Source organism: Punica granatum, chromosome 8 (genome assembly GCF_007655135.1).
Source record: "Punica granatum isolate Tunisia-2019 chromosome 8, ASM765513v2, whole genome shotgun sequence".
Classification (NCBI taxonomy): domain Eukaryota; kingdom Viridiplantae; phylum Streptophyta; class Magnoliopsida; order Myrtales; family Lythraceae; genus Punica; species Punica granatum.
In genome coordinates this window covers 18633896-18761161 of record NC_045134.1, presented here as the reverse complement: position 1 = coordinate 18761161, position 127266 = coordinate 18633896, and the positions used below count along the sequence as shown (strand labels likewise).

Here is a 127266-nt window from a genome sequence, read left to right as displayed (position 1 = left end):
GCCAGCAGATGGACAAATTGTTACTCAGATCAGTAAGTGGCGAGCTTGGGTTCAGGTAAACGAATGGCACTGGCGTAAATACCCAGAGCATATTCTCCAGTTCTCAGGTACGTCCCAAAGGGTTTTCCTGCATATCTCCCTCATTGACATGCCGATCCAACCAAGGTTCAGCACTCGTCATGATTCGATTCTTGACAAGTTCAACGAGGAGTTTCTGTCGGATTCCCAAAGATACTATTGATTAGCCCCAGCAACCGAGAGCGTCCGCCCACTGTTTCAGACACGTGGATCATTACCGGACAAAAAACCTTTCGGCAGAAAAGGCTAAGCCCCGACATAATCAGCGCAATCTCCGGAAGCGTCCCACCACTACTCACAGTGGTACCATTACGGACAAAAAACCTTTCGGCGAGCGTGCCCGACATAAAGCAGCAACCTGTCACTATTTGCGACAAAAAAGGCACTGTAACTACAGTTCTTCCACTGGAGTCAACAGTACCCCGCATGTGAGTGCACAGTGTAAAGCTGCACAGCGACAAGGCATCCACCACTGCCTATAAGAGGCCTCTTCCTCCAGCATCGAGGGGGGACTCACATCCGCAACACATAATTCTCTCTTCTTCTCTTTTCTTCTGATATGTAATCATCCGGCTCCCATAACCCGGATCCTCCAACCCCCTTTCTGTGTGTAAGTTTCAGTGTAAGCATGGATTGAGTCCTTACAGACTCATTCCTTTTTTATTTTAATGTCTTTTTCTTTTGTTTGTTTTAACCGCATGTACTCCCTTCAGCCCATCATGGGCTAAGTGTTTGAATAAATCTTCCATGTTGATCTTATATTTATCTTGACAGTCTATGCATATCAGATCCTTGTTCTTCCTGTATTCTTGTGTTTATCCCCTACGACAGGTCTTGGGTGCAAATGGTATCAAATATATATATATATATGTAGATTTTGTTCGCGTTTATATAATACTATAACATTATCATCTTTCACTCGCCATTTATAGTGATAAATATACCCGGTATATTAGTTTTTGTTTTATTCGCATCATGAGATTAAAGAATAGTGTACGATGGGACTGAACTATAATTAGGTATAGACATAAATTTTGCTGTTTATTCGCGGTTTTTCATTAAAATTATATCTGCGATGCATCACAACTGTTTTTATAATTCAAAACCCCAAGTGCACTATAATTACTTGATGTGGTTACGTCATTAAAAAAAGGTGCAATTATTTGCAAACATGATTTTTTCAGTATACAACTACTATCCCTAGTCGAGAGATGATGTATTGCGGGATTTCAGAATTTTCGTATTAGTAGGTGCATTATATTTATCTCGATTATCGTAAGCAAGGAGTCCATTATTGTTGTGACACCTTTTCCAGAAACCCTCAGCACAATCGTCAAGATTTAGAATCCCATTTGAAAAAGTTAAAAAGTAATTGAATGGGTTTATATGAGATTGAGTTTCATAATCTATCAGCTCGAACTTTTGAGTTGGAGTGAGCCTAATCGCTTATAGGCCTAGTGAAATTTTACATGGCATCATAGCGAATTATGCTTCCGTACGTTCATGTGGGCTCACACTTCGTCAGGTCTAATGTCTCTTTGTGTTTGGCCTGAGTGTGACCAGGTCCAGTTTTGAGGCAGTTAAAAGTGTGCCTCATGTTAGTGAGACCCGAGTCTGGAACTCGTGGTAATTAGTTTTGTTCCCCCTCGCCCGAGCACGCAAGAGAATATGCTAGGCACGTGGTTAGTTATTGAGGGCGGATGTCTTAGTCTATGTGGCACGTGCTGGACCACATGTTGTCACGCACGAGTGTTGAGATTTAGAATCTCACATGGAAAGGTTAAATAATAATTGAATGAGTTTATATGAGATTAAGTTTTACAACTTATCAGCTCGAGTTTTTGAGTTAAGATGAGCCAAATCGCTTATAGACCTATATAAAACAATCGAGTTTACTATCAGTTTGGTTTAGATAAACTAGCCAACAACACGTCATCATTTTTAATTTCCTTTTTTTTTCCCTAATTTTTATCAGAATCCCAAAACTACGTCATTTTTATTATTTTATATCATTCAGTGACAACGTCAGTGCATGTGAATGTCCACATCAACTTTTTGCTTCCTCATTTAACTGCTAGACCAAATTGGTAGACATAATGATGATTAAGAAACCAAATTGTTGGGAAAAATATTTTAAGGACCAAAGTGTTGATTAACCAATTTTTCAGTGACCAAAATGACAGTAAGCTCTAAAACAATCTATAAAGCATCAACCTTTATCTATTTATCTACCTATCTATCTTCTAAATTAACTATTAACCAAGGATACAAAAACTTGTCCATGCTAATTAGGTGGGGCGAGAGGCGTGGATTTCCCAACTCCTATAACTCCTGCATAATGTCTCACTAATAATTTGTACTGTTTATTATGTTTACTTAGTCAAAATATATGGTTTTTTAATATATCTTTTCTTTATATATATTTATGTCATATGTGTTAAGTATTTTCACGCAAAAATTGACAAAAATTTTCCACGCATTGTGCGGGTATTGACCAGTACTTTATAAATTCAGAAAATAATAGTAAAGACAATATATATATATATATATATATATATATATATACCATAAGTATAATAACTGATGCAAATTCGCACTAAATATTATAGGGGAAAAGGAACTTCAATAACCATATATAGGCTTTTTTCACTGATATTTGCTAATAAAATTATGTCTTATTGCTAGGATAAATTGCTGTTGGAGAATGTACTGCATTAAGCCTAGATTGAAACTCAAAGACTTGGAGCGAGAAAAAAATCACGGAGAAATATTGTTTTCTATATATTCGGAATTTCTTGTAATCTCAAAATATATTCATAAGAGGAAATAACCTAGGAAATATTCTAGGAGAGATATCAAAATATCTTTGAAGATATTAGAATATAATCTCTTGTGAGTCTATATATAGGGTAATGTACGAGTGGTAAAAGGTGCCTTGGTGCGACGGAACCCTAGGCCTCTTGGGGGCTGGTGAGAGTCTATAATCATGGTTTGGTGATGGTGTGATCTTCTTAGAAAATTCTCTACTTATCTTCTTGGAGTCTAGACCTAGAATGAGAGGATGGAGATAATTGAGAGATTGGGTTAGACTTTTATTAGGATTGCGTTTGTAATGGGGGTTAGGATTTAAGGCTGTAATTTCCGGTTCATTTGTCTAGTGGATTCTCTTTCTCTGTCCGTGGATGTTTCCCTGTTGAGGGTTTTACCACGTAAATCCTGTGTTCGATTATTTTCTATGTTATCTCATCTCATACTTTGGACATCTTGTCACAACAATTGGTAGCAGAGCTAGGAGCCGGATCGAGGAAGAAATCAAGGAAAAATATTGTATCCTAAATTTTCGGAATATTTTGTAACTTCATAATATATTCATAAGACGAAATATTTTAGGATAGATATTCAAGTATCTCTGGAGATATTAAGATAATCTATTGTGAGTCTATATATAGGGTCATGTACGAGTTGTAAATGGTGCCTCGGTGCCACTGAACTCTGGGTCCCTTGGGGGCCAGTGAGAGTCTATAATCATGGGTTGGTGATGGTGTAATCTTCTCAGAAAATTCTTTGGGTTATCTTCTTGGAGTCTTGGCTTAGAGTGAAAAGATGGAAAGAATTGAGAGATTGGGTTAGATTCTTATCGGGATTGTGTTTGTAATAGGGGTTGGGACTAAGAGACTATCTCTTAGGGCTATAATTTCCGGTTTATTTGTCTAGTAGATTCTCCTGCTCTGGCCGTCGATGTTTCCATGTTGAGGGTCTTAGCACCTATATCCGGTGTTCGATTTATTTTCTATGTTATAAATGGGTCAGATTCTACCGGAACAAACCTATGGGACTTAAATAATGATGAAAAGCAATAAAAAAAGAAATAATATAAGCTCCAGTGTGAATACAATATAATGCACAAAACGAAATGGCATATCAATTTTCATCCGTTAGTTTTTTTTTTGTTATAAAGGGGTCTAAGATCTAAGTACAATAAAAGAGAAATTGGTTATTCTTTTATTCATCTTCACCTAAGATAAAATATCTAATGGCATATTACAAAAAAATGATTCAAGTATGGAAAGTTGTAAATTGAGTAAGAGAAAAATGAAATAAGCCGAATGTAAGCCAAGTTTACGAAATAAAAAAAATGCAAAAGTAATTGAATGTTGCACCACATTAATCATTTAAGGTTATCAGCTAATTATTTTTTATGTTTAAAATATTTGAATCTATAAACTTGGAGAATAAAACTTAATAATATTATCTTGATATATCATCATTATGAAAACAAAGATTAATTTTTTTAAAAAATAAACATTGGAAGTCCCAATCATGTCACCATGACATGGTGTCCTGATATGCTTTCCCCGCATCAACAATATAAACAAACAAGCCAAACTTTCCATATTGTTTGTTCGATCTCACAACTCTTGTACATGCAAATTAGAATATCATTTGAACTCAAATATGCGAACATCATTAATCACCTTTATTTTATCATAATAGCACAAAATATGAAAATAGAATAAAAAATGGAGAATGCGCTTTCAAGTCACTTTTCTTTACAAAAGCGACTATCAAAATGAGGAGAGTAAACTCTAACCTTATTAACTTCAATTAAAGTTGTCCAGAACTCTGCTGCTAAAAATCCTCTTTGTACCCTTAAGAAATCTAATAGTAATTACAAAAATTCAGAGAGAATATATTTTTATCTAATAATAACAAAGAGATACATGTTCACTATTTATAAATTTTCAGACTTCTTTGAGCTAGACACTTTAGAATTTTATGCATTAGTGACTTTTTGACTTCCGTAAAGTACGGGACTTTTGAATTTTAGGAATGATGTGAAACCACAATATTTTATCTTTTGTCGAATTTTCATAAGTCGTGACTCGAAAAGCCACTCAACTAGAGTTTAGACTTGTCCTACGTGGCATTGTCCTATGACTTGTCCCGACTTTTATTATTATATATAGATTTAGGGCATGTTTGGTTCAGCGGATTTGATCAGACAGGGATTAGCTATTCCGTACGTAATAGCTAATCTGGCGTTTGGTTCGCATGATTGTGGAATAGGTATTCCGACCGGGTTGACTTACCCGGTTTACATGAGGATTAGCTAAGCCCCCCAGCATGGTCCGGATTAGCTGTGCCGGATCCGGAAATGGACGCAAAAAGACAAAAATACCGTCGTCTTCTTCAAGTAATTACAATCTCATGCCATCCCATAAAAGAGCTGCAGAGGTCGACATTTCTCCCTTTCGTCTGAACATTCGAAACCCTAGCAGAGCAGAAGCCGTCAATTTCTCATCCAGGAAACGCGTTTTGGCAGTCGATTTGGTCGTCTCGTAGAGGAAAAGAGTTGCGGTGTTGATCTCCGCCACTCCATTGCCGATCGGAAAGTCGAAGGAGAGAAGCTTGCTGGCGGACGTCCCTTGATCCGAAGAAGGTAGAGTTCAAATCTCGGCTAATTTTGATGTTTACCTCAGTCGAAATTTCGATCTTTGAGACGAGCTCTAGGGTTGATAGTTGTTGATCTCTATCGAAATTCAGGTCTTGCAGCTACGGCGAACCATTGATTCAATCTATGCTCAGGTAGATTACTCTTCCTTTTGCTATCGAGATTCCTTGGTTACGTGCTTTTGGTTTTCTGGTACAGAGTTCGACTTGATGAACGTGCACTAGATGAGATCCAAAAGTAAAAAATGTGAACTAGATTAATTTAACAACAATATATCGATTTTCTGAATTTACTTGTTAATGGAAGCATGAGCTCCTCAAAGACAATTATCTAAAGAAACTGAAATATGGAATTTTTTTTTTGAAACTAGTTCGGATTTGTCGAACTTTTATTTCGAAGTTTGCTCTGTTAATGAATGTTGGAACTTTTCTATTTTGGGATTGTATTTTCTTGGAAGAATTCCTTCACTTGCTTCACTTTTCAAGTCCGTAACATGTCCAAGCTCAATTTTCTTGAACTGTGGCTAATAATTGATTGCTGAAAAACTAATGGAAAATCCACATAGAAATTGATCTGAGTCTCAAAGTTCACAGAGAAGTAGAACTCTCTATACAGCTTGACGAATTTTGACAGAATCACTTCATCGGAAATTAAAAGAGTGGATCTGCCTGCTCGTATTCATGATGCAATGCATGCATAAACCGAACCGGTAGTGCTCCTTCCTCTAATTTGGTAGAAAACGAAGTCTGTTGCTCAGGAAGCAAAACATATCAAGAGATGCAAGAACACTGTCTAGTTTGAATCTAAATTGTCCATACCTTGTTTCGATTCAACATCATGGACTTCTCCATTGCCTTCATAGCGAACAGCTCCCCTGTACCTTGCAGTTCCCCTGTGATTTTCGATGTTCATTTTTGCAGGAGAAGCCTCTGCTAGCCAAGCCATTTCCCTCCCTGTCCCGGTTCCTGACTCCTTTTTCTACAGAGAGGACCTCCAATCGATCCCTCTCCAAGTCGACAGCTTCATCCTCAGCTTTATCCTAGGTATTTTGTCGACAATGTCAGCCAGTTCCTTCCATTTTGATTTATGTTCTTTTTGCACATTTTTAGAATTATCAAATTTTGCCAAGGATATGTATTTGTTGATTCAGTTTATATTTGTTTGCTGATTGAACTAGGATATGTATTTGTTGATTCAACTCGTACTGTGTTACTGATTGAGCTTGCTGATAGAAGTTGTGATATGACTTTGCTGATTCAATAATGGATATGTGAGTTGTTTGCTGGTTATGCTGTAGTGTTATCTTACATAGTTGATTTGAAAATACATGGGTTTTGACTGAGGCTCTTCTTGCACGACTACACTTTGCAGTTATGGATCAGTTGAGTTTGCATAGTAAGAGAAAGAAGAGGAAAGTCGTTGCTATAACTTTCTGTATTCAAATGTGTACTATAGTAAGGGGTTTGATGGGAATAATGTTAGAATTAGCTGCTCTATATGGTCCTAAACCAAGCAGTAGGTCGTATGAGTTAAAATATTATAGGAAGAGGGATCATATTAGGAGGCTTGTGCATGCGGATGACGTTATTTGTACTGAACAACTAAGAATGGATAGGAATGCATTTTTCAAATTGTGTCATATGCTTCAAGAAATTGGGGGTCTGAAAAATACAAGAAATATGCATGTTGATAAACAAGTGGTAATGTTTTTATATGTATTGGCTCATCATTTTAAGAATCGAGTCATTAAATACCAATTTAGTAGATCAGGTGAAACTGTAAGCCGATATTTCCACAATGTTCTCAAAGCCACTTTACGTCTACAAGCTCATTTGTATAAGAAGCCCCAACCAATAGTTGGTAATTCAGAGGACCAACGATGGAAGTGGTTTAAGGTACCTAAACAAAAGTCAATTTTTGTAAATTTAGGGAGCTAATATGGTGCTAACATTGCATTTTGGTTCAATGTAGAATTGTCTAGGTGCTCTAGACGGGACGTATATCAAAATCAGAGTGTCCGAGGTTGATAAGCCTAGATACAGAACTCGTAAAGGTGACATAGCAACCAATGTGTTAGGAGTTTGTACTCCAGATATACAATTCGCATATGTCCTTTATGGATGGGAGGGTTCTGCAGCTGATGGGAGGGTATTACGGGATGCTATTTCTAGGGAACATGGACTTAGGGTGCCAACTGGTGAGTATAATAATTTTTTGACATTCGTAATATTAAAAATGAAAAGCTTAATAACATACAAAGTAATCTAGGTTTTTTTTGCCCTCTTTTTGAATATAGGTTGTTATTATCTCGTTGATGCTGGTTATACAAACTGTGAGGGCTTTTTGGCACCCTTTAGAGGGCAAGGGTATCACCTCAATGAGTGGCCTCAAAGACATCGACCGAGAAATGATGAGGAGCTTTTCAATTTGAGACATGCCTATGCTCATAATGTTATTGAAAGGTGTTTCGGCTTGCTTAAGATTCGATGGGCGATTCTTAGAAGTCCGTCATTTTATCCTGTTAGGGTTCACAATAGAATTATAATTGCTTGTTGCCTATTGCATAATTTCATTAGGAGAGAGATGGCTTTTGATCCTATGGAAGACCAACTGAATGAAACGGATGTTGACAACCCTAATGAGGATGGTGATCATATTTTTGATATTCAAACATCAAATGTTTGGAGTAATTGGAGGAAAGAGTTGGCAACTGAGATGTTTAATGAGTGGAACTCATCCACTACTTAGATAGATGTTGTGATTGGGAATTGTAATGTAAACTTTGAGTTGTTTTTTCATCCACTACTTAGATAGATTTGCTTGGTATTGTAAGTTGTATTGTCATTGCTTTCTGAAGACAATGTTATGAATCTATTTCAATGCACTTTGGGTTTGATTTTCTGAAAGTCTTATGTGCCATATTATATGTACATATGTATCCTTTTTGCATATATTCAGTTAAATATAGGTTCTTACTGTCATTTCATGTTTGTGTTATTGGTATAGAAAATGGAAGGTAGTTCTGCTTCTGTTACTTCCCAGGTGAGCAAGAGTGGCAAAAGGAAATGGACATTAGCTAAGGATGCAGTCCTCGTCTCTTGCATGATTAACCTACGAAATATGGGCACCCACAATGCTGACACAGGGTTTAAGTCTGGCTACTTGCCAGAACTTGAGAAAATGCTATTGGAAAAGCTCCCGAATTGTGGTATCAAGGCGAGACCTCACATTGAATCTCGATTGAAGACACTGAAGAGGGAATGGGCTATCGTGCATGATATTATGCTTAATACAAGTGGCTTTGGATGGGACTCAACACGGAAGATGGTCACGGCGGAAGACGATGTCTGGGAGACTTATGTAGCGGTAATAAAGACATCATCTATTTATTTCGATACTCTATCGTTATGTTTATATATAATATCACTAACACTTTATTCTTTCTGTTTTTAGACTCACAAAGAAGCTGCTCCATTTAGAATGAGAAGTTTTCCCCATTTCGAAGAATTATCTATGATATATGTGAAGGATCGAGCTATTGGAAAAGATGCTCAAGCTGTTGAAGATATTCTACAAGAGCTCGAGATTGAAGATTTAACTGGAGTAACCGAAGAAGCGGATGTGAATCATTCAAACCCAAATGAATCTGCCAATGGCAATGCCAATACCCCTACATCGGGAGATGTTTCGCGTGCTCATCAACCACCTACAGATGCAATGGCAAGTGCTTCTTCGGGAAAGAAAAGGAAAAAGGGTGAATCTGACTTCTTCACAATTTCTCAGAGCTTGAATACAATGGCAACCGAAATGAAAGAAGCTTGCATGATGATCTCAAAGAGTGTTCACTCGGACATTTATCAAGAGAAGTTCCTTGAACTTTCGAGAGCTCTTCGTAATGTTGATGGTCTGACTTCAGCACAAGTTCGCATGGCTATTTAAAAGTTCGGTAACCATCCGAATTATATTCTACTTTTCTTTGGTACCGAGCCAGAATATCGCTTGGAAATGTTGCAGGATTTCCTTGCGAATCGAGCACCGCCTTCTACGTCTATGTAGACGACGGGCTCGTCGAGAGTGGCGAGTATCACCCAAGAAGGAGATTGCGATCAACAGGGCCGCTAAGAACGCCTTGGAAAAATTGGAGATCCTCGGTGATCAGTTGAAGACCAGTTCTGTCGTGGATGGGTTATGATCATCATCAACGATTATCAACTAATTCTGCTTAGATTGGATTAAGGTCCCTTTTTTTTATTTGTTTAAATTATGTTTAATTATTTTGTGGCTTATGGTTGGTCCACTTGTGATTTATTAGTCTGCTAAGGTGTCTTTGTAATCGTCAGCTGATCATCATTATGGAGCTTTGTATGGATGTTTAGCTCATTTTGAAATTCGCACCCGTCCGAATACAAATCGAAATTGCACCGGAGAAGTTGTTAATTATCAAAACTATTTGACTTAACTATGACCGATGCAATTTCTTTTGGTTAAGACAGCAGAAAAGTTCATTTTAAACCGGGTATTACGTGGATAATAAATTAATCGTCTATATAGTGAGGCCTGCAAGTTGGAGGACGATATGTAAACTGGTCTTTCGACATTCTAATATTAGCATATGTAAACTATATTTATATTTTTTTATTATAAAAATAGATAATTATGCTTATTACATTATTAAAATAATTAATTTTATTAATAAACACAATTTTTAGTAATTTAATTTAATTTTTTAATTTTTAGAAATTATTTACCTTTCTTTACATTTTTTAAAATTTTTATTTTTTATGAATTATAAAATTTGTCATTAAAGTTATCTATTTATCTTATAAAACCCATTATATTTATATGAAGGGCATTTCTGTCTTTTTATCCTATTTCTGTTCTTTCTATTCATTATTCAATCCAACCAAACATCAGAATTATAATTATATTCCCTGTCTATTCCCTCCAACCAAACACAAAAATTTCATCAGAATTTTCATTCTATTCCCTGTCTATTATAATCCCTGTCTATTCTATTCCTTGTCTATTATAATCCTGCGAACCAAATGTGCCCTTAGCTCTTTTATCGCAGATTTATTGAGCTTATAATGAATCTTAAGACTTTTGGGACAGTTACCCAAATAAAACTTAAAAAGTAACCCTAACATTATTGAGGACATGGTTTTCGAAATAGAAATAGTGGGAATTAAGTTTTGTAGTTGGGTAAATATGTTTGTTTTTCTGCCTAATATTAATTGATATGCTCTTTTATAAATTAAAAAGTGTTTACTACTAATTGAGTATTCATAATACTAATATATAAATATTGATATATGATGTATTTATCTCCATTTTATATAAATAATTGCATAATTGAATATATTATTATTGGCAAAAAAAAAATTACAGGTTATGACATCACACGTATTATAGTTTAGTATTAAAGAAAACATAAAAGAAATTAATATGGGGCCAAAGTTTTGAGGATCAATTTGTATATGAGATATTTGGTAAGCTGCCCAGCAAGACAGTAAATATGGCTTCTGAAGAGTTGTCTCCATCTTAATTTTTAAAACTAGACAGTCCAGTCGGTCGAACCGAGAACCTGGCATCAACCGGCCTAGTTCTACTAATTATTCCATTTGCAGGGCTGATTGGGTTCAACCCATACGAACTGGCTAGTTTTAGAAAACACCCATGAACCCACGTGAACCGACAAACAAATCGGCCCTTTAAAAATTAAAACAAATAAAAAAAAATGAAGTAGAGGAGCAGCGTATCTCTTTCTCGGTTCTCTTCCTTTGTCCAATTCAAGATTGCTTTTAGCGGCCAGTCAGAGGCCGGTAGCGGATACGCATCGGCATTCGTCCTATTTCTCTCTTCAAGCTCGAAGGCAAGGCATGATTTGGGGGCGGACAGGCTGTACAAGAGCTTCGAGCGGAGGAGGCAGTGCGGGGAGGGAAAGGTAGAGGGAGAAGGAGAGGGGGTGCCAAGCTTGTAGACGATTAAGCAGTACCACGGATGGAATAAGCAGGATCGGAGGAGCACTGAGACCAAAGGCCTTTAGCCTCCCTTTCACTTGCTCGCTCTCTGCTTGATCTTAGGCAACACAATCTATCTTTTTGGATAGCTGAAACCCTAATGGATTTTTATTGACTTTTTTTGCACCCTCTTGCCGCTAATCATGCCGTCGAGAGATTTCTGTTCCCGAAAACAGCACGTCCTTTTGTTATATTTTAAATATTTTTTTATTTATTTTAGTAGCAATAAAAACTTCTCCATATATTTTGACTATTATTTTTTTAAAAAATATTATTATAATGTCCATGCTAATCATCAATCTCCCTTTTTAATTCCAATATGCAAATAAAAAACATCTATAGCTATATGAGGAGGTGGACTCAATATTATCACAGTGTGCCAACTGGTAAATTTTGCCTTTTCGTTTTGTAGCCTTTTCATGGCATAAAACTCACGAGACCAGTAACTCATAAGATAATGGCTGTGGTTTGGTTGGCTCCTCCATAAATTAACTTAAAAATTAATATATTTCTTACCTTGAGAAAGAAAACTGATGAGAAAAATAAGATAAAATAAAATCAAGAGCCGTAAAAAGAGAGGCTATTGTTGTTAAGAAACAAAGTTGGAAACAAGAAACTGAAGGTCGTATAGGTGAATAGTTCATTTTTTCTTTAGGAAAAATGGGTTGCCCACTACATCTTTTAAAGTCGGCCTTCACATGTGAATACCATGACAAGCACAGTTGAAGATGACGAGTTAATGTTTCGAGTTCCGGACAAACTTTTTTATGATACAAGCTACAGGAGTCTCTCCATTTATACATTACGAGCCTCATGCATTATTTACATAAACAGAATTGTTCTGACAAAGTACAAAGAAGTAGAAGCATCTAGTAGATTCCGATAACTTCTAATAGACTCGATAAAGTTTCTTTTAAGTTGTTTGGAGTTTGGGGTCAAGCGATAATAATTAATGGAGATGCGACTGAAAATAATTGTTTGATATCCAACTGTGCTCAATTATGAAAATAATTAACGGAATAGTTATCACATTACATGTGTACATAAAATCTTCGTCTAATTTGGTACGCATAATTCGGTTCTATATATCTTAATCTTAGTACATTACCAATCTTAATATCCTAGATTTTTTTTTTCATTTCTGGGCACGAGTAGGTGTACCTCATAATTAAAAAAAAAAACCTATAGATTAACAAAAATCCCTGGATCTGTGTAAGCTCTTCTTTCTTTGATTAATTATTATTCATGCATGCATATGCATATCTATTATATGTTATCTATCTATTATATCATCTATTATCAATTATATCTGTTATCTATTAGCTATTTCTATTATATCCATGTAAAACAAAAGATTTCTAAATACATGGTCGAGAGTACGATTGATTTTCCTATTCTCGCAAATGGATTTGATTTCTTCCTTTAAAAAAATTTTGCCATATAAAATAATAATGCAAATTACTTAATCATCAAATAAAGTTTACTTAGGTACAAGTAAGCTTTGCTTAGCTAAGAAAAAAGTACAAAAAAAAAAGTTTAATTTGACTTCTAGAATTAATGAGGCGGTTAAAATTATATTCAATGTAATTCAATTTTATATCGCGATAGAAAAATATTTAAATAGGAAGTACTACTTATAGATCCTAAATAAGACAACAAATAAAATAAAATATTATTTTAAAATAAAAAAATTAAAATTAAAATATAAAAAATTAAAATTATTTGAAAATGAAAAATGAAATTAAAGAGAGAACAAAGGTGTTCGGAGAAGGTGTGGGGACGCCCCTGCAAACCACCATCTCCATAGGAGTCACGTTCTCAAAATTTGACATATCAATAGTTTTGCATGAGGCATGTTAGCAAAATTTGATGGTGTTAACTCATAATTAATAATTTAACTAATATTTTTTTAAATGGAGAAGTTATGTATGCGAATTGTTACAATTTTAGTTTTGGTACCAAAGTGTGCCCTACCCTTTTCTATTAAATACCACAATGTTGTTTTAAAAAAAATGTTTTTTACTATGTCATTTTCCTGAGTGCCTGCATGATTTTTGTTCAATTTGCTTTTATAATACGTTAAAAATCTCCGTGCATGCACGGATTATTGAATAGTATATTCTAAAGTCATATACGTCTAGGCCCATCTAATACACGGAAATAGAATACAATGAATAACCCATCTTCCCTTCCGATCCGTATATCATGTTACTTTTATGAGTTGGAAAGTACATCCAATTCAGAGAACGTCCTCTCTTTCTCTTCAGCTCGATGGAATGATCTTTCCTTTAGAAAAATGTAATCAATTTTCTTAATATCTTAATAATTAAAGATATATATATACAAAAATATCTTTATTCCATTTGCTTAAATACACTCTTTCGTATTCTCAAGATAATAAAATCACTAATTTTCTACTAAATGAAATTCGTTCCGGTGCATTCATATGTATGTCTGGATTGCATAGAATAAAATGTAAATATTTTAAGAGTAAATTAGCGATTTTCTTGTTGAACTTGAAAAATATAAAAGGAGTGTCAGAAAAAAATTTCGGTAGAATAAAGGATATTTTTCAAAGATACATGAAAGTAAAAGGATATGACACACATAGAAAAGTTGAAATGATGGGATGATCAAGGAAAATTCACTCATCAAGTTGGATGAAAGAAATCTCTCATTTCATTTCGTAAAGTGACACTAAATAATGAAATCGAGTGTGAAAGGATGGGTTACTAATCCTTGCCATTCCATTCCATTTTGGTCCGCCCAAAGTGAAACCAGTAATATACTAGTAATATAGATACGGGTTATAATAATACAATTCATGTGCAATGCATGTGATATATTACTAGCTTCCAATGGTCTCAAGTTAGAAACTCAACCGTAATATCGACTTACAAGCAATGAGAATGCACCCATTCACCCACACAAGGTGCATTCACCCACACAAGGATGGATAGAGATTCGATCGAGGACGGCGGGTCCTTAGGGTCGCAAACAGGAACATAGATTATCTAAATTAGCAAGTCATTTCATTGAAAATTGATAAAATTTGCAATAAAATTTGCTTGCATTGTCGAAAGATGTATGCGATTCCAACCGCCTCTCCCTACGTAGACGACCTGCTTGGATCGGTTCGACGAGGATTAATTCTAGCCCGAAAGATGGTGGGTTTGAACGGGTTTGGGTGGCTGGGCTGGGCCTTGTGAGTCTAATGTCCCAAGCCATCAGGTTGTCGGACTGCGGTCGGCCCGCACCTAATTTTACGACGTCATCGCCGTCTTCTTCTTCAAGCTTTGAGCAGCGTTCCTTACCGAGGGAAGAGCAGTCAACCACACAGAGGAAAACCTGAAGAAGCAGCTCCGATGGGATTGCGGTGCTCCTTCGGCGGAACGACCTTACAGACCCTAATGCTTCGTGCTTGTCCTCCTCCTTCGTCTTCTTCTTCGTTGAGCTTCTCCTTGCTCAGAACGCTAAATCCTCAACGACGGAGACCAGTCCGCCATTTCATCCCTCTCGCTAGAGCCCTCTCTGCCTCTTCTCTATCAGCAACTGCCTCCGTTACTTCAGAAGCTGCCCCCAGAACGGATTCAGATGACAAGGGTGTGTTCAATTCGACCTCGTTCATCTCTCTGTAGCGTGAAAATTTGATTTTTGTCATTGTTTCAGTGTAATCTTGGTTCTTGCATTTCCCTTGCCTCCTTTGTGGGTCTGATTGACTGTTTTGCAGCTGCGAAGTCTCAGTGGAAGGCTGCGATTGACTTCAAGTGGATAAGGGACCACAGAGATGCAGTTGCCACAAACATCAAGAACAGAAACTCCAGTGCCAACTTGGACCTTGTTCTCGAGCTTTATGCCAAAATGTTGGATACCCAAAAGGTCAGTGTTCCATACATTTCTCGGTCATTCATCGATGATGCGTTCATAACTATCCATATTCTTAAATACTTGACGGGCTACAAGGACATCTCTGGAAACTATTGCTTATGAGTAGTAGGTTGTGAGTTACTTTAGAAAGACAATACTTCCTAAGGGTATACATCAGGCTCCAGTTGGGCTTCTACATGTCATATCGGCCTCAAAATGCAAAATTCTTGTTGACTCTATCACGTAGTTGATTGAGTTGTGTATTTGATGAGGAATTTTGTTGATCTGACTTATTTTCTTAGTTAAGTTAGCTGAGTGGGAAATTGGGTTTGTCTCAAACATTAGCTAATTGTCACTCAGATAGCAGGAAGTGGAGCAGCTTCGTGGAGAGAGGAATGCAGTTGCGAACAAGATGAAAGGGAAGTTAGAACCTTCGGAGCGCCAAAAACTTGTCGAGGAAGGTGCTCACTCCAGCTCCTAAGATGTGACTTTTATTCTCCTTCCAGTCTCCCAGTTGTGTTTATGTTCATTTGATATTTGCATTTCAGGTAAGAACTTAAAAGAAGGTTTGATGACTTTGGAAGAAGACTTGGTTAAGCTGACCGATGAGCTCCAACAAGAAGCACAGTTTATCCCCAATATGACCCATCCCGATGTCCCTATCGGCGATGAGGATTCTTCTGTAATAAGAAAGATGGTACATATTGTTCTATATCCTCATTCTTATTTTCCTATGTGCTAAAGAAAGGTAGATTACTAGGTTGATGGAATGCTTTCGTATGGAAGGAATAAAATTCGAATAAGTTGAGAGCAACAGGGCAGTAAAACACAATTGCCATTCAAACAGTCTAGTTCACAATACGGCGATGAGAATTCTTCTGTAATAAGAAAGATGGTACATATCGTTCTGTATCCTCGTTCTTGTTTTCGTATGTGCGAAAGAAATGTAGATTACTAGGTTGATGGAATGGTTTCATATGGAAGGAATAAAATTTGAATAAATTGAGAGCAGCAGGGTAATAAAACACAATTGCCATTTGAACTGTCTAGTTCACAATACAGGTAGTTCCCGGCCCTTTGTTCTGATTAAAATTTTGAAGTAGAAAATCACGCAAAATAATTGTTTTCCTGCCTCATTGCAATTCATGGTAGGACCTATCAGACTAGTTGGTTTGGTCTGGTTCTGGAGACTGTTGAAAGTATATTAGTAGCATTATGTTTCATTCCTGGTGCTTCTGATTGGCAGGTTGGAAGCCCTCGCGAGTTTAGCTTTCCAGTTAAGGATCATGTACAGCTTGGAAAAGAACTTGATCTTTTTGATTTTGATGCTGCTGCTGAGGTACACCTTCTATATGCTTTAAGGTATTAAGGCATTCATTTTTTTTGAATCATGAGATGCTACTCGTCATGTAGATTAAGTCTAAATAAGTTAAAATCTGTATTTCTGTATACGATCTGACCCTTGCTATTTCAGGTCAGTGGATCGAAGTTCTATTACCTGAAGAACGAAGCTGTTCTGCTAGAGATGGCTCTCATCAATTGGACACTTTCTGAAGTTGTCAAAAGGGGCTTCACACTTCTTACAACCCCTGAGATTGTCAGGTCTTCTGTAGTTGAAAAGTGTGGGTTCCAACCTCGTGGAACAAATACCCAGGTTGTTCAATATTTTCGATCTTTAATGCAGACCTGTTGCTAAACCATTGCTGCCCCTGCAAGGCTGTAGTATTGGAAAACATAGAAAATCAGTGCAAATTCCTATAAACCCTTTGCAAAATGATTCTCATGCTCCCAAATTCTATTATTTTACTACAAAAGCAAATGAAACTACGGAATATATTTGCATATTCTCTGGACCAAACAGACAGTGCAAGATCTCGTTGGCTGTCTTTGAATTTTTATTGAGTTAATTCTTTAAAGCTTAGAAAGTAGACAGTTGATTGTGCAGGTCAATGACACAGTCTTGAAACATCTTCCCAGGTTTATTCCATCAAAGATAGTGACCAATGCCTAATTGGTACCGCAGAGATACCTGTTGGAGGAATCCACATGGACTCTATTCTTCCCAACTCATCGCTTCCACATAAATATGCAGCCTTCTCTCATTGCTTCCGAACTGAGGCGGGTGCTGCAGGAGCTGCAACTAGGTAAATCAGGTCATGTACTAAATTTTCATATTCTACAAATCATGCCAATGCAATATTTGTTAATTTGTAGCTATTTAATGCATTTTTTTGATAGTTCTGAGTGAGAAATTTTTGCAGAGGTCTTTATCGAGTGCACCAGTTTAGCAAGGTGGAGCTGTTCGTTTTATGCCGGCCAGAGGAGAGCAATGCTTACCACGAAGAGCTCATAACGATTGAAGAAGACCTCTTCTCTTCACTGGGACTGCATTTCAAGTATGAACCATTCGATTAATTTTCAAACTCATACACTACAGTGCATTCTTCCTTCAAAATGACAAGTTCTTGCATTTCTTGGTAGAACTCTCGATATGGCTTCTGGTGATTTGGGGGCACCGGCGTACCGAAAGTTCGATGTGGAGGCATGGATGCCCGGCTTAGGACGCTATGGAGAGGTACCATAACAAGTTTTACTACTCTTTCGCACAAATCATTGTTTGCACCCTGAAGTTTTGTGTCTAATCCCAGTTTTTGCCCTGCATGTGCATGTTCCTGCTTTGAAATTGAACCTCCTAAAGCTTGATGTCTCAGATATCTTTAAAACCAAAGCATTTGAAATCTCAACTGAAAATCACTAACCGAACGGTTTTAATCGTTCTGGTGCCCCCTTGTTCGTAATATTAAGCTATATTAATCTTTTGGGTTCTTCTCTTGAATTTCTGTTTCAGATATCGAGTGCCTCGAATTGTACGGACTATCAGAGCCGGAGACTGGGTATTCGGTACCGGCCAGTGGACCCTGCTTCATTGAATAATAATAGCCCTAAGAAGGGGAAAAGCAATGCTGGTCCGACACAGTTTGTGCACACATTAAATGCCACAGCTTGTGCGATTCCTCGGATGATTGTGTGCATACTCGAGAACTATCAGCAGGAAGATGGCTCGGTTGCCATCCCAGCCCCGTTGAGGCCCTTCATGGGTGGGCTTGAGGTCATAGCTCCCAGACCCAGATAATACAATATAAACATGAGATTGTACCTTAGAATCGAGGTTTTCTTTTTACAAATCATTTTACAATTTTAGGTCTACCTGTGACTGTGACAGTTTGAAAAATTATTATTATTTTGTATCTTTGGAATTATGAAGAAATAAATTGGTGGTTTAATATTTTTTTTCCCTCTTACGGAAGAGAGCCCAGTCAATTGATAGGGAAAACAAAAATATAGAGACATGAAAATCAAATCCCTTCAGGATATAATTTTCCTAGTTGCACGGTGAATAGAGGGACAAAAACTAACGAGCCGAGGTCGAATGTCCAGATCATCTATGTTCATTACGAAACATTTGCAGAACCGCAGATGATAACTTTCTTTAGATGAGCCTTTGTCGTGATTGACATCTGCAATGGTGGAAACGCAAACGCAGTATGGCAGAGCATTTTCATCAGCAGTTCAAGCAGATGTGGTCTATTTACGGGACAAGCACTGGATGTTAATGGATGGCCACCCATTAATTTAATTGAGAAGTTCACAGCAAAGGAGGAAACGATCTGATTCGATTACAAGGTACCAGTGCGGGAAACAATACGTAACTTGAGATTATGTATGAAACAAAAGTTATCCACCGAAACCACTGGTGGGCAATACAAGAAGATATCACTGAAATTTGAATCAAGAACAAGCTGACATCTATGCCTTGCATTATTCGAAACAAATCACCTCGAGTGTTTGGATTTTGTTTTAGCAGGCATCAAGATCCCGGCATGGCGGCGGCTTCGGGTCCGTTAGCAGTGTCGTGTTCCCTCCTTCTGGTCCGCTCATAATGCGTTTCGGGTTTTGAGTCCCATGCTGAAATAGAAAGGACAAGGATTTGTAGCTGCTTACGAAGAATTGGAAAGAAAATACAAGAATTAAGATCAGCGGCCTGGTTGCCTTACCGGAGGCTTTTCCCCTCTTCTAAGTGCTTCAACAATCTCGACAACCTTCTGTGGAGTAACATCTTCCTGTAATCAGGAATTACAAGACAGCAACATTCAGAAAATCGGGGGCAGATATCAGCAGAGTGCAACAAAAACAAAGTTTTTGTAGGCGCACATAATAATTGTAGGTGTATCCTTCAGAGCCATTAGAGTAATCAGCCACAGTGATCATGGGAGCATTTACACAGCATCCCTGCAACAATCCATTTGTCACGAACAGAGCAAAAAAATCTTCCGTCAGGACATACAACCCAAGAACATGTTCTCAAAAACTTATCCCAAACAACTTGAAATTATCATGTCAAAATTCTCGAAAAGAACATGTTCTCGACATCACTGTAGTTTACTTAGTGGTCAAAGATGCACAACAGGTAAGTACTGACCATGCATTCCATTTCCCCAACAGAGAATAAACCATCCTTTGTCACTTCTGCATATGGAAAGCAAAAAACAATAAGGTGAAGTCTCGATCACTATATAAGTAACGTAAAATTGTAATATCAAATTAAAACAATTGACTGATATTTCTAATGTAAAACTTACCATTGCGTTTAACTCCCAAGTGTATCAGCAAAGCTGCTTCAATGTCTCGAGAACCACGTATCATACAAGGGGTTGTTCCACAAACCAGCAGGTGGTACTTGCCCACCTAAAACAAGTAAAAGAGGGTCACATTAATCTAAGCACGACAGAATGGATATAATAACAATTGAAGTTTAACTCCTCACCTTTGTTCGGTTGAACATCGAATAGAAAGTTGCAACCTCATAGACACGGATCGGAGCAACTTCTACAATCTTAGCGACCTGTTTAACCAAGATTTTCAAGGCATATAATTTGAGGAATATATACAAAACTGATGAATGCAACAAATCATGTGCTGTCATTTGCAATGCTGCATTACAGGATTACATCATACACTTTGATAGTAATTGTAACATCTTAAAAGATGAGATAACATCACGGCTTCTCATATATATTGAAAAGAAAAAACAAAAAACAAAAAATGACCTTCACTCTTTCAAGCTCAAGATGTAATAAAGTAACGAACACATATCTAGACATCAGTTCACAACAGTAAACAGGTATCTTAAGAGAAAAAGCGGCTACACTTTTTTGAACCATTTCATTGACACCGGGATTCAAGGATATTTAGGGCCCCCCCACACTTCCATACAATAAAATATCAGTATTTCGTATCGATGTGTTATTATCTTATGAATTTCTAACATGCAATTTAATAATGTTCAGGAAAGTTTCTCTTTAAGGGTAGGAGAGAACCAAATTAATCATGAACGTAACTGGGTAAAGTACACAGGTTAACATTTCTATCAAATTAGAAATCCATGAAATATAAACAACTCCAAAAAAACATAAGGAAGTTGCAGGGTACAGCATTCTATGAACTCCCTTTCCTTTCACAATGGGAAGGCGCCTTTGCATCACATCCCATTAAGGTTGTCTATAAGTTGATCCATCTTTCAAAAAGTTATTCATAAAGATATTTTGTTTGATTGGCCGTGCACAACCAGATAGCACAAATGAATTTGATTACTACCATATATTCAAAGCCATAATACATCTCATCTAACTTAACAGTTTATACTTAATCATTATCTTATTCACATTCATTATGCAGCTGCATACTGAATCAAATCGACTAAAAAATAATAGTTCATATTTAATCATCATGTCCTACACATTCATTATGCAGCTGCATAATGAATCAACTCGACTGACAAATTTAAGTTAGCAAAAACAGAAAACACATGCAAGAAGGGTAAGGTTATAATTTTTTTTTTTAAAGATAAGTAAGGTTGTGTTTGTTCTATAATTGCCATAAATCAATTAATCATTAGATCAAAGCATTATATATATATATATATATATTGAGCTAGAAAAGAAAATTTTTGAGACCATACTCAGGAAAGAGGACTCAGTTCTTAAAGTTACTAGCTAGCTCCTCCTTTTTCTCGTGGATCAAAAAGCCAGCCACATCTTTCAAAGTATGACAGAAAATTATATGATTAGACTTTCCCATACCATGCACAATGCTGCACAGACATTTAATCCTCCAATCATTTACTCACTTCGATTCACACGATATAGTTTAATTACAGAATTCACCAAATTTAAAAATGCCACTAAGTTCTGTCGACTATGTTCTGGATTTATTAAATTATATAAACGAAAATGGGATAACATGTAGAAAAAATTGCTGCCAAATTGAAGATTATTGTGTAGTGAGTGAGAGAGAAGTCACCAAAATGTGAGAGAGAAGAGGGAAACGTGTGCTTTTAAAGGAAAACGTTGAATGTAATGGTGAAATGGATGGCTAAAGAAGAAATGAACTGACTAATTTACCCCCAACTGTTCTCCAATCCTATGGAATTACACTTATAGCAATTTAGTATTATGGGCAACGGTAATCTTGGAAAAGTAAACCTATAAAATAAGTTATAACCAATTTCTAGTAGTATTAATACATATCTTTAATGGTAGAAAGGAAACTTATTACTCTCAATGAGATGCACTTTTACATGCATGAACTGACAGTAGTGCGATAAATGAGAAACATTTAGCTACACATGACAAAACCTACCGCATTCATCGCAGAAACTGGGAGCCAACCTCCATGCTGCTGCTGCGCAAGATCAAGAAGCGGGATTACAGCAGATTGCTTGTAATTGGATGGATAGTGAGACAAAATTTCCTTGACCTACAGGAGCACAAATTGAAGCTTCTGTTAGCTGCAAATTGATCCCATAGAAAATGCCACAACTTTTAAAAATGAAAAATTGCAACTCTCACTTCTATTAGAACCAAGATATGAAATTTTTATCAGCTTAAGACATTATATAAATGTAGACTGCAAACAGGATGTCCATCCAATGTAATATGACTGCACTTCTACTGCACAATATTCCACACAATTCGAGTAAGGTTCAATTTTGAACCAATGCGCACGGAAAAGCTGAAAAAAGGCAGCCAAATGCCCCTTTGCAAGAACACCCGCCAAATGGGTTGAGCTAGCGAGAGCTACATTTAGTTGTAGGAGCAAAATATCACGATTGGGAGAGAAATTACAAGTCTAAACAGAACCACATATTCAATGTCACAAAACGATAGACGGCTTTTGAAGCTAACATTCCCAAATGAACTAAAAGATATAAACAGTTCAATTATACCAATCAATCTGTCAACTCAAATGAATGCAATTTGTCGGGCTTTCACTGACCTTCTCTCTGTTCTTATCAGAGAACTCCCACGGACGGTCGGGATTGTTATCCGGCGTATCCAAGTGCTGCACAATCGCATTAACCAATTGATTTCTCAACGAAGACAAAAATAAGCTCTTTGCTAAATCGGCAGTCAGTCAGACTAATGGAGCTATGCTCACTCACGTAGTTCAGAGCAGTGGAGAAGGACCGCGCCGCCTGCTGAAATCAGACAGAGAAAGAACCAAACAAATGCTTCAGGCGAGGAAATCTGGTGAGACTCCGATTGGGGTGGAGTGGAAATGAGAGGAGAGCCGCGAACCTGAGGAGGAGACTGGCGAAAGACATGGCGGATCTCCTGAAGCCGCTTCGCAGCGAGACGGCCGAGCATTGTGGGAAGCTGAGATTGTACGGACGAGGAAGAAGAGGTCGTGAGACTTCGATCGATGAGCTGAAGGTCACAACAATGGCCGCAGAGAGAGAGAGAGAGAGAGAGAGAGTGGGGGAAGGGAGGAGAGAGAGTGTGTCCCGACAGATTCTTATTGGGCCTTAACGGACACCCATCAGGCCCACTTAACAATATGAGCCCAGTTGGTTTTGTTGAGTTATGAGGCCATCCATATACCTACGGTGCCCGGGTAGAGTGGATTCTACGTGCCGGGAGTGATCACGTTTGCAGAACTTGTTTATAATATATTGAATCCAAAGCCTAAGTTGTTAATATATTCGATCTAGTAGAAATCGAAAGGATCCAATTCGAACAAGTTTGAAATCAAAAAAAGAAAAAGGAAAATTTTGTTGAAATTAGAGAAACTCTTTTGGGAACAGATTTTTTTTTTTGGCAAACGGCAGGAACAGATTGAAAAAGTAAATATTCACCTGTGAAGATTTGTTTTAGAAAATAGAGATTAGTCAATACTCTTTTTATAGAAAGATGAAGCAAATAAAGATTCAATATTTAAAAGAAAAAAAAGGCATTATTTCCTTTTCTTTTTATAGAAAACCCGATATTATCGGTCAGGTTACTCTAAATCAGGCATCAGTTATGGTTTCAAGTAAATAAATCACATCATATTACCAACGTGAGTTGGTTCAAGCGATTCGGCACTTATTCAGCTTAAGCAATGTTTCAGAGTCAAATCCTTGTGAATGCAGAAAATTCAAGCTGGGTGAGCTTTACCCCTTAGTGGGCCGACTCGACTCAACTGGATTAGTCAGGCTCAATTAAGCTTCCGGATAATAGAGTTTAGACCGAAAAAATCACATCATATTTACATGGTCTTATCTGCTAAGAAAAGCTTATCAAGATTGATGCTGGTGTTAATATGATGAAGCGTATCAATGATCTGATGCTATATATCGCCCTCTGTGAATTGCAAAGGTTCTTGGGATTACATTTATATAATCTACGAGTGTACGTAACGTAAACTACTTTAATGTTCATGATTGTATTTATTGCATCCACATGAGTATGTCCAACGATTGATATTAGTTGCTATGACTAATGTAGGATGAGGTTTCATCCACATGTGAAGTTTTACTAGTGTAGTTGCTATCACTAATGCATACCTCCCTGGAGGTTTGGGAAAATAGCACTCAACCCTATTGTTAAAGAAATATGTACTTAACCCCATTTAATTTCTTTGATCAAACAATTAATTTTAAGGAAAATACCAATTCGCTCAATAACTTTTTACCCTAAAGCATTTGACCAAATTCATCTGATCAAATAGCTTGACAAAAGGTTTGCACCCGGACTTTAGTTATGATCATTAGTCATACAATTGAACAAGTAGATTAGTAACTAATTTACATTCCCAGTAGATGATCATTGTTTTCTAGATTGAGTACAACTCTAGTTCAATTCGTATGTATCATTCACTTTGTATCATTTATATGTAATTAATTCCTTCTTGCATAGGAAATAGTAGGATTTAGCATAGAAGAAATGATACGGGGAATCCTTATATTTCTCTAAACGAGATCATATTTGACATCATTAAACTTCTCTGTTATTTTACAGACGAAAAGTTAATGAGCTAATAACTTTTCCGTTAAGATGGTTGAATTTTTAGTTCCCACAAAGTCCATATTAGAGCTGGGACATATGATGTTAAGTTGATTGACAAAACATAAAATGATTGTCCTAAAATAATTTGTTTTTTCTATTTATTGTTTTTAAAAAATCAGTGTGAGCGATGTTAAGATTGCAGGAAGTATGGATGCCGAGGACATTAATTTCAGATGTTTTTCTTTGTTGGTATTTGTAATCTCTAGGCATATTACAATCTCATCTCTTCTCGTATTTGTGTTGTGGAGGGCATCAGAAATGAACTTGGCCCTGAGACTTTATATTTATAATCTTTTATTTTAATGATTTATAGTTTCAACTAGAAGAAAGAAAAATAGTAATAACTGTAATCTTTTTGTGTAACTTCACAGGTATGTTATGCTTTTACTAGTTTAAGAATTGTGGAGCCTGCCTCACAATGATAACAAACCCAAGGTTGATGCATCTATGGCCCCTCATGTCCTTACCATGTTAGCAACTATCCCAAGGTCACTTGCCCTTGTTTTGCATGGAGACGTGTTTCTCACACAAGCGTAAAAGCTTATTATTTTCCACTAGGGTCAATATGTCATCTTGAAATATGTATTAAGGTTGGATTATTGTGAGGAAGTATATGGTAGAAATTAGAAAGTAAGAATAAAATTACCAATAAAAGAGTGAGGAAGTAGAATTAATATAAGATATGGAGTAACAACTTCCTTTTGAAGATAAATTAGGCCCAAGATGGAAAAGAGAATTTCACTGTGTCCACTAGACTAAGTAATTAGAATATGTTGTGGAATAAGGTTCAATTTTCTTTATCCTTTTTTAAAAGAATAGATGACATTTTTTTTTGTTACTCTTAATTTTAGAACTAAAAAGCTCAAATCTCATTACTGAAAATGATACATAAATAAGCATGTAGCCTTATTACATAAAACTGGAAAGGACTAAAACTACGTGATTCTAAATAATCAAGATACTATCCTAATATACAAAGATACATAAGAACATTACTATATACATAATAAAATATCTCATAATACTCCCTTCAAGTTGGAGAATGAGAATCCCGAATGCCTAATATGCTGAGGATAAGACGGAAGCGATCTCGACATAATACCTTGGTAAAGATGTCTGCAATTTGAAGACTAGTAGACATATGAGTTGTAGCTATTACACCGGACTTGATATGTTCATGATCGAAGTGACGGTCTATCTCAATATGCTTTGTTTGATTGTGAAATGCTGAGCTCGCTGCAATATGCAGAGCCGCTTGATTATCACAAAACAATCGAGTTGGCCACGTCATCCGAGCTCCAAGTGAGGTCAATAGACTCCGTAGCCAAATAATTTCACTGACTGCTGCCGCCATAGCTCGACACTCTGCTTCTGCTAAGGAGCAAGAAACTGTAGTATGTTTCTTTGTCTTCCAGGAGATCGGGCTGTTTATTCAATCCTCAGCTCTACAAACAAGTCAAGCCTTGAGCTTCTTGTCCTCTCATGATCCGGAGCCTCTTGCATGATGAGATAAACATACTGCATTCACGAGAGGAGAGAAATAAAATAGTTCGTATGAGCGTCTTTCCTTCTGAGCAGATTGACCCGATCTATTCAGAGAAGGTCGTCTAAACAGTCATGTTAATATGACAATCAAAGGAAACTCGGGTCACTTACTTCCATGGTACATCTCCAACAAGCATCCAATCTCCATCTTTATCTTCGTAAGTCGGAGCATATTCAGATCCCTTGTAGTAATCTCTCTCCGAGTGGTCGCCTGATAATTAAATTAGTAAAAATATTAATTATTCATGTACAATGAGAAAAAAGAAAATGTGAATATAGTTATTATCTTCTTGATAATCCATAGATTGATGTTTACCAGGTCCAATACTAAAGGTGAACATATTTTCCAACGCTTTGAGGAGTTCAGGGTAGCTCTTGTACTGCTTGAGATCCATCTTGCGAAGGTAGGGAGCTCCGTCCATGCTCACTTTTACGAATGTACCCGAAGCATTGGCATCAGCTTTCTTCGGCTGCTGCAAACTGTTTTTCCGGTACGACCTGATTGGTGGCCACCCCACTATCTGTGTCCTGGCAAACATTTCAGATATCTGTGTAAATCCTAGGCCTTTGCAATGGTACTTCGAAAGAAGATGAACTCTCCAAGATGCATCGGGCACTTACTTGGTGGGCGGAACCGTGGACTCTCGATTGTCAACATTAGAGGCGCCACTTTCTGACCTTTCGGATCTTGATCCGCTGGCCATCTCCAGGAAGCCCCTCTTGTTGCTCTTGTTGGCAGGTGGTGATTGCTTTGGAGGATCATCCGGTGTGCCGGGCAATCCTAGTCGGAGCTCTGTGGCCCTAAGGTTCTCATTGCCATGGAAGTCCATGTCGAATATTGCACCGCTTCAAAATCAGTATGACCAAATATAATTTCAAGAACTTGAAGTGTGGGTTTTGAGCTGCAGATTCAGGGAGAGTTGGGGATTCTGCGGTGGATAAGAAAAGATGTGATGGACGACGAGGGAGTTATATAGAGAGAGGAGATATATCATATACGGTGGTTACTCTTAAGAACGTATGTCCGGTTGACTTGTTCTCTTCGTGTATGATTTTCAAAAGGAAGTATCAATCTCAGACGCGGTTGCTCGCACGCGCTCGTAGATCTACCAATCGATACTGCCAAACCAACAATTGCGAATATTATGCCCAACGAGCTGAAAAGAGGAGAGAAAAATAAATAACTAAAATTCACAGTTCAACATATAAGAGAAATGAGATATATACTATGAGAGCTTTATTCGACTGTATTAGTTGAGAACAAATTAAACTTTCGGATATTAGGGTTTATACCGAAAAAATCCAATAGGGCTATAAAAAGATGATGTAGCGTAGTGACGCGTGTCCTCATGTATCATGCAAGAGGTTGTAGGTTTGATATTTCGCATAAGACTACTCATACCCTTTTATTAGCTATTATGATTTCTATTTTATTGTACTAGGTTTACATTCTTCCCTCGTAACCGGGAAAAAAAATCCAATACAATGGTACATGTCCTCGACCAAAAACAAGAGATTCTAAATTCCATTCTCGCTAATAGGACTTCTTGTACTATTAATGAATTGAGATGGGTGACTAGGGGTGTAACGGTCCCCCTAAAATTTTGATGCTAGAAGAAAATTTATGTATTTTCCTTCATTTCTCGATGAAATTACTTGTATTCGCCCCTCAAATCAAAATTTAGATCTTCCCATTTGGCATAAGCTGCTCCAAGCACCTCACGCCATCTCGATTCAGTTGCGTAAGTCCCAGTTTTCTACCCTTTTATATTTAGCTTTCCGGTACCCTTTACTCAAGCATGTATGAAAAAAATAAGATGACGGCGCTTCAATTCGAAGTCTCATTCGATGTTTACTTTTATTTATGTTTGTAGTTTGATTATTTTGCAAAATTTGGCCATATATATATATATATATAACATGGATACCTCTTAACATAAAACCTCATGTACCAAATGAGTTTGGATACCGGTGCTCACACCAAAAAAAAGCCCTGTGTAATAAGAATCTGAATACCTCAATTAAAACAGGGAAAGGTACTCGATACATATATTCGATTGATACATAGTATTCAATGAAAACTAAGAATTGCATACAAAGTTACGATGTCAACTATAATATTTTGAATATAATGTTCGGAATATTGGATAATAATATCACATAGATGTGGGATCATGGGTGGCAAAAGTAAGGTGTTGTGCCGAAAAGTGGCTAATCGGATTGCATTGTGAACATATTGTGAATAACATAGACATCCATATTTAGTCTATCAAAGATGATATCCGAAAACAATTTTAATGAATTAGAAATTCTACTAAGAATCAACATTATAGAGTGTACTAACGTACGTTCTCGCTTGATAACCTAGAAATTCCAGATTCAATATCCAATGGGATGACCTGTGCCACTTTATTAGTTATTAAAACTTTTACTTCATTGTACTAGGTCTACTAGCCTTCCTTGTAACTAAGAAAAAAAAAACATGATATTTCGGTTACAAAAGTAACTCATGAGCCTACTACAATGAAAGAAACATGATATTTAAATTTACATGGGCTTTCCAATCATCTTAATATCATCTTAATGTACTAAATCAAGTCGCCGTCGCAATTTCAACAGTTTTTATTGTGATGCGGGAAATATCCTAATTCTTCTTTGGTTAAATGCAATATTACTCTGGCCTATTAACAATTCTCGCTTGGGTTGGTCGTGGTCCCTAGATGCTTTAAATGAACTTCGAATATCACTTACAATTAATGGGGTTCTCAATGATGATTTTTAAATGTGATATTAGAAATATCCTAATTCTTTTTTTGTTTAAATACAAGGTTACTCCAGCCTATTGACAATCGTCGCTTGGGTTGGTCGTGGTCACGAGATACTTTAAATGAATTCCAATACCACTTATAGTTAATGAGATTCTCAATGATGATTTTTAAACTGATTCAAATAAGGATTTTTCCCGACTAAACTTTTATTTATTTATATGCATTTAAGCCCTTTTTATATTCATTCCATATACTATTAAGATGAATTTTGATATTTTCTCCTACATTCATGTACGTTTTTTTAGATAAGATTAATATTGAAATTTTCAATTAAATTTGTACTTAGTAAAAATTACAATAATTATAGTATTTTGTACTTATCGATTTGTTGTATTATTATGATATGGTACATTTTTTAACACTATAATGCACCCCATATATTTTTTGCTTTTTATACTAAATACAAAAATCCTCATAATATTTGAGTACATCCTAGTATGATGTTATGTGTCAAAAAGGTATTGAGATCAAATGAAATATATTGCATCTACCGAATATATATATATATATATATAGTAACGATAAGCTATAACGGTAACATATAAAAAAATTAGGAGATACTTAATGAAGAGGAATTAGCTAGAATTATATGCTAATACATATAACAAGTAGATATGAATTAATATTTTAATTTTTATAAAATTAATTATGTCTCTAACAAATATAATTCTCTCCTAATTTTTATGTAGATATTACTATCTTTAATATTTCAATAAACTTTTACCTTTTGATATTTTTCTTATTATATCGTCTAATTAAGTTTCCCATTTTTGTCCTCCACGTCTCTATGTTTATTTGACTAAGGCAATTTCGAATTTAGTGTATTATATCAATTTTAAAATAAGTCATATGATATTAATTTGTTAATATTTTTTACTTTTCAAAATTACTAATATCATGTCTCGCACTTCTACCATATATAATTATTGTTAGTTGAGAACTTTCATGGAGACCAATTGCATCGCGCTGGTCCCATCCTAGTTTATGCTAAAGTTACTAAAGACGATATAAATTCAGATAACTTGGTCCTTCGAGACGAGGTAAATATATTGTTCCCCTTTTTCTTTCTTTTAGGTTAACCCAAAAACAATCCTTATCTTCATATAATTCATTCATCAAATGTTCGGCACGAAAGTGTGGAAATATATAGTGCTAATATATATCCTCATTACCTATCCAAAAAGAAAAAGGAAAAGAAAAATTTATCCTCGTATGTTTACGAACATTATATATTTATATTAGCATTGCATAGTGACAATAAGTCGAACATATTTTACACTTATTTGGGGATGGACGCATTCAGGGATGGATCTTGGAGGTCGGTCGAAGGGGCTGAAACTGAAGAGTAGAAAAAGGAATAGTAACATTACAAAACCAAGGGAGGAACAATTATTTCATGTAAAAAAAAATGATATACTTGAGAAATTGTATATATGGAAAAAAAAAACCCCAAAATTTTTATAAAAATTTCAGCAATTTCAGTCTATACTTTGATGTGAATAGGAAGCGAGGCAGGGTTCGGGTTTCCGAGTTAATGGATAAGTATATGTAATTGCATATGGAATTGAAGTCGTCAAAATTATAGGGGGTTACTGTCCCTCTCAGTCTTTCTCAATCCATTACTGCACTTAGTATCAATGTTTAAAATCTCATGGCTAATGAGTCATTTGGTTTGTAAATTGTTAATTTACAAAGAATTGTTGTGAAGATTATTAAATAAATTCCACTATGAAATCATTTTATAGGGAAGATTATAAAAGAAAATTGTTGTGTTCAGTAAATGTATAATTTACATATGTATCTTTTGGCCTAGTTGGGTAAATATATTGAATTTCATGGAATATAGATGATAATATAATATATGATTTATTTTTATAGAGATAAGATTTGGGATAAATGATTGTAACTGATAATACAAATTATTTTAGTCTGTACTCTGGTATCAAGAAGCTTAATAGGCTCGAATATGAATAATTTACATTCTAACCGAATTGATCCATTAAAGAGTAAAACTTTTCAAATCAAGAATTTTCTCCATTAATAGAACCCGAATCTGGAACCTCATTTAATAAAGGCGAGCGTCGGATCGCTTGAAATAATATTTATGGGTAGTTAAAAGTATTTCAGTTGTAAAGATTTTTCCATCCACGATCTTAAAATCTTTAACAGAAAAAAATTAATTAATTATTAAGATTCATTTTAACAAACACCGACCTAAAATGACATGGAATTTGGGTGCTAGGCTGGCACTCGCTTGGACGATCGCGTGGGGTAATCTTGGATTTTGCAAACGGGATTATGCCGAGTGCTGGTCCCATAGGAGCAGCACCGCTGGCTACGGCGCCCTTCATTCAGGGGACAATGGGGGGACATCACCAGCCAATCGTGGTTCAATGCTGTGGACCCCACACAATGCACGGCCCTGGTCTGCTCCCACGTGGAGCATTTTCTCGACCTTCCGTCTGATGAGGAGCAGCGCATCTGCGACCCCTTTGGTCCCACTTCACGCGGATGTGTGTTATATGTGCAGTGCAGGCAACTGCCATGTCTGGGTTGACAATTGGTGGACAGCTTCTTGAAGAATCGGAACCTGTCGGGGTTTACTACTATATATATATATATATATATTTTTTTTTTTGGGAAATTGAACAGTGAAATTGAAGGAAATTTATTGGTCCCGTCCTGTACCATCCGAAGAGGTCTAAATGAATATAATCTAACTAAAAAAAAAACACAGTCAATTGGAGGTAACGATTTTAGGGTACAATCAACTATGTTGTGCTTTTGCAATCGGCGATGTTCATTTAGAATTCTAGACTGTATAGACAGTACCGAATATAGGCTTCCTTGTTTAAAATACAATGGCAATGTTACGATCTTTCTCAAATATACCCAAAAAATGAAAGATATTTGTTGACACCATATTTCAGATTTTTTGAAAGTAAGGCCCATTTGATGAGATTGAGTTAGATAATCCATCACAATTTCAGACCGAATAAGTTTTCGGTCCTTTTCGAATTTAAGTAGAAGCTCAACTTGATTGAAGGTTATAGGTTGCCCATGGAATTGTGGAAGTCTGATGGATTCTTTTTTTGCCCAACTCAATTCTGTCAAGAATCAGAGGTTAAGAAGAAAACGTCAGTTTTATCTTTGTAGAGAGCAGTTGGTGGAGTGAAGCAGTTACGCACGTTCAATAAGAAAGTAGAGTTAGCATGCTCATGAAGATGTAGTAACTGACAGAACATAATCACTTGGAGAAACTGACAGAAGATGTGAAGATCAAACAAGATAAGCACGTAATACTACACATTCACCTACTTTGGAGGACCAAAGGATTAAACCTGCACGTTCTCCAACTTCTCAACGTTCTGCAACATTAGAGTCTCAATTGACAGATCATGGAAACATGGTGCTTGGAGAGCAAGACCAACCTCCTCTATAAAGAGGTCCAGGGAGCCAAGGAGAACGCGCGCTCAACACAACCCAAAACCAGTCAAAACTCCGCCAGCATGCTGTCTTATCTAGCATTTTGTTTCCTTTTCTTTTAGACTGACCTGTCAATGTACAGTCGTTCCTTTCAACTTTCAGTTATTCCGTCAATTAATTTCCTTCAAGTTCGTCTTTGTTGATCCTAGCAAAGTTTTTTTACGTTCAATTCATCCGTCAGTTTCATTTGTATTCGTCTTCAATTCAATGCAATTAGATCTCCTTTATACACAATTTACTTATTCGCACTTTATATTTTGCATCCCAAGTTAATTTTCGTATCTCTTGAATAGTTCAATTATAAGTCCTTTTACATTGCAAGGCACCAAACCAATCACTTTCGTTTGATTAGAAGTTAGATTATGCGCATTTACATATTCTTGAGACTTACTGCCTCTAGCACGCCTGCGCATTTTCCTACAAACAACATTAGAAATTCAACCATGTAATTTTGGGATTGTTTTCTTTATATCTAAGACTAATTGTGTGTTTGCTCTTATTTTTCATTTTTATTGAGTTTCTTATCTTTTTATTAGCTCTCTATTTTTATAGAAAATGATTATAGTTCGAAAACTTTATTGAAATGAGACTCTATGATTTGTTTGTTTACAAAAATAACTTTACTTTACTTAACTTTTATTTTTCCCTCAATTCAACAACACAATTAGTACTTTTTTTTAATCTTTTTCTTCAAATTCTCTCTCTCTCATACTTTTTCTTATCTATTATGACAATTAATTTTAAATTCTCTCAACTACTAAACATTTTTCTTGAATTTACACTTTTTCCTCAATTCAACAATACAATTATTTTTTTTTATCTTTTTTTTAAATTCTCTCACATAATTTTCTCAACTATTTTTGTTTTTATCTTCTTAAATCAAACTAAATCAAATTAAATCAAATTTAATTTCATTACCAAACGTTATGTAAGATCTTATTTATTTTCCTTGATTGCAATCTGTCAAATTCAGATGTTTGGAATGATACAAATTGCTCACTCATACGATCAGTCAACCTAGCCGAGGTCACTGTGTCTAGGGCCTATCATGCTTTCAGACACCTCTTTCGCACATCCGTGTCATTAGTGATTCATTATACAATCAATGTAATTATCACATACCATGATGACCTAAAAGCCGAACTTTTAAAAGATATATTCATATAGTTTGTTGATTATTCTGAAATTTACGCGGTCATGTATTGTCGAGAAAAAAGAAAACATAAAAATTGACTAAGAATGGAAACAGTTCCATAATAAAAAAAATTATAACCATATCTTATTGCGATAATTGCAACGTTGGAATAGATTCTCAGTTAAGACCAGATGGCATTTTTATCCAAATCATCTTCCCTTTTCTTTTTTTTCCCGACATGAATATAATTTGACATTTTTTATCGATAGTATATAATTTGACATTTTAAAAAGAAGAAATATTTATAATGGGTTTGTCAAACCCTGGAGATGCTATGCATGGAATCTGGAATGTCATGTGGCATGGAAAGTTTCATCCATCCATAGTTGCTTCTCTACCATATAAACGGAGGATCATAAGTTCTTACAAAGAGCTTGAAAAGAAAACTTATATAAAAATAAATAAATTAAGTATATTTTATTCAAAATATTGATAAACCATCCTGTTGAGTTTGTATATCAATTCTCTCTATAGACAGTAAGTAACGTCGCTCTTGGGCATTGCCTTAGTGGTGGTATTGCTCAGATTGAAATTTCAGGTTCATATCTTGTTAGGAGGCCGTGAGAAATAATTTTCATAAATATCTTATATTCAATGTAGATGACTTGTTTGAATTGAGCAGTTACATCAAAGAAAAATTAACAAGCTTAACTGTTATTTTAGACTTCCTCGTCTTTGGAGATCAAGGCGAGGAGAATTGGTATAGTGAATAAGTCACAAATCCTCTTATCCAGCAGTGTAGAGATTCAAAAATTACTTGAATCACCTTGCAGAGTGGATCAAGGCTTAAGCCGACACCGAAGGATGATTAAATTGATTTTCCACCTATGTTTGAACATTAATTTTGAAATATTTCAAAGCGTAGGTTCTTATTCTTCTTTTGAGTTTGATGGTGTTTACAAAACACCCGGATAGTAAAAGACTTCCTTTCAGTGTTGGCCGCACGACCTCATCTCTGGCCAATGTTAATTACAACTAGGGCCGAACAACGTGAATTGATTTAAGTGATTCATCACTTATTTTTCTTAAACAAGGTCTTGGGTTCGAGTTTTATGAAGGGAAAGAATCCGTGCCGGTAGAGCTTTACTCCTTAGTGGCTAATCTGGATTGAACTAAATTTGTTGAGACCCATATATATTTTGAACTTCCGAATACCAGAGTGCACACCAGAAAATGAATTACTAGGGCCTGCCGTGGTGAAGTTACTCATCAGGCGAATCGAGGCCGATGTTGCCAACAGCTGCTGCATGCGGCCACAGCAGTCAATGTCATTTGTGCCTGCCAATGCGCCCCCTGATTTCTTCCGTCATGAGCCAACATCAATGACTTTTGAGCCTAGATTTGATGCCTGGTGTTGGCTCAGGCCATGCATCTAGACCAATTTCGTCACTTATAACTCAAAAACAACACCATCCCGCCGTGGACGAGGCCACCCTAACTGATGATGCTGAACTGATTACCTAAGAAATTCAGCTAGAGTTAAGGGAAACAAAAGTGAAAATTGAGAAAGTGGTTCCATAGAATCACACTCCTTCTCGACCTAAATTGAAAGTGTCTGGATTCGATTTTCACTGGTAAAACTTCCCTTACCCAATGAAATTTGTAAAACTTGAGTGGATTACTAATGTAGGCATTATAGCTTATTTGCGCATGTCCATCAAAAACAAAGTTTGCCTTTTGCATCGAAATTTTGGAACGATCTGATAACTCAATTCACCCATTTATTGCTGAGAGAGAGAGAGTCGAGAGAGAGAGAGAGAGCAGCAACATAATGGGGAGATAGAGACATCGCGTGTGGTAACCTTTCGTCCCAATTGCGATGGTCCAATCTAGCTAGCTATAGCTGCTAGACGTTGTTTCATAGGTTGTTTAACTTTATTTCCGTGCCTCATCCGATTGTTGTGTCCTTAAGATTACCTCATTATGAATGACACTTACACGCATGTAACACTGGCCAATAAATACTCAAAAGTTCGTGTTTTGTCGGCAAAGGATGATCCCCATATCAACCAATACGAGGCCCAAACCTCTTCTAAATTGCTGCAGTATAATAAACAAAGGCTAGGGGATGCGCGCTTGGATTTAGATCCGACAGTCGTAGCATGTAACAGACCAGCAATTCACATAGTTACAGCCTTAGCTTATGGATATGTCTGGGCTTACATGCGACGAATATTAAGCAGTGTTTGATCCATTTTTGAAAATGGTGTATCGAATGGGATCAACAATGTACAGGAAACGAGATACATGGTTTGATGCTTCCTTTACCTGCAAAGCGGGCTTTACATGTCCGAACATAACGATAATGATGAGATGTATCATGAATATATCAGATATATCGATGGTATTTTTTTGGTAAAACTAATAATATATATGACCTCGATTGACATCGAAAAGTAGGCAATTGAATGCAATGTTGACCAAAATCGTGGTGCCAAATGCTCTTCACGATATGCGTATATGTGCCCAGGATGAAGGAAAGCAACTGCAGTTATAGATCGATAGCAACTTGCTGATATTTTTTAGTATCCATTTTCCTCATCTGTCTATGACAAAATGAAGGCAAGAAATCTATTGTTTGAGGTCGGCTAATGACGAGGAGGATTTTCAGCCCATATCCGTATCAACAAGCCCAAAGAAGCATATCTTGAATATATCAAGGAAATATTCTCGTGATTTGAAAAGGGGAGATGAGATGTCTTGATCCATAGATTATGAATATTACTATCTTAATTAGATAGTATATTTTATTTAGATAGAAATATATTTAGAATTAGATATTACTTGCAATTTTAGTTTGAGTCAGGAGTTTGAAATTTTCTATTTCAGATTATTTCCTCATTCCATTTTAGGAAAGTAATCTAGAGGAGTATATGTGTCAGTTTCCTATTCTATAGTCAATGGAGGTGTGTTCCCTCTATATATAGGCTATTCATCGCATTGTAGAACTATATATATCATAAACTCTTATTATTTAATAATACTTTGAGTTTGCACAACTCTTGATTTTCTACATATCGCTAGGGTTTAGACATGTGCTATACCCTTCGAGTGTAAATTCGAATTTAGGCGCGAGAAACAGTGATCGGCGCTGTGTCAGCTTACATGTAAATTATGAGCCAACTGATGCAAATCTACGTATAATCAGTATTTTATATATTGTATAGGACTTCCAATCCTCTGCCACATTTCTCTCTCTGTGCCCTGTTGATGGTAAGACGTTTTACTTTTTAGGGTTTTAGGATCTTTTAGACAGTTTCATATACTCTAGCTAGGTTAGAGCTACTATAGGGTTATCGAGTCAAAGTCATATAAAATACTTAATTATTATTTCTATATAACTTCATATATAGAGATATTAGTTAAAATGAAATTTCTAAGACACAGTTGGAATAAAAATTTGAAGACAATCAATTTCTTTCTCATTCGATATGATATTTTAACAGGTTGCAAAATCTCATTTCTGAGAGAAAATAGAAAAAGAGAGATGGGACAGAGGATGCGAATCCCACATTTCACATAAATGTACAATTCCTACATAATATTTTGTCTAGGATGTCTATCTTTGCTTTTGCTTTGGTCGTCTCTATCTACCAAATTAGACCCAACAGAGTTATTGGAATGCCCATAACTCGTGCCCACCATACAGCACCAACAGACCAACTCGTATAAGTTCAACACAGTGCCTTCCCAACAAGAAAGCGAAGAAGAAATGTCATTTAGGTGAAGGTTTTGTTCTGTTTTTTTTTTTTTGGTACATTCAACAGAGTTGATATCGGATATCGACTTAATCTGGTTACAAAGTATTTTTACTGGCCTTCAAACACCTTCATAGAGGGATGCAGGTAAAATACGTCTACTAATATTGCAACTTACGAACTAATGTTCCACCTCAATTAACTAAATGTGATTTAATTAAGTGAATTCTTTTTCCTTATCACTGTGTTCTCGAATAATTACATAATACAGAAAAATACAGTACATAGATCCCGGTCGACTCGCTTTTGGCCAAATATTCCTCTCCATCTCACCGTGAGATTTTGAGCAACCGATAAATAAATTAAGGTAACGCGGACTCAAAGAGCCGGGGGTCGGGTCCAACCGGACCGACGGATAGCGCAAGAGTCGATCGACTCTTAAAATAGCTGTAGGACCGGTCGAGCTCTCGGGTGATTGTTTAACCGCGATTCACACAACCGTCTCAAGTTGTCTTCCACATGGACACTACTTGGACCAAGGCAGTGACTAGAGGCTAGACCCCTTTCCGCACTCGGATTGCGCGCTCAATATGTGTGGGGGCATTGGACCCCGTGATTGATGGTTTGGGGCGTTGGACCCCGTGCAAAACGTAACCTATGAGTTCGGCCTTGAACCGCAGCAAAGCAGTAGATAACAGAAGAAAACATATAAAAATAGATAAAAACTGACAAAAATTAATAAATACAGACAAGTTGTATATTATACCGTGTTTACGTGATTAGTCCAATTATGAACCGGAGTTAATTGGCAAGTGATTTTCTAGCCTAGACAAGAAAGAAGACATGCTAGAGCGCAGTGTTAATTCGACTATGTGTGCATGGGTTCGTTTTAAGTTGTTATGTATAATGACAATGCGGGCTTTACAGTTTAAGTCAAGAACGTGTGTTTTGACCCTAGATTTGGAACCTAGAGTTTCGTCTAACCATTTTCTAATGTTTAATTAAGTCGTGTGAATGGTTAGTCAGGTTTTGCAAGTTTTGTGACAGAAATGTAGGATCTAAGTACCCGTACCTACACTTAGATGACAAAAACACCTAAACTAGATGAAGAGGGCTATACAAATGAAACTTGCACCCGAACGGGCTGCCCCTCTTCACCCGTGGCTTGAAGTGTTTCGATCACCCTAACGTCTAGGGTGTCAGCGATTCACGAAAGAACGGTTATGCCCTTGAGCTGTAAAATATTTAAAGTGCTCGTGCAAAATTGAGATCACGTGACACGGACTATCGAAAGTCGGTAGCCGGTGTCGACCGGTCCCTTGGGCCTATCGGGGTCATGTCGACCCCAAAAGAATTAAGGAAACGGTCACTCCGCCCGAGAATGGTCTAAGGAAGACTGGCGCACCCTGACCTCAGTCACCTCAAATTGGGCCCGGACTCGAGTCAAGATGCACGAGTGTTCCCTAGATGCCCATGCTACCCGTTTTACTTGTCGCGGTGCTTTTTAAAATTGTGAGTTTGAAAATGGCATTCCCAACGGTTCGTGAAACGTCGACGCGATTACAAGTTAATGGCCGATTCATGCGATTTGTTTGAGCTGAGTGATTTGCTTAGCTGAGTTAAACGTCTCATTCCCCGTATGTGGAAATTTTAATGGTTGTTATCGAGTGCCTTGGGTGCGCAGGTTAACGACAACGATTCCTGACACGGGGACCGAGACGGGTCCCCGAAAGCCAAGAACACTCGGTCCATGATGACCGATATGCTCTTGGACCCTCGTGGGCCCAGGCTAGTCACCAATACCCAAATCCATGCAAATTACTTAAACTAACCCGTTTAACATGCAATTATTGTCTAATTAACGACAAAATGGAAAATACGATTACAACCGATCCGAGAATCGACCTTCAACTAGGAAAGGAGGCCACCCTTGACCTGTGAGGGAAGTTAAGAGCTCTCGGCCACTCTCCAAGAGAAGAACCGACCTTGACCTGACTCGGGTCTTGGATGGTCTCCCATCTCGATTTTAGCCCTTTCTCGCATGTATAAAACATCAAACAAGACAATACCATACACTTTGCAAAGTCAGTGCCGCCATGCTCTTAGAAACATATACAAGCATGCAAACATACACAAATATAATATTTAACGGAATCGATAAAACAACACCGACTCTTGACATAAAAAACATTAAGCACGGGAAACCGACTAAGTCAAGGAGCAAGAGTCCACCCTCGCAATAATCTTCTCGACCTCAACTACACCTTTTTCCTGTTATGCTAACATACATCACAACTCTATGCACACATAATAAATGAGATGGGAGCAAGCTAAACATAAACATGCATATTGTCGATCAGGGACTGCCTTATCACCTCACAAATGTGATGAAACCTAAAAGGCCTACATCTCTAAAGGTAAGGAAGTTATACCTGCGTCTCGGGGCGTGTTTGAGGTGGTTTAGAAGCTCAAAAGAGTCTGGGAGTAGGCTGTTACAGGGGCTGGTCAGGGGGGACCCGATATGAGCTTCTCTGGTAAACCAGGTTGAAAGGGAAGGAGAAGGTGACTCCGACTACTGTGCACGGTGATTCCCAACACCTTAGGCGTCCACGGTGGGGATGGAGGCTAAGCTCAGGCCACTGGTCCCTACACAAACCCGAGAAAGAAGAAAACAACTGAGAAGAAAAAAGAAAGGATCCGAGAAGGGAATGAGGTCCCGGGAGCGCCTAGTCCGGTGGATTAGCTCTCTGGACGTGACCTCCTTGTCACAGGAAGAGTGAGGGCCGCGGGTGGCTCTTCCGCGGTAGTGGACACGACTCACCTAAGTCGTGGAAGGAGGAGACACGCCAGAAAAGGAAGAAAGCTTGAAGGTTCAGTTCTGGGCAGCGCTGAAACGGGGTTTGAGGAGGCTCCAAATGGTAAAAATAACTTCACCAATGGACCCGGGAGGTCGAGAACTAGGGGGTATGAAGTTTGCTTGAGGTTTGGGTCGGGCCGGGATGCGATCGCTGGAAAATTGGGTCGTTTTTTGCCCGTTTCGGCCTTGGGACGGGCTGCTGGTACGGAGTTCCGAAAATGAGAGTTTTTGAGAGCTTTGGAGAGAGTTGAGAGAGTTTTGTTAGAGAGAGAAGTTGATAGTTGAAAATTGGATGAAGAATGGTAAGTGGAATTAGTAAATTGAAGAAGATGATGAATAGGAAATGATGAGGTGTTGGATGGTGATTGGAAGAGATGAGATTGTGTTTGGATGGAAGATAGAATGTATATGTATGTAGAGGTGTATGAGAGTTGATGGAAGAAGAGATGATGGTGGATGGGGTGGGTGTATGTATGTCTGGGGGGGGTGGGTTGAGGGATGGTGTGGTGTTGGTTAGTTTTAGAAAGTTGTGATTGGAGGAGAATGGATTGTAGGAGGATAGGATGATGAGGATGGATGGATGGTAAAGGTGTATGTATATGTGAAGGGCGGTGCATAGGTTGTATAAAAGTTAATGGGAGAAAGAGAAGAAGAGATGTGGTGGGTCCCATTGAATGGAAAAAGGGTAGTCGAGAGGTTCGGGTCTCGACTGAGAGCATGTTCAGGATTTGTGACTCGAATGGATGACGCCTTGTTGACCGCGGCGAGGAGAGGATTCCAACAAGCCTAATATCGACATGCTCCGCTTAGGTCGATGATTTAGGTGACCCGGGGCATGGGAGTCCATTTTGCTCGATTCGGGTGATTTGAGCGAAGTTAATTGTTTATGTCGACTGTTTATATCTCTGCATTCTGTGCCGATCATTTTGGTTGGGGCAAAACAGTCAACTCAACAGCCTCCGGTACAGACAAGGAACCGGAGACGTCCCAAGAATCTACAATCGAACTTTTCTGTTTTTGTCTTGAGTGTCTTGAGGTGTCCGAAGATCGCTGTGTTTTCCGTTTTTCGAAAACGGATTCCGAAGATTTTGCTGGGCGACGTTCGAGACCACTTTAGGGCTACTCGAGATACTTGTATGATTCGTGCTGTCTGAGCCAAAATGATTTCCCAAGCCCTTGGGGTTGTTAAGATTGGGTTGTACAGAGCTAGGGCGTTAACATTTCACAGAACAAGCTCTGGGCGTGAGATTTTGCCTGAAAATGGCCCTTTTTTCTGCATGAATGGCGTTCGGGGGACCTAAACGACTGTTGCATTGTGATAGGGATTTATTTCCCTGGTCTTTAAGGTCCCTGGGACTGATGGGTGTGGATTTTGTATACTGACGTTTCGTTGACTAGGTCTTCGACTAGAGAATTCAATAGAAATGGCCACTTTTCTCGGGCATGGATCCACTCGGGAGATCTGAATGATTTTCGAAAAACAGTTTGAAGCCTAGTCCCTGGTCCTGATGACCCTTGGGTATGGCCAAACCTGTTTTCGGGTGCCGTTGATTTGCCTATGGAATAGGAGTCCTGGAAGCTCCATCAGAAAGATCATCTACGAATGTTTGGGAGCGCCCCGGCTCAAGCAAGTGATTTGCGTAATGTGCACGGAGATGAAATTCGTCAGTTTGGCATCATGAGCTACTTTTAGAGCCCCGTATTAGGTATCTTTTGACGCTATGGCGATGAATAATGCTGCAGTGAGCCAGCCTTTGTCATCCCGGGATTTGATACATGTTTGGGCTCTTTGGTTGCTTTTTGTGACCTTTACGGAAGCCCTAGGGCTTTTCCGCAGTCGCGCTTCATGATCGTGTGGTTGCCCTTGCTTACCCAACTATGAATAGTAGCCCGGGGTTTATTAGGCCTTCTTTTGTCATGCTTGTCGGGCCGTGGTCAAGGGGGTGGCTGCTGATATTATCTGCTAGAGCTAGTGGACCAAAATGGGGTGCTGACAAAGAATAAATGGTGGAGTTCATAAAAAAAAAAAACCTCTCATGACAGTACACTAGTTTTTGTTGTATTGCTGAGTAATTGAAATCTATCGTCTAATGTCATTGTTCCCCACTATCTAAAGCAAGATTGAATAGAATATATGGGAAATCCAAATGCTTATACATATATGCCCTTCTTTTTAGGGCACATGATGCTTTGCAAATGCAAGTGTCTTCAATTGTGCTAAATGGACACTTCAGATTTGTGCTTTTTTTAAGTTAATGCGAATGTGGCCGACTTCTTATAAATTGCATTCCGTTTCGCTGCAACTTGTTTATGTTTTGTTATTCATGTTGTTTGCCTGTTACGTGTGGAAGTTCTGCTTCGACAAATGCATCCATTATGGTTCCTAAGGATTGGAATATTCTCGAGTTGACTGATCAGATGGAGTTGGCTTTCATTCATATCATGCTTGACAAGTTGAAAAGGAGCCACACTACATCTTGAAAGCAAAGGGATTAGGATGAGATGACGGTAGATATGGGAAAGCAATTTCCCGATGAGCAACTGTGCTCCTATAAGATAAAGGACAAGGCGACAAGACTGAAGACCATGTACAAGCAATGCACCGAACTGCTTAACCATACTGGAGTCGGATGGGATGACGACACTAATATTATCAAGGTGACTCCCGATGTATGTGATACGTTTATCAAGGTACAATCTTTGTTTGCCGACTTCGCATAACATCATATCAATCTTTTTCTTATCTTTTGAGCGTGAACTTGAATTCCTAATAATATCAGTTCAGAAATATGATAAGTCTTTCAAGGTAAAATGGTGACTATATTACTGCTTCATTTTAATATATATGTGCATGTCCTTTGTTTATAGGTTCTCTTTGTATGGTTGCTTCGTATTTAATGAAGTGTCTTGTTCAATGATCTTTTTTTCATCGTGCAAAAGAACAGGGCCTTCAAGACATTCCGAACCAAAGGCTGGAAGCACTACCGCCTGTTGAATGAGCTTTCCAGTGCTTCAACTGCTACCGTTACTCTCCGCATCTCCTCGACCGATAGACCGAGGACTTCGGATGAGGAAGGACAACTGCATGAGGAATTCCTATCAACATCTAAGAAAAGGCAAGAATAGCCTATCAACCTCGAAGAAGGCTCCGACAAGAGTAATAACCCCGTCTAGGTTCAAGAGCCTATTATATTTGAGTCCCGACGTCGAGTGCACAAAAGACCTTCATCGACAAGCTCACAACTACAGGAGTGCATGGACTTGTTCAAGGCCAGTTTCAAATAGAAGCCAAAGAGCACCCCACTGTCGTCACAGAGAAGCAAGTCCGTTTCCAGTCCTGAGAAGCCTGAGAGGAATAGCATCGAGGAAGCCATGGTGGAGTTGGATAAATTGAAACCGACAATCCCGCTTAAACCGTACATAACTGACAGCTTAGCTCTCCTTGATGACAAAATGAGGAGGCTTTTCATGTACTACGCGGAAGAAGCACAAAAGCTACAGCATCTTTTTGACTCTTGAATGAGCTCGGGATTCAGCTTTATGTTTAGTTGAAATTTTTCGATAATCTCATCTCTTTTTCTTTGTTATGACATTACATGTACGGCTATGTTTGTTATGTGTGTTTTGATATCTTGACTTGATTATGTTTTATGTGTGCTTGGAATTTTTTATTGTGTATGGCTATGAATTATTGTGTTTTATATTTAATGACATGTTCATGAACTTCCTTCCACTGTTATAGGCTCACAATTAAAAGAAAATATGCCAAGGAATAACACTTTGCAATATGGCGATAGCTCTAGTAACGAAGAGATGGAAATTAGGCAACGGTGGTTCTTATTTTTGATAATGCAAGTTGCGGCGGTCGAAGAACAGGTTAGACGGAACATCTCATGTAGAACTTCTCAACTTCAAGGAAGAGAGTACACGCTTGAAGTTTTGGGGAATAATATTAGATACTACGAGAATTTCATAATGGGATCCTACGTATTTAGAAAAACCTCTGTGACACACTTCGACGGCAATGTGGCATCAATGATACTAGGAATGGTATCACCGTCGAAGAGATGCTCGTAGTATTCTTATTGGTTATTTCACATAGTATGGGATATGCAGTAGTGGTGGAAAGGTACCAACATTCCAAGGAGACGGTGTCACGATCATTTAGAAAAAGGGGTTAATACCCCAAATGGCTCATGGTTTACCCGTTTTGTCAAATCTATCCTATGTTTTTTTTGTCAGATATATCCTATGGTTTACTTTTTGCATCAAATCTATCCCGACATTATCTTTTCCGTTGACATCTAACGGCCGTGCTGATGTGGCACGTGAAGCGATAGTGGCCTACACTTGCCACGTGGGCACTACGTCAGCACAGCTGTTAGATGTCGACGGAAAAGATAACGCCGAGATATATTTGATGCAAAAGGTAAACCGTGAGATATATCTGACATAAAAAAGTATATGATAGATTTGACAAAACGGGTAAACCATGGACCATTTGGGGTAAAAACTCATTAGAAAAATTCTCCGAGGAATACAAGCCTTAACATCGATTTATATAAGACATAGAAACGTTGTTGTACAGCCTGAAATTGAAAATTATCAGTAATGGCATTTCTTTAAAGTATTTTTTGATAAGTCAATACTATAATAATTCATTTCATAAGATTATATAAATTACATAATTTTGCATTGCCCCGCAAGATTGCATCGGAGCTATGGATGAAACCCATATGGTTGCATGTGTCCCTAAGGACAAAAGAGTAGCTTATCGCAATCGGAATACAGAGATATCACAAAATGTGCTCGGCGCTTGTTCCCACGATAAGATGTTTACATATGTCATGATGGGTTGGGAGGGTTCGATACATGATTCAAGAATTTTTTCCTAAGCTGCCACATTAGAATTATTTCCAGCGCCATGTGGTGGTGAGTATTTGCTGATAAACTTTCTATTTTCCAAAAAATTTCAGCCCTAACGTATTTAACTGTAATTTTCCTTTTGTTATTTCCATAACAATATTATGTTGTCGATGTAGGGTTTCCCAATATTCCGGGATATTTGGCTCCATACAAGGGGGAACGGTATCACTAAAGTATTTTCGGTGAAGACAATCCGCCGACAACAAAAAAGGAGCTGTTCAATCGGAGCCACGCATCAGATTGTAATTTCATCGAACATTGTTTTGGTATTTTGAAGAGGAGATTCGCCATAATGAATTTGATGCCAAACTTCAAAACGCATAGACAAGGACAAATTGCCCTTGCTTGTTTTGTGTTGCATAATTTTATTCGCAGCAATCATTACCACGACAGGTTATTTGAGGAGTACGGTGATACTTGGGCGGATTACAATGAATTTCGAAATCCACCAGAACAACCAGGAATTCAAACTAAAGTGGACATGAGTAGTCCCGAGATGAATGTTGTACGCAACCATATCGCTAATCGGTTATGGCACGTAGAGAGAAAAAGGTGATGACATGCACTAAGGTCTTTGTATTTAAAATAAGTAGCAATATTTTCTCTATTTGGAAATTGATTTTGCCAATTTTAATTAAATCCATGCAATTAATGTAGACATCTATTTTTGTAAATGTCTTCTACACTGGCGATTTATTGATAAAATTGTAAGATTAATTTTAAATATATTAATAATATATTATATAGCGGAATAAACTGACATCCAGCCATTGCCTTAATAACCTCGATGATTTCCACACATCTCCCGATAGACCTGTAAAACAAATAAGACTGGAAGTGTCTTCTAGCTCCTAACCTTCTCATATGGGACGTCTAGATGTAGACATATGCCATTTTAAATAAGCGGAGTTAGGGAACCCTCGGAATAATATTTCCTTATACATCATTCCATCAAAAGGATATTCTCTGCAATTCACAAGATATGAAATATCTCACTCAAATCATAGAATATATTGTGACATGAGGGCCACCTAATTGAGAGATTATTTCCTTAAGGGGTTTTTACCTAAAATGGCCCATGGTTTGCCCGTTTTGTCAAATCTATCATATGCTTTTTTTTGTCAAATCTATACCATGTTTTACTTTTTGCATCAAATCTATCCCGGCATTATCTTTTCCGTCAACATCTAACGGCTGAGCTGACGTGGCGCCTACGTGGCAAGTGGGCCCACTATCTCTCCACGTGCTACGTCAGCACGGCCGTTAGATGTCGACGGAAAAGATAACGCCGGGATAGATTTGATGTAAAAAGTAAACCATATGATAGATTTGACAAAAAAAAAGCATATGATAGATTTGACAAAACGGACAAACCATGGGCCATTTTAAGTAAATACCCCTTTCCTTAATTATGTAAATACAAAATATTTCTTACATTCTTCCAGTTAGCCCCATGACACAAATATTTATAAGTGATAAACTTTATTTGGCCAAACTTGACATTCCCTTAACTATGGAAACCTCCCACTTACCCTGAGAATGCTACACATGAACCATGGCAGTGATACCTGGCAAGAGACTACTTCCCAACCATGTGTCATGATGTATAACACTCCCAAAATAAGCACTTTAGGGAAAATTTGTAACTCGACATAATTTACATAGGTCCTACTTTATATCTCAATGAATTCAATACTTTATTTGCGCAATTGATGGGAAATAGAGTTCAACTTTATTCTCTAAAATAACAAAAGTAATACATAATTGTCCAAAATATATCAAGAAAAACTACACGGCTTGTAGACCCATACTTCCAACATGATCAATAAATTGTTTTACCGATAAACCTTTAGTCATTAGATCTGCAATCATAGCATATGTACTTGTGTGTTCAATAATCACCATGTTTTTTCTTGATATACTCCCTTACACTGTGATACTTGATATCGATATGTTTATTTATGCTGTCACTTTTGTTATTCTTAGAGAAGAACATTGCAGCTGTGCTATCCAATAGATCTGGATTGGTCTTTGTATCGTATCATCAACTTGAAGACCACTTATGAAATTCTTCAACCATAGTGCCTGTGTCGTGACTTCATAGCATGCAATAAACTTTGCCTCCATAGTAGATGTAGCCACCATAGACTGCTTGATACTCCTCCAGGAAATGGCTCTTCTAGCAAGAAGAAACACATACCCTGAAGTAGATTTTCTGGAATTTACACATCCGGCAAAGTCAGCATCTGAATAACAAATCACCCTCAAATGGTTGGTATGCATGTAGGTCAACTGGTAGTCCTTGGTTCCCTGAAGATACCTCATCACGTTCTTTGCAGCAACCCAATGTTGGATCCCAGGATTACTTTGGCAACGCCCCAGCAATCCAACCGCCAGACATATGTTAGGCCTCATGCAGACCTAAGCATACATTAAATTCCCAACTGCGGATGCATATGGGATGTTCTTCATCTGCTCAAGTTCCAACTCATCCTTAGGTAAAAGGTCATTATTGAATTTATCCACTTTGATTACAGGGGCTAGAGAAGGTCGACAATCTTTCATACCAAATCTCTGCAAAATCTTTTCAATGTAGGTTTTTTAAGACAGTCCTATAGTTCTTTGTTTTCTGTCTCCGTGAATCTCTATACCAATGACATAAGAGGCTTTACCCATATCCTTCATTTCAAAATTAGTAGAGAAAAACTGTTTAGTCTCTTCCAACAGATCCAAGTCACTGCTTGCAAGGAGTATGTCATCTACATATAGGACTAAGAAAATAAACTTACTCCCACTGACTTTCAGGTATATACATTGAGCAACAAGGTTTTTAGAAAATCTGAATGAAATGATGACCTTGTGAAACATTAGATGCCATTAGCTCGATGCTTGTTTTAGTCTATATATAGATTTCGTTAACCTGCACAATTTATGACTATCAACATTAAACCCTTCAGGTTGCTTCATGTATACCTCCTCATCAAGATCCCCATTAAGAAAAGCCGTTTTCACATCCATCTGGTGTAACCCTAAGTCCATATGAGCCACCAACGCCATAATTATCCGAAGCGAGTTCTTCTTAGAAATTGGAGAGAAGGTCTCGTGGTAGTCTATACCTTCTTTTCGAGGAATTTCGCAAATGGACCACTCTTTTGTCCATTCTTTGTGTATTGCCTGTAGTACTCCCTACCCCTATCATATCTAACGATCTTGATTTTCTTGTCCTTATGTTTCTCTACTTCTACCTTAAATGATTTGAAAGCATCAAGAGCTTTCGCCTTTTCATTTAGAAGATAGAAATACATATATCTGGAATGGTCATAAAAAAAAAGGAGATAAAATATCTCTAACCATTAAAACAGGGGTCGAAAATGGACCACGGATATCAGTATGTATGATTTTGAGAAGCTTAGAACTCATTCGAGAACCCTTGGATGTCTTGTTGGTTTGCTTTCCCTTTATGCAGTCCAAGCAAGTTTTAAAGTCGGTATCGTCCAGAATCTTTAGGACTCCTTCCTTTACCAATCTCTTAATCCTCTCTAAAGAGATATGTCCTAACCTCTTATTGCAAAGTAAAGAGTAATTTTCATCCACATGATTTCTCTTAATACTAGCAGTCGCATGCAAACATAAATAATTTTGCTCAAAGTCGAGATGTAAATCAACTTTAAAGAGATTATCAATCATGGTACTACTAACAATGACAAAATTATTTCTAAAAATAGTCCATTTATTCTCAAATAGAAATTTGTAGTCAAATACAGCCAGTCTGGAAATATAAATCAAATTTCTAGAAAAGTCTGAAATGTAAAAAACATTATTCAAATTTAAAGCATATCCCAAAGATAGAATTATTCTAAGTGTCTCAACTTTAACGACTTGAGAGCGTCTATTATTCCCTGAGTAGACGAACCTCTCACTTTCTGTCGGTTTTCTTAGGTTGAGAAATCCCTACATGGTATTAACAATATGGATTGAAGAACCGAAGTCAATCCACCATGTATTTTTAAGAGTTTCAACGAAAAATAATTCATGACATACTAAACAAATTGAGATACATCTCTTTTCCAACCACTTCTTATATTTTAGGCGATCTTTCTTCACATGCCCATTCTTCCTACAGAAGAAGCACTTCACCTTATTGCCATCTGTCTTAGTGGCGCCTTATACTGACTCTTCCCATGATCCTTATTGCCTTTACCCTTTGGACGGGTAGCCAAATGGACAACTTCAGGCTTGTCCTGCTTCATCTTCTCCTCCTCTTGAACACATATGGTCAAGAGTTTTGTAATGGACTACTCCTCCTTATGTGTGTTGTTGGAGATCTTAAAAGGTCCATACTCAGCTGGCAAAGAGTTGAGAATGAAGTGAACCAGAAATGGCTTGGAGATATCAATCTTTAGGGTCTTGAGTTGAGTTGCCAAGTCTCTCATTTTCGTAATGTGCGCACGCACACCCTTTGAACTGTCGAAGGTATTACTAGTCAGCCACTTCATCAGGGTACTTGCCAAGACCTCATATGATTTGGCAAATTGTTATTTAATTGCCTTTTGAAAATCCTTAGCCTTCATCACCTCATCAACAGCTCCCCGTATGCTTTTACTCACACAAGACTTCATGAGGGCTTAAGCGGTTGGATTTCTCCCACCACTCATACTTCTCCTTGACCTCAGGCACATCTGTATCCGTGGGAGCAGGTGGCTCCTCTTCACGGAGCGCATAGTCTAGGTCCATGTACCTCAGAGTGAAAAGAATTGACTCATCCTAGTTAGAAAAGAGTTGAGAATGTACCTCAGCTGGCAAAGAGTTGAGAATGAAGTGAACCAGAAATGGCTTGGAGATATCAATCTTTAGGGTCTTGAGTTGAGTTGCCAAGTCTCTCATTTTCGTAATGTGCGCACGCACACCCTTTGAACTGTCGAAGGTATTACTAGTCAGCCACTTCATCAGGGTACTTGCCAAGACCTCATATGATTTGGCAAATTGTTATTTAATTGCCTTTTGAAAATCCTTAGCCTTCATCACCTCATCAACAGCTCCCCGTATGCTTTTACTCACACAAGACTTCATGAGGGCTTAAGCGGTTGGATTTCTCCCACCACTCATACTTCTCCTTGACCTCAGGCGCATCTGTATCCGTGGGAGCAGATGGCTCCTCTTCACGGAGCGCATAGTCTAGGTCCATGTACCTCAGAGTGAAAAGAATTGACTCATCCTAGTTAGAAAAATTTTGTCCATTAAGTATAGGAACATAAGCAATATTTTCAATAACAAATTCAGGAAGAGCTACAAAGATCAATGACATCAATTAAGTGCTATGTAAAATAAGAAATAACCATATACAGTAAATTCCTCCTCCCTTTGGAGATAGGTCGCAAAAATGCGTGAATTTATTAGTGGGACAAACAAATTTGATAATTACAATGAAACTATTCCTTAATCCTTTGGGCATAGAACAATGCCACCATACCACCAAAATATACCTTCTCAGACTGATCTAAGTCCCAAGACTAATAACTACCTTTTGGGGCAAAACTATTAATTTCACGACTCGATTACAATTTGATGCTAATAAACCATATTGTAGTTTAAGTATACGTGATTTACCTTATATAGAGTGCTTTGGCTACTCCTATATCCTTAAACCACACTACATAGAATCAGAACCGGATAAAAACTTGACCGAACCAGTCAGAACCGGTCAAATCAATCCACTGGACCAGGCTTGACTTAATGGGCTTGAGCCCAAGCCCAAGCCCAGCCCAAAAGGACTGAAGTGGGTCGGATCAGTTCAGTTGGGCCGAAAGCCCAACACTAATTCGGGTCGGACTAAAGCTGGAGCGAGCAGAGATTGGATCGGGTGAAAACCGAATCGACCCAGTTCGGGTCAACTTCACCTTCTCCGCCCGACTCCTCACCCCAAGCCTGCGAACCCTAACGCCGCCACCTCCCACCCGTAGCCTCCGCTCGGTCCCGTGTAATTGCCACTGGTCACTGCCGTTCCACCGTGACGGCGACGACTGCGCCACCTCCGGCCGTGACCATCGGGGTCAAGCTGAATGGGAGATTGCTCTGCAAGGGCTCGGGGAAGATCGATAGAGGCAGCGGAGGCTCGGGGGTAGGAAGCTTGGGCCGAGAGCTATGAGTCGATTCCGACTCAGTGAAACAGCAATCGAACGACCTGCTACCGATCCACTCCGTCCTGGCTCGATTCCGACACGGTGGCAGGTGCAATCGACGACCCGAGGCCCCTTAGCCGTGGATGCCGATCCTCACTTGGCCGCGATTACGCCTCATGAGCCACAAAGCGAGGTTGCAGACCACGATAAGTTCTGGTCTGGGTTCGATTCGCTTCCAATCGCATCGGACTACCGACTAGGGTGGAGGTTGGCCGCCTCCTTAGGCCGCCCTGAGGCTGGCCGCGGCCTCCCTACGCCCTGGAAAACCCTAATTCCTAATTTGCTTTAATTAACCCTAATCGTCTTGATTAAGATTGAATACAGATTAACCACATAAAATCAAATAATATTGCAATAATCGAAACCCTAATTGCAAGAATAAAATTCAATCAACCTTAATCAACAGGTAAATCGTAAACCCTAATTGCATGATACTATAAAATCATCAAGCACGACCATAGCATCAAAGTATGACATGAATGTTGGCTCTGATACCAACTGTAAGATTAATTTTAAATATATTAATAATATATTACGCAGCGGAATAAATTGACCTCCAGCCATTTCCTTGATAACGTCGATGATTTCCACATGTCTCCTGATAGACTTATAAAACAAATAAGACTAAAAGTGTCTTTTAGCTCCTAACATTTATGTATGGGACGTTTAGATGGAAATACATGTCCTTTTAAATAGGCTAAGCTAGGGACCCCTCAAAATAATATTTCCTTATAAATCAAAAGGATATTCTCTGCAATCCACAAGATATGGAATATCTCACTCAAATTATTGAATATATTGTGACATGAGAGTTCACTTAATTGAGAGATTATTTTTTTAATTTTGTAAATACATAATATTTCTTACAAAAATGTGATGAACAAATACTTGATCGTCAGCACGTTCGTTAAACGAATCTCATCGTATGGTGCTCTGTGTAAAAATAGTAAAAAGGGAAAGGCATGGAGAAAAAAAATTCCACCATCAGGAAGCACATGGCAGCAAATAAAGGAATGCCCTCGTGACTTTTCAAGGGATGGGGTCAACAAATACAAATTCCACAATAGCAGGAAGGCATCGAAAAAGGAAAAAAAAGAAAATTCGACCAAGCAGGAAGCTTGTTCAGTCGTGGCATATTTTCAAACTGATGGGTCCCACCAAAAACTAAAAACCAACAAGAACTTTGTCTTTAACAAGTTCAAATAAAGCAGAGTAATGAAATATTTTGAAACCAAACATGACCAATACGCTCCCTATTGGCTACGAATGCCAATAGCTCGACATACAAATGATTCCGATGATCATGATCTTATATCTTTTTTGTCGTAAGAAAAAGTAGCTCGGCATGTGAATGCTTTCAATAATCATGTTCTTATGTCTTTTTTGTTCATAAGAAAAAGTAGCTCGACAAAGGATTGCTTTCGATATAACCTCAAAGGGTTGGTAGTCACTGAGTTTGATTCTGAGCATTTATCTTTTTGTGCCAAGAAGGTTTTTTTGCCATGTTAACAGTTTAATAGGTTGCCACTAACGATGAGTTTCTTTTCTTTTCTAGAAAAGTAGTATCGACCAGTTTTCTATCAAGTTTATTTTGTACTTGGGATTGATTCTCCTATTAATAAGATGAAGATGCTTCTTATTTTTGATGAGATGTAATGCATTGCTCGACTGGTTTTGTGCATATATGATATGTCTAATTGGTTCTGAATATATTCGTGAAATCAATGGGAAAGCCTCATCAATTATGCTACTAAAGAATATTGGGGGTTATGAGTTAATGAAAAGATGAAAGAAAATTGTTCAGTCATTAGCTAATATATCATTATGCTACTAAAAAGTTCTCATGTTGTCGACATTGCAATTACTAATGCTCTCAACAACTTGCATACATAAAGAAGAAGATTATGTATATTTGTTGCTATGTATATTACGGGTCCATTAGGTAACATATCTGATATTGTTAGCTAGTCATCCTATTTTCATGGGATCTTGAGATCCATTCTGTTTTGCTTTGTAGTAGGGCTCTATGAGGTCCTTTTATGTAGATGCACAACTATACTGAATCTTGACTTGTTTTGACCACTCAATCCTTGTGTTCCCAACTTTGATATGGTATGACAATATTTTGTTGAAGTTTAATGTCTTAAATGGTAAAAAAGACCAATACAGAAAGGGGAATTCACAATTTGTGATTAACCCACAAGCAGAGGGAGCAAACCCCAAGAAATTCTCCGTACTAGTTATTGTCTGACTTAATAAGAACAAAAAGCTTGATTTGATTTACCACACTCGGAGACGAACCATGATAAAGAATAACTATGATAACCATGTTCAGAATGTCAAGAAACAAAGAAAAGCAAAAAAAAAAAGATTCGTACATACTACACCATTCTTGATCTACCCATACATTAGGTGCATTATCAGTTAGTTAATAATGCTTTTAAAATGTGATAAGATCTAAAATGTGATGGTGCCAACGTTTGCTAACAACTATTACTGGAAAAACTATCATAAAAATTACTCGATCTAAGATTTAATCACCAAAGCAAAAACATAGTACCAATTAGTGGTGCTTCATATGATAGTCAAAGGTGTCACTCTCTTATCTTCATCTTATCAATGCCCTTTGCTCACGGGGCTTTATTTGAGGAAAAAACACAAAAGAGAAAATGAATAATGAATTTGTTGCTCTTTTATACTTTTTAATGTCTTTTCAAATTCCAATCGAGTATAACAATAAACGATCATTTACGTAACGGACCTTTGTACTTTCCAATTCAACTATGGTAATAATAGTTTTGCGTCAAATGTCTCATTGTTGTTAGTGATGACTCAAAAACTCACTCAGTGGTAGAGTATGCTCATCCTACATGACACTTGTAGGTGCTTCGCCCCGGGTTTTAGTATTATATATAGATATATAGATATATATAAATATATAGATGCTGCAAATATTATTTTTGTAAATAAAAAAAATCGAATAATTGAATATACAATCTATATAATTAAGCTAAATGAGAGTAACAATGGAGCTCTCCCAAGCCATTCATATGACATAGTATACTTTAAGTCAATATTAAAAAAATCTATATAGTACATTAACCCCATTAAAGTATATTTTAATTCAATTATAAAAAACAATTATATGTATCATATCAACCGACCCCTCCTTATTCTCATATAATTATATACTTATATAAACTTCATATCAATCAATTAACAAATGGTACCAAAATGTAATACAATTTTGTGGGTTGAATACCTCTTTATTCACATTCCATTTCTCCCACGATTTCCATTTTATCAATTTTATCAATTACCAAATTGATTAAGTCCCATATTAAGAATACACCTCATTTCCCTAAAATTTTATTCATACGTTTTACTTTGAATTATTTTTTACTTATTTACTTATTTGTTTTGATCAGATACGAAGCAATCGAAACGTTTATTTTTTTATTATAGAAACTAATACCCTTTCACATAAATGTAAAATGATAAATAAATTTCATAGTTTATCTCATAAAATTTTTTTGTTGAGAAAGTTGCTATACCTGAGCTTAACGTTTCTTGTCATAAACACCATGGCATACTTAGTGTACCGATTAATGATTAATCTATTTTTAATCCTTAATATACAAAATTGAGTAGAAAAAATAATTGTATATTCACAACTAATATCTATAAATTGATTTCATTAATTTGTATCAAATAAAATATCAACAATGTATAATTCCCACGCGATTATATACGCATCTAAAATAAATTTGAACTTTGAAGCCCAGACGTAATCGCCAGTTGTTCTTCTTGTTTTCCTCGAACTTTGAACCCATCCCATTTTTTTTAAATCTGTTAGTCTTTTAGACGACTGGACTAGCTTATTAAATTGGTTCAGTTGAAGAACACGTGGCGACTTTTAATATGAACACCCCATCTACTGCAAAAAAAAAAATGTGATAACTACGGATGAGGCCGATGAATTTATGATGCGATTAAAACATTATTGGTTAAAATGTATTTTTAATAGAGTTAATCATATAAAAAAACACGATATTTACTCTAATTTTTAATTCTAACACGACCTTTTGGAAATAGTATAAAAAGACACGACTTAATGATTTTGTTGCACTTCAAGCGGGCCACTAAGATGAAAATTCATTTTTGCCCATTTAGTTCCTTCTTCGACTTCTATTTTGGATCAGACAAAAATGTCCAAGCAAAATTGGGCACAATACATGCCCTATCCATGACATCTAAGGAAGAACACTAATTCTAATTCCTCACACAAGAGGTTAGGGTTTTGGCTGCCATGTGAAATTGGTTAGATCCTTGCTATGAATCGAGGGAGATTTGTGAGAGATTGAGCTGATTCAAGGGTTTGTAGGTGTTATGGATTGGACCAAAAGGAGTAGAAGGGAGGAAGAGGTACCAGAGAGGGAGAAGAAGAGAAGAAGCAAAAAAAAAAAAAGATAGTAGAGAGAAAAAGAAGAGGAGGAAGGGAGTTCGAAGAAAGGAATTTTTGTATATTCTTACGCATAACCTCAATCTTATATCAGTGATCCTTTTTATTCGCTGAATAATGCATATCTTATTAATCAAAGCGAAGTGGTAGCTACATAGTTAACAAAGTTCGGATATCCCTGGAAAATACAGAGTGAGTTAAAATTTGATGCTGAGTCAAATAGGCCTACATCAGTGATCCTTTTTATATTGGATTTGATCTCCTTAACTAACTAAGAGAAATTAAAAGTTCACCCTTAAGATATTATCTTCCCATTACTCTTCCAATACTCCTTATTTATTACAAAATAACCCCTCTTCAGTTTAACCCATGATAGTAGGGTTGGTGCCTTGCACGGGTGTGAATCGAGGGAGATTTTCGAGTTGTTTGTTTGCGGGTCCCAACAACATGTAAGTTTGCTTCTTTTTCAATGTTTTAGCTAATGTGAATGAAAACAAGCAAGGGTTTTTTTCGATGAGGTGTTGATTTTGCCGATTAGTTTATTTGGGTTAATGGCGTTGATATTGCTGTGCTTATTAGTATAGTTGGGTGAAGCTTATTTTATTAAGAAAAAACAATATTTTATTGCACATTTTAGTGATTTATTTGGTACTTTGAGGCCTTTAGGGAGTTTAGAACAACTCATTAGGTAGCTTGGTTACTTGCCATTCTCTGCAAAGATATTCCTTCGAACTTGTGACAGAAGGAATGCAGGACCCAGTCTTTATCCAATTCACCCCTGCCCTTTAGTCAAGATAAATCATGTTTTTTTCCTAACTTTTATCCAATTCAACCATGCCATTTACTGTCAATACATCTCTTCAATATATTTGCTCCAATTTTCTAACTCCTTGCTACATTTTTTTTTGAGATTTACTGTGATCTCTTCTCCTTCCCCTTCAATCCATCTTTTTTCCACCACTTTTCTACGCAAATCAATGTAGGTCCATGAGCTATTGACTATGAATCTCCTTTCATTTTATACTCTTTCTATCTTGCATCAAATATAAAGGAACATGAATGTGTTCCGCTGTTACTTCATGAATTACTTGGGTATTTGTAAACTTTATTTCCATTTTGCAATCAATAGCACACAAACTTTGATTTCTGTGAGGTATCTTTGCATATTTTAATGATTTATTTGATACTTTCAGGATGGACACAAACTTTTATTTCTATGTTGAAGATAATAATTGGAATGCTATTGTTGAATATGATAATTGGGATGCTGATGATGAAGATGATAACAGGGATGTTGGTGATAACAGTAATAACGGGGATGCTAGTGATGACGATGATAATGATTGAGCATGATAGTGACGATGAAAATAGTAATGAGGACTTTGATGATGAAGTATATGATTATGTTCCTGAAGATTTACTGATATAAGATACTTATATCAGTGATTATGCTGCATATAGTGACGAAGTCATCACACCTCACACCAGTGAAGATGAAAGGGAGGAACAAAGGAGAAAGGAAAAGCCGAGAGGGAAGTGCTATAGGGGCAAGGGAGATTATAGTTTCTCGGAGAAGATGAGCTTTCAATCTCCACAACAATTCAAGGACATTGTCCAAGATTATGCAGTTTATAATAGCAAGTCTATTAAGTGGTTTAGGTCTGGTAACAGCAAAATGAAGGCTAAATGTGCTGAAGAATGTCCTTTTGGACAATATATGCAACGTGGACACACAAAAAAATGCCTTTGTAATTAGGACATTCTATTCAGAGCACAAATGCTTTAGGCCCAAGAGGAACTCACAAGCTTCAACTAAGTGGTTTGCTGGCTATTATTTGGAGAGATTCAAGGAAAATTCAGAATGGAATATAACAAAATGATTGCCACTATCGAGAAAGATTTTGCTATAAAGGTAAGCAAATCAAAGTGTTATAGTGCTAGGGCTCGAGCTCTGAAGATCATAAATGAGTCATTGGAAGATCAGTACATCATGCTACCATCTTATTTAAAAAGAGTTCTAGAGGGTGAACAAGGAGAGTTCATTTGATTTACTTGTCGAGAAGACTGCTCCTGGTGGAGCTGTAATTTTTACGAGGATGTACATGTGCTTTCAAGGGTTGAAAGATGGGTTTATGGATGGATGTAGGCCTGTGATAAGTCTGGATGGGTGTTTTCTGAAGACATGAGTAGGCGTTACTTAGTGTAGTCGGCGGAGATGGGAACAACCAGATGTTCCCAATTTCATGGGCTGTTGTTGAGGGGGAGAATGAAGATTCTTGGATGTGGTTTATGCTTAGGTTGGTTGAAGATTTAAACATACGTGATGGTTTTGGCTAGACAATTTTGAGTGATCAACAAAAGGATGTGCTCATTTTATGTTCATTCTACTTATTATTTTGCATTTTCTCGTCATCTTATAAGTGGTTACTTTCTTCTATTTTAGGGACTTGAAAATGATGTTAGAGCATTCATGCCCAATGCCAAGCATAAAAATTGTGCAAGGCATATCTATGTCAATTGGAAGAAGAATCATCTTTGAGATCCTTTGAAGAACTTGTTCTGGGAGGCAGTGAAGAGCGCAACAGAAAGAGACTTCAGGAGGTGTATGAATAAGATGAAGGCATATTCTCAAAGGGCTCGAGATGATTTCATGAGCATTGGACTGGAGAAGTTTTGTACGAGTAAAACAAGAATTTGGACCACATGTGAGGTAATTGATAACAACATGTCTGAAATTTTTAATGCATATATATTGAAGAACAAGCTGATTAATGCATATATAAGTACCGATGTTTTATGCCCAAGAGTGAGGGATAAGCTGGAGAAGAACAAGCTGATTAGTGGATTTTGTAAGTCCACATATTTTGGAAACAGAAAGTTTGTGGTTGTGCTGGAGATAATGCATTTGTTATTAATCTATTAGTGAAGACATGTACATGTAGGGTGTGAGCATTAACTGGGATCCCCTATCCTCATGTTATTTTCTGCTATAGATTGGATGGATGGTGATGTTCCTAAAGACTATGTCAGTGATTATTTGAAGGAGGACACGTATTGTAAGGCATATGACCATCTTCTTGAGCCTTTGAATGGAAGAAGGTTGTGGGAACCAGTTGACTCTGAGCCTATATTACCTCTACTATTGAGGAGGCAAGCAGGTAGACTAAAGAAGAATAAAATGAAGGACGAATGAAATAGATAAGTCTGAAAGAGTAAGACATCCCAAAGGGACTTATAGGAAGGTATTGAGATGAGGTGCATTATTTGCAGTGAATTTGACCATACTAAAGCACATGTCCAAACAAGGGGAAAAAATTTGCTTCTACTGTATCATCCACTCAAGTAAGTTCATATCTCAAAAATATGCTTCTCTATTCAATGTTATATGATTTTTAGTATATTTTCAAATTCATGAACATGTGAAGAAGAAAGGAAGGCCACAGATGAGGCCTCCAGTAGAGATAGGAGCCCAAGTTAAGTCTGTTGATATTTATAGAGCCCAAGCTGCTAATCGAGCTGATGGTCAGAGAGCCCAAGTCGAGTATGCTGATATTCAAAGAGGTCAAGTTGAGTCTACACATATTCAGAAACCATCTAAAACTAGTAGTAAGAATTATTTGTTGATAAGTAATTGAACAATGTGGATATAATTCTTTGTTAGTCCTAATATCTCTGTCCTTTACAGGTTAAAAGGAATGGCAAAAGTCGAACTCAGTAAAGTATTATATACAAAGAAACGACACATGTGGCAAAGGGATTTGGGGCTACATTTAGTACTGAAACAAATCTTATATACATTCATGTAAGTGAACTGAAATTTCCTTTTTACTGTTATTGATAGAAATTGTAAGAAATCAAGTTTAACACCATGTTTACATGTAGATGCTTGGGGAACCAATGAGAACCACATATATGGGTAGATTTAATGGCCAATTTACAAGTTCAACCTCAACTCAAGATCATCAACAACAGCATGTGGTATAACAAGTAGTACAAGTGTGACGGTATAAAGGGCAACAACATCAATTGCGGCAACAATAGGAGGTGGGCGACTAAAGGGAAGGAACCACAAGAGGAAACATAGTGCATGAGCAACAGTGTCTTGGCTCTCAGCAAAGCACCACCACTTCAACATCAAGAAAGCAAAGTCGTGAACTCAAAAAGAAGCAGCAGCAACAGAATGAAGAAAGTCACACAATATGAGAAATGTTTGGAATGTTTTTGTGGATATATTAGGGTGCAGTTGATCTAGATACAATTGTGCAACAACTTTGACTTCTTTTGGATATATATTTGGTCTTTTTTATGGATATATTAGGGTGGATATGACTGACTGATGTAGGTTTGAGTTTCTATGGATATATAGTGTTGTTGGATGTAGATAGACCGATGGAGGGGAATATTTTCTATTTTCAAATCAACAATGTTTTAACAACTATTCTTCAGTAGCTTTGTTTATTTCCACACTTTCCCATCAATTGATAGTCATCTCCTTATTGTGTGTCTTGTATCCGATTTACAATATATGTCCTCTAGTTGCTGATATAACAAATCTTTTGAGAATGCTTCCTGAAAATAAAGAGACAAATGATAATTGATAGAGAAAAGGGGTTTTCAAGGTATAGTAAAAGAACATAAAACTAGTGCAGTCAAGGACACACAAAACTAGCAAGATGGATATTTGAGACATCTGTGTGGACAAAAAGAGGCAATTATTGAAGAATAAAATGGGAAAAAAACATGTAAAATGAAAAACCTCAAAGGATGTTGAGTTGATAAAACACAAATCAAGCTATAAAATGAGAAATAGAACATAATTTTTGAACTGAAATAATAAGAAAAATCAGCGCTTCAACTCAAGGAATATGGATGATCAGATCCTTAACAAGAACAAACCAGACACATATGAGGTTGTTTAGCTCTGAGTATTGTCGAGTGAAAACAAAGCTTCACAGGGAGGAAAGGGAAACTAGGATTGGAAAAAGAATATGGGGTTTCGGTTGATGTTACAAGAAGAAAAAAAAATGATAGCAAAGAGATGCAAAAAAAGGTACAGACTTTGGGACAACAAAACAAAAACTGAACAAAGACGTTGAGAAAAGCCACTGTCATTGTGAGTGGGAGAATATTTATTGGTTGCAGAGCGAAGACAAAGGAATAATCGAGTAAAAAATATGAACCAAAAGTAATAACCATTCTCATATGACCATAATGAACAAACAATCAATTCCCATTAATATAGATAATCAATCCATTTCGTCTCCATCAAGCATTGGCTTCTTCTGCCCTAATTTGTCTCCATGATGCACTATTAATCGAGCTTGCGCTATTTGTTTCCATGCTATGCTCCGTGCTCTCTGCTCCGTTTCTCCCTTTTCCCCCAATTTGTGAAATCGGTGCCCTAATTTTGTCATAGAAGAGGGAAAATGAAAGAAGGCAACAATGGGCCCTGCTTGGAGTATGGGAGAGTGGCCACGTCAGCTTCCGCCATCCACGTCAGCTCCATTAACGTGACATATCAGAATTTTCCATTAAATTTGATAAGCTAGTCACAGCGTGCTAAAAGTGTAACAAAATCGTGTCTTTCTATACTATTTGGAAAATATCATACTAGAATTGAGAATTCGAGTAAATATCGTGCATTTTATGTTATTAACCGTTGTAAATATTCAAAGCACATTTATATATGTGAGGGTAGAGGTGTGCGTGTCCGAGTACCCTTTTTTTCACAGTATCCGAATACTACCCTGTAAATGACAGGTTCTAAAATTTTTTAACCAAACTCTATCCTATTGAGTCATGAAGCCGGAACCTGCTCGGAATCTGTATTATACCACAAGTTCCGGATACTCTGTTAGAACCTGTAAATTTTTTTGTCACGCTAAATAAAATCGAAAATGTCTCATTTATAATCAGTAATCACGCAAAAAAATATCGACATAGATTTAATTTTTTAAATTAATGACTATATTTTTAAATATAAAAATATATAAATGGGAGAAATTATTATTCGAGTGCAAGTATCTCTTTCAATTTCGATTCTGATTACCCTACATGAAGGAATTGGAACCAGAATTGATTTTTATCAATTCTTTATTTTAATATTAATATACTACTCTATTTTCAATACGAATTACCTTACCTTAACGGGTAGATTTCGACCGATTCATATACTCGATATCCGTCCACGCCGTGTGAGGGTATCATCAAGGGACATGCATCCCAATTTAGAATTTTCATTATTTTGTTTCCCAATTTCAATATTAGCCAAACCCTATCGTTCTCCTTCGTGTTCCTCTGAACTAGCCGCAAGCTTTGCCTCCTGCCCGCTTCTGGTCGCGCTCGACTGGTCGGCCCTGCAGCTCAACTCACCACCTCAAGCTTCGGCCTGTTTCTGCCCGCTGCTGGTCGTGCTCTTGGTCAGCTCTTCCGGCGATTTTGGGGTTTGGCTGCCACTCTCTCGCTAGGTCACTGTCTTCCCTCTCTGGTCTCGCTCTCTTCCTCGTCTCGCCGGGGTGAGCTATAGATGAGTTCAAAGAGAGCAACTCTTGCAGCAGCGAAATCTCTCAAGTCTATCTCCAAGGTATGTTCTTTGGATCCAATCAAGTGCCTCAGTCCGTTGAGAAACCTCAGCACTGCAGCTGAAAGATTGGATTCGCCCAGCGCAAATGGCTATTGTAATGATGATTTGCCTGCCAATATTCAAAACCCTGACGGGGTCTGCTCCGATTACCAAAACTCCCCTGGCGATTTTCAGCAGAGCGTAAGCACTAGAAGTGGATTTGGGAGGCACTCAGATGGTCAAAACGGGAACTTTAGCGGTTACACTTCGAGCGGGTCTGGTGATAACTCAATTGGAGGTTATAGAGAAAGCTATGGAGGCGGTGATTATCAGAATAGAAGAGCAGGGGATAATGCGAAGTTTTGGGACCAGTTTTCTAGTAATTTGCAGCAGAGCTCCAGTGCAGTTCGTGGCCAGACTTCGATGGGTCTTGAGCAGAAACCTAGGGGGTTTCAACAGAATCAGAGCAGGGCGTCTGCTGGGAGTTTTGAAAATGGGTCTCCACCGAGTGCAGTTAACGTGAATGGATATGCAAATGGCTATCAGAGTGGGGTTTCGACTGGGGGCTTCAACAACCGGACTCAGCCGAGCACAGTTAACCTAAGTGGATATGCAGATAGCTATCAAAATCAGAATGTTGGGCATTTACGACATTATAATGATGTTGCAAAGAGCAGTAATTTTCAGAGCACTGGTCAGGTTCCGAGCATCGGGCACGGGCAAAGCATGTATTCTCCGGGCAATAGCCATGGTCAGGGGTTTAGTGACGCAAGTCCTAGACCAAATAGCTTCTATCCCCAGGGCCTGCCGTCGACCTTGCAGGAACGTGTCGGAAATCACCCGCATAATCTTGCTAGACCCCAAGAAAATATTGGTCAAAGCATATGGAATAGTGGTAATGTTCAAGACAACCATAATATGAGCCAGCAAAGCCCTTATCATGGGCAATGTCAGATGAACCCAAATTATACTCAAAGTGGTTCGATCTCTCCTCAAGCCGTGAACGGTTCTCAATCAAAAGAGGAATCTTCTGGTCCCGAAAGTACCGGCTATGTAGGTTCTATCGAGGAGTTTGATGTATTGTGCAGAGAAGGAAAAGTTAAGGAAGTGGTGGAAGTTCTGACATTACTGGAAAGCAATCATATTCTGTTGGATTTGCCTCGCTATGTGCAGTTGATGCAGCTTTGCGGGGATAATGAAGCTATCAAAGAAGCCAAAGCAGTCAACGAGCACATCATGCGATGCATATCCCCTGTCAGTGTCTATATGTACAACCGAATCTTGGTGATGTACTTAAAATGTGGTTCCATAGAGGAAGCATTTGCGGTATTCGACAAGATGGGGGAGCGCAACTTGACTACCTGGGACACCATGATCGCAGGGCTAGCAAAGAATGGCCTCGGAGAAGAAGCTATTGATATCTTCACAAAATTTAAAGAAGCAGGATTTAAACCTGATGGGCAAATGTTTATTTCGGTATTCTTTGCTTGTGGTGTTGTGGGTGATGCGCATGAGGGGATGTTGCACTTTGAGTCTTTGGCCAAAGATTATGGCATCATTCCCTCTATGGAACACTATGCGAGTGTAGTGGACATGTTAGGTAGAATTGGGCATTTGGATGAAGCCTTAGAGTTCATTGAGAGAATGCCTTTTCAGCCGAGCATTGAGGTGTGGGAGACTTTGCTGAACCTCTGTAGAATCCATGGAGAGAGAGAGCTTGGCGATCGGTGTGCCGAAATCATTGGGGAGTTGGACCCATTGCGCCTGAATGAGCAGTCGAGGTCAGGGCTCGTGCCTGTGAACAAGTTAGAGATGGCCAAAGAGGAAGAGAAGAAGAAAGCAGCAAAGAAGGACATCTTAGCGGCTAGGAGCATGATTCATGAATATCGAGCAGGGGACACTTCTCATCCTATGACAGACCAACTTTATGCACAGCTAAGGAGGTTGAGGGTACACATGAAGGAGGCAGGTTATGTTCCTGAAACAAAATGCGTGTTGCACGACGTAGACCAGGAGAGTAAAGAGGATGCGCTCCTTGCTCACAGTGAGAGGCTTGCCTTTTCTCGAGGGCTTCTCGACACCCCAGCCCGATCCATGATTCGGATCATTAAGAATCTTCGAGTTTGCCCGGATTGTCATAATGCACTGAAATTCATGTCAAAGCTCGTCGGAAGAAAAATTGTAATGCGGGATGCCAAGCGGTTCCACCATTTTGAAGATGGGGATTGCTCATGCAAAGATTATTGGTAATCCTTTTGATAATTTTTGGTGGGAGGAAAATGACTCAAAGGTTAGTCTACTGCGCTATCATTTATTCAATGGAGACAAATGATTGAATCTGATCTGATGATAAAGCAAAACGTCTATATCTGCTTTACCTTAATATGTAGGAGGAATCTATGATACCCTGATTACTTTTCTTGATTTTGGTCAATGAAGCTCCCTTTGAGGTGCCTGATGATTTTCTTGATTGCAGGGAGCTTATTGTGATGATTAAAAGAAGCCCGTTGTGCCTCATTGTGTCCAGGAAACCGAGGCAACGATTGCAGGAACTGAGTTCCTGTGAGTTCTTGAGCTTGACAGTTAAATTTTTCAATGATTTGTTACTTTTTGATGCTCTATATGGAGTCTTACCTTTGATGATAGAGTAGAAACTGGCTTTTGCGACTGATTTTACTTGCTCCTTGAGCCAGTCATTGCATCCGTTGATCAGTTTAGTTTGTGTTGCACACAAGCTCATATATATAGACAGTAAGAGACAATGTCTCGGTAATATGTCTATCAAATTAATTTGTTTATCGATGGACATGATACTATGAGCTCTTTATATGGATATGCACTTTTATTCAAAAGGTTGAGAAGGTAAGGTACAGAGACTCATAAATATGCATGTGATGTGATCAGCAATTGATTCTAATAATATAGAGTAATTTGACTTTATTTACGTGTAAAAAAGATGAGCTTTTCATAGTTAGAAGCATAAATATTCATGCATCTTCTAGTTATGCTGTGTAATATTATTAGAATGAATTGCTGATCAATTAATGATGATGATGCTCCAGTCGAGTTTCTTGGATAAAACACGTCCGAAGGTTCCTTCTTCTGATCCCATTTCTACATCATATTATATGATTAGGACTTCAAACATAAATTCCATATGGTAGTGTTTGCTCGGTCTTCTTCATAACATGCTATGTGCATCAGATCATGCAGTTCCAAAAGGAGAGGATTTCTAGTGATTAAATGCATATATATCCTTTGTGTTTAGGTCAATACATATACAGGTGGCTCCCCTCTGAGTGCGGAGATGTACGGGTCGAAACCAGTGAGCCCCGAGGGCATCGTAACAACTTTAGTCGTATTTACTTGTCTCTCCTTTGTGTTGAGTGGGACAGTGAACTTTCCTCTTGGTGATTGATTCCCTCTTAAATATTTAATTTTATTACTTTTTTTAGCCATAAGTTTTTCAAAACATCCTATAGATATGGTAAATTCATTACTGGTAATTGAATAAAGGCCTTATATTAATATCCATTTTAAGGCCTTATATTAATATCCATTTTAATGTTTATTTGTTATAATTACCATTTAAGTTGGTAGATTAATTATGTATTTATTGTGTCTCGAGTGAATTTTATTATATATATTTCCAAAAATTTGAAATTGGATTACTTAACTGGGCCATTACTAGTCGGATCAGTAGCAATAATAGCTTTAAGGGGTATGGTGAGGTTCACTCGATTTGATCGAGTAACTGCAAATTTATAAATAAAATAATTACTTTAAAATTATCGTAAAATTTGTAAATGATATTATATTTATAATAAATAAATCTATGAGAGTTCATATAATGAGAACATAGTAGTATATTAGTAAAACTACTAGAAAAGCTACATATAAAGTACTTGATCAAACCACATGATCACAACATTCCTGAACTCGCCGGACCCTGTCTTTCAGTTTATGAGAGTGTAATAATCGTTATGTAATATATGAGCGTGCACTGCTTAACATTTGAACCAAGCAATTTTTACCCAATGCTTTACAAAGATTGTAAGAAATGATATGGCAGAAGTTAAATCTAATTTATATTTCCCATTAGTTCAAGACTCAATAGTATATTATTGCTGCTTCCATCGAATTATTATTGATAATTCCTTTTTTTTTAATTGTTTTGCTAAAAGTGTTTCATGATTTGTGGGATGAGGCGAACATGATCATGTACATGCTTATAAAACATATATTAATGCTTTTGCATTTATTTTATTCTTCTTCGACATATTGTTCGACATGATCAAGCAACAAGAAGAGATCCCTTTAAAAATGTTCTGGTTAAAAAATGCGAGATCTAGAAAGAGAACAATGAAGTATCAGAGCTTATACCTCTTACAATAATGCTCTCATTCTTAACCGCACTCACCTAAACTCCGAGCTCTGCTAGCCAAGCCAGGATAAATCGTGTTCAGTCATCCAATATGACTGGCCTTGAGCATATAAATGACCCAATGAGGTCCAGTTTGTTTGGGCGGTCGAGGCTAAAGGACAGACTTGTCAGAACATATAAAGAAACTTTTGAGGCAAATGTACAATTTTTACTGATTTTGTTCCGGCAAAAAGAGAAAAATTGGACATTGTTGTCACAAAGCTGAAGTTAGAGCCAATGGACACTCTGTTCATTTAGTAGGCATAAACTCTTGCTCTCAAGAACACAATAAGATTCCATTATTACAAGGACACACTTCAACAATATCCTTTAATTGTGATTCATATGTGCAAAAGTATATACATATATGCTCAACAAATAGTTGTGACAATCGACTCACCTTGGGCATGCCATTTTACGCCCTCAACTACAGCAGACAACCACAGTTCATGTTTACATGTCGATTGACCTGATTATTAAGTCTGCATTTTTCTTTGATTTCATGATAAGCTCCGCGTTGGGACGATCATTGTGCTCTATCTGCACCATAAGTTAAATTACTTGAAGCTACTAGTTTTCAGAGGAAAAATAGAGTAATTAACTCGGGATAGAGAACCATACCCGCCATTTAGCAACATCTGGAGGCTTTCCTATAAATCAAAGACCACAAAGCAATTGAATTAGACCTCCAAGTTTGATTTACAAAAACCTAGTAATCAAATTACAGGAATATACCAGTTGAAATATGCCTTTTTAGGACCCGTTGCATTGCCTTGTCGATGTCAACATCAATGAACCTTCAAGAAAGGATCAAATGAGAGTTGATGTGAATTTTATCAAGGTATACAAGACTGTCAAAGAATTGATAATGATGACAGAGTTCATCATGCTTCCACAATCTCGAGCAAAAAGAACATGGGTAATAATCACAAGCTCTTCTCAGAGCATATAGCAGTTGATATTCTGGCACTATTTTGTGTATTGGACCTGTTCATAGTCCCTATCTGACAAGACATACTTGGCCTAAGTAAGAAGTTATCACAACCTCTTACTTTCGATTCATTCTTTTCCTCGATGAAGAGATACTCGAGATTAGTTTATCATATAAGAAATTTCTTTTGCATAGTAGAACTAATGCTGTTGCACCTTCACAACAGGCTTTATTTGGTAAAAAGGCCTCTCTACAACTAATCCTTTTCCCCCTTAAATCATAGTTAAATTGACAGTAATGCAATTTCAGAAACCAGTCAAGTTGTTTCAAAATTATAGCTGGAGGAGCTGAGACAGACCCCACCAGAGAAGCAATAAAGGTACCTAGACTTGTTGAAGATAACACACAGTCCCTCCAATTTATGGGATCTTGCTCTTTCTAAAGAATTAAAGTTATAATTACATCGATAAGACTGCTCTGTATTGCCAGTTGGATAAGATCGTGAAGGATGGATTGAAAATAATTTATGATCAAGGGCATTCTAATGTCTGATTACATACGCTAGTTTCTACTATCATATCTCATCATGTTCATTGTTTGGAAGGCATCGGTCTAAACAGGCTTTGCAGCCAAGCATTACAGATTATAATCTTTGTGCTTCAACTGTGCCTTTCCATTCCAACTCTAAGAGTTATACCCCTAAGCTAAATATCATAAATTGAGCCATGATTATAGACTCAAAGTGAACAGTAACTTTTCCTCATAGTTGAACCTGAATAAAGTCGTCATCACATATATAAAGTCCTAAAATTGTGCATGAAAATGACCCAACAGTAAAATTGATAGAACAAAAGTTGAACCTTAATAAAAGCAATAAACCTAATGAGGTCAACAGTAGGAGAGAATGAAGGAACTCATTGGAATTAGGATAATGGAAATGCTATTTCATTTCAACATGATGTATTCACCATGAATTAACATAAAATATCCAAATCCTGACTACAGCTACTTTTACACCAAAGTAATACTTTTCCATTAAGTGTTGCCCAAGTAAAACCAAGTATGCCAACATGAGTCAAATAATGGAAGCAAGATGTAATCAAAATGGTCAAGAGCTCGATAACCTGGAGTCACATTTGGCATGTAAGAATGTTCTGGCACTGAGAAAAAATGATAAGAGTTCTACGTTTAACCTTGAAAACTTGATGGAACGTAATTAAAGATGGACCTATTACCAAGATTATATCCTAAGCAATTGAAGGAGGAAAACAATCTAGATTTTTCTTATTTAATTTGTTGAAAAGGTGAAATGAGCATTCCTAAATTTTTGCTAAGGATGGTTCATTCCATCAAGATGAAGAAACAAGGTCATTCAATGGAATGCTCATTATAACTCTCAAAAGTGCAACCAAATGAAGAGATGGAATGGAAGAAATGCTTACTCCTTTCTATTTATTCCAATCTCCCCTACAAATGTAACTTTATTATTATTATTTTTTTCAATTTTTTGCTAGTCTATAACTCAATTCTCTTTAATGCAGGTCAATTCATAGCCCCAGCATAAATCGATCTGAGACTTGCCGAACACAACAGTGACCCATCATCCTCATTCACCAACTTAAGCATATCATAAACATATCCAATTTATATCATTCTCAAACCCAGGATGTTCCTTGCACAGGGAAGATCACTCAATAGGAGCATATCATATCTCAACAAACCAATGTTATCTCAGCCAACTATCACGTGGCTGATAACTCTGTCCAATACTTCTGACACATAATCCTCAAAGTGAACTGAAAGAGATTGCACTATCTCGACACCAACAGACAAACCAATCAATTCTCAAACTTGCCCTCTTCCTATGTGGAGCAGTGGATAAACTTCAAATTTGGATTCTAGTATGCTGCTTCATGCCTCCATGAAAGTTTTTACTTGACTAGTTTTAGCATTAGCTTACAGGGGTCAGTCATAGTTTCTCTAGCACAGTATATTCAAAATACATACGAAAGTTGACCACATTCCGAGAATGATTTATTATCCCTTTCCAAAAAATTTACTATCCCTTAAAGGGACAGCAAGAGGCTCCCTGTACATATCTAGGGGAAAAAGATAATTATTAAGTCTTTGTAATATGTAAATCACTTCTTTTTAATGGTAGACCAGTCAATATAATTTTGCAAGGATCATGCCTATGGAGATCTTGGTGAAGACCTCTTCAAAGCTAATTTATTCAGTCGCTTGAACATTAAAGAAAAATTGATGGGAGGCACTGAAGCCAGTTCTGGTTTTTCTAGAAACTAAAGTGCGTGATGATCCATGTAGGATAAGGGCAAGGACTTGGGTTAAATTGATCAAACTTTAATTATTGGGCCGGTGTCAATGAGAGTGACACTGTTATTACTCAACAGAGGAGTAGGAGAAGAAAAGGGAAATCCGTAATTGGCTTGTCAAGACAATACACTCCTCTTGAATATTGTTGATGCTGTGAAAAAAAAATCATATAACATCATGGGTTAATGGTATACTAATGGTTGCTTAAGTTGTCGATATGGTTTACGGCTGGTTCTTATCCCGGTCTAGGTTGGCAGTAACTTTGTGAATTAATCTTCACAGAAAAGGAAGAGCATCCTTGGTGATAACTTAGAAGAGTAAAGTTTATGGCGCTTGACCTTTTTGGCTAAATCTTGCTTCTAGTGAGTGATGAATTGGTTTGATTATTGCCAACTTGATTTTAGTGACCACATTGGATCATTAAGTGTTATTTTGGTCTACGTAGTTGTAATAAAACCAGGAATAGTTTAGTTGTCTTTGTTGTTTGGTTATCGAACTGATTGATGTGAAAGTGAAGCAATTCAAGCAACCCACAAGATCCTTTGATGCTCTATGCTTTTGGACTCATCCTACTCATGACTTTTACTAGGAAGTTTCTTTTGCTCTTATATCATTTTTATTTTATTTTTTATTTTTATCTTCCGAGATGCATCACCCATCGTAAGTACTCTGCCATAAAATTTTTGACTAAAGTTAATATTACTAGCTTTTACTTATGATGTGTACATTCATGATTGAAAAGTCAATATCCATCATGACAGTGGTATAATTCCTCATTGAGATTACTTCTGGTGTAATATCAATTATATAAGGAGTAAAATTGCCATTTTGCTGCCAAATTCCGTCCATAGCAATGCCTTCACCAAATACACACAAGATAGGATATGCTAAACCCAAGGAGCTTATCCTATGATACTCCAAACTGCTACAAGGGTATCATAAAATTTTGGGATCTGAAAATGTCTGATCCACCTTTTACATCTCATCCATACACGGTTTCTAAATGCAGTCTAAATGCCTTGACTAAATGCAGACTGCATGAAGGTAAATAGACAAGCAAAAAGGCCTTACCACTTAGCATCGAAGATGGATGACACTTCCTTCCAGACCCCGTCCTCCAGAAAAAGATAGTTTCCTTCCACTAGAACAATCTTATGCCTGCAGAAAAATTACATATTTACTGCAGAACATAAATCCCCTGATTGGTTGAATGCCTATTTCCAAGCTATTTACGTATATTGGTGCTTGTCTCATTAAAACTCTATCTTAAATCCCCTTGAAGTTGCCTAGACATATACCCAAAAATAAAATTATGAAAACTACTTACTGAATGCCTATGAAGATATCAGCTTCAACAGGATCTCCAACACCATGGTCAAATGATGGTGCATAGACTGACCCCTGTAAGTACAGGATAGGACATATCACGTTTAAGTTGGTATTAGTGCCAAAAATGTGGAGATGAGTGTGCTTACCATATATATAAGCACCATAGAAAGTATGTAACAGTCAGGTAATCAAGAGAACCAATCACTTATTTTGACATGAATCATGGACAGAAGTATTGACTCACCTGAGACCTCAGGTTTTGGAGACATTGAAGTAAGAGCATCGGATCAAATGTCCATGGAGCTGATGAGTAAACAGAAGGGACAATCAGTCCACTGAGTAAATAGTACTAAAAAGTGAAGCAAGAAACTCACCTCCTCTTCTAGCATGAGCTTCTTCAGGATTCTAAATTAATGAACAAAAAGTCAGAATAGGCACTCCAGGGAAAATTTTACAAACCACCAGATAGAAAATTTTCCAAATGTCAGTAAATTTACAACTTGGCTACTAAATCTTTCAAAAAAGTATCAAACCACCAGATAGAATTACTGGAAAGTATGGTGCAGAATGATTCAAAATACTTATATTTTGGTTAAACTCGTTGAAGCACTTCGCTAACAAATAACATTTGAGAAGACCACAAGACACTTTAGTGGAAAAGAAATTGGATCTATGTAGAAACCATACACCATTATGTTCTACTTTTATAAGCAGAAAAGCAACTGCAACTACGTCTCCTTCATCAGCATCAACTTAGGCATTACACGATGCCAGCAAGCGACGGACAGAGAATAGCAAGAAAAAATGTACAAGCTGCCGGTGAAGAGATAAAATCAAAAGGACAAATAGAGAAGGATAAGAGCTAGGAGAACACTATATTCCATAATCAAGAACTAATCACAGATAGAAAGTGACTGTATTTTGTAGCCATTAACAATCGAAACTACTCAACTTAAATGCCTAGAGCACATAATTTCCTAATGCATATCATAGTGTTTCCTTATCCCAAACTAAGTCAGGCCAAACGCACAATTACCTGGCCACATAAAAACCAATTATTATTGAACTAATGCGTATATGAAGACTATTCTGGGTAGCATTGGGAGAATTGACAATTAAAAGTGAACACTAACAAAAGATCTAAGGGAAATATTACAACCATGGAATTAGAGTATAATAGTGTTAAAGAAGCTTCAATTTGAGTAAGTGCACGCGAGAATGAGAGAGACACGGATATTTACCTCCATTGCATCTAACTGAGATCGATACAAATGGAAGCCATCCATTGGAAGGACTGTAGCTACATCTGCAGGCTCCACTTGAGAATCAAATGGACCAACCTTTTGGGGCCATAATCTATTTATCCTTTGCACTACTTCTGATGCTAAAGTGCTCTTTCCTGCACCAGGAGGACCAGCCAAACCAACTATATGCCTACACTACCATCATGAATGGATAGCTATGTGAGAGTAAAAAAGTGCGCAATGCATGGTAATCGCAACAAGAGTAACATTTACAAGAATGTTATATACCAAGTACTCAAAATGCATGAATGCTTTGACTGTTCTATTCTTTAAAAATCCAATGCATCAAAATAACATAAAAATTGTTATAAAACATAGCCATAGGAAAGTGGCAGTAAAAACAACAAAATAAGAAAGGAAGACAGGTATAATTTGTAAAATGCAGGGTGAGTGTTAGTGCAGTTCACAATGCAGGGTGAGTGTTAGTGCAGCTGTGAACGGGAAACAGGGAGTGTTAAAAAACAAAAAAAAACAAAAAAAGAGAAAAAGAAAAGTGATTCCTAATCATAAGTAGTTTTTTTCTCTTCACAGGCAATAATAATAGCCTGCAAAGAGTAGTTGCAGGAAAAAGAAGATCAAAGAAAGCAAATATAAGTTTTTAAGCTGTAAATTTAGCATTTTCTATGTAATAAAAGTACTAGCACGTGTGATTTTAATATTAACCCTGTGAAAATCGAACTCACAAGCTAAAACTCACTTTGAACTGGAATTCACTGCATCTGCTGCTGTGGGAACAAGATGTTCAGCCAAAGCATCATATATCTCATCCATGCACCTACATTAACAGAATATAGCATCACACAATCCATCACAGTAACAGAGAAAGCTTACAATGACAATGGTAGAGAACATCATTTAGGACACAAGGAGCTCGGTGTCTCTTTCAAATTTCAATGCCCTGAAGCAAGATGATACCGCCTAAAAAGTCAAACCAGACAATATTTCCCACTGATAAAAAGTTATCAGATCATATAGCAACTATCTGCAGATAAGTTTGAATAAAGAAAATTTTCTCAATATACTGCAAGGTGTCCAAAATCATATATTACTTTCACGAGAATATACTTGATGATATGCACTCTCTCCACCTCGACAACCAACTTAGCGGATGAGTCATCTTCCACTTGTATCTAAAATATTATCAGCCACTCTCTACCATCCTCTGTAACACATGAATCATTCTCAGCAGAAAACATGTAGTAATACATCTCAAGCAAGTTACTTCTAGTGTGACACCGGCTAATGAGCTTCTTCATCCCATACATAAACACCAACTTAATGAGGCCCATACTTGAGCTATCACTTTCATCTTAGCATATGTAACACAAAAGCCATGGATGTCCAAAATGAAGAACGATCAGTCTAAAACATAAGGCACAGGTACTTCAAACAAATGGGGTAAGCACTGATTTAGAAGTCCAGGAGGGGGGGGGGGGCGGGGGGGGGGGGGGGGGGGGGGGGGGGGGGGGGGGGGGGGGGGGGGGGGGGGGGGAGAGAGAGAGAGAGAGAGAGAGAGAGAGAGGGAGCATCCACAGGCTTTTCCGGTAGTGCTGACAAAGGGAACTACGACAAAGAGAAAGTATCAATACCTGGCATCAACAATAGGAATTTCTCGCCTCTGAATGCACACAACCTAATAGTTAAAAGGAACAACAACTCAAATGAAAGTTTGATATGCAAAGAATTAGAATACCAATAATTTCATGGGTTTTATGAGAGATAAAGAAAAGCAAAGTCCCCAGGATAAATGCAAACCTTCGCATGGCTAATCTTCGGTCCAACTGGACTTCGTAAAGGTCGAAGAGTTCTTCCAGTACTACAATAAAAGAGCATAAAGTTGGACCTTTCAGGTAACTTACTCCGCTGGTTCGTAAATGAATCTGCGGATCAATGTGCAAGCAATCAGGCCGGATGACTCACCCATAGAGTTGAAGAACAATAGTAACTAATATAATGTCACCAGTAAACTAATCAATCAAACATCGAAAAATTAACCCAGAATATCACATGAATAGATTGCTCCGTGATAATGGAGACAGCAAATTTGACAATAAACCAATACTTTAGACTTCACCCAAATTCTTCGACGACTATGACTCACCAAAATTTTGAACAAACCGAAACTGTGTGGGCAGCCCAAAAATTCTCAAATTGCGGATTCATAAGCGAAATTTCATAATGAAAGGCAGCAAATTTACATAATCAAAGTTCAAATTGGGGTTCTGACAGTATTGAAATTGCTTGAAACGCAACAAAAGAGAATGAAACTAGACCGAGAACAGCCATGGGAGGCTCCGTCTCATACAAAGAAACCCATCTCCATTCGAATTGCTACAGAGCGAATGTGAAAGAAAAAGAGAGGCGGGGCGGACCTGTGAAGGAGGACGACATGCAAGCCTTAGCGGACATAGAAGAGACGTCCATGGCTGCACCAGTGATATGCAGAGTGCAGGGTGGGAAGAACCGAGCAGTACGGAGAGGAGTAAGGAGAAAGGCCAGCATCAAATCATTCAAGAGAAATAACTATTCCGTTGTAAACATGGACTTTACCTCAATTTGATCCTTCACCCATTTTTTACATCGATTAGGTCCTGGAGTCAGAGAATTTGGCTCAATTTAGACCTCTTATGTATCAATTTAGTCTTTTTTTTTTATATCAGATTCATCCCTAATTTGAATTTATCGTTAAAACTTCAAATAGGCCGTTTTCTTTTTTTCCTTTTTATTCCCATTTTCCCCTTAGTCTAGGTCGGGCTCATTCTTGTCGAACGCGTTCCAATCAAGTTCTGGTTGATGCTTGATATTGCAATTTTCTTCTATGAGGGGATAAAATCCCTGATTTTCTTCAAGTTGAGAAGTTCTTTTAATGTTTCAATTAATTGAATTGACTACTATGCAAAATCCTTTTTCGCTTTGAAAGTTGGGATTTTTGTTTTGATTGGATATGGCGAATTATGTCTTCAATTGCATGAGGTCCAGATATGCTTGATTCTTTTCAGGCACATGCTTGTGTGTAGTGTGCTTGTTCGTGAATACGGTCCATTGATACACGACACAATTTGTTTTTTTTTTATTACAAGGAAAACCCATCAACTTAGTACATTGAAAAAAAATAAATAAATATCTAATAAAGGGACACGGGTGATCTTATTGGATATCGAACTTGAGATCTCTTAGTCACTAGGCAAGACGTGCACCACTATGCTATTTCCTATCTTGATAATACACGACATAATTTCGAGAGAGAGAGAGAGAGATTTGCCGAGCAGGACAGACGAAATGGACCTGAGGTCTGGGGAGGTGCGGTTGTGTATGTATAGGTTGTCACGAGGGAGTTCAAATCCTTACAATTTAAAATTATGTAAGTAATTACTCGTAGAAAATTTTAGAAAGATATTATTATTCATTTTCTACACTCTCCTCTCTCCTGCTCCACTTTTTCTTTCTCCTTGCACGACATCACTTCCGTATTCTTTTTTCTTTTCTATTTCTTTTAAAATTTGTTGTTTTAATTTTTTTTATTGGGATTACAATAGGAAGCTCATGGTCTAAGTATAACGAAGTTGCTTTGATTTTTAATCAAAGAAGCTGAGACACCATTTACTTTTAGAAAATTGATTTTCACTTTTCTTCTCCTTTTTAAAATTTATTTCTCCATAAAAAAATGTAAAAACATGTTTATTAATGCTAAATTAGAAAATTTTCTAATATGGGAATAGTTGGAGTAATTAACATAGAAAGATGATATGAAATAAATTTATAAATGAAAAAAAGTTAACGGAAAAGGAAAGCTATTAATTATAATTTTGAAAAAGAATAATAGACAAATGGAATACTAGAGAACTAAAAAAAGACAATTTGGAATAATGGAGAATAAAATTTTTTCAGAAAATTGATTCAATTGAATATTAGTAAACATATTTTTTCTTAGAAAAATTAATTCAATTTACTCATAATATAGGATTTGCCACAAAGGAATCTAAAATACTTTAGAAATATATATCCTTAAAATAACTTAAGTGCGGGTACAATTTACGGATCTTCCTCTAGTGTGTATATACATGTGTGAATATATATATATATATATATATATATATATATATATATATATATATTTATGTGTAACTCATACATACGGAAGGTGGATTTTGAGCTCGTTTTCAAGCGGCGGAGAACAGTAAGAAAGATGAAGAGGTAGAAAAGAGGAGAAAGCAGTCGGCTGAATCATAGAGAGGTGGAGAATTCGATTCATCAGCTTTTCGAGTTCATTGCGAATTCTTCTATATCCCCCTTGCTATTAGTAAGTTTCTTTCTTGCCCTTTCAGTCTTTCGGGTTTCAAACAGAAATTATCGGGCGCACGCTCTCCAGTCTTAACTTACATTTCGAAAGAGAAGCGGGAGGCAGAAACATTACCTTCGAGTGGTCCTCTTCTTTCATATATATATGTATCTACTCGAGAAGGTAATAGCAAGGGCTTCTCACCAAACTCGACCTAACTTTAAGTACATTTTCTAACAGTTATTTTTTTAGTCCAACCTAGCATCCAATTTACATGTAAGAGTTCTTAAAACATCATTGGAGTTGTGAAGGAGGGTGAAAATGAAGTTTGGGTTTGAGCTTGTTTTTAACTGTCTTTGCTGATCTGATATGCCTGGGAGTTACAAATTGGATGAGATCAATGAACTTAAAGTAGTCTATGAAAATGTGTTTTAGAAGTGGTTCTTGTAGCTCTCATCGAACTGTCATGACCACAGTCCTTGGAACACAACATTGAACTCGTCTGCATCTTGCTTCTTAGTTGCTAAGGGGTTATAAAGAGAGCTTCACTTATTTTATATATATATTATGCAAAATTTCTATAGGATTAACTATAAAAGTACGATATATAAAGATTGATATGGAACGACTCTATAGCACTATGGAGTTATTTTGTCAAATCTGCTTATTGATTTATCGTAACATCCCAAATTACAAAATTTTTTTATACAATATATTAAAATTTCGCTGAGCTTATACTAGCTTAATCACATTTTCACTTAAAAGTTCAAGTTGATAAGTATCGGTACACCACTCTCATATAAAATGGATATTGATTCATCTTTTCCATGTGCAATTAATATCATTAACATCAGCCCTCACCTGTAACGTGTGATCTATTTCTGCCTATACGTTATCACGAGCCCTTAAACACCCGCTCTCAACAATTGACCTCGAGCGGAGTTCATCTTCGGTGCTCGAGCGAGGGGGGACTAACACGAGGCGCACTCTTGGCTACACTCGGACATATTGGGCATGCCGTGGTGTGGGTGCGTACACGTGCGTAGGTGCGCATACGCGTAACCTGTGTTCCGATACCATATTAAAACTCCATTGGACTTGTACGGGCTCAATTATATTTTCACTTAAAAGTTCAAGCTGAAAAATACCGGTACTTAACTCTTCTATAAATCAATGGATATTAATTCATCTTTTTCATGTGGGATTAATATCCTTAACACAATAAAACCCATGAATACAAATGATTTTCAATGGCAAATTGAAAATATTTAGTAAATAAAAATTTGACTAGATACGTAAAAATCTCATTAGAATCCCGCACTTTGGCCGCCATTCGGGATCCGTTAAGAGAAAATCTAAAAATATATATTTTGGGATTAGCTTGATGCCTAGTGAATAATTACAAGCTAAACTAAACTATAGATCATTGGACGGGTTCAATCATATCATAACTAATCTTATAAAATGCATACATGATCCGTGAATCTAACATAACCATGACAATACACTTATAAATATTAATCTCATAGTCACGATTAAAATACCAGTTTAAGAATAGGTTATTTACCTTGACAAGTCCGCGAACATCAATACACGAAAACCAATTGTTTCTTATTTTCCTACAATTTCTTTATTTTCCGTCCATTTTCTCTCAGCTTCATCGCATAAAAAATGGAGAATGATATCAAAATTGGGGATATTGCAGTATGGAATCACCCGTTTAAGGGCACGTATCATGTGTTGGACCACACATTGTCATATGAGGGCAAATATTTGAGATTAGTTGTCACACATGGAAAATTTGAGAAAGAAACCATAAGCTTATATGAAATTTGGGTCCAGCAAACTATAAGCTTAAACTTTTAGGTTACAAATTGGCTTAAGTCCGTGTAGGCCCAAGTGAAAATTTCACATGGTATCAGAGCGGGTAATACTTTCGCGAGCACGTGTAGGTTCACACTATGCTAGATTCGATTTCGAGGTAGTTAAGAGTGCGATTTGTCGGGTCCAAGAGTGTGGCCCGATTCAGTTCTGAGGTAGCTAAAGTTGCACCTCTAGTTAGGCCCAAATGTAGAGCTCGATGCTAATTTGGTGTTTGTCCTCCCTCGCCTCGTTGTCACATGAGGACGGGTGTTGAGATATGTCGCCCATACGAAAAAATTGCAACCTATAAATTAAGTTTTTGAGTTGCAGATAAGCTCAAGTTTGTGAAGGACCAAATGGCAAAATAGACTCATCTAAAAATTCATGAGATGAGAAAGAATCACAACAATTAAGGATGGCAATTGGTGGAAATAAGGCAAATGATTAGAGAATTAACTTTTTATTGGCCTTTGACTTAGCTCCTTTCACTGTATAATGTATTGTCAAAAAAATATGTGACCAATTTCTTTGTATAAATGGCTTCACGGGGAATGAAAATACAGAAAATGCCTTAATCAAGCTTTCCACCCCCATTTTTTCAATTACAATGAAACCTATGATTTACCTTCCACTTTCTTTCCTAGTCTAAGAATTTTTTTTTGGTATGTACTATAATATATGAAAGTCCAATAAATCCCGACTATTTTAGTTCGACCATATTAGTCCACTAAAAGTAAAACTATCCCAATTGTGAATTTTCTCAATTCTTTATCATTGTAACTAGTTCAAAAATCTCACCTCTCTTACTTAAATTACAAGAATAAAGAATGGGAAAAATAAACAATACTAGAGCAATAAATAAGATAAAATATTCGAAATCAAGAGTTTTCGAACCGATCGAGGAGAATTTATTTTTGCCTTTCTCCACGTGACTTCATTGCAGGAGTCAATTTGGTCGATTCGATGTGGGTTAATGGGCATAAGGTCCATTAAGAAGGAGAATTCATGAAGGAAATACGGGACCACGATCGTACTAATACGAAAACCAGTATATTTTTGAATTAGCATAGTAAGTATATATACAACGATATGTAAAATATAATTAATCATTGATGATGGTGCGAAGAGGGCATAGTGTTGTCAATTCAAGTTTATTGAATGGCCAAATTAAAATTGACCTTTGAACATCGTTGCGCATGTACCTCGCCTCAAGCAACATTTTCATATGAAAACTAAGGTTATAAGCAATTCATATGGAAAAGGGAACTAAAGATATAATAATCCAGCACCTATCATAGAAAATCTTTATGTGTATTATAAGTTAATTAATCATCATGTGAAAAGTATCATTTTAAGTACAACTCTTATATTCACTTAAATTTATCTAACACAGGATACAATTTTTTTTTTCCCTTCCAATCCTTCGAGAACCACAGTTGTATGAAAGGCGGTCAGTAAGTCATTCTTTGCAATATAGTAAGTTAGTGATATGTTTAAAGCCAGTTTACGTATTTGAATAATTCATTTTATGGTAATGAAATTTATTTTATTATTTATATATTGTCAATATTTATTAGAATAAAATCCTTAAAATATTTTAAATACTTCATTTTTGTTAAGAATATGAGTGATGAAATAATTTGGTAAGAATATCTTTAACATGTTCGCGATTGTATGAAACTTAACAGGACATTATCTCTTCAGATAGATCATCACCTCTGTCTGTATCCATGATTGGTATATGGATACTAATGAAGATGGAGTAGTGAGTCTTATATTATTTAACTGTTGTCAAGACAAACATGTGAATGCTTCTACAATAAGTAGTTGAACGTGATGAAGTTTATTTTATTATTCATTTATTGTAAATGTTTATTAGAATAAAGTCATTGAGATATTTTAAATACTTCATTCTTAAAAAATTAAGAATATCTTTAAACTGTTCGCAATGGTAGGAGACTTAATTGGACATTATCTCTCCAAATAAATCATCACATCTGTCTGTATCCATGAGTAGTGTATAGATACTAATAAAGATGGAGTAGTGAGTTTCATGTTATTTGACAATTATTGTCAAGACAGACATGTGGACGCTTATATGATAAGTAGTTGAATGTGACGTTCAGATAATATCTATACGGTAATTTACTAATGTCAATGAATATTATCTAGACCGTATTAGTGCAAACAGTCCTTAGACTTAAAATGGAATGTTATCTCATGTATGGGTAATTAGAGTTTGTTACTGCTAATGTACGTGTGCTTAGCATGAGTATTCAGTAGATAGTGATTTTAGTTAGTTACACTTGGAGGTAGGTGTCCGATCAAAATGTAATTCACTAACTTGAGTAAATAGGAAAAAGGTCATATGGATGTGAGTTTTATTCTGGATCGAGAAATTATCGGTCGGGATAGATAGACTTAAATAGAAAAGGATTTTTATTTAAGTTCTACATATCTAAGAATGAAATCAGAGAATCCTTATGGTTGGCTAAATGGTTTGACATTTACCTAACCCTGGCTAGATCGAGATATTTTAGTGAAGGGACCCAGTACATGGTATACATTAGAATGTTTTAATTATACATTCGTCACCATTTGGATTGTCATGATATGCTGTTAGGCGTTACTCACGAGCTTTGGGAGCTGATGGCATTTTAGGAATTATGCTTTTTTGTTACGGAAAGATTTTCTGATAATGTCAAATGAGTTGACATTATAATCTCATTGTCATTTGATGATGAACCTAGTTAGTCATATACATTGAGCATGTTTAAGCTGAGAAAAAATCTAATTCTAATTAAAGAAGTTAATTATCAAATGAGGCTTGCAATATGGTTGTAAAGGTGCTAGAACATCCTAAAGCCGAATTCAACCTCAATGTTAAATCTAATTAAGGAAATATGAGAGTTTCCTTATTTTAAGAGTTTCTATAAATAGATTATCTATTAATGAAAACTTGTGTCAAGAATAAGATTGATCTTTCCTTTTACTTGGAGGGCAAGTCATTAGATGACTTAAAGTGCAAGGACTAATTTGTGATTAATTAATTAATATAGATTAATTAATAATTGTAATTAGATCCCTAGGGCAAATCTAAAGATCTATATATAGATTTGACTTCTTTTGATTAACCCTAAGTGTATCATTATTCTCAAGACCCAAAATTGAGAGACAGAGAAAAAGAGAGTCGGCAGAGTGACCCCTTAGCTTAGCCGCGCCCTTCCCTTGCTGATCGGAGGCCATCTCGACTTCGATTAGGCGAATCAAAGTTGTTCAAGATATCCTTGAAGTGGTCTTCTCCTTTCGTGGTGATTCCATTCAAATTTGGTGACCTAGATCGGAGTGGATGGATCAAGAGGAGGCTATCCTTGGTGGTAACACGTTCGTGTGGACGAGTTAAAGACCGAACAATTGGACAGTTCCATCCATTGATCAAAACAAATCAAATTCCGCAAGAGTAAGTATAAAGGTTTTCGCTGCACATGTTCTCGGTTTTCTAACATAATATGGACTTAACTAACCAAACTAAGAATTTTTTTCCATTGCCTTAATTCGAGTCTATACAAACCATAATTAGCTGATGTGTCAAAATTGACCAATTTCTCAGATCTGCATCAAAAAAGAGATAAGTCTCGCGAGAAGAGGTTGTGGGTGCACATCTATTTTATAGTTCGGATTCTTAGGTCTTGAAATTATAAGTCAAGAACATGTAAGGCGATGTCATGCACATCTGACGTGGCAAGTCGTAAGGAGTGACAATAACAGGTCAACATGAATAAAGGCTTATAGACTGACTGTATGGGTTGAACCCATCTTAACAAAGACCTAATCTCACATTTCGGGATTCAGTTGCAAATGTTTCATGCGTACGATCAAAATCCTTCTATACCTTCCCATCTGAAGGATGACAATAACTGCCCTCTCTCTGATTCTCATAATGCCAAGTCATGTGGGGTGCTGAACACATCGATGTATAAAGCCGTCTTAACCTGGGAATGATCGGCAAGTAGTGCATTGTCTTCACTAGGACCGGCCTGCCAGTTTTATTCATACTTGCATAACGTTCTTTATATCAAGGTAAACCACAAAACCTGCAAGCAATTGCTTCAGAATCGTTCTTATAATACAACATACAACCATTCATATAACATTCGATCTTTTTTCTAAGCAACCCAAGCTTGGAGACAATCTTCTTCACCTCATAATAGTTCTTCAAAATATTATGTACGGCAATGATTATTTCATACAACTTCAACACCTCATCAACAGCATCATGGAGCAAATTCTAGTCACTTTTAATGCTCATCAATCTAATAGCAATGGACAAAGTAGAATGAGATGTACATCCTGAATACGATGGTTGATTGTAGTGGTTAAGAAGATCATAAAAGTGTTTAGCATCAACATTAAGCTCCTCCTCATTGTCACTATCATCCATATCGATATCCTTATTACCATTCTGAGAGAACTCATAACCAAATTCTTGTCTAGCAGCATCATAGGTCATTTCATCAACCTTTCACAACTAATCATCATGATTAGCATTCTCCTGAAACTCATACCCAAATCATTGTCGAGTCGTATCATAAACTATTTCATCAACTCTTCGCAGCAAATCATCATAAGAACTCTATTTCGCACCATGAACCTAAGGTCTAACTTCACCGTGATCCGTCCAATACTAATAATTAGGTTTCAATCCTGAAGTCAATAGATGCATTATCACTTCTTCCTTTGGTCGCATGTAATCTCGTTTTTCACATTTTACACAAGAACATCTGATCGTGCCCTCCATTTGATGTAACCTCAGTTATTTGGCGTGATGTATAAATTCTTTAACTCCATCAATGAACTTCTCTCTAAGTCCCACACGGTTTGGATGAGTCCTATTATACATCCATAATTTATGTGGATGATTATCCATATTAATCTACACAAGCAAGTATATAAAAGATCCGACCCAATTGGAGATCAACAAACAAAGATCTCACGAAAATGATCAATGTATAAACGAATCCAACCACATATATGTAAGTACAACATCTATGATCAGTGTATACAACATCTATATCTATATATAAGAAAATGGGGGTCATAACTAGCTTCTCGGGATCAACTATATATATATATATATATATATATATATATATATGATCGAGAGAATTTCACATTTTGAAGAGAGACCTTACCGCAAGAAAAGAAGCTCGGGTTGGTGGAGGATGGGTGGTGCTTTAGATCCCTTGAAAACATTGAGCGCTTAAGTGTGGGAACAATCGGGTAATGATTCCCCCGAGCTCGAGTGCTCTGTGTCTTTTTTTGCTGTGTGTTCAATGAAATAGAGGAAATGTTCGAGTTTGATAAAGTAAACCCATAAAGATGGAATTTGAGACGGATGAGTTTCTCTAAAATCTGAGATGGCCCTTTGGATGGAATAATCCTTCTCAACAGTGTATGAACGGAACGTTCCGTCTCAAGATCCGTCCATAAAGTTGGCACGGAAGTTTTGGATGGAATTTACCGTCCATATGTGTTGTACGGACACAACTGTCCAAAGTATCAATTTATATGTTTATAGATGATATTTTCTGTCTCTAATGCCATCTATAAGAAGTCCATTCCAAGTGCGTCCCAAATTCCGTATCATATATGGACGGAATGCTTTTCATCTCTATATTCCGTCATATGAAACAATTTTCTTGTAGGGTTCATGGCTCTCAAAGGAAGTCCAAAGTCTTGGATTAATTTATCAAGTCCAGGTACATGATATTTCCAATGATTCCACATGCACATATTAATTTGTTAGCTCTACTATAAAAAAAAATTATCCCACTAAGAAATTCTTTTCTCATCAATGAGTATGTGACAACGTATGTAGGCTGAATTCATGCTATGCAGGATACTTAGGAGGGCGTGCTTTTTCCGGGCCAAATAATGAGAAATACTTGATATGCAAATTACAACTTAAGCAATATTTCTCTTTAAAAGTTATAGATTGCGAGTGGAAAAGTTTTTCCCACTCTCGATGTTTTGTATCTTTAATTTCCACTTTTTTTTATTTTCCCTGTCCAGACCCAACGATGAACGTTAATTTTGTTACTAATTTATTTTCATAAATTTACAAAATGCAAATATCTTTATCTTCTCAAACTACATGATCATGTTCTCATTTACTTATTATTTATAAAATTTCAAATGTTATTCGTACAACTCGTTTTAGAAAAAAAACAATAAGTTTTCTGCTCAGCAGTCAATGCGTTTATCGAATTTAAAATACACTGCATAGAATAATCTAGTGATATCACAAACGATAAATATGAATAAATATGTCTACAGTTGAGTTAGGCTAAAAATTAAGAAAAATATCAATATTCAATGCTTCTTCCTATTGTGATTCAGATTTACATCAACTTACCTAGCAAAATAGATTTACATGAACCTTACATGAATATATCAAATTTACATTATCTTAAGCAATAGATGAGTATAATTTTCATGTCATCATATTTCCTATTTATGTTTTGCAGATGCTACATCTCATAAAGCTCCAATAATATCCTGAGTATTATAATCATATAATCGCCTACATTGATCCTATAATGTCTATAAATAATGTCGCTCGCCAGTATACAACGATATGTAGACTATAGTCACTCGCTGATGGTGCGAAGAGGGCACAATGTTGTTAATTTGAGAGTTTGTTGAATGATCAAATTACGAAATTGGCCTTCGGAGTTCGCTGCGCACGTACATCGCCTCGACCATCACTTATTGAAAACCAAGGTCGAATAAGCAATTCACATGGAAAACTGAACTAAAAAGATATGATCCCAACAGCCTATCATAGGAAATCTTTATGTGTATTATTAATTAAAGGATCATCAAGTGAAATGTCAACAATTCTTATATATATATATATATTCTCATGCACATTCACTTAAAATTTATTCAACACGTGATATATAATATTGGGTTTTTCCCCTCCTTGCGATCCTCGAGAACCTAGTTGTATGACGACAGACTGTCAATAAGTCACTCTTTACAATATAATGTGGAGTAAACTAACAACACTAAGAAATTTAATTAATTTCCTTGATTCGAGTACTCTGCACAAATAATAATAAGCAGATGCGTCGAAAAGGACCAAACTCTCGGGGTCTGCGTCAGAAAGAGAGAAGACTTGCGAGTTCATATATGCTGATTAATAATATAGATATATATATATATATATATACAGCGATAGTTTCCCCAGTACTTCTTTATTATCATGCTTAACTTATTGTTTTTTGCCCATCATGTTATTAATTTGAACATATAGTGAAGTTTACCGAGGGATTAAAAAAAAAAAGAACCTAGGCATAGAATATAAACATTACTATAATGCCATTGTCTCTTCACTATTGGGAATTATAATCTTACATGGAAATTTAATATGGTGTCAGAGCCCAGATTACGCGTATATGCGCCAACGCGCGCGTGCGCATGCAACAACACCACGTCAAGCCCAATATGCCCGAGAGCAACTAAAAGGAGTGCCTCGTGGCTAGTCCCCTTGTCCGAGTACGAAAGATGAGCCCGACTTGAGATCAATTGTCGAGGGCAAGTAAAGGACACGTGATAACGTATAGGTAGAAATAGACCACACGTTACACGTGAGGGCGGGTGTTAAAAAATATAATATCAGATTGAAATTCAATGTTGACCACCTAGGCTAGTATATCCATTATTCAGCGCAGCCCGGTATACAATTTCCGCCCCTTGGAGCAGCTCCCTTCCGGCGCCTAAAATAACTCGAAAATATGGCGATTTCAATATCGGCGATAAAGGCTTTTTCCTTGAAATCGCTCCAGCTCCAACCCAAAACGGGCTCTCTGGCATCATTTTCTTCCAAGGACAAGTCTTTTCTTGTTGATCAACGCTTGGTTACTAAATGCTATTTCAGCGTCAGAAGAAAAAGACAAGATCCTCATGCTAGGAGGGTCTTTTCCGAGACCAGCGATTTGTTGTCGTCGTTTATATTTAGTGAAGTCGATAACGAAAGCTGGCAATGGAACGATTGGAAGGATGATGAAGAAGAAGAAGAAGAAGAAGCAATAAGAACTGCCGGACAGCCTGAGAGAGAGCTAGCTGATCATTGGCGGGAGATGCATGGGCAGGAAGATTGGATGGGCCTCCTTGACCCGATGGACCCACTTCTGAGGTCCGAGCTGATCCGCTATGGCGAAATGGCTCAGGCCTGCTACGATGCCTTTGACTTCGACCCATTCTCCAAGTACTGCGGGAGCTGCCGGTTCGGGCGCAATCACTTCTTTGAGAGCCTCGAGATGACCCATCCTGGGTACAACATCTCGAGGTACCTGTACGCAACGTCAAACATCAACCTCCCCAACTTCTTCAAGAAGTCTCGGTGGCCCAAGGTGTGGAGTAGGCATGCAAACTGGATTGGGTATGTGGCAGTCTCGGATGATGAAACATCGAAGCGCCTTGGCCGCCGTGACATTGCCATTGCCTGGCGTGGCACTGTAACCCGGCTTGAATGGATCGCAGACCTGATGGATTTCCTCAAGCCAGTGTCTTCTAACAGGATCCCGTGCCCCGATCCATCAGTAAAGGCCGAGTCCGGTTTCTTAGATCTCTACACTGACAAGGACGATGAGTGCAGGTAATTAAAGTTGGCCATGACTCCACGGCATGATAATATCACGTAATGACTAATGAACATGTGGAATGTACAAGCGAAGTCATACTGTTGCATTAGAATGTGAAATCGACACACGATTGAATCTAACGATATAGTGGTCGAAATAAGATTATAAACATAATCTCTATGGTTGTCTGGCCGGCTTCTATGGCAGTTACTGTAGGTATTCGGCGAGGGAGCAGATCTTGACTGAGGTGAAGCGGTTGATTGAGGCATACCCTAGAGAGGAGCTAAGCATCACGATGACAGGGCACAGCCTTGGGAGTGCCCTGGCAATATTAAGCGCATACGATATCTCTGAGACTGGCCTAAATGTGACTGGGGATGGCCGATCTGTTCCAGTATGCGTGTTCTCATTTGCAGGGCCAAGGGTCGGGAATGTTCGTTTCAAGGAGCGGGCAGAAGGACTCGGGGTGAAGGTGCTGAGGGTGGTGAACGCTTGCGACATAGTCCCCAAGACACCCGGATTTTTCTTCAACGAGCATGTGCCAGAGATCGTGATGAAGCTCGCGGCTGGGCTGCCGTGGAGCTACTCGCACATCGGGGTGGAGCTGGAGCTGGACCAAAGGAACTCACCCTTCTTGAAGGACACCAACAACCCTGTCTGTGCCCATGACTTGGAGGCTCACCTCCATTTACTTGACGGGTAAGTACCCTCATGATGGAGTTTTTGCCATTCATTGTATACAATTTTTCTTTTTTAGGTTGTATATTTAGAATAAGGGTAAATTACACTGGTAATTCAAAAAAATTTATAAATATTTCAATATGGTACAAATTTTTTTTTTACTACTTGATGGTACAAAATGTTTCAAAGTTGTTTCAGTATAGTACAAATCGTCATCTCGCCATTAACGCCTTCGAGCCGTCCTTTACAAGACTGTAAATTTTATACCATCATGTAACTTATGTAAAACATTTTGTACTATTAAGTTATAACTTCAAAATATTTTACACCATCATGTAACAATCAGCATTGTACTTGACGGCGTCAATGGCGAGATGACTGTTTGTACTATACTGAAACAATTTTGAAACATTTTGTACCATCAAGTAACAAAAAAAAATTTTGTACCATATTGAAATATTTGTAAAACTTTTTGGACCATCAGTGTAATTTATTATTAGAATAAATATTACTTATTGTAAATTCCATATATCAAATGTCCACCCAAAAATAAAGACATATCAAATTAAATATTATATAGTTCCACTCTTATCTGACATGGAAAGTGACTCACGATAGGTTGATTTGTAACTAATTAAAACGTAGATGTCGTTTTCATTAGAAGTGAGATTAGCTCATCTTACTTATCAATACAAGAGATTAGCTCATCTCTGTTGTATGTATAATTTATACCTTCCTGAGATAAATGAATTGAATTTTTCGACTAAACATTGTTGATTTGATCTTATCTCAGGTACCATGGTAAAGGACATAGATTTGTGCTAGCAATCAGGAGAGACCCGGCACTAGTGAACAAGGCGGCCGACTTTCTAAAGGATCATTACTTGGTCCCACCTTATTGGAGGCAAGATCGAAACAAGGGTCTAATTAGGAATCAAGAGGGCCGTTGGATGCAGCCTGAACGGCGAAAACTCGACGATCATCTGGATGATCATGAAGCCAAGACTAGAAATGTGTAATGTAACTAGGATAGAATATTTGAGCAATTTGTCAATTTGTAATATTTGGAAACAAGGAAAATTGCAGATATGGATAGAAGGAAAATTCAATTCTTTCTTAACCACCGAAAAAGCATTTATGTGTTTGGTTTTAGAGTTGAATTAAATTGAGTTTTGGTTTTAATTAGTTTGTAATGATTGTATTGTTGAATTATGAAAAAAAGTGTGAAAAATTAATGAATAGTTGAAAGAAAGTAATGATTACGTAATGATTGTGTTGTTGAATTGTGAAAAAAGTAATGAATAGTTGAGAGAATTTAATATTAAAAATTGAATTAAATGGTTAAAAAAATTTAAAAATGGAAAAAGTACTGGTGCGTTTAGTTTCAGAGTTAAAGTAACTTTGATTTTAATTGTGAAAAAGGACAAACGATTGTGTAGTGTATTGAGTTAAAGTTAACGTTAAATTTTTTGTGATTTTAACTGCGAAACCAAACAGAACAATAATGATTGTGTTGTTGAATTGAAGATAAGTTGAATTGAGTTGAGTAAAGTTGAAAACACACAATTTTTTTAATTAGTAGGGTGAATTTTGGATATTTTTATTAAAAAATTTTAAAAAATAAAATTATAACGGGAGCTTTCTTGTACTTGATGGTGCTTGTTGACAACAAGTTTGTGATATTTTTAAAGAGACTATATAGTGTACACGTGAAATCCATAAAATATTAAAATAAGAACTTTCACAGTTATTGGCATCTCTACTCATTAAAATAAAATTCCGAAGGAATTATAAGATAAAAATAGAAAAAATGTATAGATCCAAATTGTATGTTTTGATCCTTGTTATTTATAAGAATTATAAAACACAATTTATTGCGAGATAAATAAAATGAAAGTATTTTTAACAAACAGATACATACTTTTCGTGGAAGAGATTATGGTCTTGCTATTGTTAATTTTGATATTTTCCAAATTTGGAAGCTAATTTTGATATATTCTTTTGAAAATTTATTGTTCACATTATAGCAATCTATATAATAATGTAGATAGCATATAGACCAACATAAATGATATGATAATTATCTATGAACAAAATTTACTAATCTACTTTCAACTTGTTCATAATTAGATTCATTTTCATTAATTGAATCATTTAGGGTCCTTCATGATTATATTTGAAATTCGTCCAACTTCATTCTTCGCCAATCCTTAGCAGTGGACATGAAAATATACCAACTTTTATAGTACCATGTTTATTTCACTTTTAAGTTTAGTGCAATTTTGCCTTGTGGTTCACCTTAAGTGGGCTTCAAAAAGATTTTTTAGTAGGTCGTTGGCGATCCCACAAAAATGGTGGTGGCCTTCACCGCCCAATCTGCCAGAATTAAAAAAAAAAGATCGTGAAAGAAAAAGAAAAAAGGGATAAAAAATTTCTTCTTATATAAATTTCAAAATTATTATTCAGTGTATATTATTCTTAAATAAGGTTTCAAATTTTAGTCATGTGAATATAAAAAAATCTATGATTGGGAAAACTTTATCCTTTAGTGGATTAACCTGACTCAAATATAAAATATCGAGCTCCATTGCCTTGGGCTTTCGGATACTAAAGGAACACACCAAAAACTTCCAAAATCAATCCTTCTAAGTTTAATAATAATAATAAAAAGACCCAAGAGTTTCAATTTGCAATATAAACCTAAAAATTTGAAAAAGAAAAAGTTATATAAATGCAATTTTGTATATCTAACATTTTCAATATAACTTTTTTAGGGAAAATAACACCGTATATCAAGGTTTTTTTCTATTTTTTCACGTTGCAGCATAAAATGTAATGTTTCACCACACAACATGAAAAATAAAAGTTTTTCCCCCCACAACATTTCATCTATTTTTTTCACAATATATCACGATTTTTTAACTATGTGCTTTTTCTAGGTAGTTTTATAGGAATGGAAATTTGAGGGACCTAAAAACAAATAAATCAAATAAAATAATATGAAATTTATTTTAAAAAATGGGGGCCATCGAAGAAGAAAACGGAGGCGCCTTGCCTTCGATCGAGGTCGTCGGGCAGTTTAAGCCGATCTATGACCTTGATCCGAGGGTAGGTGGCCGGCGAGGGTTCCCTCATGCCACCAATTTGGGAAAGATTTACCGATCCAACCGTGATGAACATGTCATTTAGGTCAGGGATTATTCGGATTATTCACTATATTGTCCAAGGTAGATTTACAAACGTTGACAAAAGAGAAAAAAAAATTTAATAAAAAAAAGGTGTAATCAAATGTTTCTCAAAATAATTGATCCAGACATAATGATCATTTAGATTAATCAACTGAATTATCAAATATGTTGTCAACCAAATTTAAAGAACACTCTGAAAAAAGAAATCGCGAAAAATATTAAAATAAAGGTGTGAATTAAATATCTTTTTAATAAAAAAAGAAAAGAAATGACGAGTACGGAAAAGATCCTCACTTGCCCCTGGTCTATGGGAACAAGGATCAAATAATTGATAAAAAAATGATAAAAAAATAATTTAGTTGCGGATGTTATAAGATGAGCAATGTCTTCTACGATTTTCCTCTATTGGGTTATATGGAAAAACTATTAATAATATATATACTTATAGTGCAAAATTCTCTACCATTTTTTACCGCTCTGCTAATGCACTGCTTTGAAATGTTGACATGTGTGCTTCACTTTCTTGAGAATGAAAAGAGATGCCAAACAAAACGAAATAGAAGGGGTTATCACCTAACAATTTCACTTTTCCACTGGAAATTAGTCCAAATCCATATAAACGCATTAGGAATCAAATATAATGATAGAGCCGATTTTTTTGCACCCATATGAGCTCACGCTAGTCACCATGCCAAATCCAAAGTCGTAGTGTAGCAAAAAAGTGCTTCTCATTTTAGTTCCCATTACCGAGCACGGGGAAGCTTGGCTCGTACTAGTAAAAATACGAGAGAGCGGAAGAAGCCTATCTTGAGGTTAGTTTTTTAGGGTGGCATAGCACATGTAGATAAGTGAAATGGTGCTAGATCATATGTTACCACATAGGACAATATTAAGACTTAAAAGAGATACTAATTGCACCAGCCAAACAAGATGAAATAAATGGTTTAAATGCGGTTTGAGTTTCACAATCTAAGAGCTCAAACTTTTGAGTAAGAAATGCATCCAAATTCAGATGGTTTATTGGAAATATGGATATGCATATTCATACATACATGAATATCTATTGATATATACAATTTAGAATTTTAGAAATTTCAAGTAATTAGAGGAAAGAAACATAGTGACGCAATGTGTCATCACGATTTCTCAAGTCTAAATCTGAATTAGACTCGAAAAAAATAAATTACGTCTGACCATAGTAAGAACACCCAAAAGGGTCATACTAGAAGAGAAAACTCTCGGCTTAATCAATAAAATATTATTGATCTTCGCTATTCTTTTTGTGGCCATAGGCCAACCAAACTTATATAGAATACCTAATAGGACTATGAAAAGAAAACTAGAATCCTAAATATATATTATAATAAAATCAAATCAAAAATCAAATCCTAAATATACTAAATATTTCCATAGAATATCTCCTAAATATTATTCCATAAAATATACTAATTAGTTCATGGATCAAGACATATGATCTTTTATTTCCATATCATAACCTTGATTTATTCAAAATATAACCAGGATACCTTGAATTGTATATTGCTCAGAATTCCTCCACGTCAGGTAGTTGCAGTCGTTTCAAATGAAAGTGGACACGTGTTTTACAATTCACATATTCAGTCATATATCTATATTTATCGAGTACAAATTAGTACGTGCCTTTTAGACCAAAATTTCAGAACGCTTCGATCCTATTTTGACAGTATTAGCCCCTATCCAAATCGTATAGTTCGTCGTACATTTATTTTTTATTTGCCTTCAACTTTTTTTTAGCAGTGTTATCAAAATCGGATCGGATGATGAACCAAAAGAGGATGGGTTCATGGGTTTATGAGTCCAATCGAGATTCGATGAGTTGGACAGCACGTTTAATTAAAATAAAATAAATATTCATATTATTAAAAAAATTATGATAATTAAGATATAAGTATGATGATTTCAAAGAAATATAAGAATAGTATAAGAAAATATCTATATTTAATATTTCTTACTCCAAAATAAATATTGAATTTTAATAAATACTTATAAGTAGAGTTTAAAGAACAAGAAAGTAGTGGTGACTTGGTTAGTAATATGCTAGTTTGGAAAGCAAGAGGTCATAAGTTCAAATTCTTACACAACCAAGCAATTTTTATACTAAATAAAAATTCATAAAACCGGCCGATTCAATGGACTTTGCTCAAAATCGACCGGTTCAATGGGTCTTGCGGTTCAAATTTGCAATTTGAATTTTTAGGCGAATCGGACTGGACATGGTGTTGGTTCCTGGTTCGACCGGTCGAACTAGCCGGTCCGATCCGGTTCTGATAATAATGTTTTTTAGCTTTTGTTTTTCTTTTTTTCTTTTTTTAAACTTTTGTTTAATTATCTACTACCCCTCTAACTTCTGACTTGCAATTTTTTGTCACATCAAACCTGATGGAGCCAAAAGTTACGGTACCCAAGCAATACTGAAGAATTTACCCACAATTTTCTTTATGTATTTTATTTTCCTTTCTTTTATGATGATTAAAATACCAAAGTGTAATTCATCTTTTAATATACCAAGTGTTCTCACTTTTTAACATATTGACTGAGAGAGATAAGGTAGAAGGGTGGTGGTGGTTGGAATCGTGATTATCGGCGGCCCTATAGATCATTGGCCACCACAACCCTGTCTTTCTCTCTCTTCGAAGAGAAAAGAGGGACACGATTTCTTGGCAGTGGAGGCCAACGCCAGCGACCAAAGCCCTGGCAGGTCGCTGGTGGCCCCGGAGCCCTTGTGTTCTTCGACAATTTTGATTTTTTTTTCTAAAATTTATTTTTTATTTTGAGAAATTTTAAAATATATTTAATTATGATTAGATAACTAATATAGGTCATTTGACTCCAATGTATCAATCACAAGTCTTGGCATACTCCAGACACTAGATTGAGACATCGAGTGTCCACGGGATTTAAAATCCCGACCCATCGGAACCTTATTCTATCTCCTAAACCAACGACCAAACATAAGCCAAGAATGAGAGAAGGGGCCGGATATAAGATATCCCGAGCATAGGAATCTAGGCGATCTCAATGTGTAGAGACCCAAAAGAATGCGATAGCACATCAAACCCCCATGGGGCAAATTTTTTGTTTTTTGTTTTGGGTAAACTGTTGCAAAAGTTCTTTTTTATTTCTTGGCCAGATAAATATGATTTTCAATAGCAAATTAAAGACAGTGATGTTGGCCTTGACATTTTGATACGCTTAGAGAGGATAAATAATTAATGTGGCAAATAAAGAAAGATAGGATAATTAATACAAAAAAATAAAAGGATAAGACAATAATCTAAATCTTCTATTATCTAAAATATATATTTATATATAATAAAATAAAGCGAATATGTGATGGATCGGGTCTTAGAATGCCGTGCTTAATGGAATTTTATCATACTATTGAGTTATGTTATTAATAATTCTATGGATTTTTAAATATTTAGTAATTTTTGGTGAATTATAAATTACAAATCGTGGACCAATCATTTATTTTTTTTTATTAAAATTCTTGATACTTATGCTTTTACTATATAAGAAAAAAAAAGATACTTGTTTTCACCGAAAAATAGGTATTTGTATTTCAAACGATTTTGAGTAGAAAAAATCACTCACTAATTTTTTGGAAATTTAGTTTGGATATTTTTAGGATATCTCTTTAAAATTTTAATGTATTAGAAATTATAAATTGCGTTGCGATGATTTATTCGAACTAATATATAGATATATACATTACATTATTATTTCAAAATGTTTTGTTGGTTTTTTAACTAATATATTTGATATTTGTATTTTAAAAGATTTGATCGGAAAAGAATTACTTATCCATAGAGATCTGATTTGGATCTTTTTAGGATATCTATATCTATATAATAGTTTCTACGATATGTTAAAAATAGGAAGTAGTACACATAAATTGTGATCGTCCAGCTCTCTGAAGATATAGTGCCACTAAACTTGAGTTATCCGGCTCTTATAAATTACGCCTACCATCAAACGTGAAGGTGAGTTCTTATAATTTTTTTTTTCGTTCTTCTTTGTTTCATTAGCGACACACATAAGCCTTTTATCCCCTTCCTCCGTACTAGCCCATCAGCCACAGGCATTATGTAATTCAGTTCTTCCCCTTCAACAAGCATACATTGGATAGGGAACTAAACAAAAACACGGGGCAGAACCTTCGATCTTGCTACTAGCGTTTTAGAACACGCTAGCAGATAACATCGCAGCGAGGTATAGGCCTGAATACAATCATTGTTTCTAAATTGGAATCTTCGAATCAAGTCATCCATGCTAGACGGAGAAAATATAGTATCCACCGAATAGGCCAAGAAACACTGTGTAGGCCATTGTTTTAGATATGCACTTGTAGATAATACTGCAGCAAGGTATAGGCCTGAATGCAATCATTGTTACTGAATCGGAATCTTCAAGCTCAATTCATACATGCTAGACCTAGAAAACATTGGAGGTGGGGGCCCAATGGGCTGCCACTAGTACTAGCAAGGAGAGAGGGGAGGCCCAATCAAGTCCACGGGCCTCGGTCCACAAATGACTGATGTTATGTTTTATATGTATGCTTTGCTCCCACCGCCCACCGCCTCTCCGCCGCCTGCCGACTCATTTCTTTCTTTTTTTTGCGCCGACTCAGTTCTGCAGCTAGAACAAGAAGAAGCTTGTCGGTGGTGCCTGCTGGACTTGCACATCTTGTTTGATCGTTTATTTGTTCGCGTTTGCGCCCCTCTCGACTTCGAACCGAGGTGTGTGTATATACCACACCGCACGGTAAACTCTGTTCTGTTGGTTTCTCAAACTCGAATCGGAGCATCTGCCGCTTACCATCAGGTTCGGGTAACCATCTTGTGCATGCTATTGCCTAACGAGAAAAATCTCCTTCAAGGAATCATCAATCTATTGCGATATTAATCATTTTGTCTATTTCTTCCAGCTCAGACTCAGAAAAAATGCCAATGGCTTGTGTTCCGGACGTCATCCAAAAGACGACGACTCCATCTCTCGCTCCAGTCATTCTTGCTGCGAATGCGACCTCTCAGTGAGTGCCCTTTTTCTGATCTTTTGTTTGTTACCATGATGTGTTCTAGACACATTATCATTAACCGACATTGAATTGCGGTGTTCTCTTTAAAGTGAAGCCTCTGTTCTCCAGGGCAGGAGAACCTTTACCGTCTTTTTGTTTCGGAATTACATGTGACAAAGTGTTGGACGGTTTCTCGTCTATATGGAGAATGGTAAGGACGGGTGTTGGATATAATTCCACATGGAAAAGTTGAGAAGAAATTTATAAATTTATAAGAGACAAATGTCTAACGACCTATTGACTTGCGGATAGACCCGAGTCTGAAGTAGACATGTGAATTTTTCCCAACAAGTGGTATCAGAACCCAATGTAACAATCCTGGAAAAGTGCACATGCTATGCGTGGAAAGCTCACACCACAATAGGCCTGAGTGTGGAACTTGTGGCTAGTGAAGGTCCTAACAATTGGTATCCAAGTCCGGAAGTGGAAGCCCGACTTAAAGTTAGTTGTGTCCAGTATGTTGTTTGTCGTCGTATTATGAGGATTACGACAAAGTCCTCCACATAATCGAAAAGGGGGAGAATTGTTGGGACGGTTTCTCGTCTATATGGAGAATGGTGAGGACGGGTATTGGAGGTAATCCACATGGAAAAGTTGAGTGAAAATCCATAGGTTTATAAGAGATAATGATCTAACAATCTATTAACTTAAGCTTTTAAGTTGAGGATAGACCTGAGTCCGAAGTACGCCTGTGAATTTTTTCTAGTACAAATAAGGGATGCAGAAATTAGCCTATCATATTGCTTACCTTTGAATTCAGATCCCGAGTAAACTAGCTTTCAGAGACCTTTCTGCATATAATAATGCTGGTTTTTGTTCTCACTAGCTTAGCCACAAGTACCGTGTTAATTGATGATTATGATCATACCGGCCTTTGCTAATTGATGATTATGATCATATCGGCCTTTGCTAATTGATGATTTTGATAATACAGGCCCTTGCTAAAACACGGACGACTCACTGAGGTGCTTAGTTTTGTTTAGGTCCTAGCGTCTTTCTTTCTTCACGTATTACCAACTTGACTATTGTTTTGTGGTATCGACCCTATAGCATATATTTTGCTTCTTTTCTGAACTTCTCGTTGGTTAGGTGGTATGCCAACCACAGACATAGACAATGGATGAAGAATCCCGGAGCCAGATTCAAGCCAACATCCTCCAGCTGCCATTTTGGCCGACGTGGTGACTCTTATTCATCCCTGAAGCTTGAAGTATCTTCAAGAGATGCGGAACTTCAGCGTATGTATCGAATGTGAATGTGGAGCTCTGTATCTTTCTAATATATATATGCATAGCATAATCTTATAGGTTATGTATTTCGCGTGTGGGCATGTGTATGTGTCAACAGTGGGCGGTAAACCGAATGAAGGTTGGTTGTCCTGTAAAATGGATAATGCATGAGCTGTGAAAGCAAAGCCATCTGTTATGCCACTTTCCGATTAGTCTGAATAATAATGTTCATTTTGTTTTAACTGTTTACGGATACAAATTTGCCAGGTAAACCTGTCTCGCGATCTTCGGTTGCTCCGGCATCATTTTTTGGGACTGGAAGGGACGAAAGTGAAGGGCCACGTAAAGTTGTCCTCGTGAAGCTGCGAAAGCGCTGCTGCCCAAGGGCGTACATGGACTTCCCATACAGAATCCCCTATCCGGAGGTCACGAAGAAGCCAGAGTGGTGGTGGAGGACTTTGGCATGCGTCCCTTACTTGATGGCTCTGCAGTTATCGGACGCCGCCTTCTTTTTCCAGCCTCTGATGGAGCGCTATGAACAGTTTGAATTCTTGAGTTACTATATCCCGGGAGCGATTAGGAGGCTCCCGAGCTGGTTCTTGATGGTCTATTGTTTTGCTCTCTACGTCGGAGTCGTGAGGAATAAGCAGTGGCCCCACTTCTTCAGGTACCATGTGATGATGGGGCTGTTGTTGGAGAATGTGTTGCAGATAGTGTGGCATGTGAGCAACTTCATGCCGCTGATAAACTACCAGGGGACGTTCGGGATGCAGTACTGGGCAATGGTGGGTTTCACCTACATCATTCTCTTGCTGGAGTGCGTGAGAAGTGCCCTTGCCGGCATGTACGTGAGCATCCCTTTCATTAGCGATGCTGCGTACCTGCATACCCCATACACTAGAGGAGATTCATGATTTGGTATACTCGGACACAAAGCAAGGCTAGCTGAAGAATCGTGGAAGCTATTGTTCATATGTTCATAATTCATATACATGAGCTATTATTCATAGGTTCTCTATTCGGTTTCTTGATAGATATCAGTTGATTCTAGCTTTCTGTTATCCATTCTACGTGTCGTTTCCAGTGGAAGAGTAATTACTATCCTGTAAACTATAGAGTTCATCCCGAATGCGGTACCTTGCCTTCATAAAAATAGGATAGACAGTTCAATTGATATTTACTGGAGATACAGAGTATGTCGTCCTTGTGGCCATCCTTGAGTTATTCGGTTAATAAAACACGACATAGCAGCCATATTTATACGTCTCTCCTGATCTTCCTTGTGCTTGTATGTACATATCTGACATGGCAATGAATCTGTTAAGAGAGGGAAAGGGGAAGTTGAGTGCATCTTCAACCTTGGAAATGACCGTGTTCACTGCGGCTTTGGCTGCTGCTGCTAATGTCGATCTTCTCCCGGTTATACCTGCTGCCAACCTTCTAGTACAGCAAGTTTCCCTAGGCCGGAGACCTTTGTTTTTAGATGGAGTAAAGAACGCCGGTATTGCAAATGAAATCAGCGCCTGCAACGATGAAGTCTCTGGCACACCTCTGTCACTAAGATTATGCAACCCCAGATCGCTTAAATTCTTGTACCCTGAAGATAATTATTTACTTTTTCGGGCATTTAACTTCCATGGCCGGACATCAGAACTCGGGCTGGAGGATTGCTTACAAGGCTGATGAAGTTACAGACGCAGCTTCTAAGGTAGAAAAGGAGCTGCATTCCGTGTATGGAGCTAGGCCTTTGCCCCAGCAACAAGCTCCGATCTTCTGAGCAACAACATTCCCAGGTTCATTTCCGAAGAAATTTCTAGGTCACCCGATCTTGTTTGCTTGAACTTCTTGGGAAGCCATCCGAATATGAGAAGACAGAAAGCCGGGGACATGAAATTCAAGCCATTTTACGATCTCAATCGCTCCTGCTCGGATTAAGTCCAAAAAACAACAGATGTATTAAATATCGTTAACGTAATAATTAACATTACAGTTCCATCGGTTCTGCAAAACTTTGATTTAACATGCTATCAATGCCGTACTCACTATTCTACATTTTTCAGTTTTATTTCAGCCCCTACAGCTAAGTTTACAAGAGAGAACAAAAAATGTACAGGGGATGACGGGGCAAGTGAAGGTGAACTATATTTCCTAGTTGCCTCTTCCACGAACCCATCGGGTTGATCCCGATTTTGAGAGACCCGAGTAGTAATCCCCAACATTTGCCACAAATAGAGGGTCCCTTTCTTCCGCTTGTGACGACTCATCATCACTACGGCCACCATCTGGGTTGTTATTATTCCCATGATCAGTTCGCTCCAGCTCTTTAGTCAAATCATCCATTGTCTTCTTCAAGTTAGCTTTGCTCATCTGCCCAGCTTCCCCAGTTGAGATACCAACCATCGTGATCTTTGGAAGAAAAGGGCTCGGGTCCATCTTTTGCTTTGCAAATATATTTGCGCCGCTCTGATGTTCTTCTAACCATGGGTGTCTAAACCAATCTCTAGAAGGAAAGTTCGATCCTTGCAGTTGATTATCTCGAGCATCACCTTCAAACTCGTGTTCAATCCTCGAAATCACTCCCTGAGAAGATTCAGGAGACATAGAGCTTGCCAGGCAGCAGGTCCGCTTAGAGGCTCTCAATGAGGAAATCAAACTCCTGCAGCATATAATGATGCATTTAGCCTTACAAGAAGAGCAGCTCGTTCAATATTAACCACAAACAAGAATTTACTAGATTATGCAGGAAAGATGCACAAGAATCTTTCCACAAATCATCAGGTGCCTAGGTTGTGGTTTGCTTCTCCTATTCCTTGATTTTAAAATTCCATTGAGCACTCTTTACTCCGTAAAAATAAAAACCCTTATTACTTGCTTGCGAGCTAGATGTCATTTTGTTTTGAAGTAAGCAGGGACAAACCATTACAAAGAGCTGAAAAATATTACCTTTTCTCAAATGAGTCCACTACGTAAGGGAATTTCGGTTGAATTCCGGTCACCTTCCGCAACCACCTATTCCCCAAGATAACTTTATCGACAGCATAAAGGAGCTGCACTTCAGCAGCCTTTGAAATGACACTCAAGGGAATTCCTGGGTGGCCCATTTCGTCCAGAACTTCCTGAACCTTTTAGAACAGAGACGAGTAAAGATCAATTAAAACAAGAACTCCATCATTCCGATCACAGTAACAAACTCAGTTCCCTATCAGCTTACATTGTATTGTACATCACGAATCAATCTCTCAAAATAGGCTTTTACATTGTCTTTTCATCTTTAAGCCAAAGAAAATGTTCACTAGAATTAATTCAATTGTCTAACAAGTTAGTTAGCATTTGTCACGACCTTGTTGGTCAGGGTGTCGGGGTGGGAGCGAACAATAAATGGGAGAAATGGAGAAGAGCTAGCGAAAAACTATATCAACAGGTTTTTAAGCACATACTATCAGGTAGTACTTAATTTACTAAACAAATTCAATATAAAATCAAGGTTTTTACTCAATTGGCTCACCTCTAATTCTCTCTATCTCCCTCTATTTTGAAATAACGTCAAGCACTAACTTTTTCAACTTCATTGATTAAATGCTTACTTTTTTTCCCTGGCCCGGTGCTTAAAAGTTAGTTAGAAATTAAGAAAAATGAGGAATAAGAAGAGAGAAGGGAGAGGATAACAATAGAAAGAAATGTAAAGAGCCAATTCAGTAAAAAACCAAAAAATTGACTGAATGCAAAGTAAATTTTGACCTAATTAATTCTTTGAGCCCTCACAAGGTATCTCTTCACCCCATTACATAAGTCTCTCACAAACAAGGCTGGTTCAATTAACAACCACAACTTAATTTCCTGAGCAAAAGAATTGATAAATGCAAGGAAGTATCACTAGACCACTGAAAACTGAAAACTGTACCTCGGGGGGTTCCCACAGACTATCTCTGCTTTCTTCCATCACTTCTGCTGCCAAGTTATCATCGATTACATCTCGCCGCCGTTGCACATGCCGTGTTTGGATCATAGATTGAAAATGCTGATCAACAGATTCCTCCAGAATGTTGTCGAGCATGTTCTTATCAAAAAAGTATGGAGTATACCTGTCAAGAGAAATGAGATATGGCAGGTGAAGTGGCAAATGAGAGACAAAAAGAAAAAGAAGAGGTAAATTAAGGCTAGAATGGGGAATATATAACCAAAAATTTTCTCTTTTTCTTCTTTCTAGAGGGGGGGAAAAGAAAACAGCCATTAGATTTTCTTGAGAAAGAAATCCAATTAGTGGAACTTTGGCATTGCTCAAGCAACAGCACTGAATAAAGGCTACTACTTCCGGAGACTTTGTCTGAAGTCCAGAGTAGGAACTCCATTACATCTGAATTTCATCCCTTTCCAGAAAAGATCAATACCGACGAGATGATGTACTTCAGCTCAAAAGGCTTCATCAGTAAATTACTTGGAAAGATTCAGCATTCCTTATTTGAAAATTAAAAACTAATGCAGTCTTAGTAATAGCTCATGCATTTAAGAACATACCACTTGATACCATCTGAGGTTGCTATTGCAATATCCAAGTTTTGAGCACTGAAGATGGGGACACCATCAACTCGCTTACTCCGTCCGCTCTGTGGCATCGTTTTGAGAAGCTTATTCGCGGCTTTGACCTTCATATCATAATACTGTCAGTAATTTGCAAAATCACTCAAGCAGAAAGGGAAGCAACTACTTCAAATTGGTTTACCTGCTTCTCATTTGGAATAAACTGGAACAAATGTGGCTTTTCCTGTGAATAAGCAAAAGGAAATTCAGGGGAGAAAGTCCCACGTGCATGCATTAAGCTCACAATATCCGTTACAGTGAAAGTATAAGCTGCTTAAAAATTTATAAATATACAGTCTTCTTTGAATCCAGTGTTGGGCCCAAGTACTGAGACGAGTTAACAAACATTGAAACACAGAATGTGAAAGTGCAGCCACGTAACTACTATAAATTTTCAAAAGAAATACAGGAAAATTTTTCTTGAACCCCTCAGCTTGCACCCCAGTGGGCAATAATAGGAGACAGCAATGGACCAAGTAAGCATGCCCCACATGCCCACATACAGGGAGAAAAAAGGTGTCTTTGCCCCCTGTACTATCCCCCAATTTCAACTGCCTTACTTCAAAATCCAAATTCATTCACTGACACAACCCAGCAGCATAGATGTAAAGCAAAGCATACTCTCCTGAAATACACTAGTAAGAAGAAGCTGACAGACTAACCATAGAAATGATAGACCTTAAATATGATATTGACAAAAAATAGCAACCAGTGAGGCAATAATCAAATGATGGAAGTCCAGCTATGTGAAACCAAAGTTGTGCGTATAAAATAAAACACAAGAAACACATACCTTAAAATGCTCATATGCCAAATCAAGTCGACAAGCACCCACCACTCCGCTCGGGATATTCAGTCGCTTAACGTAAGTGACTACAAGAAAGCACAAGAAGAGCCAATCCATCAGTTACCTTTTTCACCATTGAGGTATCACGAGGTTTATATTATACGCCGCATACTATAATACATCCTATCGATAAACAGCAAGCAACTTCCATTGTGAGAGTATCCACTTAGACGGGTGGAGCTTGCTCATCTCCGAATCAAATGTCTAATCTTGAAGCTAATAAGAGTAGCAAAAAGTGAATTACCTGCATCGCCTAAGTCCATGAAGAACCGAAACACGGGGCCGTTCCTCTCGCTCTTGGTGATAGTGGCAAACAGCTTCTTCAGCCACTCAGGTGTCCTGCCCATCAAATGAATTACCGGCAAATAAGCGCTCCGATGATTATATGGATTGCCATTGATCACATGAATGAATGAGCTCAGCTAAATATCACTCAGAGCAGTCAAACTGATTCTAACCTACTGGAGAGGAAGGGAATATCGAAGTGGGTGGAGACAGCCATCAGGCCTGTGCCGGAGAGGTCGCACATGCTGAACACCTGGCCAACGAAGGCCGGCCCACCGCCCTTACCGCTGGAGTTGAGCCCCGCAATCCTCATCGTCGACGGGAAACCGGACCCGGAGCGAGACTCTGAAGGCCCCTGAAGCGTAGCCGCCGACTTGGATTGCACTGAGTCGGGTGGGGTGGGGGAGTCGAAGCGAAGAGGTAGGAAGACTTTGGACGGAGGAGGTTGAGGAGCAGGGGCAGCAAAGGGTGGCGGCGCCGCCTTGGGGGTTGGGAGGAGAGAGAGGAAGGTAGAAGCTGAGAGGCCGGAGAGGAAATTCGGGTGGCGGCGACGACGGCTGCCCGGCGGCGTCTCGGCCGGCGAGGCCATGATTAATTTTCACAAATTTCAATAATATATATGAATTAATATGAAAAATGAAGAAAAGATTCAACTTTTTACACAAATCTTCATCACACTGTTGATTGTGATCATCAAAATTCAATTTTGGGAGTTTGGGCAATTTGGGGGAAGAGATTGATGAAGCAGAAGCGGAGGAAGGGAACGGAGCAGTCAGCCGGGGAGTTTTCCTCCTCGCTTCATTATTATCCTGAATTTGTTCTTTTTCATTTCATTTCATTTTATTTTTGGAAAATTGTTGCTTCAGAAATAATAGGGATTCTTTATTATTTTGTAACAAACTTGTTATTTGATTCACTATTTACTATTTCGAATGTAATAAGATTCTCGTTATAATTCATATATAAAAACTTGCTATTTTAGTAATAACTAGTGTAATGCATGGAATTTGTACATAAGTTAATAATCAAAAGATTCTTGTTACATAAATTATTAATCGTAAGTTTATATACAATGCCCATAGGCTTTTATTATGACTAAAAAAAAAAAGAAAAATTTCTATACTTGATTATATCTCTCATAATTCTATTTATACCTTTTGTTAGCATCATTTTCTTTATTTATTAGCAAAAAAGAGACATACATGATTTAATACATATATTTTCCATATAAAAATATATCATGTTTATATATTATAATACTTTTAACACAATCAAATGCAACGCCTTAATTATGTAACATAAGTGCATCGTCGCTTATTTTTAAAATTTAAACGAAATTTTTGCACATAATTTTAATAAGATTGGTATTCTCTTGACTTCATTTATAAGTATATAAACATAATAAAATAGAGAAAAGTTTGTCTTAATTATTACAAAGTTTTTTCTTTTTATTTTTGGTTTACCTTAGTAATATTTTCTAAACAGATAAAAAATAAAATAAAATCTTCTAATGTGGTTCACTTGATATAAATATAACATAAACATATATTCATATATTGTATACGTATTTTACCTAGACCATTCACTTTATAAATATAATTGATGTACATCTACATGCATATAATAAATCATATAAATTATTAAAGTAATTAGCATATTAAATATTTTCAGGGTCAAGTGCCTGAGTATTTGTATTTAAAGTTAGTTAGCAACAATATTTTGCTGTTCTAATAAATTAATTTGTCAAAATTATACTTTTGAGGTCTAAATTATAATTTTTATGATTCATCGATTTAGTTATTTAAATATAACCCATAATAAATATTGCATACATTTTTTAGTCAAATGTTTTGAATATTTCGAATTTTAGTCATCATCAATTTATAAAGAATATATTGTTAAGGCCATAAATTCCTTTTTTTTTCATGATTTATGTAATGTAGATACTTAAAATACTATATGCATATTATACACATTTTATATTTTTACTTTTATTTGTTTTAATAATAAAATAAGGTTTAATATTAATGCAATGTGCCAATTCCACTTTACTATATATCAATATTGACATATTGATGATTACTATAGATAATGTATCCAATAAACTATTTGTCATGTGGCGCTACGCGGTCGATTTCCGAATATCTCTCCTTTCATCAGTCATAACGGATGATGCAGGCTAAGATTGTGTTTGTGAGGAGGGAAGATGGAGGGATTTATATGAAAATTTCCATGCAAAGCCTACATTTCCTCCATTTCCCTCTCTCTCCCTCCAAATCTCTTCCTCCCAAACATAGCCAAGACGGAGCCAGGAATTGTAATAAGCGTCACTTATGTAACTACTTTAGTCTTATTCTTTTTTATAAGAATGGGCAAATTTTATGAGAAAACTAACAAAATGCTCATTAAAAGATTTTAAAACTAATAAATTACTACTTGAAAGATTTTTTTTGAACAATTTAATCCTCCAAAGATCATTATCCATAACATTTTGGTTCCACCGTCAAATTTCCAAACTTATGGAAATTTGACTATGGGAGCAAAATGTTATGGATAATGATCTTTGGAGGATTAAATTGTTCAAAAAAATCTTTTGAGTAGTAATTTGTTAGTTTTAAATCTTTCAATCACCACTTTATTAATTTTTCAAATTTTATTAATAAATTCAGAATTACAGAATTGTAGGATAAATAAAGACAACAGTTGCCTCCCTCAAACAAGATGAATTATAAAACTCAAGACTAGAAGGCTCAAGTAGTGGACAAAAGCTGACTGGGAAGATAGCTAGAAGAAACAAGATAAAAACATATATCAACACAAAAATAAACAAACCTAAAAGCTAAATTCGTTTAGTAACTGTAAAATTTCCGCTTGAGTCTACACAGATTTGAGTCCATCTGTAACCAAAAAACTTAAGTTGATAGGTCGCTGGACCTAAGCCTCATATAGGCTTGTGATTTCTTTCTCAATTTTTCTATGTGGGATAACATGTCTCAACACTCGCACTCATGTGATAACGTGTGATCTAACATGTGCCATGTGCCCTTAAATACCCGCCCTTAACAACTGACCATAAGCCGGACATCATCTTCTGTGATCGTGCAAGGGAGGACAAATATCAAACTAGTCTTGAGCTCCACACTTGGGCTTAACTAGAAGTGCACATTTAGCTACTTGAAATTGGACCATGCCACTCTTAGGCCCATTAACATGAGGCGCACTTTTAGCTTGCCTCGAAACTGAATCTGGCGTGGTGTGAGGCCACACGAGAGCGCGAAAGCATAACCCTCTCTGATACCATGTAAAATTTTCACTTGGGCCTATACAGACTTGAGCTCATCTGCAACCCAAAAGTTTAAGCTGATAGGTTGTTGGATCCAAACATCATATAAGCTTGTGGTTTCTTCAGTTGGTAAATTCTTGTTTCTTTTCCCTGTGAATATCTTTCCCGTAGATCTTCCCATAGCGCTTGAGACACCGTTGCACAGGCTACGCTAGATTGAAGTTCGATGTCCAGCGTGTTGAATATCTAGGAAATCACCAACGCGTTGCAGACGTCCCACCTTGCCCGGTTTGGATCACCCTCCGGTGGCCTTGGCACCGTGCCATCGATCATTCCAACCTTATTCTTTGTCGTCAATGCAGTCAGCATAGCTCTTGACCAAGTGAGATAATTCGACCCATTCAGCTTGTAATTGATTAGGCTAACACCGGTGTAGTCTGATGGGTTGACAGTATAGACCGACAATGACTCATACTCGACACCCTTTCCTGATGTCCCCATTCTTGCTGCCTCTCACGAGCAACCCTAGAGCAAATTAGATTTTACGGTCCCAGTTTGCTTTGATACCATGTTAAGCTTTGAGCTTCTGATTGAAAGTTTAATAGTAACGGTATAGAGTATGATTTCATTTTGCTCTTATTTTTATTTTTTTATGAAAGGACCTCAATTTTATTCTTTTTTTTGCAAAATTGCCCCAACTCCTTTCTCTCCTCTTGCAAGCTCTCTCTCTTCTCCCTTCCATGGCTGGTTACTTTCCACCTTGAATCGAAGCATAGGGGCTTCAATAGAAGCCCTCTCTGCCTCGAATGATAGCAGCAAGGCTTCGATCGAAGCCTTGTTGCTTCTATTAGATGCATGGTAGGCACCGAGAACAATAAAAAGGGCAAGATGTCACAGATTCATCGCACTGGCACTCCGTAGAAGAGGTTGCAGCTTGGATCGGGATTAGAGACGGACATGGACGCCTCCAGTTTGGACTTGACTTCAGGCGACTCGACGACCAGCTCGACAGGGGATCTGTAGAGAGGGGCGCTCGGATCGGGACCAGAACCACATGTCAATACAGTCGATGTGGAAGCTGTGGTCGCAATTCTTGCCTTCCTCGAACTCGGACAGGCAGACGGTGCAGGGCTAGGCAAAGGGGAGAAGGTGGACGAAGGTGCAGGGCTGAGGTGAGAAGAGAAGAAGGAAGTTGGGATGAGGGAAGGAGGAAGATGATGAATAATGAATGAGAGAAAAGAAGTGGGGCACATTTTAAAAACTTTTAAAAAGTTTAGGTCATTTTGAAATTTTAAAAAGTTTGTAGTGAAGTAAAACAGAGTTAAAGTCCGTAACCAAACAAGAGTAACTAGTTGAGTTAGTCCATACAGTGAATTCAGCTTCCTTGTTTGTACCTTGTTTCACAAAAAAAAAAAAGGATCTGCCATGCTATTTGCCTCACTGTGTGCATGAGCAAATTTTACTTCAGCAAAGCGATCTTTCAAAGCCAAAATCATATTAATGTCAGCAGATAATTGCCAAGGATGCCGTTATCCTTTGTAAATTGTAACCCAAGTTAAAGCATTGAAAGAGTCGAACTCAACAATCAAATGTAACTTATCAGCACCAGGAGAGGAAGCTATGATCTGCAAGGCTCTTCTTGTAGCAATCACCTTAGCTTCATATTCCAGAAAATATTATATTGGAGCTCAAGTACGAAATATTTTGCTTTATATATCTCTATATTTACGCTTCTGGACTATTATTTATAAAGAATGAGACACTCCTTAATCTCACTTCTCATTCCCTAAGACAACCTTAAAATAGGTTATGATTATACTTATATGATATATAACTACTCAGTCACCTTATTTTGTTTTTTGGTTCCTCCCATATTTCGTCTCTTATTATTACATAATAATAATAACTAGCTTATTAAAACAATTTTAAAAATTAATATTTAGTTGAAACGTTCCTTTCTTATTATAAATTCATATTTCGTTTTTTTAATAATTTTTTTTTGTATTTCAAAGCTCTTTAATCTGCCGTACAAAAACACAATAATAGTAAAATTACTTCTAGTTTTTTTAACAGATAATCAGAAATCATAGATAAATAAATAAATAAATCTATTTAATAAATTTTATGAAATTAGTTTCTTCTAATCAATGATTACAATACAATAATATTTATGAATATGTAATCTCTAGAAAATTTGAGATATTTACAGGAAATTATAATGAATACTACACTCGACATTCAAATAACCTCTCCTATATAAATATAAATTTGCTTTTAAAAAATTATTAATGTTTTAGATTTTCCATGAAGATAACTATTAAATTAAATAATATACAATACTTATAAGTTTCTAGTTATAAGTTTCTTCATTATTACATTATCAAAACTTTTATATATATAATAACTTAAATTAACATAATAAGAGCACAAAACCTACCTACAATATCTTTTTAGAATATTTTAGAGGCTAAACTACTATTAGAAAACTTACATTTATTTGACGTAGGCAAATTTCAGGATTCTTTTATATGTATTATTTTTAAGAGAACAAAATTAGAATTTTATTAACTTAGTATAAAAATAAGACTAATTAGTTAACTGATACATCTAATACTATTAATCTAATCTAACATCTAATACTACTTATAAAGGGAAAAGTGAAAGTTGTAACAATTATGTTAAGAGAAAACTATCGAAATGGTCATCGAAAGATTTTAAAACTAACAAATTACTACTTGAAAGATATTTTGAAACAAAATGATCATTCAAAGATCAGAATCCATAACATTTTCGTACCACCGTCAAAATTCCGTTAGTGCCGTTACGAGAAAATGATGTGGATGCTTATGTGGACAAACGGTCCCGATTGACGGTGCACATCAGCATGTACGACGTCGTTTTTTCATCCCAGTAAAAAAAAAAATTGGCCCAAAGTCGTCATCACCAGCAGGCATCCTTTCCCTCCCCATCTGCAGTTAATTAGGGCAAAAACAGAGAGCTGAACAGGGGAGTTTGGGCAAGCAAAAATCAGTCAAATTGGGGCAAGCGGCGGACTTAGACCAGACGAACCCGACGTTCCCTCCCATCAGAAGAGTCATCGGCGCCGTTCGACCACATCACGGGTCAGAGTTCAACCATCGCACGGTTGTCGCAGCAACGACTAATCAGACCAGATAGACTCGTCGGGCTTGGATTCGACTAGACGGACTCGTCGAGCTTGAGTTCGACCACCGCATGGGCGTCGTAGAAACTATTGATCAGACTAGACGGACTCGTCGAGCTTGGATTCGACCAGATGGACTCGTCGAGCTTGAGTTCGACCAAACGGACTTGCTAATGCCTTTGATATTGCGACACCGAACTTGGAGGCCCTCCATTTTGGGGAAAGTTCAACAGTCTCTGAATCGGTTATGGATCTCTTTAGGCACAATCCAAAGTAGGTTATGGCTGTTGAGGAGAGATGCAAGTTCTTGGTCCTCGGGAAAGGCCGAACATGAAGCAATGGTCTCGAGGTTCATGTCTTTTGCCTTATGCTCAAGGAGAAGAGATATGCAGTCAAGTTAATTGCCGGGAGATGGAAGCTTGCAGTCAACTCTGCTAGTTGGGAGCCCGAGCGGTTTGTGGTGGTTCATGTTACCTCGAAATCAAAACCGCCATCTCGAGTTCTTGGTTTAAAAACTGTGAATTCCCCTCATCCACCAGTTTTTGACCCATTGGTGGATATGGACTCGAGGCTCGTGGTGTCATTCTTTGACCTCCCAAGGGAGTCTGACGTAAGCGGGCTCGTCCTGAGGTTTGGAGGGGAATGTGAGCTCGTCTGGCTCAATGACAAGAATGCGCTGGCAGTTTTTGGGGACCCTGCTTGGGCTGCTACTGCCCTTAGGAGACTAGACCAGGGTTCGGTTTATTATGGGGTGGTTGTGGTGGTGGTTCAAAATGAACCCCCCTCCGCACTGGGAGCTAATGTATCGGAAGGAGCAGCGGTGTCCCTTTCTTCGAAGGGGAACCCATGGAAGAAGGCTATGATACATGAGGCAGAACGGAAAAAAGAAGATGAGTGGAGCACAAGAAACAGTTCTTCCGACCTTCATGCCATGGTTCTGAGCTGGAAAGAACCGCCCATTTGGACTGCAAGTTTGTGGGAACGTGCCTATCGAAATATCAATGCAAGCATATGTGCATGGCCAATGGATTCTCCGAAATTTATGCGATATGTGTTCCTCACGAGGGGCCGCTTCCTCAATGTTGCTGCATCATAGACATAGACCAAATTGACCATAGTGAAATTAAATCTGAAGATTCGAAGGAGGACAGGGAAAAACTCGATCTTTTTTTCTTTTTTTCCCTCAGTAGCTATTACCTTTTAATAGTAAGGCAATGAAATGCCATTAGCTGTTTTCTTTTCTCTCTCTCGGGTTTCATATTTTGTTCATTATTCGATCAAATCCCAAAGATGAATAACCATACGAAAGGCGAATGTATTCATCAATAATGTCCGTAGAAACAATATCTCTTTTCTTATATTCCTCGAATGTAATGAAATTACAAGACAAATTCTTCAAGGAAAACACATATACAGCAAAAGAAAATCTATCAATCTCCAACTAATACGAGGAGAACTACCAAATGTTCCAAACATCAATTTGACCTAAGGGGAAAGGAAAAGAAAATCTTCCTTCCCAAAATAGAAAACAAAATCCGATGAGGAATAGGAATGGACAAGGTTTATTTCGATACGCATGCCCCATCAATCGTAAGACTTTTCCCAATCGTCAACCACCTCGCTTGAATCCATACCAGGATTCGCTACCTCCGACACCGAGGAAGAATGCGAAGTTCCTCTTGCTGGTTTCGAGGAATCCCCAATCCTAAGAGACGAGGACGGAACAGAAGAAACAGAGGATCTGTTGCCTGTTTTAGAATCCAGAGAGAGTATGACGGGTGATCAGAACAGTTGCCACGAGAGTTTGGTCGAACCCAAGCTCGATGAGTCCGTCTGGTCGAACCCAAGCTTGACGAGTCCGTCCAGTTTGATCAGCAATTACTGCGGCGCCCGTGAGGTGGTCGAACGGCGCTGACGACTCTTCTAATGGGAGGCGACGTCAGGTTCGTCTGGTCTGAATCCGCCTCTTGCCCTAATTTGACTAATTTCCGCTTGCCCAAACTCGCTTGTTCAACTCTCTGTTTTTGCCCTAATTAATTGCAGATGGGGAGGGAAATGATGCTTGTTAGTGACGACGACTTTGGACCATTTTTTTTTACTGGGATGACAAAACGACGTCGTACATGCTGATGTGCCCCGTCAATCGGGGACGTTTGTCCACATAAGCGTCCACGTCATTTTCTCGTAACGGTACTAACGGAATTTTGACGGTGGTATGAAAATGTTATGGATTCTGATCTTTCAATGATCATTTTGTTTCAAAATATCTTTCAAGTAGTAATTTGTTAGTTTTAAAATCTTTCGATGACCATTTTGATAGTTTTCTCTTATGTTAATCATCAAAAAGTTTCAGAAATTGCAAAATATATTATGGAAAGATTTTCTTCCTATTGTATTCTATGTACATATCATTGTATGCCATTCCTAGAATAGCCTATTTTTAGCCGTAGATATTATTTCCTTTTATTGATGAGACCAAGTTGTATACATACCGATGAGATGAATGATAATAAAAAGCTCTTCTGCTTAATCTCATATCTTTACATGGTATCAGAGCATCGATCTTGAGGGAAATCGTCAAATTTTCATCGCCGGCCTACTCATTGGTCGGGCTTCCTTCTTGCCAGTTTTCTTATGATCTGAGCGTCACTCTTGAGTCATAGAGATGTCGAAGAATGTAGACAGCGGAACTCCTGGTGCATTCATGCCACCGGCATATGTCTTCTCTCCCTCAGATGGCCCCGGGACCCAGCTTATTTCCTGCAAACTCAACGGTAAGAATTACAACACCTGGTCACAGGTGATGCAAACTGCACTACAGGCAAAGAACAAACTCGATTTTATCGAAGGCAAAGTGAAACAACCAGTAAAAGGAGAACCTTACCACGATCAATGGGTAACCTGCAACTCAATGCTCGTTTCCTGGATTTTCAACCACTTAGACGAAGAAAATATTTCCATAATATAATGATATGATCCAGCTAGAGGACCCTTCGCAGGGGCATGAGGAAGAATCCCCAGATGACCGGGTCGGACATGAAGGCGAGCTTTGGGATAAGCATATGCCAGCTAGAGCAAGTACAAGAGCACGAGCCAAGTGAATCCAACAAGCCATGCAAAGGCTGTTATTGCATGTCCATGGAGGAGAAGTCGAGCTCTTGAGCAGGCTGCATGTGGAACAAGAAGCCACGACCGTTAATATCCTAGAAATCTATGTAGAAGATGATCCCAATTCAAAGGGTTGAATTTAGTTGTTTTTCAATTACTTGGCCTATTTCATTTTTGGGCTCATTACACTTAGAATTTATTTTAACACATTCCATTAGCTCAATTAGGTTATCAGCTAGTATCTCTCTATAAATAGGCATGTGATATCCCTAGAGAAGATAAATCAGTTTTCATTCATTTTTGTAAGAGAGATTTTCTCCGAGCTGTTGCTCAATAACTTTGCGGATATTGCAAGTGTGATAACTTGTGATTCCCGACATTTATAATATTGGTTTCTAGCTCCTTATAGCTAGCGGGTCAATATTCCATATTATAATATTGGTTTTTGGCTCTTTATAGTCAGCAGGTCAATATTCTCTATCCTTGAAACCTTCATTGGATGATCCCGAGTTTGATCTCATTCTATTGTTATTGGGTCTCGCGGTAGGTTCGTCGAGATTCGCATCATTTGGTATCAGAGCTTTGGCTCCAATCCAGGTTTCACCTATTCTACTTCGTTTTTTGTTATCCATTGTTCTTAGGATTCGTAAATCGTTGATAGAAGTTGTGATTTTTGTTGGCTGATTCTAACTGTTCTGAAGAACCCTAAAGTTTCAGTTTATCTTATTGGAGATTGAAAAAAAAAACATTCGTCCAAAAAAAAATATAGAGAAAAAAAGGAAAAAAAAGAAAAAAAAGTTGAAAAAAGGAAAGAAAATAAAAAAGAAAGGAAAGAGCAATTGTTTGTAAAATCTTAACTTTTGGGGTGGAAGAAGCTTCCTTAGATATCACTACTAATCAAGTGAAGTAGGGAATTCCAAAAGTTTCTTGTTATTTTCTTCCATATCTGCCATTATTCCTGAATTACCTTCCTTTATATATTTTTGTTTACTTTGATGAATCACTGGCATATAAAGTGCAGTTGAGAAATCTAATATTATTTCCTTTCAATTGAATATTTTCCTATCATATTCCTTTCTTGTCTCTTAAAATCATTCATTCCTTTCATTTCGATACTTTCCATAAATCTCTTGTTTCCTTATTGCTACAAATCTTCTTTGTACATCTCAGTTATTTCGTTAACTTCATCTATCATATTATTTCCTTTATCATTTAGGTTTGGATCCTAAATTTGATTCAATTTTTGAAATCAATGATTATAAGTGCTTTGGGCTAATCAATTGATTTTACTCTTGCGATTGAATTACTTAGTTTCTTAAGAACTTTGAGGAGAAAATCTAGAGAGAAAAAAAGGCAAGAGTGGTGAGTATATCAGAGGGTAAAAATCTAAAATTGAGTGAAACACGAGTGTTGAGTGACATTAATTTGAGTGCAAACATGTGAGCGAGTGGTTGTGAGGTCTATCTCTATTTTCTAAAGTTTCACTTGCAGATTTCATCATGCCACAAGAAAGCAGTGGAAATGATCATAATAACGGAGGAACTGATTACAACATGATGATCCGAGATAAGCAGCAACAATTTGGGCGGATGAATATGATGGTTGATTTGATTTACGATCGGTTGGAAAGGCGAGACAAGTGGATTGAACAGTTGCTAGATGGCTATGACGAAGCTTCTCGTTCATCCTCTTGTAAATTGAAGTGGGGTTCTTCGACGAAGAAGGAAGAGAAAATAGCTTTGAATCCAATCAAAGAGAAACCCACAACCAAGTTTTAACCCAATGGCAATGAGAAGGGTCATATTGCTTCTCAATTCTTGGACAGCGATGGTCGGAACGCAACGCTATTGCCGCTTCCACCTAACTAAATGGATGAAGAGCGACTTCAAATCAAGCATTCCATTGGCGAGAAAAGTGAGGAATTCAAGAATGTCTTTCTCGAGCAAATGCCCCCAGAACTGTCACCCATCAAGTCGGTTGTCATAGATTCGAGGACGAATCCTTTTGAAGAGAGGGGGAATGATATGATCCAGCTAGAGGACCCTTCGCAGGGGCATGAGGAAGAATCCCAGGATGATAGGGTCGGGCATGAAGGCGAGCTTTGGGATAAGCATGTGCCAGCTAGAGCAAGTACAAGAGCACGAACCAAGCGAATCCAATAAGATATGCAAAGGCTGTTATTGCATGTCCATGGAGAAAAAGTCGAGCTCTTAGGCGGGCTACATGTGGAACAAGAAGCCACGACCGTTCATATCCTAGAAATCTATTTAGAAGATAATCCAAGTTCAAATGGTTGAATTCAGTTGCTTTTCAATTACTTGGGCCTATTTCATTTTAGGCTCATTACACTTAGAATTTATTTTAGCCAAGTCCATTAGCCCATATAGGTTATCAGCTAGTATCAATCTATAAATAGGCATGTGGCCTCCCTAGAAAAGAAAGATCAGTTTTCATTCCACTTTGTGAGAGAGGTTTTCTCTGAGCTGTTCTTCAGCAACTTCGTCGATATTGCAAGTGTGATGACTTGTGATTCCCAACATTTATAATATTGGTTTCTAGTTCCTTATACCTAGCGAGTCAATATTCCGTATTATAATATTGGTTTCTAGCTCTTTATAGTCAGCGGGTCAATATTCTCTATCTTTGAAACCTTCATTGGACGATCCCGGGTTTGATCTCATTCTATTGTTATTGGGTCTCGCGGCAGGTTCGTCGAGGTTCGCATCATTTTGGCAATGGCGCCTTGCTATGGCAGATGAAATTCGTGCTTTTGAGGATAACGACACTTGGGTTGTTCAGTCTCTTCCACCTGGGAAGAACCCATTGGTTGTAAATGGATTTTCAAGATTAAAAAGAGGGCAGATGGTACTGTGAAACATTATAAAGCTTGACTGGTGGCAAAAGGATTCACTCAGATTGAAGGTGTCGATTTTCATGAGACTTTTGCCCCAGTAGCCAAATTGTCACGGTGCATTGTTTATTAACCATTGTTGTTGCTAAAAATTGGGAGATGCACCAGCTCGATGTCAATAATGCCTCCCTTCACGAAGGCTTGGATGAAGAAGTTTACATGTCTCTTCCTCCTGGTTTTCGTTCGACTCAATCTGGTCAAGTCTGTCGGTTGCAGAAGTCTTTATATGGTCTTCGTCAAGCCTCCCGCAATTGGTACTCCAAATTCGCCACTGCTCTCATTCATTATGGTTTTCAGCAATCAGAAGCTGACCATTCTTTATTCACCTTTTCTCATAATGGTGTTTTTCTTGATGTGCTCGTTTATGTGGATGACATGATCCTCATGACTAATGATTCTGCTTCATGTGCTCATTTTAATAATTATCTTCATCAGTGCTTTCGCATTAAGGATCTTGGACCATTGTCTTATTTCCTGGGAGTAGAAATCATTCGAAGTGGTTCGAGCCTTTTTCTCAACCAACGGAAGTACACTCTAGATATTCTCACTGAAGCTGGGATGTTGGGTTCTCGACCTGCTTACTTTCCTATGGAACAACAACATCGGTTATTTCAGGATAGTGGCGATTCCATCTCTGATCTGGGACAATATCGTCGCCTTATTGGTCGTCTTCTGTATCTCACTATCACAAGACCGGAACTCAGTTATCCTATCCACATCTTATCACAGTTCTTACAAGATCCTAGTCAAGGCCACTGGGATGCTGCCATATGTGTTCTTCGCTACCTCAAACAATCTCCCGGACAAGGACTTTTTCTCCAACTGATATGATCCAGCTAGAGGCCCCTTCACACGGGCATGTGGAAGCATTCCAGGATGACGGGGTATGGCATGAAGTCGAGCATTGGGACATGCACGTGCTAGCTGGACTAAGAAAAAGAGCACAAGCCAAACGAATCGAACTAGCCATGCAAAGGATGTTATTGCATGTCCAAGGAGGAGTAGTCAAGCTCCTGGGTGGGCTGCATGTGGAATTAGAAGCCACAACCGTTCATATCCTAGAAATCTAATTAGAAGATGATCCAAATTCAAAGGGCTGAATTCAATTGCTTTTCAATTACTTGGGCCTATTTCATTTTGGGCTCATTACACTTTGGATTTATTTTTGTTAAGCCCATTAGCCCATTTAGGTTATCAGCTAGTATCTCTCTATAAATAGGCATGTGGCCTCCCTAGAAAAGATAGATCAGTTTTCATTCAATTTTGGTGAGAGAGGTTTTCTCTGAGCTGTTCTGCAGCAACTTCGACGATATTGCAAGTGTGATGACTTGTGATTCCCCACATTTATAATATTGGTTTCTAGCTCCTTATAGCTAGCGAGTCAATATTCCATATTATAATATTGGTTTTTGGCTCTTTATAGTCAGCGGGTCAATATTCTCTATCCTTGAAACCTTCATTGGACGATCCCGGGTTTGATCTCATTCTATTGTTGTTGGGTCTCGCGGCAGGTTCGTCGAGGTTCGCATCACCAACCAACCTCTTTGTCCTTAACGGCTTACTGTGATGCAGATTGGGCTAGTTACCCTATGACTAGATGGTCCTTGACTGGATATTTCATCACCTTAGGCGGCAATCCCATTTCTTGGAAGAGCAAGAAGCAAACGACGGTTTCTAAATCCTCCGCAGAAGCAGAATATCGTGCCATGGCAGCAACTGTTAGTGAGCTCTTATGGCTTCGCTCTCTCCTCAAATCCCTTGGTATTTATCATGCCGGCCCTATGCGCTTGTTCTGTGATAATCAAGCGGCCATTCATATTGCCTCTAATCTAGTTTTTTATGAGCGCACCAAACATATTGAGATAGATTGCCACTTCATTAGGCAACATCTGCGCTCTGGAGCTGTCGATACATCTTACGTGCGTACGCACTTTCAACTGTAAGACATCTTCACTAAGGCACTTGGACGCGATCAGTTTTATTTTCTCCTCAGCAAGTTGGGAATTCGGAATCCTCATTCTCCAACTTGAGGGGGAGTATTATGGAAAGATTTTCTTCCTATTGTATTCTATGTACATATCCTTGTATGTCATTCCTAGAATAGCCTATTTTTAGCCGTAGATATTATTTCCTTTTATTGATGAGACCAAGTTGTATACATATCGATGAGATGAATGACAATAAAAAGCTCTTCTGCTCAATCTCATATCTTTACAAAATAATCCCCGCAGAAATTGCAAAAATGCCCCCTCCTCCCCAACCCCACGTACCACGATTCTCCTTTTTTTTTTTTCCTGAAATCTCTCCGCAGCCAAACCTCTTCCTCGCGGTTGGTTCCCGGATCATCAGCGGGAGAAGCAACTCCAGTGGCAGAGCATTGATGGATTATGTCTCGAAGGTTAATCAGTAGCAGTAAACTATGAAGTAATACTCATGTTTCACTGGAATGTAAAATCGGTAGCAGTAATGCTTCGACTTTTTCGGGTTGGAAGAGTTGGAGAAAATTTTTCGAAGAGCCAAAAGCTGAAATTTATATATTCAGCAGTTGTTTATAAGCGTAAAGTTTTTTGAATTTCATGTTGTATTCTTTTCTAGATTCGAGGTAAATTCTAGTTCCTTCTTCTTATGCTCAGTGTCTTTAACTCGTGTAGTTGTTCATAAAGGAAGATGCGCTGGTGAAATTCAAAAGCAAACTTGGTGTTATGGAGCTTGAAATCCAGGTTTGCATAATCCTCGAGAACTTTATTAGTGCAACTTTCTTTCAATTTCGAGAAAATTGACGTTTGGTTTCATTTTATGGGAGAACCAACTCGATTAATACTCACCACAACTGGAATATAGAAGAATTACCTTGAGAGAAACGATGGTACTGTGAGTTAATTCTTTGGCTGATTTATGTGGTCAGGCTTTGGTTGTGCTGGCAGAATAAATAGCTAAAGCAAAGAAAATTTTGAATGATCCTACCTTATAATGATGTGATGAGGAAAAATCAATAAGATTATTTTAATTAAGAAGACTTACTACAATTAATCGAGTTATTAGCACTTATTATTTAGTTTATTACAATTTAATTGGTTCTTCCTCATGCCATGTGGCGAGGTAGGATCACCCAATAATTTGTCGCTAAAGCAGGAATTCCTAAAGGTTTGAGAATGATTAATGGCAAATGCATATAATCTTCTATCATAATTAGAAGGAAAATATTTATACCTCATTTATGCCTAATTTGTTCCTTCTGTAAATGCTAAAAATCACGTATATGGTAATAAGATTATATGTTATTGATTAAGAAATTCGTTGTTTCCTTCTTTCTATCCTTTTATTTCCTTTTTGTTTTCGAAGCAATCCATGATAGAGTCCAAGGATGCGGATGCTGCGCGGTCCAAGGAGGTGCCCTTGTTTTGGATAGGTATGGCTGAGGTGCAAACGATCCTAACACATAGAAGTAATGAACTTGCAATGTAGAATTCAAAATTCGTTAAAACTATCTCATAGTCACAACCTAATGATTGTCCAAATAAGAATTAGTCTTATAGGCTAGTATTATGCTCTTGTATCTCATCGAAAAATTAGAACATTTTTTAATATTTATTATATTGAATGAAGAAATTAAAAAAATACTTAACATTATTTTAAAAAAAGGATGGTGGTGGCTTCGGGTGGAAAAATCCCACCTCCTAAGCATCTAATAGTCACAAATCACTGTTTAAATGAGAATTAGGCTCAATTATATGCTAATACCATACCCTTATATATAAATATAATAGGTTTTAAGCTGCCCCACCAATTTAACTTAATAAACATTACTTATAGTATAGAGTTTGAAATTCGTTAGAAGCATCTCATAATTACGGCGAAATCCTTGTCTAAGCAAGAATTATTCTCAATCATAGGCTAGTACTGCACTAAAAAAGCATTTTGAATATTAATTATATTGAATGAGAAATTAAAGAATATCTAAATATGAATTTTTTTTTTAAAGTAACGGCAATGCCTCAAGGTGGGAAAAACCCATTCACTCGTCACCACCAACATACAGACCCATTTAAATGTCTTACATAACATTCATTTTTATATTATATCAGAAAGGAAAGAAGCGAGGTATGTCTAATTTGATTTTTGAGTATATCTTTGAAATGTTTTTTTGATATAATAGTATTAGTAAGATATTATGTTGTTTTCATGAAAAAGAATTCCTCATCAGCATGATGAGGGACAACATTGCTTATTGCCTCTAGCGAATGATGAACGTCATCGTCAATGATAATTGAACGATGAGGATGCTACTATCGATAGCCGCTAACCGACAATGGTTGTATGGTAATGGTTGTATGGTTGATGGCCAGTAGTGGACGGCTGCTGCCATCAACGGCCACTGGCCCACTCTTGTCACTGTCAACGGCCACTGATGATGGATATCACCGTGAAGGCCCTAGCTGACGATAAACGTCACCGTTGATGACTAAGTGAGGATTCACGGCATCATGGACGGCACCCACCCATGGAGTAATCGGTTATGGTTAAAAAAACATATAAAGTCAAATAAGTTTTCTAACTATTGCTCAAACCAGCTACTTCAACCGATCTACTTGTATGGTTATAACCAATTTGTAATTTCAATCATACTTTATTGGGAAAAATTTTAAAGTAGGGATGGCAGTGGTGCGGTTATGGTGCGGATATCTCGAAAACCGCAACCGCACCACAATTTTAAACCGCACACCGTATCCGCACCACATCCGCCGCGGTTTTGAAAATTGAAAACCATATCCGCATCATCAAAAAATCGTGGTTATCCGCATCATACCGCTCCGCAAAATTAAATTAAATAAAAATCAAGAAAAATATATCAATTAAATAAATAAACAATACAAAAATCTAATAAATAAAAATTATCCAAAAATTAGTACTCTATCTCTATCATTTATTAGTTTTTAGTAAATTGATTAAGAAATCAAGTGAGATTGAGATTGGGCTTGGAAAATGGATTGAAATATTAGTCTAATTTATATGTATAGAAACATAAAGGTTGCGGTCCAATTTTTATCCGCGGTTTTTCATCAAAACCACATCTGCACCGCACTACACCGCACCGCACCGTCGCGGTTCTTGAAACTAAAAACCGTATCTGCACCATAACCATTTGGTGCAGTTATCCAGTGCAAAAGGTGATGCGGTTATTCGCGGATATGGTTTTTTACCAACATCATTACCATTCCTATTTGAAAGCGAAGAATTAAATAATTGAAAAAAGAAACTTTCAAACTCTAATAAAATTAGTGCACAAATAGGATTTAATGTTGGAAACTCAATGAACGAGTTAAAATTCTCTTCCTTGATAGTTCTTCAAAAATATAGAAATTATGAACATTGAAATTTCATGTGCTCATTTATTGAGTGATATAGTTTGATTTGTAGGAACTGAGTTTCGATAGGGTAATACGATCATTTAAATAACAAAGAAATGAAAAAGTCATGTGCGGACTAGTGAATGCACACCCAACTGAGTTACGATACGGTAATGCGATTATTTATAAGGCAGGTGAATTTCTTCACCTTCTAGCCATCATCCAACTCCCCAGTACTATAAAAGCACCCCACCACCCCACTAAATTTTCTCACAAATTATCAAGCAATCTTCATCCTCACTTCCCCCTCTCACAAAGCTCTCTTGCAATCTTACATACTATAGCATATTTCCTTAGGGTCCTAGTTAATAAAATGGCAATCTTGGAACACCCACAACTATACCAAAGACTTCGGCTTCTTTTTGGAGCCATAAGATCATTTGAGGACTCAGGTTCTTCCCTACAAAGATGCAATTTAATAGTATGTATCTTGCTAAGGTGAGTTGATCTTGGGAATCCTATAGACTCATGAATATGTCAATTACATCTTGACAGAGCTTGCTCTCGGGGCTCACTATCCTCTCGACACGCTCGACGGGGCATGTTTTCGTCATGCTAGGGGAAAGCAATAGCCAATTCTATTTCTCTTTGCATGCTAACCGAGTGCTCATGAAAGTGGACCAAATGATGTGGGGAGCAGTGAGAAAGTTCTCATTCAGATTTTGAATAAGCAAGCCTCTGATGATAAATAATCACTTAAAGAAGCGGAGACGCCCTAAAATGAGGACTTGCTTTGTTTATTTTGAGGTTAAAAAAAGCAGAGTCTTCTAGGACATAGGCAAAGCGGGTCCTCGTTCTAAGGCTTCTCTTCCTCTTCTAGTGGTCGTTGTATCTAAAATCCAAATTTCACTCTTCTCACTTGTCCACTACTTCATTTCTTTTGCATTCATATGTGCTTGGTTGAGCATGCACATAGTGTTGGGACAGTTTCTCTCATATATGGAGAATGGTGAAGGTAGGTGTTGAAGGTAGTTTCACATGGAAAAGTTGAGAGGAAATCCATAAATTTATAAGAGACAATAGTCTTGCAACCCATTGGCTTAAGCTTTTGAGTTGCAGATGGGCCCGAGTCCGAAGTAGGCTTGTGGATTTTTCCCAACAAGTGGTATTAGAGCCTCGGTTTTGAGAAGTTTGAGTTTTTCGGTGTTTTCAAGATGGAAGAGTCTACAGGATCTATGTACAAGTTGAATGCAACCAATTACTCTATATGAAAGTCTCGGATGGAGGATCATCTATTTTGCAGGGACTTGTACGATCCCATTGAAGGGGATTTCGCGAAACCAAAAGATAAGGATGACAAGGCTTGGAAACACACAAATCGGAAGACTATTGGTTTGATTCGGCAGTGGATAGACAATAGTATTTATCATCATGTTGCTCAGGAGACAAATGTGAAAGTTTTGTGGGATAAATTGACAAATCTCTACACGAGGAAGACTCCGCAAAATAAGGTCTTTCTCGTGAAGAAGTTGGTTCATCTTCGTTACTAGGATGGAGGTGATATGGCTGTGCACGTGAGTGATTTTCAGGATATCGTTAACCAGTTGACGAACTTGGAGATAATACTACCCGATAAGTTGCAGGCTTGTCTACTTTTAGGGACTCTACTGGATAACTGGAACACACTTGTGGTTGCATTGAGCAATTCTGCACCAGATGGAAAGCTATCGTTAGCCACGGTGACAGACGGTTTATTTAATGAGGAGACTAGAAAGAAAAGCCCTGGGATTTCCATTCGATCTGAAGCTTTGGTTACTGAACAAAGGGGAAGAAGTCAAAGCAGAAATTCCTCTTCCAAGTATGGTAACTCACGTGACAAATCGAGGGGTAAATCAAAGTCGAAGACGAGGAAATAGGTCATTTGCTATCACTGTGGAAAAGAGGAACATTACAAAAGGGAATGTAGAGCTTTGAAGAAAAATCAGAATGACAACGGTGAGAGCAAGAAGGAAGAAGGCACTACAGTAGTGGCATCTGATGGAGAGACCTATATCGTTTGTGATGAAGCCTATGTGAATTTCACGTGTCAAGACTCTACCTGGGTTGCAGATACAGGTGCCTCGTTTCATGTCACTCCTCATCAGGATTTCTTCTTATCTTACACTACCGGGGACTATGGTTATGTGAGAATGGGGAATGGACAGTCATGCAAGATTGTTATTGGTGATGTCTGTTTAGAGACCGAGCTTGACTGCAAGTTGTTTCTGAAGAAGGTGAGGCATGTTCCAGAAATTCGCCTTAACTTAATCTTAACGGGTCAGCTTGATGATGAAGGTTACAGTAACGAATTTAGCAATGGGAGATGGAAGCTCTCCAAGGGTTCGTTGATTGTGGCACAGGGTCAAAAGACCGACACTCTCTACAGGCTGCGTGCCAGACGCAATTCCGGTCAGGTTAATGTTCCTGAGGATTATCCAATCGAGCTATGGCACAGGAAACTTGGGCATATCAGTGAGAAATGTATTCAAATTCTTGGTAGAAAGTAGTCTTCGCCCATTAAAGGTATGAACTTGTGATCACTGTTTAGATGGTAAGCATATGAGAGTTTCTTTTGTTAGAAGTCGTCCATCTAGATGCGATCATATACTTGATCTTGTGCATATTGATGTTTGTTTCATGTCGGATAGATCTCTTGGTGGTGCTATCTATTTTATGACCTTTATAGATGATCACTCGAGGAAGGTTTGGGCTTATCCTATGAGGACTAAAAATCAGGTGACTGAGATTTTCAAGAACTTCCATGTAGCAGTGGAAAGAGAAACGGGCATGAAGCTAAAATGTGTCAGAGCTGATAATGGTGGTGAGTACAGGAGTCATTTCGAGGACTATTGTAGGAATCACGGTATCAAGCTTGATAAGACGGTACCAAAGACACCATAGCAGAATGGGCTTGTAGAGAGGATGAACCACACAATTGTTGAGAGAGTTCGTTGTATACTTTCTCAGGCGAAACTGTCTAAGTCTTTTTGGGGCGAGGCAATGAGGATAGCGGTTGATCTTATTAATCTTACACCGTCAGTTGCACTTGATGGAGATGTACCCCAGCAGGTATGGACTAGCAAGGAAGTATCGTATAAGCATCTCAGAGTCTTCGGGTGCAGGGCATCTGTTCACATTTCTCGAGATGAAAGATCGAAACTCGATGCCAAGGCAAAACAGTGCATCTTCTTGGGTTATGCACATGAAGAGTTCGGGTACAAGTTTTAGGACCCTGATAGCAGGAAGATCATAAGGAGTAGGGATGTTGTGTTCTTTGATGACCAAATAATCGAGGATTTGCAGAAGTTAGAGAATGCCAGAGTAAGCAGTCCTCACGAGATCTCTATTACTGTATCGGTTGATGTAGAGCATCTAGTGGAAGAGGTACCTGGTGAGTATGAAGAAACCACGACTGGGGATAAGATTCCTCGGGTAGATGATGATGTGACTGCGGATGATACAAGCTCGCAGTTGCAATTAGAGCCTGTAAATAATCTACCTAGACGATCTAATAGAGTAAGACGACCTTCTACAAGATATTCGCCTCATGAGTATGTGTTATTAATTGACGGGGAAGAACCTGAGTGCTATGATGAAGCCGTGGCACATGAGCACAAGGATCACTGGTTGAATACGATGAATGAGAAGATGAACTCCTTGTCTGAAAATCACACGTATGACCTAGTGAAGATACCGCAAGGTAAAAGAGCATTGAAGAACAAATGGGTCTATAGGTTGAAGACAAAGAACTCACGGCTTCGATACAAAGCTCGACTGGTAGTGAAAGGTTTCAACCAAAAGAAATGAGTTGACTTCGAGGAAATCTTCTCGCTCGTGGTCAAGATGTCATCTATCCGAGTTGTTCTCGCATTGGCAGCTAGTCTGAATTTGGAGATCGAGCAGCTCGATGTTAAAACAGCTTTCCTGCATGGTGACTTGGAGGAAGAAATATATATGGAGCAACCTGAAGGATTCCGAGTTAAAGGTAAAGAGCATTTGGTGTGCAGGCTGAGAAAGAGTTTGTATGGGCTTAAGCAAGCACCTCGACAGTGTTACAAAAAGTTTGACTCTTTCATGTTGAGCCATGGCTATACACGGACAACTTCAAATCATTGTGTGTTCGTGAAACAATTCTCGGATGGTGATTTTAGCATTTTACTGTTATATGTGGATGATATGTTGCTTGTTGGTCATGATATGAACAAAATTGCAGAGTTAAAGAAAGAGCTCAGCAAGTCCTTTGCCATGAAGGATTTGGGACCGGCGAAGCAAATCCTTGGGATGCATATTTCTCGTGACAGATCAAGTGGAAAACTTTGGTTTTCTCAAGAGAAGTACATCGAGAAGATTTTGGATCGGTTCAACATGGGTAATGCTAAACCAATTTCATGACCACTTACTTCTCATTTCAAACTTAGCTCGAAGTAATGTCCTACAAGTGAGAAGGAGAAAGAAGAGATGAAGAAAGTTCCTTACTCATCAGCTGTAGGAAGTTTAATGTATGTCATGATCTATACAAGGCCAGATATCGCTCATTATGTTGGTGTGGTTAATTGTTTTCTCTCCAATCCGAGGAAAGAGCATTGTAATGCAGTTAAGTGGATCCTGAGGTATCTCAGAGGAACATCCAAGGTGTGTTTACACTTTGGCACTGGTAAGCCGGAGTTAGTGGGCTACACGGATGCGGATATGGAAGGAGATATCGATTCCCAGAAATCCACTTCGGGATACTCGATGACTTTTGCAAGGGGAGCTATCTCATGGCAATCAAGGCTTCAAAAGTGCATCGCTTTGTCTACAACGGAAGCTGAATACATTGCGGTGACCGAAGGTTGCAAGGAGATGTTGTGGTTGCAAAAGTTTTTGCAAGAATTGAGCTTGAAGCAAGAGAGGTATGTTTTGCACTGTGATAGTGAAAGCGTCATTCATCTTTGCAAAAATCTCACTTTCCATTCGAGATCGAAACATATCGATATTAAGTTTCATTGGATTATAGATGTGTTGGAGACTAAATTGGTGAAGCTAGACAAAGTGCACACTGATGAGAATGGAGCTAATATGATGACAAAACCTCTCGCTAGGGAGAAACTTCATGTTTGCCGAAGTATAGTTGGTATGCTCGAAGCCTCCAAATAGTCGGGAGGAGGAGTTTGTTGAATCCCTCCAATTTGGAGGAAGTTTGGCTCAAATTATATTGGGCTTTTATCGGGCTTTAATAGGCTCAAGGACCCACTTTTATTAGGGTTTATTTTTGCAACACGGTGGCTGAAAATCAGATCAATAACAGTACAGAGAAGCTGTGGAAACAGAGCTGAAATTCGGGTATAGAGGGTAGCGCGCAGCTGGAGATCAAATCTCGATTGGGACATCAAACGAACTCCGATTGAGATGAAATTTTGGTAGCAGCTTCACAACACTTGGGGCTAAGTTCTGAGCGGTCAGAATTCCTATTTGAGCTCTGTAAGTACTGTTTCAGCTAACTTTGTAAATCACCCGGTGTGGGTGACGAATTTGGTATTTGGGTGATCCAAGAGAGTGTATCTCTTGAGTTTGGTGATCCAAGGGTTTACCCTTGATGAAAAACGTTGTATAACCTTCATTGATAGTGGATTGTTGATTCGGAGTTGGTCTCGTGGTTTTTCCCCATATCGAGGTTTTCCCCGTAAAATTATTGGCGTTCTTTTATTTACCGCTTATTGGTTGATTTGATTAGTTCTTATCTCGATTACACTAGTAGAGGAGGAAGATTAATCGCCGCGTTGTCGTTTGGTTGAGCACACTCCTTCCCAACAAGTGGTATCAGAGCCCATGATAACGATCCTAAGAGAGTGCACATGC

At 37.5% G+C, this 127266-nt stretch overlaps 9 protein-coding genes and 1 long non-coding RNA gene across 14 annotated transcripts; 5 read left to right on the top strand and 5 right to left on the bottom strand.

Annotated features, from left to right (window-relative positions):
- Positions 1-5349: 5349 nt before the first annotated feature.
- On the top strand, positions 5350-9891 carry LOC116187407 (uncharacterized protein At2g29880-like). Of its 2 annotated transcripts, none has more exons than XM_031516075.1 (5): positions 5350-5518; positions 5623-5664; positions 6451-6573; positions 8537-8896; positions 8984-9891. In XM_031516075.1, the coding sequence occupies exons 4-5, from the start codon at positions 8540-8542 to the stop codon at positions 9467-9469; spliced, it is 843 nt and encodes a 280-aa protein (XP_031371935.1). In that variant the 5' UTR covers positions 5350-5518; positions 5623-5664; positions 6451-6573; positions 8537-8539; the 3' UTR covers positions 9470-9891. The 2 variants fall into 2 exon arrangements, with proteins under 2 accessions (XP_031371935.1, XP_031371936.1); XM_031516076.1 differs by having other exon boundaries at positions 5351-5518; positions 8573-8896; positions 8984-9889.
- Positions 9892-14841: 4950 nt separating this feature from the next.
- Positions 14842-18707, top strand: LOC116189559 (serine--tRNA ligase, chloroplastic/mitochondrial). 2 transcript variants are annotated; one of them, XM_031519270.1, is made up of 10 exons: positions 14842-15153; positions 15281-15429; positions 15785-15878; positions 15966-16114; positions 16664-16756; positions 16892-17071; positions 17395-17561; positions 17679-17813; positions 17899-17992; positions 18266-18707. In XM_031519270.1, exons 1-10 carry the CDS (start codon positions 14916-14918, stop codon positions 18548-18550), a joined length of 1584 nt encoding a protein of 527 aa, XP_031375130.1. In that variant the 5' UTR covers positions 14842-14915; the 3' UTR covers positions 18551-18707. The 2 variants fall into 2 exon arrangements, with proteins under 2 accessions (XP_031375130.1, XP_031375131.1); XM_031519271.1 differs by having other exon boundaries at positions 14857-15153; positions 15778-15878.
- Positions 18708-19021: 314 nt separating this feature from the next.
- On the bottom strand, positions 19022-23233 carry LOC116189542 (NADH dehydrogenase [ubiquinone] flavoprotein 2, mitochondrial). Of its 2 annotated transcripts, none has more exons than XM_031519256.1 (10): positions 23055-23233; positions 22919-22951; positions 22753-22818; positions 22117-22233; positions 20243-20320; positions 20058-20163; positions 19898-19944; positions 19630-19707; positions 19473-19538; positions 19022-19383 (listed from the first exon to the last, which is right to left on the bottom strand). In XM_031519256.1, exons 1-10 carry the CDS (start codon positions 23121-23123, stop codon positions 19276-19278), a joined length of 768 nt encoding a protein of 255 aa, XP_031375116.1. In that variant the 5' UTR covers positions 23124-23233; the 3' UTR covers positions 19022-19275. The 2 variants fall into 2 exon arrangements, with proteins under 2 accessions (XP_031375116.1, XP_031375115.1); XM_031519255.1 differs by having other exon boundaries at positions 22919-22954; positions 23055-23231.
- A 2426-nt stretch (positions 23234-25659) lies between these two features.
- Positions 25660-27276, bottom strand: LOC116188658 (auxin-induced protein 22D-like). Its single transcript, XM_031518145.1, has 4 exons — positions 26970-27276; positions 26665-26876; positions 26460-26559; positions 25660-26321 (listed from the first exon to the last, which is right to left on the bottom strand). Exons 1-4 carry the CDS (start codon positions 27176-27178, stop codon positions 26249-26251), a joined length of 594 nt encoding a protein of 197 aa, XP_031374005.1. The 5' UTR covers positions 27179-27276; the 3' UTR covers positions 25660-26248.
- A 12097-nt stretch (positions 27277-39373) lies between these two features.
- Positions 39374-40794, bottom strand: LOC116187253. The gene is made up of 2 exons (XR_004152013.1): positions 40377-40794; positions 39374-40201 (listed from the first exon to the last, which is right to left on the bottom strand). It is a non-coding gene; the product is annotated as an uncharacterized LOC116187253 (long non-coding RNA).
- Positions 40795-62191: 21397 nt separating this feature from the next.
- LOC116215893 (pentatricopeptide repeat-containing protein At4g32450, mitochondrial-like) lies at positions 62192-66081 on the top strand. Of its 2 annotated transcripts, XR_004158585.1 has the most exons (3): positions 62192-64831; positions 65018-65103; positions 65810-66081. XR_004158585.1 is itself a non-coding variant. In XM_031551703.1 (2 exons), the coding sequence occupies exon 1, from the start codon at positions 62506-62508 to the stop codon at positions 64789-64791; it is 2286 nt and encodes a 761-aa protein (XP_031407563.1). In that variant the 5' UTR covers positions 62192-62505; the 3' UTR covers positions 64792-64831; positions 65018-65479. The 2 variants fall into 2 exon arrangements, 1 of the variants encoding a protein (XP_031407563.1); XM_031551703.1 differs by lacking the exon at positions 65810-66081 and having other exon boundaries at positions 65018-65479.
- A 1111-nt stretch (positions 66082-67192) lies between these two features.
- On the bottom strand, positions 67193-75392 carry LOC116215894 (putative uridine kinase C227.14). Its single transcript, XM_031551704.1, has 12 exons — positions 75235-75392; positions 74618-74742; positions 74452-74495; positions 73560-73637; positions 72800-72992; positions 71933-71963; positions 71803-71861; positions 71557-71630; positions 71301-71387; positions 67700-67761; positions 67586-67614; positions 67193-67504 (listed from the first exon to the last, which is right to left on the bottom strand). Exons 1-12 carry the CDS (start codon positions 75362-75364, stop codon positions 67418-67420), a joined length of 999 nt encoding a protein of 332 aa, XP_031407564.1. The 5' UTR covers positions 75365-75392; the 3' UTR covers positions 67193-67417.
- Positions 75393-86772: 11380 nt separating this feature from the next.
- LOC116189038 (phospholipase A1-Igamma1, chloroplastic-like) lies at positions 86773-89544 on the top strand. The gene is made up of 3 exons (XM_031518531.1): positions 86773-87666; positions 87860-88351; positions 89127-89544. The coding sequence occupies exons 1-3, from the start codon at positions 86804-86806 to the stop codon at positions 89350-89352; spliced, it is 1581 nt and encodes a 526-aa protein (XP_031374391.1). The 5' UTR covers positions 86773-86803; the 3' UTR covers positions 89353-89544.
- A 6626-nt stretch (positions 89545-96170) lies between these two features.
- Positions 96171-99287, top strand: LOC116188605 (protein TIC 20-IV, chloroplastic-like). Its single transcript, XM_031518063.1, has 4 exons — positions 96171-96384; positions 96488-96592; positions 97727-97875; positions 98134-99287. Exons 2-4 carry the CDS (start codon positions 96504-96506, stop codon positions 98778-98780), a joined length of 885 nt encoding a protein of 294 aa, XP_031373923.1. The 5' UTR covers positions 96171-96384; positions 96488-96503; the 3' UTR covers positions 98781-99287.
- A 510-nt stretch (positions 99288-99797) lies between these two features.
- On the bottom strand, positions 99798-104389 carry LOC116188604. Its single transcript, XM_031518062.1, has 8 exons — positions 103750-104389; positions 103536-103630; positions 103238-103317; positions 102587-102628; positions 102382-102509; positions 101768-101948; positions 100810-100988; positions 99798-100522 (listed from the first exon to the last, which is right to left on the bottom strand). The coding sequence occupies exons 1-8, from the start codon at positions 104163-104165 to the stop codon at positions 100015-100017; spliced, it is 1629 nt and encodes a 542-aa protein (XP_031373922.1). The 5' UTR covers positions 104166-104389; the 3' UTR covers positions 99798-100014.
- Positions 104390-127266: the final 22877 nt, after the last annotated feature.

Excerpts from the sequence above, each read along its gene's own strand:
- LOC116187407 (XM_031516075.1), top strand. The coding sequence starts at position 8,540 with ATGGAAGGTAGTTCTGCTTCTGTTACTTCCCAGGTGAGCAAGAGTGGC. Across the intron at positions 8,897-8,983 it reads TCTGGGAGACTTATGTAGCG|ACTCACAAAGAAGCTGCTCC; the intron begins GTAATAAAGACA and ends TTCTGTTTTTAG.
- LOC116189559 (XM_031519270.1), top strand. The coding sequence starts at position 14,916 with ATGGGATTGCGGTGCTCCTTCGGCGGAACGACCTTACAGACCCTAATG. Across the intron at positions 17,072-17,394 it reads CTCGTGGAACAAATACCCAG|GTTTATTCCATCAAAGATAG; the intron begins GTTGTTCAATAT and ends ACATCTTCCCAG. Across the intron at positions 17,993-18,265 it reads GCTTAGGACGCTATGGAGAG|ATATCGAGTGCCTCGAATTG; the intron begins GTACCATAACAA and ends TTTCTGTTTCAG.
- LOC116189542 (XM_031519255.1), bottom strand. The coding sequence starts at position 23,123 with ATGCTCGGCCGTCTCGCTGCGAAGCGGCTTCAGGAGATCCGCCATGTC. Across the intron at positions 22,819-22,918 it reads TCTCCACTGCTCTGAACTAC|CACTTGGATACGCCGGATAA; the intron begins GTGAGTGAGCAT and ends GCGATTGTGCAG. Across the intron at positions 20,164-20,242 it reads CGATGTTCAACCGAACAAAG|GTGGGCAAGTACCACCTGCT; the intron begins GTGAGGAGTTAA and ends TACTTGTTTTAG.
- LOC116188658 (XM_031518145.1), bottom strand. The coding sequence starts at position 27,178 with ATGGACTTCCATGGCAATGAGAACCTTAGGGCCACAGAGCTCCGACTA. Across the intron at positions 26,877-26,969 it reads TCCACGGTTCCGCCCACCAA|GACACAGATAGTGGGGTGGC; the intron begins GTAAGTGCCCGA and ends AATGTTTGCCAG. Across the intron at positions 26,560-26,664 it reads CACCTTTAGTATTGGACCTG|GCGACCACTCGGAGAGAGAT; the intron begins GTAAACATCAAT and ends TTTAATTATCAG.
- LOC116215893 (XM_031551703.1), top strand. The coding sequence starts at position 62,506 with ATGAGTTCAAAGAGAGCAACTCTTGCAGCAGCGAAATCTCTCAAGTCT.
- LOC116215894 (XM_031551704.1), bottom strand. The coding sequence starts at position 75,364 with ATGCTGGCCTTTCTCCTTACTCCTCTCCGTACTGCTCGGTTCTTCCCA. Across the intron at positions 74,743-75,234 it reads CATGTCGTCCTCCTTCACAG|ATTCATTTACGAACCAGCGG; the intron begins GTCCGCCCCGCC and ends ATTGATCCGCAG. Across the intron at positions 67,505-67,585 it reads CAGATGTTGCTAAATGGCGG|ATAGAGCACAATGATCGTCC; the intron begins GTATGGTTCTCT and ends CTTATGGTGCAG.
- LOC116189038 (XM_031518531.1), top strand. The coding sequence starts at position 86,804 with ATGGCGATTTCAATATCGGCGATAAAGGCTTTTTCCTTGAAATCGCTC. Across the intron at positions 87,667-87,859 it reads GACAAGGACGATGAGTGCAG|TTACTGTAGGTATTCGGCGA; the intron begins GTAATTAAAGTT and ends CTTCTATGGCAG. Across the intron at positions 88,352-89,126 it reads CACCTCCATTTACTTGACGG|GTACCATGGTAAAGGACATA; the intron begins GTAAGTACCCTC and ends ATCTTATCTCAG.
- LOC116188605 (XM_031518063.1), top strand. The coding sequence starts at position 96,504 with ATGCCAATGGCTTGTGTTCCGGACGTCATCCAAAAGACGACGACTCCA. Across the intron at positions 96,593-97,726 it reads GCTGCGAATGCGACCTCTCA|GTGGTATGCCAACCACAGAC; the intron begins GTGAGTGCCCTT and ends CTCGTTGGTTAG. Across the intron at positions 97,876-98,133 it reads AAGAGATGCGGAACTTCAGC|GTAAACCTGTCTCGCGATCT; the intron begins GTATGTATCGAA and ends CAAATTTGCCAG.
- LOC116188604 (XM_031518062.1), bottom strand. The coding sequence starts at position 104,165 with ATGGCCTCGCCGGCCGAGACGCCGCCGGGCAGCCGTCGTCGCCGCCAC. Across the intron at positions 102,629-103,237 it reads TGGCATATGAGCATTTTAAG|GAAAAGCCACATTTGTTCCA; the intron begins GTATGTGTTTCT and ends GCTTATTCACAG. Across the intron at positions 100,989-101,767 it reads GTCTGTGGGAACCCCCCGAG|GTTCAGGAAGTTCTGGACGA; the intron begins GTACAGTTTTCA and ends CTGTTCTAAAAG.